The sequence below is a fragment of the Emydura macquarii genome, unplaced genomic scaffold, assembly GCF_026122565.2.
Source record: "Emydura macquarii macquarii isolate MOO-44397 ecotype Brisbane River unplaced genomic scaffold, CSIRO-AGI_Emac_v2 contig_3080, whole genome shotgun sequence".
NCBI classification, from domain to species: Eukaryota; Metazoa; Chordata; order Testudines; family Chelidae; genus Emydura; species Emydura macquarii.
The window spans coordinates 1303289-1447467 of record NW_027133217.1 but is presented as its reverse complement, the minus strand read 5'-3'; the positions used below and the strand labels follow the sequence as shown (position 1 = coordinate 1447467).

General features: G+C 42.0%; 2 protein-coding genes across 2 annotated transcripts; both read right to left on the bottom strand.

Annotated features, from left to right (window-relative positions):
- Positions 1-31228: 31228 nt before the first annotated feature.
- On the bottom strand, positions 31229-110743 carry MINDY4 (MINDY lysine 48 deubiquitinase 4). Its single transcript, XM_067530399.1, has 18 exons — positions 110666-110743; positions 103224-103343; positions 101337-101539; positions 96503-96761; positions 94874-95334; positions 75125-75183; positions 74517-74626; positions 72686-72802; positions 70929-71017; positions 63787-63888; positions 63030-63093; positions 61605-61670; positions 61277-61344; positions 54442-54505; positions 51538-51699; positions 40764-40944; positions 37562-37634; positions 31229-31571 (listed from the first exon to the last, which is right to left on the bottom strand). The coding sequence occupies exons 1-18, from the start codon at positions 110741-110743 to the stop codon at positions 31523-31525; spliced, it is 2325 nt and encodes a 774-aa protein (XP_067386500.1). The 3' UTR covers positions 31229-31522.
- A 6784-nt stretch (positions 110744-117527) lies between these two features.
- LOC137141548 (protein NYNRIN-like) lies at positions 117528-118667 on the bottom strand. The gene has a single exon (XM_067530462.1). It carries the CDS (start codon positions 118665-118667, stop codon positions 117528-117530), a length of 1140 nt encoding a protein of 379 aa, XP_067386563.1.
- Between the last annotated feature and the right edge of the window lie 25512 nt (positions 118668-144179).

Genomic DNA, 144179 nt, shown 5'->3' with positions numbered 1-144179 from the left:
AGGCGACTGTCTCCTCGTTGATCTCCCGTCCCCCTGGCTGCAGCAGGGAAACTGCATGCATCCTGTAGCCCTGTGCGCTCCGCCTGGGTCCCTAGGCAGTGGCTCCCTTCTGCAACCAGGGGAACAGGAGATCAGTGTTCGTCTCCTTCTGGTTCCAGCAGGGACCCCAGAACCTAGAGACCCAGGCAGAGCGCTTTGCCGTGCTCCCTGCTACTGCCAGGGAGAGGGGAGCACTGATCTCCCGTCCCCCTGGCTGCAGCAAGGAGTCTGCACCGGTCTTTTGGCCCTGCGGAAATGCACTCCGCCTGGGGTCCTTAGGCAGCAGCTCCCTTCTGCAGCCAGCTGGAGGGGAGCCGCGGGCCACTTTGAAAGTTCCCTTTTGGCCCCCAGGCCACAGGTAGGTAACGACTGTTCGAGCTCTTGTGTTTACAGAGCAAAAGCTTGAAAACCTAAAGGTTAAAAAAAAATGAAAGACAAATAAAAAGAAATGTAAATTTATCATTTTTAATCTAATGTTTGCAAGCCAATCTTATGGTTTTTAGGGTCCTGATTCCTGATTAATAAACACTTGGGGTTAGCACTCCGGTTTACCTCCCTGTCTTTTAGGATTTTGCATCCTGCTCATCATTGTAGTTTCTGGGCATGTACAACTGTAGCTGGGGGAAACTTACTTAAAGGTGAACAATTTTTAGCCTCTACAAATGTTCTTTGAAACTCAAAAAAGCAGAAGCATCAAAAACAGGCTTCCCTGATGAGGTAAGTGATTTTGTGTCATTTTGTTTCTTATGTCTGAGAATACAGAGAATTGTTGAACACCTGTAGTAACATTGCAAAAAGACAGCAATATATATTGCCTGTAATTTCAGAGTTTGTTTTGTGCAGACCCCTTAAAAGAAGACCCCCCTCAAAAGAAGAAATTGGCTTACTCTAAAAGCATTGTGTAGTGGCCTCAATCCATAATCCCCCTTCTTATCTATTAGATATTTGCTTTGCACAATGTGGTCCAGTAACTAAAAAGAGGTCATTGTTTTACAGTGTGAGCCGACTTTTCTAATGTGCTCACACACTTTTTGTTCTTGCCTGACTTATGCCTGCAAAATTCCCAAGGCAAGTATGTAAGATGGGAGTTGTAGTCCCAGACACAAATTCTGATGTTACAAAATTTTGAATTTTTTTTTTTCATTTAAAATATTTGGAAAAAATCGGAAAAACGTTGGGAAAAAAGTCATGGGAATTTTATCCCCATTTATTTATTTATTTGAGGCACTCTCATCCTGTCTCCTTCTGGTGACTGTGCAATCAGTGCAACCCTACAATTATTACCGGTCAAGTCTGATTTTTGGATTTGAACCACTGGAGGTCGGAGAAGCTTCAGATTGAGGCCTGCCTGACAAGAAGTTATGACATCTACTGGCTAGTGTGTATATGCTATTTCCCTCTTCCGGGTGAAATGTCAAAATGTCAGATGTGTGCGTGTGTGAGAGAGAGAGAGAGATGACATTCATTATCCTGCCTCGGTGTGGGGGGATGGACTGGATGACCTCTTGACATCCCTTCTAGTCCTGTGATTCTATCCTCTAGTGGCTGCAATAGACACACAATATAGGTCCTGTTATGTCTTCAGGTAAAGGGAATTCTCTTTTACCTTAAGTAGCAGGACTCTGCTCTTTTGGAGCAGAAGATATGAGTTCTGTTTCCATTAAGAATGGTAAAGCAATATTCCAATTGCTTTTCTGCTGCATTTCACTGCAAATTCTTTGCTCCAGCAGGCTGAGAAAGTAGCATTCTTTAAAGTATTGGCATTCCATTTGAACACTGCCATTCTATGAGGTACATACCATGCTGTGATACCGAGCTATACTGAGGCACTCAAAGTAGCTTCTCGGTGTATTCTAATAAAATAGAGCTACCACTGAGCAAAACATATGCTGGAGAGCATTTTAAAGCCAAGTTACAGCTGTCCTTTGCCAGTGGATGTTGCTAAATAGTAGCCCTGAGCAAATTTAAAAAAAAAAAATGGCTAAAGAGCCTGAATATTAAAAACAACTTTGTAGAACTTATTTTTGGCTCTGAGCCTTGGTTTGAATCCTGCCTTTGGTCAAACAATGGCACTGAGATCAGAATCGAGTGTAAGGTACTCCTTAATTCCTGCCTGGACTGACGCTTGCAGTGAATAGCTAGTTGTAGGCACAGATGGGATGGGAAACAATTTTCTCGGAAACATCCAGCATGGAGTCCCTGGTGGTGATGGCATGTTTCTTTAGAAGCTACCTATGCCATTCGCCCTCACGCAGTAGGAGAACACCCGCAAGGCGGCTCAATAAACTCAGCCCTGTGTTTACAGAAACAACCCGTTCCCCTGTGACTGTTTCATCATGTGGCGCATAACTTTCCCAAGAACACCTCAAAGGGCTAATTTTAAATAGACAAAAGCTTTAGAAAGCGCGGGTAGGGGGAATTTGTTGCAGAAGGAAAGACATGGCAGAAATAGACTCTTTCCTTTTTCCTCTCTCTTGTCTGAGATAAGAAAACATCACACACGAAAAGTAATTTAAAAACAACTTGAAAGATGGATAAATATAGTCACAAGCGTTCCACTGGGTGCGGAGTGCTGCAGCGGCACTGGGCCATAGAGCGTGAAGGCGACTGTCTGGGCATATCAACTTTTAAGAAAAGCCTCAAAGTGATCATGGTGGAAAAAGTAAAAGCCAAGGAAATCCAGTCAATAATAGGCACTTATTGTACGGGGTGTGCATAACAGACACTTATTGTATGAGTTGTGAATAATAGGCACTTATTGCATGGGTTGTGATTCTGTTTTCATCTGACTGCCAGCCCTGTAAGTGTGATGGCCACCTTCTTGGCAAACACTCTGAGGATTCAACCAGGGACCTCCTGAGCTATGAGCATGAGCTGCTACAGCTTGAGCAAAAGAAGCAAGTATCTTTAGCTGGGTCTCTAACAGACCTTCTATAGACTGGGCCCAGAGGGGGCCCTGTAACCCACACTGTCCTGTGAGTTACATAAACTCAGCCTGGACCTAGATCAGTGGTTCCCAACCTGTGGCCCGGGGGCCAAAAGTGTCCCGTGAGGTGTTTCAAAGTGGCCCGCTGCTCCCCTCCCGCTGGCTGCAGAGGGACCTGCTGCCTAATTACCCAGGTGAAATAAGTTGCCGCAGGGTTACAGGACTGCTGCAGCCAAGGGGATGGGAGATCAGTGCTTCCTTCCCCCGGCTGTACCAGGGAGCACGGCAAAGCGCTCCGCCTGGGTCCATCGGTGCTGGGGTCCCTGCTGGAGCCAGAGGGAGGGGAGCATTGATCTCCCCCTGGCTGCATAAGGGAGCCACTGCCTAGCCACCCAGGTGGAGTGCACAGGACTAAAGGATGCATACGATTTCCCTGCTGCAGCCAGGGGGGTGGGAGATCAGCAAGGAGGCAGCCTCCTCGCTGAACTCCTTCCGTCTGGCTACAGTGGGGGTGGGGGAGCAGCTGCTGGAGGAGCAGCCAGGTCCCACCATGCTTGAGGAGGGGCAGGACTCTAAAAATCAGTGCCTTCCAGTTTGCCACCCACCGTGACTTAGCTGCCAGGCCATGTGCTTCAGTGTGTAGTGACAGTCACTCATCTACACTAGTGCTTTGTCTGTGAGTGTGTGACATACTGTGAGTAAATTGTAGGTGTAAAATAGCGAATATAAAAATGAGCACAGTCGCATCAAAAAGTTTCCTTTAAATAGGTGGTGATTCATAGTCCTTAATGGTGTAGACGTCAATCCATTTTTTATGCGTTGAGAGACTGGTGGCCCCTCAAGGCTGTAAAAATGGTATTTGTGGCCCTCGAGCCAAAAAGGTTGGGAACCACTGACCTAGCTAGTCAAGTGGAGGTCTTTCCATCTTGAGCATCATCATTAATATTCTAGGCTCCACAAGCCAAGTTAGGTCATAGTTACAACAGTGCAGCACCATGGTTTTCTAGATATGTCCTCGCTACAACCCTCTAATCGTCAGTGGGTTTGGACAGAGGATGTTGAGTGCAACTTAGCAAACAGTTGCGTCGATGGTGCTCCAGAAAGAATGGAATCCAGTTCCCCGCCTCATAGCAGTTTTGGTGCGTGCAGAGCTAAGAGCAGTGAAAAGTGGCGTACACTCATTATGTCGCTAAAGTCAGTAGGTACAACTTTGAATCAACAAAAATAAGAACTCCGTTGAATAAGAAGGTCTCGTTTTTACATTTTACTTCTTTAATCCCAGAGCATCTTTGCAGATATGGGCAACAGTTTTACAGAGTTACCATTCATTCCTGTCCATGCCTTGTCCCTCCATTAAGCCCAGCTTGGTCATGTCCACACGTACAATGTCCTGCCATCTAGTCAGCAGTTGCCCTCTCCTCTTCAGGGACCATTACCTTGCTATGATGAAGGGGCTTGTGTGTTCCAATGGCCCTCAGAGCTATGTTGTCAGGATCTTCGTGCTCCTGGTAGGGTCACCCAAGGTAAACAGATCTGAGGGGAGGTCCCAGCCAAAGCACGGTCCGAACCCTTCCCACCCTCCAAGTCCTCAAAGATGAATCAAGTCGAAGAGGTGCCTCCTTGATCTCAAGAGCTGTTAAAGAGGATGAAGGCTGATGCAAGTTGGAGATCTCCAGTCAATTCGGACCTTCTCCTGCCACTGGGCTTTAGACCTCCATCTTGTCATGATTATACGTAGGTGCATCAGCTTCCCCGTGTTAACAGAAATCACGGACAGGCTTCTACCACAGGAAATAACATCCTCCAACCTTCCAACTCCTGTGGTGACAGACTAGTGGTGAGGGACAGGATTAGTGAATCTGGCAGTCCTTAGCCAGGAATCTGCACGTAGGTGGTGGTAGTTAGATGGTGCTCCGGCACCTGGTCTGGCATTATAAGTTGGAAGGGGCAAGCCACCGACCGACCTCAATGGTGCTATATCCCACATTGGGCAGAGGCCCGCTTCAAAGAGAAGCGTCTTGCCCTCAAAGCTGAAAAGAGAGAGAGAGCAGGAAGGAAAAAGAAAAAAACTTTCTACCAGCAGGCAGCTGACCTGCTAGGAAATGTCTTACCTATTGCAGGTAGATCTGTGATTCCAGGAGTGTACTCCTGAGTCATCTCAAGAACCCATGTGTAAATCCATGGTAGAGACCATCCTTTATTTTCTTTGGCATTCTATCATCCATTTGTCTTCTGCAGTATCCCCACCTCCGTAATCTCTTCAATCCCACACCTTCATCTCACATCCTGCTCTTCTTCTACCCTCTTCATTTGTCTTAAAATCATTCCACTTTGCACCTGCCATTCTTCAAAGAACTCCCAGCTCAACTGCCTCCAACCTTCTGATTAGTTTGGAAAAGAGGAGATCAAGGGGTGGGGGGACGAGACATGATAGCAATCTTCAAATAATTTAAAGGCTGCCATTAAAAAGATGGAGAAAAATTGTTCTCTCTAGCTGCAGAGGAAATGGGTTCAAACTACAGCATAGCAGGTCTAGATTATTTTTTAGGAAAAGCTTCCTAATTGTAAGAACAGGAGGGCAATGGAACAAACTGCCTAGGGAAGTCATGGAATCTCCTTCACTTTGAGGTTTTCAAGAAGAGGCTGGGTATCCATCTGTCTTGTGTGGTTTAGACACAACAAATCCTGCATCTTGGCAGGGGGTTAGGCTAGATGACCCTTGTGGCCCCTTCTAACCTTATGATTCTATGTTTGTTTTATTGAGTGCAGATGCTTCCAGACCACAGAATAGTAGGGTTAGTACATTGGTTTTACACATTTTCACTTTGATAGCAAACATAATGTTTTTACGACTCCATGATTTCAATAACTTCAGTTCAGCACCAGAGGCTAAGACATTTTGACAATCATCACTACGCAAAGTTGAACTTACAGGCCATAATTCTCACACGCGGTTAAATAAACTTTGGTATCTGTGTGTTTTGACACCTACCTACACGGCTTGATTGCCAGTGAGCAAGATGTGGGTAGCCATGCCCGATGGTTAGAGCAGGAGTGAGTCCAAGTGGTGAGAGCAAGAGTCAGGCCAAACTCCAGATCCACAGGGCAGAGGTGAAGGTCACAGACCATTGGCCTGGAGTGAGGCAGGGCAGCCATGAATGAAAGTTTTGAGCAGCTGCTGCACTGTTGCTGCTGCTGGGCTTCAGAGCCAGTCTCCCGGCTCTTACAACCAATCAGAGACCGGAGTGAATCGGGCAGCCTCCTACAGGCCAGCTATGCTCGTTCAGTTAGCTGGAGACTGGATGTGCTGTAAGACCTGCTCCCTGACATTGAGCTTCCTAGGTGCTGAGCACCTACATCTCCCACTGAGCGAACGCTTATGGGAAGGCAGAGCTCCACACCCAGAGACAAAGGACTGGCTTGAACCCCAGGCTGAAGGAAGGCTGTTCTTGGCTTTAGGCACTAGGCTCAGACTCTGGTGATCTGGGTTCAGTGCTTGGCTCTGCCCCAGACTCCCTGTGTGACCTTGGTTAATCACTCTGTAAAGTCATGTTCCCTTTCTCCTCCCTTGGGTCTATCTTTTCTGTTTAGACGTAAGCTCTTCAAGGCCGGAGCTATCTCTTGTTATGTGTTTGCACAGCACCTAGCACAATGGAGCCCTGATACCAGTTGGGGCCAGATATTACCAAAATGACAAGGTTGGGGAACTTTTCTGATGCTCTTTTTTGGCTCATGTTAGTTTGTTTTCTAGGTATGAACACTATGTTTTGTCCCGGCTGAACCATTCCAGCAGCATACATCCCATAACGGTCTGGTTAATAGCCCAGTTATTTTCCTGTAGCAGTACAGCTAGAGAAAATAAATACAGGACGTTAGTCCAATGTTTGAGAAGGGAAATGCCTTTAGTAGACATGACTCTCTTGACACAAGATTAGAAGTGAAATTTGATTGGCTTGATTTTGATTGGCTGCACTGCATTTCATGAGCCTGTGCGAAACGTACACTTGTGACAGCCGCCTCAGTCAAACTCTCCTGCCCCACAGCTTAGGGAAGGTGGTCCCGGACAGAGTAAAAACTTTTGTAATTTAATTCCTATTTCCTGATTTTTTTTAAAATGTCGCTGCTCATCACATTGAATCGTGTTTGTGTCACACACAGTCTCCAGAATAATATGTGGATAGATGGGCTGAGATGCATCTTCAAGGCTCAAGAAGGACAAACAGGTTGCAGAGGAAGATACTTTGTTTGGTAAGAGTTCACAAGGTCTTGGTACACGCTTTACTGGGAAGAACCTAAAAAAGCTGGCTCCTCGTGCCATGGAAAATCAAGGGGACTTATGTCCCCAACATAATTGGAAACAGGACACAGCTCAGAATGTATTTATTAAAATACACTTTTATTTAAAAAAGGACCATTAAAAGCACTCACATATGTAATATGGGGAGTGGAACTGGAGAAAGAGGGTCAAGGTTCAGGAGGACATAGTTGGGTATCGCACAAGGGAGCTCAGGAATACCAGCCGAGGGCAACGTGGTATTCTTCAAACTGTAGAACTCAGCATGTAACACTGACCACTAAGCATACTTAATAAAGATATCTTTCCTACAACTCTGCAAGGCTGCCTGCCGCATCAATGATTACTAATGAAACAACTTGAACCCCTTTAATTGAAGGTGCCTTTTATAGACAACCCCACTTATCTGCAAGACAAACCCAGATATCTGAGTCCCCAAATCTTGTCTGGTTTTGACTGACACCTGAGTCAGCTGGCTAAGACTCAAGCATTTGTTCATAACGATGTATTTAATGTGCATTCGCAGGAGTTAAAGCACACTTAGGGAATGTCTTCACTGACAGCAGCAAATTCGCTACCGTCAGATCGATTTTTCAGGATCAATTGAGCGGAAGTGGAGACCTGCCCAATCGATCCGGAAATCGACTTAATAAATCCAACCCCTGGAAAAAGAGTAACGCTGCGTCAATGGGAGGGCATTTCCCATCAGCACAGCGTAGTGGGGATGCCACGCTATTTAGAATTTAGGAAGTCGACGGGAGACATGCAAGTACTCTACATATCTTGCGTGTCTCATGCCAACTGCTGCTGAATTTCACGGTAAGTGTAGATCGGGCCTTAGTTATAGAACACTTGGGAAACTGTTTTGTCAAAGAAATAGTCTGTCGGAATGCTTCAATACAGGACTGTTGGCAAGAGTTCTGTTGTGTTCCATCTATATCTGTGTCTTATAAACTACCTTTTGCTTTTGCCCCCTATTTTCTCCCCTAATTTTTTACATAAAGCAGTGGCCATCATAAACTCTGACCACCTTGAACATCTCTTAATAATACATTTATACATAAACAGATTCCAGCAATTATCCGCAGATAACACCAACCCAGCCACAACATGAATATAGTGAAAACTTAATAAACCCCAAACCATCACTTGAGTCCCTCTCCAAATTGTCTAAGAGTCTATATAAGTCTGTGTCAACTGATTTCTCTCTAACAGAGGAACATAACCTGTTTTGGGAGTCTGAACATCCCTGGTGACTATTTGACTGGGACACAACATTTGCTTCTCTTTAAACCAGATTTGAAACTACAGGGAGTTTTGTATTCACAAGACATGGATTCAGATTCGGGGGGAGGGTCTATCTGACAATATAGCAAGTAGAGGTGGACAAGCTACTTTTGATAAAACGTAAACTTCACCTACAACTTTTCTGAGGGTAAGAAAAAATGGTTAACTTTTTTTAATTGTGTTCTTTTTCATATTTACTGCCTTGGCGCATCCTAGATCTAGAAGTAAATCTACCAAAATTTTGCCAAAAGTGTTTTCCTCGGGATATTTCTGATCCGGTCAGCACCATGAATTTGGCCATTTTCTTTTCTGGTTTCATATACCATGCTCATCCCTTTGGTGAGTGAGTGCCAGAAATCTCATCATAGAATTTCTTCTCATGAGGATTCCAGCCTGCTTTCTAGATGAAAGAGTTCAGATAAGTACATGGGATTTTTGGATAATTATCTGCACTGCACTTCTGAGAATGTGAAACTCACCTATCACAAATAATCAGACATTTCCTCCAGAAAAGATCAGTTTGATCCCGAGTCTCAGTTAATTTTAGTTCATGCTGCAAGACCTTCCTCTTCTATGAAAGAAAACAGGCAAATAACAACAAAAAAGCCCCTTTATTTACTGCTTTTCATCAGCAGATTTCAGAACACACTGCAGAGGAGGTCAATATCATTGTTCCAGTTTTATACAGATGGGGAAACTGAGGCACATCAAAGTGCCATGACCTGCCCAAAGTCACCCAGCAGGCCAGTAGCACAGCCAAGCATGGAACCAAGTTGCCTGAACCAACAGCAACTGGATCCTCCTTGCCACGTAAAGAATCCCCCAAGCTCAATGTCCCTATAATTACATCAGTGAGAAAGGCTAAAGCCTCCATAAATCCCACTAGAAAACTTGCTATGCCAACAAAAATAAGCTGGATAGTGCTAATATACTACGGCAGAGGGTGCTAATATAAAAATCATGGATGGATGGATGCACGTTTTCTCTATTTTCTTTTTTACTCAATTGTAAATTCGTTCAAATGATAACAACTGAAACCTAATTTAGCCCTTTGGAGAGTAAAAAATCTCTAATGCAAGATATACCTTAGTTTTGCTGATGGAAGCCTTAAAGTTCTGAACTTTAAATTTCATTGCTACAGAGATGTGCCAGGATTTCTGCATGGGAGAGAATGCAAGGTGGACCTGAGTGCTACCAGATGCGAACAAATCTAATAGGGATGAAGCGCTGCATGGAACTATATGCATCTTAGTATCTAAACCATGTTGCCATTCTCAGGCTAAGATATGACCCACTGATAAATTAATTTGGATTCGGAAAAAGGGAGAATAAAGAGAAGGAAATTATTTTTAGGCTATTCCTATAAATGCTGTTGACTCAACAGGGATAAGAATTCAAATAATTTTCATGGTTAGTTACTGACATATTGAATGTGGTGTTTTCATTTTATGCTAACTAGGCAAAAATGTTCAGGACAGAGGATGTGGGACATGGGCAGTCTGACTTGATAGTTATAGATGGAGTTGAGAAACCGGGCCAAGTCAGACACCATAAGGTCAGGGTCTGAGACAGGCCAGAGGGCAAACAGAGTGTCAGGTGTCAGACAGCGGCAGGTTACCAGGAGAACAGAGTGCACGACAGGCCAGAGGGCAAGCTGGGAGTGAGGTTACCAGGAGATCAGGAGCAGGTATTACAAGGCGGGAACTTAGTTCTATGGATAACTTCCTGTTCCTGTGCTTGGTTTAAATAAGAGTGGGGAACCAGTCAGGATTGCCGGTGTTCCACCTATGGGATCCCAGGACTTGAATCCTGTCAGAGGTCAGCTTCTATGCTGGCAGCAGGTTACTGGATCACCTGGCCTAGCTACCTACTACCTGTGGACTGTAGTTCAAGACTTGTGGTCCCTAGCAGGATTGTAGGGTGACCAGGTGTCCCAATTTTTATAGAGACAGTCCCGCTATTCAGGGCTTTTTCTTATATAGGCGCCTACTACCCCGCATCCCATCCCGATCTATCACACTTGCTATTTGGTCACCTGATAGGATGCCAGTGTATATCCCAGGTTTGCTGTTCTATAGACTCTCACAGGGTTTCCTTAGCCCTCACAACTTTACAGTTTGACTACTTTTTACAAGTAAAAATGTTCAGGAAATTTAGGCCAACATTTTCAGACGTGGGTATCTAACGTGAGGTGCCTAAATCCATATTCAGGAACCTCATTATAGACATTCCGCACCTCTAAAAATCTGGCCATCAGTGCTCTAAGCAGTGGGCTCCGGCATATTCTGCTGTGTGCCTCCCTCAATTGCTCCTATTACAGTCTTTCCACTTTAACTAAATAATTGGATAGGTAAATATCCAGGGGATAAATGGGCCAGGGGAAAAGGGAGAATGACTCTGTAGTCCAGTAGTTAGGGCACATACCTGAGGAGGTGGCAATCCCTGTTTTCCTCATCAGGTAGAGGAGGACTTGAACCTGTGATCTTCCACAGCATGGGTGAGTATCCTAACCCCTGGGGTAAAAGTTATAAAGGAGGGCGTCCTCCATCTCCATCCCCAGCTGTTTTTGTGGGGTTATTGGGCAACCTCTGAGCATGCCTACCAGACTGGATCTCACATGTGAGTGGGTGGCAGAGCGCTTGTCTTCCTTTGGTTAATGAATCACTTGGGGCTTAGGTGGGAAATAGACATCCAGACACCCAGAGTGAGGCAGCCAGGCATGTGCTCAGAGATAGAAACATAGGTACCTAGGGAAATGTTACTGAAGAAATGTAGGCACCGAGTGAATGTAGGCACCTACATGGTTAGCCAGCAGCCAAGCGGATGTGTTGTCAGTCGCAGTGGCTCCTAAAAATGGGACCTAGGTGCTACCCTAATTCCATTACTTGCAAGCAGTAGAAGGCTCTTATCCTCTATATGGCCCAGGCTAGAAAGAGAGAGAATTGACTTCACTAGTGTATTAAAAACAAGGATTTCAGACTAAATGAACATGGGCAAAGTTGATCACTGTGGGTGAATGGGTGTAACCCCTGTTGATGTCAATGGATTTGCACCCATTTTGCTAAGTGCTAAATTTTGCCCTTCATGCCTTTGCAAAAATGAATGTCACTAGTAATGAAGACAACATATACAGCGAGGGAGTTGTATCATTATGAAACCAGATCCAATATCCCTAATTACCTTGACAGCTGTAAAATGCTAAACAGCCTTCAGAGTGGTTATTAATTTTCCTGGAAAGCTGTCAGGTTCTAATGTGCTTTCTTCTGCCTTCAAAACTCTCAGGCAAAAGTGAATGTGACCAGGAATTCCTTTTGCCTGGTTTATATTCTGTGCCTCTCACAGTATTACTACAGAATAGGGAGAGAGAAGCAGGTTATTTAAATAAAGCTGATGCAAAATTGTGACTTTTCTTGTTCCTTGGCTTCAGATTGCTACTAAATTATCCAGTCCACCTAGTTTCTCTAAAAGAAAAGCAACCAGGGTAGTATATGAATTGTTCCCCTGGGAATTCTAACAGTGAGAAGCTATCTAGTAATGACTCTCTCATGTCTTCTTCCGTAGGAAAAGGTCCCACTTCTTCTGGCCTGTTACAATTTTTCAACTGCTCAGCTTTGGTAGTGGCCTATTTGTCAGTCCCCTATTTTCTTTTCAATCAATGGGTTGATTGTTTTGGTTCCAGATTCTCCATTTCTTCTATTCTTTTCACTACGATCCTTTGGTAAATAATTCTCTTGGTTTGCACTCTGTATTTAGGACACGACCAATCACTCTCACAAAAGGAACCAGACTGCTTCTTGACAATTGCTTGCATCTGCCCAGGATTGCCACCCTCTCCAATAAAAACAACAGAGACTCAATTACCAGTTTAATCACAAATCCAAAACTTTTAAAAGTTTTCAATCAAATGATCTGCAATCAATTATTCTTCAGTAAATGGGACTGATTATGGAAGACATTAACTGAACAGAATCAGTTTTCTTACATTTTGGGTAAGAACCTATCTGCTCATGGTAATATATCATACCCTGTTGTCTTAAAAATATAACTAAGTTCTAGATGTGATCATTGTGATGACAGATATCAACCCCACCCCTGTGGGTTTGATACAATAAGAATCCACTCCATAGGACTGATTGTGAGGTCAAGACCTTAGATTGTAAGCTCTATGGAGCAGAGAATATGGGATACATTTGGAGGTTGACACCGAGGATCCCCTACAGGGGATCGTCTATAGTCATATAATGGGGAAGTTTTGAAAGCAGAATTTTATCAGCGATTCTAAATATCCAACAGTAAATTCTCCGGGTGAAATTCTGGCCCTATTGAAGTCAATGATAAAACTCTCGTTTTATTGGGATTTCACTCTGTGTTCAAAGCCATATTGTTAATTGTCTTTTGAACATACTTAAAATGCTAGTTTCCTTCATTCCATATTGCAATGCAATTTCTTCTGGAAGCATACGGGATATAGCACAATAATGAACATTCATTGAAACTGAGCTAATATAAGTCTATAGTGCAAATACTGGTATTGGTTCAGATAATTTTTTACGAGGCATGTTGTTTACAGTGTATGGACACATGGAATTCAAGCATGGTGCTCTGTTCAGGTGTCATAAAAATGCATGTATTTCCCAATTTTGCAAAATCTATGCAAATTCTCAGAAGTTTGGTTTTCCTGGCTGAACTTTTTGGGGTTGTAGATTAGACAAAAAAAAAAAATCTGTATATAACTTGTTTCATTTTGATGATTCTGAGTCTTTTAAAACTATTTTATGACACAAAAGAAGAAATTAAATAACTGAATGGCGATAATGCGATTTTTGTTCACATTCTATTCTCCTTGAATTTCATTTTACTTCCCAGCTATCATTGTTGGGATTGGTCCTGCTTTGAGAAGGGGGTTGGACTAGATGACCTCCTGAGGTCCCTTCCCACCCTTATATTCTATGATTCTATGATCTGAATTGATGTCCTGATTTTTAAAATTTTCTTTTTTAGACTAAATGAATAATGAATAGATGATTTTGATTGTTTGTTTGCTTGACATTCAAATTTAAAAAGCAAACAAACTGAGTAGGATTTTCAAAAGTGCTCCATGTTATCTGCTCCCGCTGAAGTCAGTGGGAATGCTACCATTGGTTTCAGCATGAACAGAATTAGACAAGTACTGTGTGTTTGAAAATCATATCCTTTTTTCAAAATTTTGACTGCATTTGATACATTACTGTGAAATTATCTCTCTCTCTCTCTCTGTGAAATAGCACTGCAGTTGAGATCAGCACAGGCACCGAAACTAATGCCTCCTTAATAGAAATGAGTCAAAGCTGCTGAGGGACCATTCTCCGTGATGGAACTTTGGAACTTGCTACCTCCTCTGGTGCACCAGACCCCCATATTTGTTAAAATGGGAACATAGGGCATAGAACTGGAAAGGACCTCATTAGTCAGGTCCAAACCCCTGGTTGCTAATGCAGTCAATCAGAATCATAGAAACATAGAATATTAGAGTTGGAAGGGACCTCAGGAGGTCATCTAGTCCAACCCCCTACTCAAAGCAGGACCAACCTCAACCATAATATAACCCCATTCATTAATTTATTAAACTCCATCTTAAAACTAAATATCCTTCCAGGCATCTTCAATAGACTACCATTTCCTCTGGGTTTTTTGGGTGGGGCTGGGTTAAGGTTTAAAGGGCTTTATTATGTGTGTTTATTTGATTATTGTCTTTGATGGTGGGTCATTATTTATGGCATTAAAGTGGGATGTTTTAATTTCAGATTCCCGTCCATGGTTCCTTTCAAAGCGGGTTCAAGCAGCAGAACCCATTCACCGTATATCAATAATGAGTTAACAAAACATCATGATGGAATTTACCCTTTAGAGAGACACACTCCTAACACAGAGAGAGCACACACAGTGCCTACTGAATAAAGAAGCGATTTAATAATTTCAGGGGGAAGAATTTTAGGAGCATTCAAATGCCACATTCCTTGTTTACAAAGAGGGGGATGGGAACGAAGCTTGGTTTATTTATTATGGTATTAGTTCCTTGGCACATCCCAGTACTGCCATTGAAAGCAGAATAATGTCACCAGAGGCCGTTTCCTACACTCTGCACTGGAAGTGCTCAAAAATCTCAGCAGGAAGGCAACTTATTGAGGCCTGGGATCATAATGTGCTTCTCCTGCCTAATTGACACTTGTCCCGATGCTGGAACAAGCAGTTGCCAACACTTCGCGAACTCAGAACAGCAACAAGAAAAAGCCTGCAAAGCATTTTGCAGTTATTTTCCTGCATAGGTTTATTGTCTGTGCACAGGTATCACTGGCTGACCCTACATTAAAACTGCAGAGCTGTTTGTTACAGTGCCTGCGCACAGGAAAGCCGTCGAGAAGCCGTTGTGTTTCTAGCGATTCGTCCGATGGCAAGGAAAACATTAGCCAACAGCTATAGACCTCGTGATGTCTTAGTAAGAAAAGAAAACAGTCAGAACTATTCAAATGAGGAAGGGTTGGCAGGATCCGTCCTTTGGACTAGAGACACAAGAGGAAAATTTTATACAGCCAAACGGTGCCAACTTGCACTAGCTGACATTTGGGGCTTCATGGAGCCAGTCCACCCGAGTATGATCCGTGCTCACACTGCCCATTATACAGGGGCTGTGAAAGCAACGTCATACTTCAAGCGCTCCGCAGGCTGGTGTGGAGGAAAGGGTGAGGCTATGGTTTGCTCTCCTCCTTGTAATGTGTTGTGGCACTGTCCTCACCAAAGGGCCTCCCATTGTGAAGTGTCTCTCACATGATGCAGGCATAGTCAGGGTCTGCGTGCTTGGAGTCTGCGGGAGCCATGTCGGCATGCATATAATAAAGAGAACTGGGGTATATTCCTGGTCTCACTCTGGGTTCCTGAGGCTGCAGCATAGCCACAAACAAGATACTATCAGCTGCCTGACTGTGTTAGAAAGCAAGACACTCCCTGCCTGTTTAGGGCATCATGTGTCCCTCGGTACATGGAGGGAATGCGGAAAGGTCGAGACAAGGAGACCAGGGAGAGGCAGTCCAGGTGAGAGATGACCAAGGGATGGTCCAGGGATTTAGCAGTAGGAACGGACAATATGTTGTCATGTAAGTAGCTGAGCATGCCCAGCATAAGGCTTTATTCCGACAAACAATCTAAGCCAATCATCTGCATAATATTTGTGACATGCAGAACATGTCGCTTCTCCTAATTTCACGCCCCATTCATGAATTTGCCCTGAGAAGTTATCCCCATAAAGGCATGCACCTATGAAAGACGGCACAATCAGATGAAGAGTAGGTGCTGCAATAAATATAATATGCAATTACCCAAAGAGAGAGTAGCTGAAAAATATAGCGTTAGTTACTTTGTTCCTTGGACAGTATAACAGTATCTTAGATGCTGTTTACTCTGATACTTAGGATAAATGTTTCATTAGCGTAGGTTGTATCTAATGCCAGCTGAATAATGGAGACATGAGTAAATGCAATACGTATTAGTGAACACTAGACGGATAGGAAGGAAGATGTTAAGAAGAGAATTACAAGACGTTGGAGTTGTTAATTTTCCTGAGATTAGCTGAATATAGCATCCCATTGACTGCTTGATTCTTCAGTTATTGTACAATGGCAACACCACTGTCCAATTTTACATCCTCAACATATTACATACATCGACCGTGAGACTCGCTGAGACATACAAAGTGTCATGGCCAATTTACTGTGTACCAGTTTTTGAATGGAAAAACCTGCCTTACAAGAAGTGTATACATTTCCTCCGGTTGGAAGAATTCTTTTAAAAAAATTATTGTGATTTGTTTCTGCACAAATATTTCCCCCAAGACATTAGCTGCTGTCACTTTCTGTGTCATCCTGCGGTTTTTCTCATGACAAAATGGGGCTTAATTATTAGCTAAGCAAATGTATTTTATCTCAGTTTTCTAAAACAATCAGGGAGTTTCCTTTTCTTTTTGAAAGTAAATATACTGTGCATGTGTCTGTCTATGTTAGGGTTTTATTCCGCTGCCCACCACCAAAGCATATGAGTGCCTTCCACAGAAAATTGATAGCAGTCCCTAGTGGATTTGCTTATTAATGCAATTTGGGAGCCTCACCTTTCAAAACACATGCAGGGGTAAATTAAGTCCCCTGAATATCCCCAGGCCTAATTGCATGCAGGATCTAGCTCTTGACTTGTCTTTCTGCTTTATTATAGCTTTTTGCTTGCTCATTTGCACACCATAGAACCCTGAAATTACTCAGTGTTCTTCATGTTCAAAGGGTTTTACAAATATTGGCTAATTCACACTCACCATATTCTATGAATGGCTTTGTGTTAGTTACAAATGGGGAAATTAAGGCACGGAGGGATTAAGTGATTTGCTGAAGGTCACAGACTGAGTCAGTGTCAGAGCCACAATTAGCACTGGGGAGCTCCTGGTCCCTTCTCCTGTGCTCAGAGCACTAGACAATTGGGCTATGTCTACACTGCAAGCAGAGGTGTGACTGCAGCACATGTAGACATGTCCAAGTGAGCGTTAATCTCGCTAGCTCGGGTATTAATAGTAGTGAAGCTCTAACTGCACTGGCTGCCTCATAGGTTAGCTGTCCGAGTAATTACCCAGGCTCACTGGCAGGCTTGTACTCAGGTGGCTAGCCAGAGCTAGCTAAATTAAAACTAGCTGGAGTATGTCTACATGAGCTGCAATCACATCTGCTCTGAGTAATTTCTGAGAAAAGGAGGTAACAGAACATGTTCATACGTGACGGACACAAAACTAAAAGCCAGTGGTATATAATTTAGGCCATTCTGTTCCGGTTCTTACCACTGTGATGTCTGAGCACCTTCCCCATATGCAGTAACACCATGATTAGCATCAAACAATATGACCAGGAATTTCAAAATTTGGGGAATTTTAATGATTTTACACGCCTCAATGTTTGGTCAATTCGTACCTTTGAGTGCTGGGCACCCAAAATCACAGGCATTTCTTTTAAAATCTGGGCCATGACTCTATTGCTTTCTCCATCCTGGTTTTGTCTAGCCAACTATAGTCTGTGTGCAAAATGTTACATTCATCCTGTCTATAGCATTTGGTTTAAGCTCCTTCCTTGGAAATCATGTTTAGTAGCTTGCTGCTACACAATACCCTTTAATTTTAAAATCCTTAGCAACAAACTGCAAAGCACAAACCTGAGTGAGGGATAAAGGTCAGAGGCGGAGAAACAGCAGGAGGAAACATCTAAGCACAAATCATTCCCAGCCATGAAAAACACCAGACTAAAGCAGCCATGTAATTACAATAAGGCTACGTGTTTGATCACAGGACTATATTCAACCATGACATAAAATATATTGATTTCAATCATCTGTTTGGTTTCTAAGCTCTTTAGGGCAGAGACTTTTTTTTTTATTACACACGTGTAGCTTGGTAAAACCCTGATCCATACAAACACTAGATACAAAAAATACAGGCACTAGATAATAATCAGTAAGAAAGGCCTGATGTAGACCCTTTAATTTTACTTTAATTGTGGACTAGCTGTTTAAAATTAGAGATGAACAACAAAAAGCATATTAGGAAGGTGGTTCCACACCACATTTATAGAAAAATGTATTAGCAACTTAAAAGGTACATAGCAGAAAGGGCCATACTGATCCAGAGAATTTGTCTGTACAGGAAGGATGGGAAGAGACCTTTGTCCATTTTCTTTAGAAAGCAGGAATTTAAGGGGTGATCTCATGAAGGTGCTGGATACCCAATTCCAATGGGATTAGAGACTGCACATCCCCATTTGAGCTTTTGGCACAGGTCAGAATCTGTGGTCAGGGCTGAAAGATAAGAGGAATGAAATCCTGAAACCAGGAGTATTCACATGACTTCCATATAGGCCGGTGGCCTTCGACAACAGCTGTGTGTTCATAGTTCCCAAGGCCAGATGGAACCATTGTGATCATCTCATCTGACCTCCTTTATAACACAGGCCAGAGAAAGTCTCCAAAATAATTCCTATTGGACTAGAGCAGATATTTTAGAAAAAAATCCAGTCTTGATTTTGAAATTGCCAGTGTTGGAGAATCAACCCACAACCCTCGGTAAATTGTTTTCAATTGTTTCAATGGCTATTATACAATAGCCAATACAATACTCCCTGTTACACAATTTACACCTGATTTCTAGTCTAAATCTTTCTAGCTTTTACTTCCAGCCATTGCATCACGTTATACCTTTTTCCACTAGACTGAAGAGACTATCATCAAATATTTGTTCCCCGTGTACGTATTTATACATGGTGATCAAGTCACCCCTTAGCCTTCTCTTTGTTAAGCTAAATGAACTGAGCACCTCAAGTCTATCACTGTAAGGCATGTTTTCTAACCTTTTAATCATTCTCATGGCTCTTCTCTGAACCCTCTCCAGTTTTTCAACATCCTTCTTGAACTGTGGGCACCAGAACTGCACACAGTATTCCAGTAGCAGTTGCACCAGGGCCAAATACAGAGGTAAAATAAACTCTCTACTCCTACTCAAGATTCCCTTGTTTATGCATCCCAGGATTGCTTTAGCCTTGTTAGCCACAGTGTTGCACTGGGAGCTCATGTTTAGTTGACTGTCCACCATGATCCTTATGCAGGAACAAGCCCCAGCTCTAGAGATTGAGAGCACAGACCAGACTGAGCCAATAGCAGCTGTTGGGCATAGCGGCTAAAGAAGATTCTCCCCAGTATAAACCCAACTCTTCTTTTCTGTTTCAATAGTTAAAAAGTTTGTCCAAGCCCAGTTGATCTCCATCTCCTTCCATCTATCCAAAAGGCAACAACTTACATGATGCTACTCACCTGCCTGTTTGAGCACACCACTTCCACTCTGAAAATCGTTTCACTAGCTTCCCCTCACCCAATTTATATCAAGTGTAAACACCAAGGCCTGCAGATTTCTGCCTAACCTATGTGTCATAGCTAATTTCTTATGGTGTTTTCCTCCCCTTGGCCCCTTCCCTCCACTGATGAAGCCAGCTTCTCTGCCAGTTTCCTTTTCACTCACTCCTGTCTCTAAGTCATTGTGTGTGCTGCACCTATGCATGGAACACATTGCCAGTTGCAGTATGCCAGCCCTGCCCTTATTCAAATCCCTTCTAAAGACTGTCTTAGTCAGCAAGGCTCACTAGCTCCATCAATGAAATGTCTTCTCTACCCCATTGTTTGATAAGAGAAGATCAAATTGGTCCAAGACCAATGCAACTTGGTTTCCCAGTGGAAGAGAAATCAGTGATGCAGATCCTGGGTATATTCTAAGTGTAACTTGCTATAGTTACACACATACACCTGTCCTGGAACAGAAGTGTTCACAAACAGCATGCAGGGCAATCCTGTCTTTCAGGAATTTCAGATAGCACCATTGTCCAGGTCCCCAGGATCAATTCAGCCTCTCAAGAACTGACCCCATTCAGAGACTAAGGCAGAGCGCAAATTCTCCTGCAGCTTAACACAGCTCCCTCTACGCAATACCTTGATGTAGAGAATGTTAGGGTATGTGTTATATATCTATTATTTTAGGTATGTGGGAGGTGAAATATGGGGCTGGAAGTGAGATAGTGGTTTGAAACCTAAGGATTCTGTGAGGGCCCATTGGGTTTCTAGGAGCCTCCCAGAATGTCTAATTGAAAGTCATCAATGGGAGGAGAACTGTTGGAGAAGAGGGTGTAGACACTTGCTGGGTTAGAGATGGTTGGGTCCAGGCTGGCTGAAGTTGCCAAGAAAGGTCTCTCCAGACTCCAGCAACTGGTCCATCAGGGCTAATAGGGATCCAGGTTGCCGAGCAGGTGGTGGTGATACATGATGGGCCAGCATCAGACCCTATGGCCTGCGAAAAGAAAGCCTGAACTAGGTATGAAATAAGAGTTTCTGGGCTTGAAAAAGGCAGTGGTCAATTCCAGAGGGTCAGTACCAGAATTCATTCATAGGTTTTAATTGTAAATAGCAAAGTACAAAATTCATTAATTCCCTGTGGTGAACGGGGATGTCTGTGGTGGCTTTTGAAGAATGCTTACCATACCTATCAGGGACGCCCAGTGCCAGAGATGGGTTCTTCATAACATGGGAGCAGAACAACGGTGCCCTGAGAGAAGATTTCCATGTGAGAAGCTTGATGGTGATAGCCGGTAACTGAGACCAGGTCATAGGAAACCTGGGGTCGTGACAGTTCCATAATGAAGCTTAACAAAAACACAGCATGTCTTTCCAAGACTGAACATTTGCTTGCAAAATCAGACCCTAAAGAGAATGGTTTCCTGCATGTATCGTTATTTGGACTTCCGATTATAAAATAAATACATTTCCATTCCCACCAATTTCTAGGGCTCAGGGCAGTAGAGAATGATCACTTAGATAATCCGAACCCTATGGGGATTGTTAAGGATGTGTGCCATGCCTTCAGCTGGTGTAATTCAGTAAATAGAGCCACACTGATTTACACCAGCTGAGGATCTGGCCTCATGTTTTACCTTGGCCTTTCTTGCATCCTCATTTAATGCAACCCAAGGCCACAAATTAAAATAAATAATAAAAAAAGAACAATTCACGGCTGGCTACGTTCGTGCTCACAACCTACGCCTGTCCGAAAAGGAGTTAGTCAGGGCAAAGCACAATGGACTTCCTTGCCTTTATTGCTTTCATCCACTTCATGTCATGCCAAGGAAGGTTGATTTAGGAAATTCTAATAATTAACTGTTGATGTTTTTAACTGCTGTTCCCAGGAGATTTACAATAACCTGTAATGGTTGTTCTGTGGGAAGTTCTTTCTGGAACAGTTATAGATAACATATACCCTCCTCATGACTGTTTTTGGATGGACTGAACTGGATTTTATTTTTGTTTCACAACAAAAAACTGAATTTTTCCTTTAAACAACAGTCATCTGTTTCCTCCCTTCCCTTCTAAAAATGTCTTCTTGTATCAGACACATGCAGCAAATTTGCTTCTCAGAGTCTGTGTAGAAATATACTTGCTAATTCACTGTCCCCCTGCAGCTATATGCTTTGCCAAACATCATAAACCTGCAACTAAAGGGTTAAAATTAGTCTGGCCATTTAGCACACAAGCAATTTAGAACATGGTGATTTCTTGAGTTGGCACACTCTACGGTGGAAACATGGTTGCAGCTTGTGGTTGGGGGCATGTGTGTCATTCTAGCATTAAGACTGGGTTCTGCTGAGATTGGTCATGTAACAGAGAATTATGCTCGTTTCTGACCTGGTTGCTCTAGTCTCTCGTTCTTCAGAATGACTCCATGGCATTTAATTTCAAAAATCACCATTCTGTTCAGTATAATAATTGGATGCCTTGCGATTCTCCAGAATACAAGTAGTGGTCTGTGGGTAGGGCTGAGCAGAGACGCTTATCACTCTGTCTCTTCATTGTCTGGTCCCCAGTTCCAAAGGAATGACAACTCCATTGCCTTTCTCAACATGTATGGTATCAAGCCCCCAGGCATCGCTTTTCACTCTTAGATGCCTAAAGTTAGCATCTCCTGAAAAGTGGCCTGAGTTTTAGTTACTGAGGCCTACTTACTGATTTCAATGGATGTTAGGAGCCTAAAATCCTTTGTGGATCTGGCCCCAAGAGCCTACAACTCCCATTGAAGTTCTAGAGTCATAGGTTTTTAAGACCAGAAGGTACCATCACATCATCTAGTCTGACCTCCTCGATATCACAGGACATTAATCACCAGCCACCCAACCACCCCAGCATCAAGGCCAACACCAGAAGAAGCCCATATGTATTAGAGACTAAACTATTGTGTGCCACAAACAGAGAACAGGAAAGATTGAGGTGCGCCAATGCCTGAGGCCCGGGCAACAGCAGGGAATTGATGTAGTGACGTAAGTCAACAGAGTTTCTCCAAATTAATACCCATGTAAATGAGACCAGAATCTGAACTTTGTGTTTTGGTTTCCCCATTTGTAAAATGGGAATAATAATAAAAAGTAAACTACTTCCCAGGCAAAGTTACCGGTAGGGCAGTACTGAGTCAGAGGGAAGGATGTTGTTTGTAATAAAGAAGTGATGCATAGGAGTTCTACTAAGAGACTGATTTTATTTCCTGTCCCCAGTCATAGGCAGTGGGTCATTGTTACAAAACCCTGTGCCCCAGTCAGACGTCTGGCATCAAAATTTACCAGAGTTGGTAGCTATTGTCGTATCTTCCTGTTTTAATTTTATAGGTCAAATGCCCATAATATTACATTTTAAACTACAACCACAAACAAACGGAGCCAATGAGCAGAACACATGAATGGAGACATCTAGGATAAAGATGACAGAAATAGAGATAGTTTATCCTTTTATTAGCCAGGAATAACAAAATTGTGTAAGGTCTTAATCTTCTAAAACAATATATTTCCACATAATGGAAACAGGCAGGCCTCAGTGGAATTATACTGGGAATGAATTTGGATTTGGCTGTAGTAACTTCCTCATTTAATTAGTTAATAGAACAAAGAGAGAAGCAAATGTAGGTAGAAGGGCTGTTTGTCACCGATTCAAAAAAAAGAAGAGTGTTTATCATCAAGTCCGTGTTTCACAATGTGCTGCATATCTAACATGAAACAATTTGTTCTAGGTTCTCTGCCTGGTATTTAAGGTGGATTTTTTGTTTTTAACCCAGGGTTCTTAAAAATCTTTTGTCATTGCATCCTTTCGCTCCCAGCTATTGTGATGTCTTTGAATACCCTTGCCCCTGGCAAAACCCAGATGAATCATGTCAATACTACAGTTGTATCCACTGGTTCTCATTACTCCAATTTCCTCGTTTGGGTTTCCAACTTCTATTTGAAAGTATCTTTGTGAAAAAACTGGCCACTCCCAGACAGATCATGCCCCACAGATCTGCATATGTGGAGAGTTGGGACCACACGCCTCCCTAACCATAACCTAAAATGTTCCCTGTCCACTGCAGTACATATCAATGACACAGACTCCATGGTTGGAAGACCTTGGCTCTTAGCCACAACACTTACCAAACCACATACATTTCAGGGGAAAATTGGTTTGCCAAATATAACTTTTTAACCTCATATTCCTTGTGTGGCGCATACAGGAAAGACTGGAGTGGAAAATGTTCTGCTGCACATTCTTTGCTAGTATTTCATTAGCAAATAAATATTTGCTAAAATACCAAGGTGCAATGCTTGGCAGGTTTTTTCTGATGACTTGGAGTTCCGTGACAAATGGGTTGAAGATAATGATTAGGAAATAAACAGTACACACAAGTAAAAGATAACCATTATCTTTGCTATTTTAGTGGTCTTTGGGATTTTTATGCCATCTTAGAGCTGTTATACAAATAAATCTACTTGCTCTGAGTTATCTTCCCTCAGACATGCCTCAGGAGTCACTCCACAGCCCAACCTTGATGAAAACTCTAGTTTCCTGATGTGAGCTATCTCACCTCATCACCAACCCACTCCCACCACATTGGCAAGTCTCTCAGTTGTCAAAAGCCTCCTGACTTCTTTTCGTAATTCCCCTTGACTAGCTCCAGAACTGATTGGGAGGTTTCTCCGGCTCAGATATGGAAGATGAATAGGGATTCGGAAGGCAGAGGTCCGAATGGCAGAGATGCAAGGAGGATTCTCCCACCCCTATTGATTTCATCAATTATATGCAACAATCAACAATTGCATCACTCAGAGTTTCCACATGTGAGAACACAGGGACTGCAGCAGGATACCACTTGTGCAGGCTCACTGTTGCAATATATGATATCCATCGCAGATGAGATTTTCAGTAACAACTAATCAGAGAATCATAGAAGATGAGAGTTGGAAAGGACCTCAAGAGGTCATCTAGTCCAACCCGCTGCTCAAAGCAGGACTAACCTCAGCTAAATCATCCCAGCCAGGGCTTTGTCAAGCTGCAACTTAAAAACCTCTAAAAATGGAGTTTCCACCGCCTCCCTAGGTAACCCATTCCAGTGCTTCACCACCCTCCTAATGAAAAACTTTTTCCTAATATCCAACCTAGACCTCCCCCACTGCAACTTGAGATCATTGCTCCTTGTTCTGTCATCTACTACCACTGAAAACAGCCTAACTCCATCCTCCCTGGAACCCCCTTTCAGGTAGTTAAAGGCTGCTATCGAATCCCCCCTTATTCTTCTCTTCTGCAGACTAAACAAGCCTAGTTCCCTCAGCCTCTCCTCATAAGTCTTGTGCTCCAGCCCCCTAATCATTTTTGTTGCCCTCCACTGGACTCTCTCCAACTTGTCCACATCCTTTTTGTAGTGGGGGGCCCAAAACTGGACACAATACTCCAAATGCGGCCTCACCAATGCTGAATAGAGGGGAATAATCACTTCCCTCGATCTGCTGGCAATGCTCCTATTAATGCAGCCCAATTTGCCATTAGCCTTCTTGGCAACCAGGGCACCCTGCTGACTCATATGCAGCTTCTTATCCACTGTAAACCACAGGTCCTTTTCTGCAGAACTGCTGCCTAGCCCATCAGTCCCCAGGCTGTTGCTATGCAGACTGAGGTGGGTGGTCCACACTTTCTGAAACTCAGATCCCTTCAAGGTGTCTCAAGTTGGCACCCAAAAACTGAGGCATCCAAAATCATTGGTTGCTCTTGAAAATCTTGGCCTACATGTAACTCGGCTCTGCCACATAAATGATCTGCATAACGTTGTGTGTTCATTAGCCGCAATGTAATGGAACTGCAAGTAGAATGAGGTCCACTCCTGTGTAAAGAGCCATAGTACAAAACCTACGTATCGCTTAGGGCCCAGTGATGCTCTAATTTGAGAATTTAGATAGTGTAAGGACGATCTGGACGTCCTCTGCATAGTGCTGAATTCCACCTTTAACATCCAATACACTGCAAACTCTGAATACCAACTTTCATGAAGCATTATCATTAAACAAAACATATTACAGTTATAACGTAGTGTTGTAATTAAAGATAATTCTGTCAAGTAAAATGAGGCTGGTAAATGAATCATGAAATCTTGGAATGCTACTGAATAGGTATCACTAAAGCGTGACATCTCTTACAGTTCTCTTTTTAATACAGTACTTGTTTCCATGTTGATATAATTCATTTGGCAGCTTTCTGTTAATTTTGAACATCATTAAAATACATTATTTTCTACAATAGCTAAGATCCTGTCCCATGCTGGTTGAAATGACAAAAGAAAACGCCTGAAGATAAACCTTCTTTTCCCACCTCCAAGTTATAAACAAGCCTGTGAGGGAGAAAACAACTTCCTCATTTCAGAGCTCACAGTTGGGTTTAATTATCCTCCAGCCAAAGAAAACAAATAAATAAAATGTACTAATATATATAAAGTTACTTTAGTGGAAGCCTGCTGTGATTAGCTTCCATAGTTTACTCAGCAAAGTGGACCATGATATTATACAAGACAGTAGGGCTAATTATTCTCTTGCTGTGAATTAACCTCGCTAGTTCTCAGATAACCCTTACTGACCAAAGTAAAACAAAAATAATAGGCACCCGTCATAAAGGTGACTTTTTTAGGACTTCTCATAGAATCATGAGACTGGAAGAGACCTTGAGAGATCATCTAATCCAGTGCTCTACACTTATGGCAGGACCAAGCATTATTTAGACCATCTCTGACAGGAGTTTGTCTAACCTGCTCTTAAAAATCTCCAATGATGGACACTTTGATGCCTATGTCCGCTTGAAAGTTAAGTGAGAATTTAAGTTCCTTAACCGCTTAGGTATTTTTGAAAATTATACATTTTATTAGTTCAGAAATTAAAGCCAAGATTTTGAAAAGGGACTACGGATTTTGGGTGACCCAATTTTGGGGTTCCCAAAATGAGACACTTTACAGGGGAACCCTTAACTACTGTGTACCTGCCTCCTGAAAATCAGGCCTCCTTAAAGTATCTCAGTTTGGTCAATCAAAACCTGAGGCACCCAAAATCAGTAGTCACTTTTGAAAATCTTGGCCTAAGACTATGATTTTACCAAGCTTCCCACTACTTTCTACAGCAACCATCTCATGTCATCTCAATTCCATTGAGCCTATTATGTAATTTAAAAAAAAATAATCTGAATGTAATGTTCATGGAAGATGCTGGTTTGACAACAGTGGAGATGGAAGTTGCCATTTTTGCACAGGATGTGGACAGAACAGGTAGCATTAGGACACGCTTCTCCATAGTGTCCTGCCAGTGTATCTCAACATTGTCCTAAATATGCCTGTTACCTTAAGGGTGGGTCTACCCTAGAAAAAGCAATGCTCATATCACAGCAGAGAGAAATCAATGGCACAGCTGCACTTGTACAAAGCCATTAGCATAGACAGGGTTCAAGCCAGGTTTTCATGACAAAGCCCAAGTCCTATCAACACTACCATTTACATTGCTGGTACTTCTAATGCAGCAGCTGCACCATTAGTGGAAGTTGCAGTAATTTTTCAGGTGCAGAAAAGCCTGCCTAGGGGTGAGAAAACAATTTTGTTTCCATACTTATCCAGACTGAAACTGCTAATAAGTGATATCTTTTGTAGTGTGGACACCCTTCCCATGGAAAACAAGATAAAGGCCATCAAACTTATTCCACGGGGGATTCCAAAGAGCTATGAGATGAGAACGACTTTCCTGGGTCAGCTAGTCCCATGAAATGTTCATTTTCAAATCTCTCAGTTTAATTTCCACTGACAAATTCATTATTCAAAAAGGGCGAGGGATCAAAGATGCTAATGTTATTATTGGTTTGTGTGTTTTATTTAGATAGGACATTCTGTCCAAGGCAAAATTAAATATAGAGTTGAAAGGTATATTTCCCACGAAGGTGACATATTATATACAACAATTTACGCAATCTCTGATCAAACCCTTATCTGAATATACAATATGTCACTTCTGTTGTCTATTAAGAGATCCACTTTCAGAAGAGGATACATTCATGACACTTTAAATGGAATGAGGATGAAGTTAAGACACACATATACTGCAATTTAGGAATATTACAGGTTTTTAATGCAGTGTTGCAAAGAGCTGCTGGTTTGTCAGTATCAGGCAGTCACATTTGCAAGACAAAAGGGGAAACGATGAAAAGGAAAACGTAGTTCAAGAAACAGAGGCAATTTGCTGGAACAAGACGTGATTCTGCATAGAATTGTGTTTCTGTATTGCCACTGAACCCCCAGAGAAAGCAAAGACTGGAAGCCCTTTATGCTTGTCTGAGCCAAAAAAAAAGAGATCTATACCTTTGCAGTGGTTAGTATTCACCTGAATTTTAAATGAAACAGAATCACTCAAGTGGGCTGATCATCAGGACTGTGGGTGATGTGATCAGTGATAATGTTAATGCTCTGTAATATCATGCAGAAGAATTAGATCTGAGATAGTGTCCCAGTACCTTGGTCTCAGGAACAAGATAAGCCCTGATCACCTTTGAGAGAGGGACTGCCTAATATCTTTCATCAGTGATTCCTCTCACCTGTAAAGGGAAGTTACCGCAGTGCTCTGGAGATTGAATTGTCCTTTAGCCAGGATGGTGGCTGCAGTGTGAGCCCTAAGGGGGGATGGAAATATGTTAGAAATGTGCAAATCCTCAGGGCCCCAGCCAGGTCATGGAAAACTATGCAATCAGATTAAAAGTTAATAAATATAAATTTATGGTGGTTTTATGGAATTGTATTGAGCACATTTATTTCTGGCTTTCTGATATAGATGATTTGACTGTATCTTCTATTTGGATGAAATTGGACTTGGATTGTATTCAGATAAATAGATTTCAGATAAACAGGGGACTTTTCAAAGCAAATGGTATGTGTGGGTGGACGTAGTTACAGGATCAGAGGGAGCTGGATCCATAGGATTCTGCTGCGATGAAAAACATGTTTCAGTGAAAATACTTGCCAATTACAGAAGAGACTCAAAAGTCTCCACAGTCTGGTGTGGAGAAAGACTCAGAAGTTCACATGCTTACCTCAACTCCCCATTTCCTCACCTCCTCTCCTTTTACCCTCCCAGATCTAGCCAAAACATTCCCTCTTTCCCTGGTCCCATCATTCCTTTTCTTTGAGTCCCAGCTTCCTGTCTCTTCCATCCTGAAGATTCCCGGCCTAAATTTTCCTGACACTAAACAGCTCCCTAAACTCCAGCAGACCCTCTACCTTTGTTGATATTCCATTGGGAAGACGTTCTTGGGATTGGCAATCTTTCTACAAGGGTCCAGCTAGGGTGTTCTATTGAAATCTCACATGCACCTGGGTTTCTCTAGACTAGAGGGCCCACACAGATATTTTCTCCATTATATCTGACCCCAGGAATTCATCACCATCGTCCTTTGCACTTCTATAGTACCTTCCAATCAGGATTAAAAAAGCACCTTGCAAACAGTAATTGATCAAACCTCACAACATGCCTATCAGGTAGATATTATTATCCCCATTTTGTAGATGAGGAAACCGAAGCACAGAGAAGTTAAGGGACTTGGCAAAGGCCATATATCTGTAGCAGAGCCAGGAATAGAAACCAGATCTACCAGCTCTGCTGATCTTCACTTTAATGGAAGGTTTTGATCTCACAAGACAGTATCTGACCTAGCTGATCTTACCAGACCACCAGAGACCCTGACATGTGAAGATAGGCCTGTTTGGAACTGGAAGCAAGGGAGAAGGAGGATACACAGCTAAATATTTTTTAAACTAAAAATGTTTCTGTGCAGTTTGGTGTCCTGGTTCACATTCAAACAGGCTCATCAGTCTATCCGTAGTGATTATTTCCCTAGTGTGCATATGTTTCTGCATAGTTGGACGCTCTGCTATAACTGGTCTGAATACATGAAAATGTCAAATTCCGTTTTTTTCTGAAAATTCCATCTGAAAAATTCTACTGTTTATTATTGATAGAAAAATGGAAACGAAATATTTCATTTGACAAAGTGTCTAATTGAAAAATTGGATATTCCTGTGGTACCATTTTGAAGATAAAAGCCAGACATTAAAAATCTCTCATTAAAACTTATTTTATGATAGTTGCTCCCAAAGGCATGGGAATAAATTATAGATACACTGTTTCTCTGTTGCCTTTCCATTAGTAAATAATATTGTCCCTTTGTTTTTGAAGTGTTTGTTCCATTGTTCTTTGGATTGATCTGGCCCAATTTTGCACATTTCATTCACAACATAACCCTCACACAGTTCACTCATGAACCCCCAGCTCTGGATACATTTTAAGAATGTATTTTATTTAACTGTCAGGAACATTAGGTCTCATAGATATGTGCATCTTAAATGTAGAACACTATGGCTCCTCTGTTTTTTTACAACTGTGACGGGGCAAAGTATTTTATACCTTGTTTGTACACAAAAGTTGTATGGCTTTAACTATATCAGAACAGTTCAAGTGGTACAACATTCCTAGTGTGGATGCAGTTATATCAGTGTAAAAATGCTTATACTGACATGGCTTATTCCGGCTATGTCTACACTAGAACCACTTATCTGTACAGGAATGCCAGTGTACTGTACAAGCAAAGTGCTCTGAGGCCTGGTCTACATTGAAAACTTACAGTATGTCTGTCGGGGTTTAAAAAAACACACCCCTGATAGACGTAGCAATGCTGATATAATCCCCAGTGTAGATGCAGTTCCGCTGATGGAAGAGTGCTTCCACCAACAGCTAACTTTGTTCAGGGAGGTGGTGTTCCTATACAGACAGAAAATCTTGTTCTCTCAGCACAGGCTGTATCTACACTACAGCGCTATAGTAGCATAGGTATGCCAACATAGCTATACCAAGATAGTCTCTGTAGTGTAGAGATATCCCTAGTGTGGACACAGCTGTGCTAGCATAGCTGCTCTTGGTTCTGATATAGTAAAACCACCCCCATGAGTGAAACAAGCTACACCAGTAAAAGCATACTTTACTCTAGGGGCTTCTCCTGGCAAAACTATGTTGGTCAGGGATCCCATCTCTTCATACCTCAGACTGATTCAAGCCTGGTCTGTCTACACTGCCTACATTATGTAGCTTGTGTATCTCCCATCGACTTACTTACGTTGCTGTGCCATGGCGTCTCCACTGTGCTATGTTGATGGGAGATACGCTCCAGTTGATGCAGACTTACTCCTTTCGGGGACGGGGTGTGAATTAATGGCATCGACTAGAGAGCACTTCCGACATTGACTGAGCAGGTCTCCGCAGCCTGCTCAATTGATCCCGCTGCATCGATTCGTGTAGCCCCAGCAGTATAGACGTACCCATAGCTGTGGCTGCAGATGTCTGTAGTGTAGCCATAGTCTCCTGTACAGGAAGAGGAATAAGCTCTACTGGTATAAGGACCCTTATATTGGTAAAACTGTCTTCCACACTAGGGCTTGTACCAGTATAACGATATCGGTAAATATTGTATCCCTAACTGACATAGTTATACTAGTACAAAAACTGTGTGTAGACCAGGCCATACTGTACATGCCCACATTGGGAACAACCAATTCATTGGAAAGTGTGAACTACTAAAACTAGTGAAAGAGGATAACATCTTTCTCCAGCAGTGCTTCAGGTTTGTATCTTGGTTTCCTTGGTTGAGAACTGGGGAAGGAGAAAGCCAATGTCAAAGAAATCTGGGTGCAGCTTCTTTTGTCCGATCTTTGGAGCAAATTGCAAGACGCAGAATGGATCCAGCAATGGAACTCAAGTAGAAGTTGACAGCTTTACTGCTTTGTCCAAAAGCTTGTTTTGGCAGTGGACACATTGTGCATAAAAGGAAGTGACAAAGAATTTATGTAAATGCTGTTTATGCAATGGATGAAATATCTGAAGTGCAAGGTGAAATTCTTCCAGCCTGCACACCGCATGTCAGTCCGCCTCATCATAAGTTGCAGAAGCGGCCAGGAGTTTCACCCCGCTTCTCTTAATGGTGAGAATAGGTATGTGCTGTTCCAGCAGTTTCCTTTTATTTCAGTACAGTCACAAGATGGGTTCTGTGCCATTCCAGTCAATAACGGCTCCTTTCCACCTAAAGACGAAAGAGATTGTTTTATTTAAATGGGTTAATTTTCTAGTTGGAGTGGTCACCCCCAAAAAAGCAGTTTAGGGTGTGTTTAATTGGGGTAGACCCATTAATGTCAACTACTGTCTTCGTGTATTCAACAGTAATCCACTTCTCTGGAGCCATTGCTTCAACTAGAACCCATTGGCACTTTGGCTGGCACTCTTGGTACAGGGGGCCCCAAAACTGAATTGGTCTGGAGACTGAGCAGTCTCTTATTAGGTTTCTCCCCTTAGTATTCAAGGGTGAGACTTTCAAAGGCACCTGACAGAATTAGGTGCACAACTCCTCTTGAATTTCAATGGGATTAGGAGCTGTCCTCCTTACATTCCTTTTCAAATCCCAGTTTACAGCCTAAATTCCAGGCTTCCTAATTTATTTTCTGGGAATAATATTACAGATCTTATTTAAACTTTGTTAAGGCCAAGCATCAGAAGAGAAACAAAGGGGGCACACACTTGAAAACCCCTTATTTTCCCCTTCCACTCCAATCAGAGGCACACATTTAAAAATCAAATAGTTGTTCCTATTATATACTGCCTTCTGCCCTGATCTCTCTCCCACAAAAGGGTTTGACACATCATCTTGCTTGTGTCTCTTAGTGATCCCTATAAGGATTAAACCTATGCAGCTACTATTGCTCTAAACTCTCAAACTTCACTGGGCAATTTGCACATTCCTAAATAGATAGACCTCTGAATAGGTGATTTGTATTTTTGCCCCTAATCCTAGGAAAGTACATTTTGCTGCTGGTGGAGGTGCTAGTGTTTGTTTTTTTTTCTTTCAAAAGTGCAACAGATTCATGTCTACAGGAAAATTCTATATCTTCTCTTGTCTGCCCCTGCCCTGCCCTGGAAATAATGATAACATACATATTTAGAAGAACATTTTCATGTGGGCCTCTACATCTGTATATAGCTACATATTTATTCACTAATTTATATTGCAGTAGCAACCAAAATGTGCTAGGCACTTTCAAACACAGAGGAAGACACTGGCCTTGATCCAAAGCCTATTGAAGTCAATGAGAGTCTTACCAATGACCTCATTGGGTTGAAATCGGGCCCAGGGTGAGGACAATTGGGGATTTAGATGGAACATTATTTGAGCTACACACACACACACAGTCACTGGTGCATGTAGTATTTGCCTGAAAATGAGTCACCTCTAGTCTAATACATTGCAACCACCAGTTACTTTGATCTGGCTTGAAAGTCTTGTGGACCACACTGGAATTACTGGAAAAAGTTCAGACAGTGATTCACAGATTCCGGGGTCAGAAGGGACCATTGTGATCATCTAGTCTGGACTGTATCACACAGGCCATAGAACTTCCCCAAAATAAGTTCTAGAGCAGATCTTTTAGAGAAACATCCAATCTTAATTTAAAAATTGTCAGTGATGAAGAATCTACCATGACCCTTGGTAAATTGTTACATTATTAATTATCCTCACTGTTAAAAATGTATGCCTTGTTTCCAATCTGAATTGTCTAGCTTCAGGTTCCAGACATTGGATCATATTATACCTTCCTCTTGTAGATGGAAGAACCCATTATTAAATATTTGTTCCCCATGTAGATACTTCTAGAGTGTAATCAAGTAACCCTTTATCTTTCTCTTTGTTAAGCTAAGTAGACTGAATGCTATTACTATCAGGCATGTTTTCTAATTCTTTAATCATTCTTGAAGAAGAGGTCCAGAGGGGTAGCCATGTTAGTCTGTATACAGCAAAAACAATGAGAGTTCTGTGGCACTTTAAAGACTAACACATTTAATTTCAGCAGGCATAAACTGAAATTAAATTTGTTAGGCTTTAAACTGCCACAGAACTCTCGTTGTTTTTGTTTTAATCATTCTTATTGTTCTTTTCTGTATCCTCTCCAATGTATCAACATCCTTCTTAATGTGAACTGAAGAGCAATAAAATGTGGCCTAGAAATATAATCCCCACTATGCATCCTGTCCTGACCTCTTATGCAATGCTACAGAGCTCACACATGTCGCCATCCATGCATGCTATGCCCACCACATCATCACCATGAGCTGGTGGGATGCTATGATACAACTGTCTGGATTGGCAAATGCAAAACCACATGCAGCAATAAGCACTCTGGTGAATGTGTCACTGTCAGCTGAAGTATTGCGTTACAATAGTTATGGCTGACATCACTCTCCCTGGTACATGGTGATACATGTTAGTCATGGTACACTGAAGATTTTGTTTGTAATTAAGTCTTCAGAAAAAACATAAGTAGAAGATGTATTCTGTGGTAAAAGTCAGGACAACTCCCATAACAACGCTGATTTTCCTTACTGATTTACGAACCACTTCCCTTGAGCTATTTGTAGGCTGGAAAAAAAATCCCTTTTTTGTTCACTTTTGTAACTGGTGGTTGCAATGTAAAATCTTGAGTTGAAGACCCTAGGATGTCAGTATTTTTCTTTTCACGAACTCACCCGAAGTGCAGAACTGTCAGGTGCTGGACAAATTCTCTACTTATTGGCAGAAGAGGTAGGGCATGGAGAGTGGCAATTCAAGCTTTCCTACCATGCTACCCTGCTAAAATAGACCTCAACTCTAACCTAGGATTTTTGGTTCCAATTCAATTATATTTTATCAGATTAACAATAAAAAGAAAATCTAATTCATACCGTTCACTTGAGACCTCATCCAAAGCCCATTGAAGTTAATGGAAGCATTTTCTTTGACTCCAAAGGGAGCTGAATTAAGTCCTTGCAGAGCATTCAGTCTAGAATAAAGTTCATAAAGCTGTTGCTGTGTTAATTACTTGGCTGCTGCATAATATGTGAGTAACTTGAGTGAAACGTACCTGCAGTGCTGCCCTGCATATGGTACTGGGAACTTCCCTATTGTCCTAATGGAGTGTGTCACTTCAAAGGACAAAAGCTGTATTCTGCTACTGTATATCCCAGAAAGTGCAGAGGAAGATAGAGGCTAAGGGTTAATAAAATATATTGCTGAGTTTAAATGATAAAATAAGATCAAAGTTTTGTTCCCTCAGGCACCACTAACAGATGTTATTTCCACCACTGAAGACAGAAAACAACTGAGGATGGGGCCTGTGATATAAGCCTGTTCTACTGAAGCCTGCACTGCATCACCAGAACAGCCCGGAGATGCACATTCCACACATCTTTTGGTCAGAATCTAACTGCTTCCCCAGATGTGTGGAGCTGGGAGGCACAATGGAAGGGCTTGTGGTCGGGAGTCTGCAGTTGGAAGCAACACCAGGAGGCATTGTTCTGACTGGGCTACCTTTTGCTCCAAGTGCAAAGTGCTCTTCTCCGACCTTGTCTTCTCAGAGCAACATGGACGTTAAAATAAAATAAAAAACTTCCCCCTCAACACTCTCCTCAAAAGAGCAAATAAAAACCCGACACTGCACACAAAATTCTCCCCCTAGGGGGAGAATGAGAACAAATCACACGACAGATGTTAGCCACACTGCTTCATGCACTACTGGAAGGTGCTCAGTTTCTAGGGTGATGGTCATGATGGAAGAACTTGAACAGAATAGTGGGGAGGAAAGGGGAAAATTGAGTTCTTTTGAAAATTCCTATCTAGGATTGAAGTTCTCAGCAAAACTTCTTGGCTCTGAGAATCTAGAGGGTGAAACACCAAAATTCCTCCAAATCTTGCGGTTATTCTTGCCTGCATAGTGAGAGGCTGTTGATAAGTAGTCTTATGGCAATAGTAGGGATTGGGGTTGTTTTTGTTAAATACAAGTTTTTTTTAAAAGCATTTCCCCTGCCTGTACCATATAAAGTATTTTTCCTATTCTCTCTGTCTCTGCATGTATACTTCAGTGCCTGCTTTATAATAACCATTGTTTCCTAAACATACTTAGTGTGTAAATTTTCTGTTACAAATGAGAACATACAATATTTGTTTTCCATTTCTCTCTGTGCCTTTTGGTGTTTCTAAGGAACACAGTAATCAAATGTGGGTGGGGAGGGAATGTCCCATGACCATCCTCAAGACCTGCTAGTCTTTGACTGGCAGTTTGCTGACAGGCTATAGTATAAAGATTAGCAACTTATCAATAAGAGCACTAGATGAACAGACGGACAGATCAAGGAGACAACCCTTAGTCCTGAGAACAGATAGGAACAAGATATGATGATAGTGGAATTCAGTTTTAATTCTATCCTCTAAAAATGAATGTAGCAAAAAGTAAAAAAAAAAAAAAAAAAAAACTGTGTAGATTTGTGTTGCAATGTGACAATCCTAAAAAGTCAGGAAACGAAGTGATTATAACAACAATTTTTTGTCTTCACTGTCCATCCTGTGTATTCTTTGGGTACAGGTTTCACATCCTAAATTGTGCATATTTAGCCAGGACATAAGAATAGATTCATTCCATACATGCAATGTAATGTGCTAATGTCGCTGTTGTGATGTTATTTTGTGGCTTTTCTAATGTTTTGTGATGTTGACTGTAATATCAGCTTTGCCTTGAAATGATGTTTGACAGTTAATGTCCCAGTTTGTTTTTTAAAAGAAAACTGGGGGGGGAAAGATGACAATAGGAAATTAAAAAAAGTGGAGCTGTTTGGGTTGCTGATTTAACAAGTGCTACAGGCTTCGCCAATTGTGCTTGTATGCTTCTTGCTCCAGAGATATCCAGTTAATGAAGTTTCAAAGCTGTGCCAGTGGAAAGGATACATTTTTTTTCAGCTAGTTGCTCACATAATCCCCATCCATCTCCGACACCACTGGGAATCTTCCCATCAACTTCAATGTGTGAACTGGATTAAGTCATTAAATAGCTGCACAACCATGACCATCACGTTTATTTTTAAGTACCAAAATCTGTCCTCAGATATATGCATTAAATTACCATTGCAGTGAGAGTTGGGTGTATATTTGAGGGAAGAATTTGGCCTAAGAGCTTACCCAAAAACACAACCATTTCTACTGTGCATGCTCAGTCCCATTTTTTTAAACAATCAGAATATTGTTTAAAAACATGTCTTTTGCAAACGTCGGAAAGCACATATTTCTCATAGATCGCTATTTAAAAGCCAAGACCGAAGTTTCAAATAGCATGTTGCTTTTTTTGTTTTTGTTTTTATTAGTTATCACCATAAAGGAAAGGGTGATCACCATTTTTTTAAATATGGAAATATTTGAGATCTTTTTCACCATCACCCAAGATAAAAAGGATTTTACTCAAACTGTCAATATATAACTAAAAGCACCATCAGACTGACATCACACATGGAAGGAACAATTTGGTGAAAAGGGTGAATGTTTCAGTAAAAGCAGAAGATTATAATAGAAACCGTTTTGCAGCCTTACCTATACTGGATGACTACCAGAATGACTTCTATACCATCAGTTGTTTGAGTTAATACTGTTATAGCAGCAGATCCATTATTTTTATGAGTTCATACAAATACCCTATTCTGCCCCCATGCTCATGTTTTATTTAAAGCATGCATGTTTATCTTACAGTACTGTTTGCTCTGTTAAGCTCACAGCATTGTCTGCCCTGTTACTCCTTTTTTCCCGTTTATGTCTAAATCCAATTTATATTACAGTTGCCCATGCTTCCCTGTGCTCTGAATTTGGACATTTAAAAGGACAGTAGAAAGGGCTTTTCTTCTCCTTGTCACATGCATCTTGTGCCCTTGCAACAAATAGCTTTTGGGGGCCAAATTCTGGTGCTATGGAAGTCAAGAAGAATTACTGTAATACAGGCAGATCTTAGTGAGTTACTTTAAGCACTAAATTGAACATCCCAGTCCATTAATACGGTGATCATAATAACATACAAGAACATACAGCATACAGTAACATACAAGAACCAGCAACTCTGTATGACTCAGCAGAATATGTTTGTTTTATGGCAAGTCAAAACCTCATTTTAAGAAAAAATATAGAGAGCTGAAACTATCTGTGTCATACAATTTTAGATGAGTGTTACTTACTTTGTCCTAATACAATGCTCAAGTGGAGGAATAAGATCATTTTCTTTATCTTCAGTGTAAGGCTGAACTGTATCTGCAGAGACATTTCAGATATTTATCATCACCATCATCATGCCTGGGAGTCAAAATCATAGATCAGAGCCCCACTATGCTAGGCACTGTACAAGCCCAGAACAAGAAGATAGTCCCTGCCCTGAAGAGCTTACAATCTAAGTGCTAAGCCCTCTCCCCAAATCCTGCAAACATTAAGTATTCGCATGGAATGGCAGATCAAATATCATCATCATAGAGAGCAGATTCCATTCAGGATGAGTCTGGTATTGTAATATGAGCAAAGGTGTTGTTTGAAGAAAAGTATAATAGTCTGAAAACCTCGTAAGTGGTACATATATTATAAAATGGTACCCTGCCATTGAAAGAACCATTTATATTTTACCAATCATCTTTCCACAAAGCCTTGTACTGTTGGGTAGTGGCACACAAAAGATCTCGCTTCTTAAATATGGGACAAAACTCTTTTTAAAGGGAAATATTGCAATATACATGCAATACCTAATATACATGCAATACCTAATAGCATCAATCAGTTCTTTTTCAATTTAGTCAATCAAATTATCAATTTACTCAATCAAACCTATGGCAGCTGCCTTGGGTTGTGGGTGGTGAATGTGCTTCTGGAGAAAATGCCACCTTCTCATAACTCCAACTACAGTTAAATTTTCCCCAGTAATTAGTAAATGACTGTATACTCCTTAGAACTCCATTTTAAAGAGTACTGAGTTCAAAGGCTGTTTCAATGGGATAAGATGCACGGACGGTCATCATCTATAACCATTAAAAGGATCAGAGACATTTCTCAAGGAGTCCAAAAAAAAACTGTTGTTCTTTTCTGCAAGTCCTGTGTAATATATTTAATAAATATCCCTAAGCCCATGGAGATTCCCTAAATGACTGACAAAGGCACATGGGTAAAACACGAGCCATTTAAAGTTTTCATGGAGTGGATCATTTCATTCAGATAAATTGCCTATTTTCCTCCTAAATCTTAGTAGGACTTTCTGTGGAAGTGGTAAAATGGGAGAAGGCCCTTTTTGCCCTGTAGAGGCAGAGTGAAGTTCTGCTACTGTGAGTTTGCTCTATTTTGTGGAAAGAGATAACAGGTATCTTTTCAAACTTTTAGCAAATGGATCCATAAGAGTGAGCACCATAGACTAAATCTGCTTCTATCCAAAGGGCTAGCATGAGACTGTGCATCAGTTAAGTCCTGCACAGATTGTGTTCTGGTCCCCTCCATAGGGGCAAATTTCACTTTGAATGAAGATAATTCTACTCTCCACTTCTTGACTCTTTCTCTATTCTTGCATAAGGCTTTACCAGACCTTGGTCCTGCCTTCTTGCTTACAAACTACAGCCTTGGGTGAAGGGCATCATTTCAATGAACATTGCTTTTGCACATCTGGTCCAAGAAAGCAGAGCCCATAAGGACTCAGAAGACACAGTTCCACTTTTTAGGAGATGTTAAAGAACCCCAACTTTTCTCTAGACTGAACAATGAAAAATGGCTATCTCCAAAGACACACCACAAGCTCAGAGGACTCTTGGAGAGATTTTCCAGCTGGAATGGTGAAACTATTTGGAGTTAATGCAGTACTGCAAAATTCCAAAGATAAGAAAAGATTTAGTAGTACAAACCATTTGGGGTTGCGATGCCTTAAGCTTAAAACATACTTCTGAATCCAACTCTAATTCCCAAGGAGAAATAAATCGGAGTGATAAGAGTTAGTTGAATGGAAGAGAGAAACAGCACAAAAAATAATAATAAACACTTTCTTATACACAGATCTCAAAGTCCTTTACAAAAATGGGCAAGTACTATTATTCTTGCTCTACTGAGGGAGAAACTAAGGACAACAGAGGTGAAGTGACTTGCCCAAGTTGATACAGATGTTAGTGGCTGAGGTGTCAATAGAACCTAGGTCTCCTGACCTCCACTATTAAACTGCAAAAGACTTCCTTGCCACAAACTGAAACTCTCCACCTTTAGAAATAATTAATAAGTAAAGATTCTCCTTGACCATGGACAACTAACCAGACTGGCTTGAACCAAAAGCATATGTTGTCGCTCTTCAACAACACAAAAACAAGTGAAATGTTTTTGCTCAAACTTACAAAAACACTGGAAAAAATCACAGAAAAGGTCAGCCCAAGAGGCACATGTTTAAAAAAAATGTGGGCATATGAACAAATAAACGTGGTAGGTGTTTGTAAGGGTAGCAGTGGCTAATTATAATTAATGTTCTTTCCTAGTGGCCCTTTGTACGATATACGTTAGTAAGTCTTCTGACTTCTGGGAATAGACCATGCAATAAATGATTCACAATTATGCGTCCCTGGATGTTTGCTTATTTATGGAGACAATATACAACCATCATAATCATCCCAATAGGGTGGGCTCTATGTGAATTTGAGTAAGAAGATACAAACTATAGCACTGCTATAATTTCACTTACCAAAGACCAAATCTTGAAAGTACCCGCAACTCTCCATTGCAACTCTCAAGTGTTTGGCACATTAGCTCTGTTTAATGCGTGGCAAGATTGTCCATTTACTGGATAAGGGGCAATGTGTAGGGATGCTGCCTCATGAGCAGTCGAAGGAAGGAACTGGATCTTATTAGCAGCAGATTACTATATTTCCTGCATCAACTCAGCTGTCCCCAAAGGGTCATTAAGATTGGAGCTCAGGCTGGAACCATTTCCCACCCTCTCTGCCTATTTCCCACCATCCTGCATGGGGAGGGAGAAATACCAAGCCTGCAGCATCTACTTTGTCAGGCAGGCACAGGGATGTGGGGACTATCCAAACTCACGTCTGGTTTATGGCCCTATAAGTCTGGATAGACTGAATCACAATTTAGCCCTTAGAAATCAGCTTTATTTGAAGATGTAGCAAATTCTGGGAAATAGTGTGTGATCATTTTTACACCCTTTAAAGATCCTTAACTTTACCTCAAAATTATCATGAAGCGAACTACTATTTACTGTAACTAATAATGTAAACCTAGGAAATGGACACCAAACCTCTAATAGGCTGATACCATCAACAACTGGTTTGATTTGTTTTATATTGTCAGGATTCTTCTTTCTAGTGTGATGCTGTTATTGTCACTGTGGAGGAAATGCAAAGGTTCTCCTATACATACCAACTGTTAGCCGTATTTCCTCTTCCTGGTTGGCCAGGCCATCGTAGTAATAGAGATCAAATCTCCGTTCCGTTTTCCAGTCACCTAGTAAGTCCTTTCGCAAGCAAAAAAGCACACTGAAATGGCTTTCACTGCATACGACCCAAATTGGATACCTGGGGGTCTTCAAATAACAGCCAACCTTGAAGAAAAAGAGAGAGCATGAAAAACTAAACAAAACAGCTGATAGTGTACAATATTAATAATAGTTTTCACTTATGTACCACCTTCAGTAAACATTAATTAATCAAGCCTCATAATACACTACTAAAGCAGGTACAGGTTATTTCCCCTATTTTTACAATTAGGTAAACTGAGGCACAATTTGATTTAGTAACTTGCCCAAGGTTACACACAGAGTATGTTTTCACTGCAACAAAGCTGTGTTCTTAACTTAGGTTAATTAGCAGGGGTTAATTAGTGAATTAGTTCATTGCAGTGAAGACACTGTAACTTGGCTTTTAACTCAGGTTAGCAACCTGAGTTAAAGTGTATTGGGGAGCTTCAGATTAAACTCAAGCTACTAACCTAAGTTAAAAGCCAAGTTGCTGTATCTTCGCTGCTATTTTAACCCAAGTTAGTTAACCACAGTTAAAACACCCTTTTTTGCAGTGAAGACATATCCACAGAGGTTGAAATCCTGGCCTGATTGACATCAGTGGTAAAACACCCATTGGCTTCAATGGGACCAGAATTCCATCCCTGGAATTCAGAAGCAGTGAGAAGCCAGGTACCTGTAGTAGCTACTAAATCACACTGAAATGAGCAGAATAATAGGATGATTATTTTTTAGTTATTCCTGTGCAGACATATTGGAAGACAAAATTCCTTGTTCTGATGAGTTTACAATCTAATACAATCCCCTATTTAGACACATTTTTCATTGGCACCTCAAATTCAGGGTGTTGGTTTTTCTTTTCTTTTCTTTTCTTTTCTTTTCTTTTCAATGAGTGAAATAAAAATCTTTTTACTTTGAACCTTTTTTGTTATTATTAAAACTGGCAGATTCTCAGAATCTCAGATGGAGTAAAATCAGTGCATTATTATTGACTGCCTCTCATAAACCTCAGTCTTCTTCTTTTTTAATCTTCAATTGTAAGGGCCTTATCATTTTCTCAGGTCACATTTGCAATTCTCGCTGACCTCATCTGGAAGTTCCACCCACAGACTAAAGGCACAATATAGCGTTAAGTGTTCTTCATGCAAAAATATATAAAGTGCAGCTGTCACTGTGCTTTCAGACCCATCATTTATTTGAACTGCCATTATTATTAAATCTCCCAACCATTTGAAATATAAGTAAATATAACATTGATGGGTTTTGAATAATCATCTATCTATCTATCTATCTATATATCTATCATGAAGTTTTATTCTGCTGCCCATCACTGTAGATTCTGAGCAATTTCCACATAAAATTGATAGCAATAGCAAAGGCCCTACCGGACTTCTTTCTCTTTGGGGTAAAAACTCTTCTTGGGGTGCATATGTACACACACACACACACAGAGGTTGCTGGTGTTTACAACATACTGATATGTAAATTATTTATGCCATGCTCCTACATCCACTGAAACCAATAAAAGATTTATTGTAGATTTTATTTTCCTGCCTTAATTTGTTCCATGATGAACACCATCCCCTTCCTCCTACAAGTCCTGTGTTGCCCCTTTACGATGACATCCCACTGAAATCAATGCGATGTCCAGAGATATTGGTTCACAATGAGCAACAGATGTGTTCACCAACCCCTCTAATAATATGTATATGGGTAAATATAGTAGCTGGATTGTTTAATGCATCAGGGACACCTTTCTTTTTTTTCCTGTTGGGATTTTAGTGTTCAGCTATAAAAGGTATATTCCTGTAATTGAAATATGGCATCTGAACACAAAGCAGTTTTGTTTTCCCTATGGAACTGCTGACTGTTTTTTCTTCCAGAAATTGTTTATGGAAACTAAAGACTAAAATATAACTCTTTTTTAAACAGAATGGATTTTATTATGATTATCATTATTTCTATTGTGGGGGTGCTAGAGACCCCAGACCTATTGTGCTGGGTACTATACAAATGTTAGCCTTAGCATTGGAATGGTATTTCTGATTTTCATAGATCCACTATTCTTTCCTTCATATTATTTTTTTCCTTTTTTAATACTGTAAATTTTATCTTGGTGACTGCTGCACCGATAACCACAGATATGGAAGTCTTCCATTTATCCACACTTTTTATGCCACCTATAGTCTCTGCAAAACTACTGTATCCAGATGTTCAGTCATTGGTAGAAGGTATGGGACCATGACTCTACAAAGAGATGTAAGATTAATTTTCATCCCTGTAACACAGAACTACTTGTTATGAGGGTCAGTCCCTTTCAAAATAAGTTCACACATTTATATGGATAATGAGAATGTCCACAGTTACATTAGGCTGAATAAAAATATAAAAAGTCTCTAAATCCTCATCCATTAATTAAAAAGAAATCTTCCCTTTGGGCTGGTTATTCCATAATAATTGTCCATTATGAAGCTTCTTGCAACTTTCTCTAAAGTTTCTGGTATTGGCCACTGTCAGAGGTAGGATTTTGGACTAGGTGGACTGCTGGGTCTGGATCTGATCTGATAATTCCTTTATTCCTATGTTCCTGGGACTGAATAAGGATGTCAGGAGAGGGTTCTAGCGGGTACATTTGCTACTGTGGATATTATTGTATATATTGCATATAATACTAGTTCCAATTCTCAGGCACATTGCCTATAGATACCAAGCTGAGTTAATCAGCAGATAAAAGATATTATATGCTGTATAGCCCATTGTATTATAAAAATCTAAACAACATTTTCAGCATTGTGAGTTATGCACTTTGTTAATAAGATACATAGTTCATATCTGAAATGTTATATAAATACAAAACTAAGCATCCTCCTGAAGCAGAGTTCCCTGTGATGTTAGGTAACAATTATCTAGCTCATTAAGTAACTGTTCCCTGACTCATTATTTTGTTAATGTCTATATAACACATCCTTTTATTCAATAGTTTAAAGGAGGAGGGGTTGTAAATTCTTGGCTCAAAAGTACAGAAGACATTTTGCAAAGTTAAAAGCTAAAAAAATACGACATCATAAAAGGAGTAACAATAAGAGAAGTACAAAAATCCAACAAAAGATTGCAAATCAGAGGGAAATTGATGGAAAGATTTCACTTTACAAAGGCGCTTATTTTAGTATTCATGTAAATCAAAGAAAAATGTCAGCAGTCAGTCACTTCCTTGTAACAATGTTGTCTTCCCGTAAATGTCTGCTAAAATAATGGCCAGGCTTCAAACAATTTGTGCCAATGTGAGAGTAAGGAAATATAAAAAGGTTTTCCAAACAAGGTTCCACTCCAGTTCTTACTCACTCGAGCAGTCCCATTGAAGTCAATAGGGCTGCTCATGTGAGTAAGGCCTGCAGGACTGGGCCTCAGATATATGTATTGCACAAAGAACTAAAAGCACGTACTGCAGTAACATAAATAAGGATTCCACTAGATTTTAAACACTACATACCAAATCCTTAGCTACTGTAAACAATGAATCTATATCATAAAATATTGTTATAAATCGGACTGATAATCAAAGGCTTTAATGAAACAAATATCAACAACTCTCCCCAAGATTTGAGACCAGAGACCAATAACACAGTGAGAAGGATAATACTCTGCACCAATGGTAGAATTTTCACAAGTGCCTAACTTGCTTTCATTGAAGTCAATAATCAAACTTCAACTTTGGCCAATATTGAGGATTTTTGAAAATCCTAACTTGGTACTATTACTGATATCTGATGTAGTCACTTTGAACAAGATTATGGCAGTCAGATACTCCATGATGACTGCTCTCCTCATGCCTCTTGATGGGCAAAGGAGCCAGATGTTTGCCTCAGCCTCACCCACTAGAAAGAAGAGCTTGCATGTTTTCCTAATGCCTCACGCTCAGGAGAGTCATTCATCTTCGTCTGCTGAAATCACACTGATGCGCATGAAGAATTCAGTGTGTGTAAATAAAACCCCAAAGATTCCATTCTCTCCACCTGGACTTCTGAGAACCCGTCGGCAAGGCCTGTATACTCAGAGTTTCCACAGAGATCTGGCACTTGGCCCTATTATTATTTAACATTTTTTTTTTGTTATGGGCCAACAATGTGGTTTGTTTTTTACAGGAGACACTAAAAGAGTCCCCTCTTAAGGAGCTTATACTCATATCACAAATTAATTTAAGACTATAATGAATAAGTTTTAAAATATTTAATCACTTTTGACAAATGCTTATTAGTCTATTGCAGGCAAAAAGGTGGGTGGGGCGAGGGGAATATAGGGAATTAAGTATCATCTTACGCTGCATGTTTACAATCCTGCAGAGACTTCCCTACCTCTTTGCCTTTCCCTTACAAATCCCTTAAGAACTCTCATAAATTTCATTGAGGCAATTTTCATCTTTGGAAAATGTCAACCTTTCAAAAGGGAGCACCTGCAAAGAAAGACTCATTTCCAACTCTATGGGTGGTCTTTCAACAGATCTGACTTAATTTCAGACTCGCACAATGGCAAATTAACTCTCTTACCGAACATTTACCATGGCAGAATCATTTCCAATGTATCTGCAAGGGTGAAAGCTCCTGAATCTGCACATATTTCACCATTCATATTTTATCTTCTTATTGGACATGACAACTGCATTCTTGCTAAGTTTTCTTCAAAAGCAATAAGTATGAAGCAGAACTTTTTTTCTCTGTTCTTGGTGCTTTAGAAAGTCACACAGCTTGAACAGAAGCAAATTAATTTTCTCATCATTCCTTGCAATGTTTATGATTCAGATGGGATGAAGATGCAACATCAGAAAAAACAAGGGAACTGAATGGTCCTAGCTGCTGTACTTGTTTTTTTAAGTTCCACCTCCTTTAGCCCAGTTTTTAATTTTTCTGCTTGTTGTATTTTACATTTTTTAAATTTACATTTTATTTATTTATAATATCTACTGTGTCACTCCCTGCCTGATTTTGGTTTGCGTGGGTATAACTGTATGCATGCAAGCTTCCCTCCTGCAAAGTCACATCCTGCAAAATTGAATAGAGCTGGGCAAAAAAAAACAAACCCCCAAAAAACCCTCAGTTCACTGGCAATTCTGAAAAATAAAGAAAAAATAGTTTAGTTTTGGGCAAACCAAAACCATTTTTTTTTCAAAATTTCCAGTGAATCGAAAAGTCAAAAAAACTCTGGGTAGGAAAAAAAGTTTTATTTTGACATTTCTGAAATATTTTAATGTTTCAGTTCAGAATAAACTATTCCATGAACTCAACGTGAATTTGCAAATAGTTTTGGATCAACCAAAACTGCATTTTTCAGCAAATATATTATTGAAATTTCACACAGCTGTACTGTTAAAGTCAATAGGATTCTATGTGGGTGCAAAGGCCTGGCCACACAGATCAATGTCTGGGATCAGGGGAATAGTTTGCTAACTCAGTAATGCCCCTTTAAAAAATTCCCCAATCCTACTGAACTCAATGTGACTGATTTCCATAGAATCATAGACATGTATGGCTGGAAAGAACATCAAAAGGTCATCAAGTCCAGTCCCCTGTGCTGAGGCAGGACCAAGAAAATCTAGACAATCCTTGACAGGTGTTTGTCCAACCTATTCTTAAAAACCTCCAGTGACGGGTAGTCTACAATCTTCCTTGGAAGTCTATTGTAGACTTTAGCTGCCCTTATAGTTAGAAAGTTTTCTTCCTAATATCCACCTAAATCTCTCTTGCTGCAGATTAAGCCATTACTTCTTGTCCTACCTGGACAAAATGGATGTAATGGTGTGAAGGGGTTTAACCTCCATCACCTGCAGGGTAAGGGAAAGAATTCCAATTAGTCATGCTCTACTCATTGGGGTGATTGATTAATTGTCTCCTGGCCACAGGAGGAAGAGCTAAGCCTTATAAGTAGACTGAGGGAGATCAGGTGGGGACAGACTGCAGAGGAGACAGGTCTCTGGCAAACAGAAGTCCTCGGATAGGGTTTAATAAACAGGAAACAATGGAGGAAGAACACTACAGGAGCAGGTCAGGCTGCTACAGGGGAAGCCCTGAGGCAGAACCAACAAGGAAACTACCATGAAACCTGAGAGGGGCAGAAGGGCTATTAGTTTAAGATTTGATTGGACTTTTATGTGGACTTGTTTGTGCTATCCTGGAAGGAATTTAGACTTTTATGTGACTTGCTAGGAGGGCCGAGCCACAGAACACCGAATGGGGAGACAGGAGAAGAGGCAGGCTGAGAAAGGCCATTGTCGGTGCAAGGAAGAGCCCAATAGGAAGGCACCAGAGACAGAGATCCCATGCAATGCTGCCACTAGAGACAAGGGGGCACCCATGAGGTGCAGATGCACTAGAACAAATGGATAAAATTACTCAGTGCTTAATTGTTTACAGGACACTGCACATTGTCTGTTCTATCACCGGGTTTTTTGATTATAATGACATTTGTTGGCAGGAATTAATATTAAACAATGTTCCAACAACGTAAGTCTAAGGAGTCAATACTATAAAGGAGATACCCTTTTTACATTTCTGGTGACATCTAGAATGTCACAGCCACAGCACACCTGTTCCACCTGCAATAAAACATTAGTTCACTCTCCTGGGTAATACACTATTCAGTATTCTTGGAATTATATTTTTTCCAATTAAGGGATGCTATAGGGAGCATAGGAGTTGTTGCCATTAAAATGTAGCAGATTTCAAGCAGATTAAAGGAAACAAAATTCAGTTCCCAATGTTTATATTTATAAATAGAACAATATGCCAGCCCAGCCAGAAGCAAAAAAGTTATAAACAGAGATTTTTGAGTAAAAATAGAAATAGATAGTTGTGAGTATAATAGAAGCAGTATGTAATTTATTCATATTATTTGTATTGCGGTAGTATCTAAGAACCCTAGTCATGGACCAAGAGCCCACTGTGCTAAGAACTGTGCAAACACAGAACAATACAATGTTGAAAAGTTTTGATATGGAAGAACTGTCTCACATGATGAAATAGGAAACAGATGAAAATGAAAGAATTAATGGAGAGGAATGAAAACAAATATGGGTCCAATCCAAACCTCATTGAAATAACTCACAAGACTCCCATTGACTGCACTGGGCTTTGAATAAATTATTCTATTAGAAGATGGTTATATCAGTGGTGCCTTACACAGGTCAGATTAAAGAGATCTATAGCTAATGTTGACATGGCTGTGGGGCATGAGCCATGTGTGTTACTTATTCTTTAAAAGGCATGCAGACATCATAGTATTGAGTTGTGATGTCATCCAAGACAGACAATCATAATGAATTTCCACACCAATTGCAGGCTTCACCAATCGTAATTTGAAAATAGGTAATTTGCAGTAGGTCCAAAGGGTGGTCATAGTAAGTTCTTTGGTTCTTTTTATTATATGGAAGCCCAGTGTCTAATTCAGTGGGCCCCCACACTGATTGGGGCCGTTAGGTGCTACTGTAATATAAATAATACATGTAAAAATAACAGTGGTGGCTTTGAGAACAGGGGTTGGTAGAGCATTCCATGTGCAGAAGTTTAAAATTTCATTTTCAAGAAGTCAAGATTTACTTGCAATGGTATCAGAGAGAGTCCAATGCTCAGAAATTTGGGCTATATTTGACCAATCTCTTTCTGTTATATATGCTTGCAAAATCTGTGAAACTCTTTAAAATCTAGGGTTTATTTAAAGAAATGCTGCAATCTTGTTGTTTTTTCTTTTCTTAAACAAGTTGGAAATAGATCAGCACCAACATCCCAGCAACAATGACCAACCCTATGAAAACAAATTCTTGGATGAGATGGAAGACAAGAAGTTTTCTGTAAGGAAGCACATTTCAGTTCCAAGCTGAAAAGGGACTTGTATAGACAAAGAGTCAAGAACAGATTTTTGAAAATGATGGATACTTTAAGATATCTGAGTGGAACACACATTTTTCCCCATAATGGATCTCACTAGTATTTTATAGAGCTATTACAGTGTCTTTGCAGAATGCATACATGAAGCACAGTCTCTACTCATTACCAAACAATAAAAAGCCAAACTGATGGATAATAAAGCTTGTTGCCCACCAGTTCCCATTTTGCATGTACATGTTTTCATCACTAGTTTCTTAGCTAAAATGGCTAGATATCTTTTTTCTCCTGGATTAGTTGCTTCTAATCCAATAGATCTAAGTGCGAGAGGCACCTGTGAAGTAGACAAATTTTCGAGCTGCAAAAGATAATGGGAAGAGTGTTGCACAGAACAGACAAACAGGTGAAGTTCCAGAACACAAAGAAGGTGCAGTGAATTTGAGAGTTGATGTAAAGCAGATCTTGTTAGTGCACAGAGTGCACTGTTTGCATCAAAGGGGTTGCAGCTAATATTTCCCATCACTGTAACTTTAATGAATAAGTTGTGTTAACAGAAAACTGTCATTGTCCCAGTTTTCTAAATCAAGAAATGGAGGTAGAAAAGTTCAGTAACATGCCCATTTCCACCACAGTGGGAGCCATTGGCAGAGCGAAGATTAGTTCTTGACTTCCAGGCCTTCACTCAGATCACATGAAACTGCTTTCTCGTAAACTCATTAGGAAAAAGTGGGAAAATGAGGAGCTGAGATGATCAAGTAGTTATAGGCAAAGACAGTAAAGATTAAAGATAGTGTCTGGATCACTGCAGAGAAGATAATGTTGAGTTTTTAATCGTGTGCACTGTATTCAACTATAGTCTATGATTTTATGATTCATTATAAATCACATACATGAGCCTCTAACACTTGAAAAAAATTACTGTTCTTTTCCATTTCTGGTTCCAGTTACCATCCTCATAGCCACATACTGTAATTTGATGCAGAACCTATTTACTGAAGTGCTGAGAAGAAGAAAATAGTCAATTCTAAAGACCTAGAGACAAATTCTGCTATCAGTTACACCGAAGTAAATACAGTGTAACCTCACTGACTTTCCTGGAGCTACTCTAGATTCACATTGGTGTAACTGAGAGTAGAATTTGGCCTTTAATTCTGAAACCATGGCAATGAGTTCCAGGCTCTGAGACATAAGTCCACTGGAATCCGATTTTTGTTACATTCCCTCTGGCATGTACTATGCTGTGCTCTAAGAACTAAAATGTACAGCAGTGACAGATGTTCTGAATAAAATGTAAGAAAGTTTGCATCAGATGCTTGAACTAGTGTAGACAAGAAAAAAGAAACTATGTTTATTGGGGTTTTTGCAACTAAGAGTCATTGACTCGGAAAATATGTCGCTGATCGTGATTCCACTTCCCAAGCAACTGCGTATTAATGGAAGGTGTCAAGTCCCTTAACTGTAGTATCTGCAGAAAATGTTGAAGGGGTTTGGTCTTCCAGATGTTTTGAGATTTGGTAATACAGAATTTTAGGAGGGTAAGGGGAGAGGCTAGAGGAGTAGGTGAGTTATGATCTCTACTAACCTCATTTAACATTGTGCTACATAGAACACATCTTCCAGTCTCGCGCTTGGAAAACATCTGTAAAAGGTGCTAAGCTTTTTGAGGTTCAAGCCAACAAAGTGATACATTCCTTATAATGATGCTAAGGAAGGACAAAAGCATGAAGCAGATCCAGCAAATGTTTTCCTTGTTTTTCCATTAAAATATGAAAGACCAGAATTTATAAGTGTTAAGAAAATCCCACTAACTTCAGACATATGGGAAACATTTAAAGTTGGGATTTGTTTTCAGATACATTTATTTGTATTAGAGCCGTAAAAACAAATTATTAGCTAATTATTTGATGGGAGTCTTTTCATAGATTCATAAATTGAAAAGACCAGAGGGGATCAGTATGATCATCTAGTGTGATCTCCTCTATAACACAGGCCAGAGAATTTCCAACACTATTCCAATGTCAAGACCTATAACTTCTGGTTGTAATAGAACGTATCTTATAAAAAGACACACAATCATGATTTAATGACTTCAACTGATGGATAATCCACTACAGCCCAATGGTTAATTACTCTGTTTTTTGAAATTTCAGTCTAACTTTGTATTTTCATTCTAAATATAACCAAAATATTAAATTCAAAACCAAATGTTGAAAAGAAACATTTCCCTTTATGTTGCCTGGTATTATCATTGTCTTTTATTAGTCTAGCAAAACAAAGACTAAGAAGAGAATTGGATTCCTCTCAATAAACACATGAGGGAGGTAAACATCAGGGAAGGAAAGAGCTCTCTAAGATAAACAACAAAGTTGGCACAAGAACAAATGAGCATGGATCAATCATGATTATATTTAGGCTGAAGATTAGAAGATGGTTTCTTACCATTAGAACCTAACCAAATGGTTTTAGAAAAGCCGCCCAATAGGATAGTGGGGACAAACAACGTACGTTTAAAACGGAGCTCTGCAAGTTAATATATATATGATTATATGATGAGGTTGCTTGCAAAAGCAGGGAACTGGACTCAGTGATCCAGGAAGTCTCTTTCAGTCTTATGTTCCTGTTATTACTAGTGGAAGTAGCAGAATTATATGGTGACATCACCCAGAGGATTCTCCCAAGCTGGCTCCCATTGTGCAATCAGACAGTAAATGAAATATAATTTCTTACAGCAAGTGTTTAGTCCACGCCAGGTTTCAGATTCGTAAATTGCTTCATTTAACTAAACCCAAAAGCAGATGGCACATACCTGGCAAACATCATAGTGCTCAAAGAGAGACAGCAAGCCAATATCACTGCGGCTGGTGATACCTTTCAAAACTGTGATGTTTCCATTTCCAGAGTCCAGTTCTATTACATCATTGAAAACATTGGAAACAGCTTTGCCAGTCAGCAGCAGGTTCACAAGTTCCTGTTTACAATATAGAAAAAAAAAGGCATCAACTATACATCTTGCCAGCTCACTGAGAATCAGTGCAATAATTTATGGTGGATCAGCATAGTTAAGGCTGACCAAGAGCTTTTATTTAAGTGAGGTGTGAACCTTTTCTGGAATAAAGGGGTCAGCTAAGCAGTGTATTTTTCAAAGAATGTGCTTCCTACCCCAAAGTGCAATGAAACAACATCAACTGGATTTCAGAAGGTCAGCCAGATTAGGACAAGGAAGTCAGTTTACATCCAATACAACCTCATATCCAATGCTACTTTAGGTTGGCACCCCCTAATACCAAGTCAATCATTTTCACTCCCCCCTGACATTTACTATAAAACTAAGAGTAAAAAAATGTATCAATGATAAGGCTAAGCCTATGTAATCGATCTGTGCGTGTGTTTTGACATGTTGACAGAGAATACTTGAACTTGAAGGGTGAGGGTGTGCAGGAAGTGGGGGAGCGGGATTTTTTTTGCTTTAGATAGCCACATTTTTCTTTTTCTTTTCTTTTTTTTTTTTTTTTTTTTTGATTTCTTTCTTTCTTTCTTTCTTTGCTTTACATAGCCACATTTTTCAGTGGCTTGTGACCTCCCTGATTGCCTTTCATTACCCATCACTTCCGCCCCTGAGGGGCTGCAACCCACTGGTTGAGAAACACTGCAACATCAGAAGACGTTATAAAAATATGGTTAACTAGGTAGTATGGTTAACTCTAGTATTTTCCTGATATTTCAGCATGTGTGTGTGCAGATTTTTTGTATCAGATCAGGTTTGCCAAAAGGTTTACTAAAGTTTGTGAACCTGGACTCACAAAGAGATGGATTCACCTTCATGGGTTCAGGGGGATGCAGTATTTATCTATATGGTCCATATCATTGCTGGCTTTTGGAGCCAATCAGAACTCCAGGCCTCTCACTGCAGAGGATTTATAATTGAAGATCACACTGCAAGGAGATGGCTCTACCATGGAAAGACAGCTTTAAAATACAATAAGGGCCCCAGAAAATTGTGACTGTGGCAGGGACTTGAGCCATCAGGGGTTTGACCTGAGCTGTGCTTTGATGGTTTGGGCTTCCTGGAACCTGAACCACCTGGGCAAATCTCAAAGTGTGAAATGCCATGTGTATATAAACTAAAGAAAATGTTCCTCCCTTGCCCTCTGAATTGAAATAGCCAAAATTTGTAAAGCCACTAGTTGTCTATCCATGGAGAGAATTTCATCCAATCACATTGAAATTCAAATTAATTCAGGATAGATTCCTACCATTTTTCCATAAAGAAAGGCCAAGAAATGAGTGTTAGGTGGATGTGCTCATTTTCGAAGGAAAGACATGAGAATAAATCTTGCCTGTACAAAAATCCTTCCATGTTTTAACACTGTATTAAATTCATCCAGTACAACTCAGAAACCCCCTCATCTGCCACTTACAATAAGCAGCGGTGGGCTTAATCGGATGCCACCTGTGCCACCCATTACGGCATACACACTGCATCTGACAGACTCTGCTGATTCTGTCCCCTCTAATATTACTGTTGGCCAGTTCATGGAGTCAGAGTGGCGTGTGTGTATAAAGCCTATGGAATTGAATGGGACACCACACACATCTCTCTTTGCAAAAGGCCTCCACAAAACACGCTGACGCTAATGGCACATGGCAATGTACAGAGGCAGATTATGCCACCAAAAGGAATTGGCTTAGCACTGATGTACAACAAACACGAGGGTCCATACAGAAACACAAGATATGAAGATAATTTTGAGGAAAAAGGATTTAAGTTGCCATAGCTCGAAGGCAGAAAGAATTAAGACATTGCCAGTTTGATTTACGAGAGCAATAATACATTTTCATATTTATAGCCAGCTTTTATCCCAAAGGAGCTCAGGAGCTTTACAGACTTGCTCTAATGTACAAATTACATAAAAGGAGCTCTTAATCCACCAGGGAAGTGCAGCCCCCCTCTTAGGAGAAGCACTGAAGATGTTTAACGGCACACAGCAACACTGCAAAACAGGGCTGGGAAAGGAAGTGAAGAATGCCTTTTTCCTGCAGGAAGAATTTAAATACTGTAGGCAAAATGTCTTGAATTTAAGTTTGGTCATGGCAATAAGGGTACAACTACTTCTTTTATGAGGACTGCCATGGGATATTTAATGATTACAAGTTTTCAGGACCTCGGTTGTATGTCTCATTGGAAGTCAGGAACCCCACCAGCCTTGCGGCATTAGTTCAATACTAACTAGGAAGGAACAACTCTGACTTCCTGCAGCATTGATGCTTCCATGGCAACACAGTGTATTACTTAGGTTTTTTTTCCCTCATGAACCCAGCAATTGGGCAGTCAGTTTGTTAAGTGGGGGTGGGAGAAAGATGAACCAGAAACCCAACTCGGGTATCGATCAAAAGCTTCAGCGGACTTTGGATTAGGTCAAAACTGATCTTGTAAAAATAAAGAATTAGAAAAACAAAGCAAGATTAGAAATGTAGCAAATAATAAAACGTTGTTTCAGGCAGAGAAGGAGAAGATTCAGAAAGCGAGAGACTCTCAGAACAAAGAAGAGAAAACAAAAGTATTATAAAAGAAAAAAGGAGGAAGACACTTGACAAAGGCCAAAAAACATGAGGCATTTGAAGCCATGTTGTTTCTTCATTGAGTATAGTTCATATCATGGCTGCTTTTTGCACGTGCTGTCTCTAACACTCACCCACTTCCCATACTTACTTGTGTACAGTAGCCATGGGTGCCAATCAATCGGTTTGTGAGCACATCAAAATCATTGCGCACACTGAAAAAGATTTGGGAAGGTTTAATCATAATTTCACAGGATTTAACATTCCTAAGGCTTGGAAAGTTGCAAACAGGGCTTGGATTTGTTTAGGGTACATTTCTCCAAGATATAAGTTGTTTTTACAAGAAATTAGTAATTAAGTGGTAAACTATAGCAATAAAAAGAAAGGGAGCTGCTGTCAACAACAGTTAAAGTTACAACTCACCACTACTAGAGTATTTTGCTTAAATGAATATTGAGAAAATAAATGTCATAGGAGAAGATGTGCAAGATTTCTTCAAATATATTCATAACTTTAAAGGATGACTGTTTTAGGAACATACTTGATTTTGTATTTTATGTATCATGCCAGATATGAAATATAGCTATTATTAACAAAGATCCATCTTTGATGTCTAAGGGAATTCTTATTCCTAGCAATGGGACGTGCCCATTAAGTGCAGATAATTCTGTTTATGCACTGTACATACCAGTATCCACCGAACACAAAATGGAAGAACAACGTACACAAATTAAAAACCCTGTTCTGAGGTTCTTTATTCGGTCTTAGAAACATCAGAATCACCATAGTGCTTCATGCCACTGCTCCAGCTACTCTGATATCCTGTCTCAGATAACGGTCACTATCAGATGATTCAGAAGAACATTCAAGAAACATCCTAGCAGACAATTATGGAATACCCTCCCCAAACAGGAAGTTTTTTTCCCTAAATCCCATTAGTTTAGTGGTTGGTTTATGACCTGACACATGAGGGTTTATATCCCTTATAATTTTTATACTATCTAACATAATTGTGGATATTCTTATTATATATATGAATGTCTGATCTTTTTTGAACCCAATCAATCAACCGGATCCTATGACAATTTTATGGCAATAAATCCCACTCTTTAATTCTGTGTTGCCTTAAAAAGTATTTCGTGCTTCAGTTTTAAATTTGTTGCTTTCAATTTAATGGGATCTCCCCTTATTCTTGTATTACTAAAATGGTAAAGGGATTTCCTGACTGTCTTTCTCCATATATTTCATTACTTTTTAATATACCTCTTGCATATTCCCTCTTATTTGTTCTCCTCTTTAAATTTGAACAATCCTAATCTTTTCACTCTCTCCTGATACGTAAGTCTTTTTGTGCATCAAACAATTTTTGTTACCTGCCTTTGAGCCCCTTCAACTTCAGCTTTTAAAAAAAAACATAGTGATATAATATGTCTGTGAGAATAGAATAGGTATTATGGATGACTTGGCGTGGCTAAAATAGGATTTAACTTGACATTTCATCCAAAACTCAAATTTAACACACATTTTTATTTAAAAAATTGGGTTCCAAGAATACAAAAGTTGGGGCATCTCTGCATTTCCTGGGTATTTCACAAATACTGCAGAGATATGTTCCTTGTGGTATTTTTTGTAGAACCAAAAGCAGGATGTATTGCACACCTTCTAAGATGTCTAGCCTGCTTTCAGGACTGAAGAGGTTCTTAGAATCATCCATATCTGAACTGAACATGTTGAGGTTCACCCTGCACTACTTCATCTGTATAAGTGAGAAGTGCAATCCAAGAGCTAGTTTCAAGTGATGGCTAAGTGCCATACTAACTAATATTACCAGTGTTGACTCAAAAGGACTAAGAAGAATCCATGAACATTGTGTATATGGTCACAACCTTACAAACCCTGGATGGAACGATAATAATCTTTGGACTGTGTCCACTTATTAGTTTTAGAAACAGTTGCATCTTGAAAATGCCACAGCCTTGTTCGAAATGAGCAGACTATACAATATGCGTCAGTTAGGGGCGATGGGACATACAAGCAGGACAATGAAAGGAAGTTCTAATTGCTTCTTTAAGTGCAAACAATATGGGGCTTTAGAGGTGTATCTCAGATTTTCAAGAAGAAACACATCTGCATTTCAAATCATTTCTGCTAGCGAGGAAACAACCATCAGACATATAGCTACAAGATTTACAACTATTATAAATCATAATGTCAACTAGGATTCCCCTTTCTCAAGGAGTTAGCATGCAAGCTGGAGCATTTATTTGTCGTATAATAAAAAGTGTAGTATTTGATGGGCACTTGAGGCACTGTATAGACAGCAAATAAATACAGGTAATAACATTGCACTGAATATTTTTGTCAGATCGCAATGCAGTACACTGATGATATGCAGACTGTGAAAATGTCATTCATTTTGATGATCTGATAATAAATTGTCAAAAGAGCCTTAATAAATAAATTATTATTATTAATAATACCACTTCAATAGCATTTTCCACCTGTAAATCTTAAAATACGCTACAGTGGTATCATTATCCTTAAATTACAGATGGGGAATCCAAGGGATTAAGGATTTTGTCCAGTGTTACACACTGAGTCAGTGGCTCAGTAGGGTATAAAGTCTCCTGGCTCTATTCCCTGGGACAAGAGGGATTCAAGTCAATGAAAAGATGCTGCTCAAGTGTAAGTTTATTAAAAAAAGGGGGGACCGCCTCCTTTCATTACCCTATGTAGCTCTTGTGCATCTTCATGGTGTGATTTTATCAGTATCTTCCTCTGTTACAATAGTGTGTAATTGTTACTGTAGAATGGGAGAAAATATTTTGGTTGGAGACCAAAAATAGAAGATCAAGTTAGATACGGGTTTTGGATCATAAGACATTTTTGCAATGGCCTGTAAAGGAAATGGTCCAGTTAGACACCAAGGTTCCAATTCAGGAAAGCGCTGAATGTGCTTAAAGTTAAAGTCATTCTTAGGTGCTGCCCTTAAGTGCATTCTTAAGTGGATACCTAACTGCATAAAATCCTAGTGATAGCTTTGGATTTCCAGATTGTTCTCGAAGGTCTTATAGGAGAACTATCATTACTAGCTGTATTTTCTATTTTCATCTTGTACTGTATTTAAGGAAACACATTTCCTCCATTTGGAATCTAAATGTTGATATTATAACTCCACTCCATATGCCCCATTATTTGTAGCCATCTCTGTCATCTCATGTTATTCTTCTTAAAAAAATGTTTTTGCTAGGTTAAATTCCAAATGTAATTCTTTTCCTTTGTATCAGTTAGAGAAATCCCTCAGTGACAAAAATAACACAGAGGAGCAGAGCCCAAGCATAATTTTTTCGGGCCCAGTACAAACTTTTAACATGGGCCCCCTCCCATAATGGAGGTAATGGGGGTTGAAGCTTGGGCCGGGCCCTCCAGGGCCTCCAGGCTCCAGTAAAGTGTACCCTTCCCCCTCACCCCATGTCGGGGTCCTGCAGATAAGCCCTTCTACAGTTATATAAAAAATCCAGTGGCTTTATGTACTTCTTTGATACTTCCCAACACTGGCTGTTGTTAGAGTCAGGACTGGTTAAAATACACATTACAGAATGATATCATTACATATAATTAATCTAATGTTGCCTATGCTCAGCTGTGTTATTATGTATTAACCTTGAATCCTGTTGGAATTGTAAGCACTACATTGCAAGAAAATGATATAATGCACTTTGTCAGTTAGTTGCCATTAATCTCAAAGAACTATACAAACTCTATGGGTAAGAGCCTCAGCTGATATAAATTCTCATCGCTCCATTGACATAGCTTCCTTGAAATCAATGGAGCTATGACAATCTGCATCAGCTTACTATCTGCTCTAAAAACTTTCTATCTATCCATCCATTCCTATCCAGCCCTCCTATTAAACACACCAGTACATTGCAGCCACTCCTGGATATAGAAAATACAAACAGATCACACAAGAGTTTAGGAAAAGTAAAGAAAAATAGTGAGTTGTACAGGTTCTATCCAATTTTTAAGAATACACACATACAATTGCAAAAAATGTAAAGAAAAAAAAAACACTTGAGTACTAGATATGACTTTTGAAATACTTAATCAGACAGATGTCTTTTAGTAAAAAACATCAAATGAGTGACACGCATGTTAAAAACAATGCTCCATAATGGTTTATGTTCTCAGTCTGTTGAGTGTAAAAACCTGCAAGGTCAAAGGCAGAAAAATCTATGCCATGTCTGTTAATAGAAAATGGTTGAGCACTGCACGTTAAATCCAAAAACCAGGCATACATTTAATACTGGGGAAACTGCTGATATAGCAAAACAAGCATAAAAGCAGTAACTGTTCATTATTTATCTTAGATTTTCCTTCTCTTTGCGAGCTATAAAAAAAAAAAAACTTGTGTTTTTAAAGTAAGTGCTGGTGTCTTAATCCTGTGGTGAAACTGTAATAGTAAATTGGTGACATCACACACATTTTCATGGCAACAGACTGTTACATTAACAAACACACAATTATGAGTCCACTACAGACATAGAATTTGGGTTAGGAAGGAGAAAAACTCCTCTTCAAATATAAAGATCTTAAATAATTATAAAGGGGATATGAGGAATGACAGGATGGGTGAATGGCTTTTTGTATAAGGGTTCTATTTTTTTCATATTTGCAGAGTATGAAAATACTTTTACAAAAGTAACAGATGTTCTAAAAAGGGCAGAAAAAAACCCTATGTTTCAAAACTGTTAAGGTTGTGATGCAAATCAATAAAAGCAAGGATGTGGTGTTGTTCTTAACTCACTGTTTTTTCTACTTAGGTCCCACTTCAGCAAATACGTATTTAACTTTAAGCATGTGAGTAGTTCCACTAACATGACTGGATCTGGGTTTTAATGTATTCTGGTTAAATACAGCTATACTCTAAGTAGCTACTGATTCAAATCCAGGCAGGTTCAACTCAGACCTTCATTTTTCCAAAGTAGGTTGATTGTTTTCTGTATTTACCATGTCAAGCTCTTCTGTATCAAAGTCTGACAGGAAAGTAACTTCCCTAAAAGGGAAGTTACGAAGTCAATGGGAGTTATGCAAGCTACTCTGCGTAGGTTGTGTAACTCCTGTTGACTGACACCAAATTTTGCCAGCAATGGAGACCAGGCCACAGTTAACAAAGATACTGAACCAAGACCTACCTATTTGGTCACATTGATGGTGATACTTAAGTTTAGCAAACAGAACTGGTCAAATCTTGAGGGGGAGGGAAAATCAGCTTAAACTTCTGTAAATTTGAGAGTATTTTCCACTCTGTTCTGTTTCATAAAAGCCCAAAGTTTCTTTTCCACATTTTCTGAGTTAGTTGTTGTTTCTGTGTTCTTTTTTTTTTTTTTTTTTTAATGGAACTTTTTGCTTTTGAAACTGAAAAAAATTGGGTTTGAATTTTTCTGATTTTACTGGTGTGGGGAGAATTCCACTTACTCTTAAAGGAGAGCAGTAACTAGAATTCTAAAGGGGTGGCCACATTTCAGTGAGGCTATGCATATGGATTTTGTGAACAGTTTCAAGATCCTGAGGGATAAAGGTGCCATAGAAATACAAAGCATCTGTTTTCCCAAGCCAAACAGAAACTGATCTGAGACTATTATCTAGACACAACAGTTAAAGGCGGTGTCAGCACTTGATTTTAAATTGTGTTTGCTATACATTTTCTCCTAACCTTAGCAGAACTAGAGCAGCTGGTGTATTAGCACAGCAAAAATATAAAAACTAACTCTTTACAGTACTTTTTAAAGGAGAAAAATTCTTCATAGAAGCAAATGAAAGATGACCCCCCTAGAACAATGTGTCATTTGAAACTGATTTATGCTACATAAATACGTATTTTAGACAATCAAATCCATCTATCTCAGATGCCCATCAGTGTTCACAGACGTTAGTCCAGGTTCAGACTACCATGATGGACATGGAGACAAAGCAGCATTGTGGGGTACGGGTGGGAATATGCTCTACCTGCACCAGAGCATGGGCAGCAAAAATTTTCTTTAATGGAATATCATGAATGTTTTTCTAGTTGCTACTTCAGACATGATTTTTACTCCAACCACTCAAGCTAAATTCTAGTCTAAACTTTTACTAATGTCTATTAAGTCACAAGTCTATATGACACCTCATCCAATCTCATGTTTCTCCATGATGTAAAACCACAAAATAGGGCTTAGACTGTGGAACGTGGGCATTTCAAGTAGGCCCAACTTGCTTATTTGTGCACTGGAGGCAAATGACAGCTATTTCTGTTATTTTTGTAGTATTTGTTATGTGGTAGAGAAATACTAGAGTAGGGGTTCTCAAACTGGGGGTTGTGAGATTATTGTGGGGGGGAGTCATGAGCTGTCAGTCCCCGCAAATGTTGGTAAGGGTGGCATGGGATGGGGATGGGAGTCATCACTTTTGGAGGTCATCACAGCCTGAAATATTTTCAAAGGAGGTCCCAGCAAAAAACATTCGAGAACCCCTGTTCTAGAGTAGACTAAACCAATTAGCACAGTATGCTTCATCTGCTGGCTGGATTTATTGTGTGGACATTCTGTACCTCACTGCAGATGTCACACAAACCAGGCTCCATGTGGTCCAAAGGACTGGGCTCAGCATCTTTCTACTAGAACTCTTTCCACAGTGGACACCATTAAAAACGTGTCAGTTATACACTAGGAGACTGATCCAAAGCTAACAGAAAGCCTCTGATTGGTTTATTGAGCTTTTGATATGGCCAGACATAGGACTCAGTTAATAATGACATTATTTCCTATATTTGTAAGAGAAAACACTTAGAATGCTGTAAATGCTGAGCTAATAGTATTTCGTGGTGTAAGGCACTGTCTATGGAAACTAGAAAGTTTTGAAGGGTGACCACTCCATGACTGTGTTACAACTTTCACATGACTTAGGCAATTCTGAAGTTTATGAAACAGGAATATAAAAATACTCACAGATCGATAGATCTCGTAAAGATAACCGACAGGGTAAGAAGAATGCATCCAAATGGACCAGTTTCAAACTGGGGGGAAAAAGAAAATTCCACTGTATTTACATTTGTTTGTTTATTGAATACATTTTTTACCACGAGCATAAGGAGATGCACCTCCAAATGAAGTCATTAAGGCTCACTCCCATTTAAGTTACAGTCTGAATTTGGTCTTTCCTCTTTTTCAAACATTGGGCACATCAGTCTCATACCCAAAATGCTGTTTCTGCAGTTTTCTACCAACATGTTAAATATTGCAAAAGAATCAGCTGAACAATGACAATGCACAATACCTGATGAATATTCTGCTGAAGAAAAATGGTCAGATCTTCATATTTTGTGACATTATGTAGTATTAGCTGAAACAAAATGTAAAATAATGCAATTAAAAGAGATAACAATAAGCTGGTATAAATCAAGTCTGAATTAAAGCAACCAAAATCTGTATATCTGGCCAGATCCTCAGCTCAGATCCAGTGAAGCTCATGATGTCCACAACTCTCATTTTTTTAGCGATGGTACTAAAATGAGAGAGACCACGTAGGTATCTGATGAGATATTATTTTACCTACCTTGCTTCACTCATATCATGGGACCAACACAGCCACAACACCATTTACTAAAATAATGCATTTTAAACCCTATTTTAGCTATAAAATTCATATGTTCTGAGAGTTCTTTTAAAGTGTTAGTTCCTGATATGTGTAATTTCTGGCATGGAAGTGCGTTATTAATTTAAGAATGGTCTGTGGGAAGAAGGACAATTCCTGTAGCCATGTTAGGAATACACATTTTGGGAGCGGAAAAGGACCAGGTAGTTCAGCTCCTATAGGTCTGTGCCATTCAGGGTAGTTGTTTTTAGAAGCTACCATATGTGAAGTAGTACCTAAGAACCTGATCCTACAAACACTTACCACTATGTGTAATGCTTACAACTGTGAGTTACCCTATTTAAGTTAAATGTTAGTGAGAGTTCACAGAACTGGGCCTATATTTCAAAAGTGTCTGATTCTTCTTTATCACTAGTTTACACTCCTTGGTTTTAAGGGGAGTAATGTTCTTGGGGCCAAAGCTTGGGACTCAGCGGCAGGAGAGCTGGGTTATATTTCTAGTTTTGCCATGGGCTTCCTGTGTGATTGTGGGAAGGCCTCTTCTCCCCACTCTGTCTCAGTTTCTGGGCATAAAAATATTTTCCTAATTCAAAGAGGTATTATTTGTAAGGCTTAATTCATTATTGTTTGCAAAGCAATTTGCGACCTTCAGATGGAAAGAAATATATAAGTGAAAAGTACTCAGTTTACAATTAATTAATATTATGTATTAATCAGAAAAAACAAAGGACAAGGAATATTATAGGAGGGACAAGAAGGGAAAATCAAGGTTACTTTCTCTGATGCTCGTAGTGTTGCGAGCTATGGAAGGACCCATGGGAAAGCTGCTATTACCTGGGGTCTTGGAGGAGAGAGGGAATGAAAGGAAAGGAAAAGGGGGATGTCAGAGAGCTCAATTCCCATTAGAGGCTGTGGCAGTTTGAGAGCCAATTATGTCATTTCCTCTTTGAGTCTCCTCTCACACTGGAGTAAATTAGAGTAATTACAGTGGCAACAATAGACCTAAGCCTTCATGAGACAGGGGACAATCAGGCACATTGCACGTATAAAAGTGAAGTTACAAAATGTATATAAGATGTTACAGTAAGACTACATATAAAACCTTACTGTTTCAAAGATTCCATCTGCTTTGTATTTTCCTGCTGGGGTGAACTGCTGCCTTCCTGAAGGCCTAAAGAAGAGAATTAAATGAAATAGCACTTCACTTTAGAAGAACCACCAATACAACAAAGTGAAATCCATGGACTGTAATGAATTGGAAGACTAAATACAAAAAAGTGAGATTAAAAAAAAAAAAGATCTTTCACATGGAAAGTTCATGTTGCAGGCAAAATAAGCTTTTAACATTACTTTATCTGTGCTTTAATAGTCTTTACATTTGCTTACACTTAACCAGTTCATATTTCTTTATCTAGAAAGAAGAAAGGTATAGATTTCAGAACTTACTGACATTTTTCCTTACAACAGAATATAAGAACAATAATATTATAACAAAAGTAGAGCTGACATTCAAAGTCTCCTCTGTGAGACCCATCACAGTGAGAAATAATTTAAAAATATGATTACAAGACACAGTGAGCTGCTTTGGCAAAGTACCACTTCCAGATTAATATGGAGAAACTTTCATCAAAGACTATCCCATGGAATTCAATGGGGCCAGGATGTCACCCTGAGAGTTCACTGACTATTAGGACAGGTAACTGCAGCAAGCATGTGCCCATTAGCAATAAAAACCTTTTGGACTATACAGATACATACTGACCTTCATAAATCCTGATAGGTACTTAGGTGTATAAACAGAAACTATCATTTTATATGCACATGGGAATTTCACATGATAATCAAAAATGCTCCTCGAACTTACAGTGCAACCACAGCTTTTTCCTTGCCCCCTGCACGCCATAAAATATCTGCAATAGCAATGGTGAGGCATTTGGTCCTATGAGCATCTGAGGGCTGCAGGCACCTGATGTTTCTGGATATATGAGAAACAAAAATTGACACTATTAGTGAGCAAGCCCTGAAAAGGTGAACAGCTCCTGTTTCAGTGTGCACAAATGCACACAGAAGGTATGGTATGTACAAAGACCCAGATCCTCAAATGTATTTAGGCATCTAAATCCCACTGAAATCAATGGGAGTTATGCACTTAAATACCTTTGAGAATCTGAGACAAGATGTCTAAAATCAATCAGTAGAGTTGCCTCATGTAGGACAGTCTCTTTGCATTGTTGGTAGAACATGCCTAGGACACTATACATGATACACACTCCCATCTTTAATTCTGGCTTTAAAGGTTGGTCTCTGTTTTTTCATGATTCACTTACAAGGAAAGATTCACATAAATTAACATGTGGAGCCTGGCAAAGCAATGACTGAGTGGGGGTATCATGATAAAAGTCCACAAATATCTGAAGGGTGTCAAGCAATGAGGCGGAGAATTATTTAGCACAATATAAAAAGTTATAATAGGATCAATGTGTTGAAATCAAGAAAGAGCCAATTTAGGCTGGATAAGGGAAAATACTTTTAAGGAGTGAGATCTACAGGTATAGACTATGAATTAATCTTCATGGGGAAACAGTACAAACTCCATCAATAGGCATATTTAAAAGTAGATTTGTCAAAATACAAGTAAATATCCCTTGGGAACAATTTTGCACTAGCAGGAAGTCTGACAAGATGACCCAATATACCTTTTCCATCTACATTCTATTATATGATTGTTTTATATGTTGAATATGCTTTATAAGTCAAAAAGGCTTTCAAATTTCATTTCAGTCCTAATTCTGAATGGTTTCGCTTTTGTTGGCTTCAGCCCAAGCCTTAAAATCCTTATCTACTAAATTACTTTATCTACAATGTCAGGTGCTGTAAATACAATAAACTGCACTTGTGTAGCACTTTTCACCAAAGGATATCTAAGCTCTTTACAAAAATGACTTTAAGTCTCCCAATACCCCATGAGAGAGGTGAGTAATATTATTCCAGTTTTACAGATGAATTAAACCGAGGCACAGAGAGGTGAGTGATTATAGGACCAAAAGTTGTACAGTGAGAAACTGGCAGACCTGCGAACAGAACCCAATGGTCCTGATTCCTAGCCCCTTGCTCGAATCACTAGATCATACACTTTTCAGTTTGGAATCTTTCTCCACTAGTTTTAAGGGTGCCCTCTTTGAGCTTTAGACAATATCAGTCTCAGAGCACTGCCAGCCTGAGAGATAAGGTCAAAAAACATTTGCAGCACTTGAATTAAAAAATCTAATAATTCAAAACACTAAAAATCAACAAACAAAAATTAAATAACAGATTGTTAAGCTCTGTGTCTGCCTGGAATACAATCTTTAGTGAGAAAACTCTTCCCTCCCTGAATGATGTAGTGCACCTAAACTAATAGATGAGAGAACTCAGGTTAAAAAAATGTGCCCATAGCCTTTTCACATCTGTTCTTGTATTCTAGTTGAGATATTTGGGTATTTGTGGGCAGTGCCAAAATTAAATTATGTGGATGGGGGAGGTAAAGGAGCAATAAGAAAATCCATTATTTTCTTCATGTACCTTGAAGAAATCTGAAGCCTAATTCTTAATGTGAAGCAATCAATAACTTGAAAATGCACGTATTTGAAAATGCACGTATGGTAGAGAAAGATGCAAATGTACACAGTTGAACCATGGAGACACCTGTCCTTTTCTGATCAAGAATCAGCTTCCACCCTAGGTAGACACATCTTAAGAAAAATATGCCTCTCTCATGAATAAAACAACCCATCTCGCTATTCAAGTTTTAGATGCCTGAAGGCCTTTACTCTTTCTGCCCATAAAGATAAAGAGTTTGCCTGTTAACCTGAATTCCTTTGGGAATTTCTGCATACTTCAGCAGCCCTTCTCATACACAAATATGTAAAAATAAAATCCTTTTGAATTATGAGGATGAGGAAAAAGAGGAGAGGAGAACAATTTCCCGATAAGCCGTGCTAGGAGAAGCCACTTTAAAGCAAAAAATCTATCTATCTTGGGCACTTATATGGCCGCCATCACCATAATATCTAAGCCCCTGACAGTCATTAATGTATTTATCCTCACAACCACCCTGTAAATTAGAGAAGTGCTCTTATCCCTATTTTACAAATGGAAAATTGCAAGACAGTGAAATGAAGGGCCAGATATTAAAAGATCTGGAGGTGCCTAAAGATGCAGGTAGATCCTAGTAGGTTTTCTAAAGTGACTAAGCTGGTGAGGCACCTAACTCCTATTGATGTCATTGATAGAACTTAAGACACCTAACCTGCTCAGGCACTTTTGAAAAACCCAGTAGGCACCTAAAAGCCTGGCTGTGACTTGCCTAAGGAGCTGGAAGTTGAACCCTGGTCTCCTAAGAACAAGGATAGCACCCTAACCACTGGGCCTTTCTTGCTTGCCTCTTTGTAAACCACCAAATACTGGACTCTATTTTTCCCTTAAACATGGGAGTTCAAGCCTCTGAAATGGTCGAGGCCACATTTAGCCCTGGAAAAAGGAGGAAGATTTCCCATTGACCTCTGGGCTGAAATTAGGTTCTTGGTCCTCACAATCAGAAAATGCTCCTCCAGTGGAGATTCCAAAGCAGGAAATTCTAAAAGTGAATTTAAGCCTCATGCTGGTGTCAAGCATCTGTGATACGGACAAAGGTTAGCAACTAATATACCATCATTGGATCTGGCAGAGAATATACTGTTACATATTTCTTACTGCTCCTTTAACCAATGTCTGAGCCACCCCATGAGTTGATTTCTTAGTTGATTTATATATCAATTGAAATCGATTTGCGATGTTTTAATAGTTTTCCCCTACATTGTAGCTAATTTATCTTCTCACTGCATTGAGAGAGAAATGATTTCCATCGTATTTCCCTCATATTCTGTAATATAGGGAACCAGTGACAGTCCCTTCTAAAATACAGTAAATTTCCTATGTTCCCTTCTCCAAGCTGAAGATTAACTTTGACGCACGGCATCACAATTAAAACACTGTAGAGCACTGTTTGTGTACTTAAAAAAAAAGGTCTGTTCTGAATGGGAGGCTAGTTGGTGGAGCTACGGACAGAATTGTTAAAAGAAGAAGATAAAATTGGAAGAATTGATAACAAATAAAGAAACAAAGCAACACAAATTGTGGAACTAACATGATGTTATACCCTGTTGGCTTGGAATCTTCTCTCCCAGAAGTGGTCTGTCAGAGTCATTCACTGGCTGCCACATTCCCTTCAAGAGGCTCATCCTTGAGGGATTTTGGGCCCCTCCCCTGTTCTCTTGGTTTCTGCATCTTATGCCAGTTCATCCCTATTCTTTCTCTGAATGAGGAATCAGTTCTTTTCACCTGGTCAGGTGGCTGCCTCTGATTATGCGGTTGATTCTTGTGCCAGGGATCCCTCACTCTAAAAGCCGGGATCCTTTAATTTGGGTCGTTCGGGAGAGGTGGTTTTTCATTTGATTTTAATGTTTGACATCAGTTTTTTCTAGGACACCCAGGGTACATCTAACTGCAATTGGGAGTGTGAGTGCAGCTCATGCAGGTGTGCCCACACTTACTTTCATCTAGGTTGCATGGCTAAAAAGATCAATGAAGATGCAGTGACACGTAGTTCAGCACAGGCTGACCTGGAACCCTAGGTACTTGTGTGCCTAGCCTGCACTGGGATCCATGCTGCCTCATCATCACTGCTATGTTTAGCTGCACAATCATAGGTGCTGGAATTAAGAGTGCGGGGGCATCCTTGAAGCGGTTTCCATTCTAAGCAGGGTTTACAGTTTGGTTCAATGGTTCTCAGCACCCCCACAATAACAATTGTTCCAGCGCCCCGGCGCTAGTTACATCAAACTGAGGTTAGGTATGGCTAGATGTGCTATTAATCGGTGCCTTATGAATATTAGATGCAAGTGCCACCTTTCTGACCATATAGGTATGCACACATGAATTTGCTACCCAGCTATAGCTGTCTCTGCCTTATCATCTCTAATGAGAATTCACTTTTTCCCTAGTGAAAGCTGATTCTGTCTACCAAGTAGCCTAGTTTGAAATCCTCATTTGCATGGTGCACTCTCCATTATGAAATCATTTAATGAAGGGATGAACCAAGGAAACTACCCAAGAGCTTGACAATATCCCTCAAGAAAATGAGGCTTAAACTTCAAAATCGGCTCAACAGAGTGTAAAATAGGCTACAGTGTATACTCTGTGTGTGTTTGTGTGTGTGTGTATACAGTAGGACTTCAGAGTTACAAACACCTTTGGAATGGAGGTTGTTCATAACTCTGAAACGTTTGTAACGCTGAACAAAATGTTATGGTTGCTCTTTCAGAAGTTTACAACTAAACCTTGACATAATACAGCTTTGAAACGTTACTATGCAGAAGAAAACTGCTGCTTTTAGCCATCTTAATTTGAATGAAACAAGTAGTTTACATTTAAAACAGTACTGTACTGTACTGTATTTGGGGTATTTTGTCTCTGCTGCTGCCTGATTGCGTAATTCCAGTTCCAAATGAGGTGTGCAATTGACCAGTTAGTTCATAACTCTGAGGTTATACTGCATATACACAATATATATGTTTATCTAAGTATCCTAGATTACTGGTTTGAGATGGCTGTCAGATAGTGAAATTGTTTGTATCAGAAAAAGGCAAATTGAAACCCTTATATTCAGACAGAATATCCAGACCTTTATCTAAAGACAAATCAGAATAACAATCTCCAATGAGGTGTAATATTTTTAAATTAGAGAACAATGTAAATGCCTTAACTTAGGGTTAGTCAATAGGCATATCACAGGTCAAATTCGGACCACCAGATGCTTTTGAACGGACCCCGATCTTTTTTTATTTACTTATTATCTTTTTTTTTAAATTATTTTCTCTGGAGTCTGGATCTTGATGGTTCCTTAACCAAGAAATTTGGACCTTGACAAAAAATAATCGACTACCCCTGCCTTAATTGATATTATATAATAAAAGCACTGACTTAGCAGTAGTGTCACAAAAAGATCACTGAGAAAAGTGATGTTAAACCAAGAAAGATTCTGGTTAGAAAAGAATGTTTTGAAAGGTCAGCACCAGATCCATGTTCGGTTCTTCCCCCTGCTGGACATTTCTTTCAAGCCCCCCACCAGTTTTTGGTGCCTAAATATTATAATGCCAGGCAAAGTGCAAATGTCTACAATAGATAGACTAGCAGGTGTGGGTCTCCTCAGGTTGACAACGTTCTAAAGGTGATTACTGCTCAAGTTCCAGATATTACTGTTATGTTACTGGTAGCAGAGATGTGCCAGCCCTATCTACTCAAGGATTATTGATTTGAACAATTTTATCTGCTAAGTATTGATTCCTGTGGAGCTCTTTTTGAGCTGGGACCATGAAGATGAGTACAGTATAAGAATCTAAATAGAACAGGACAGGGATCACAAACGGTATTTGACATTTGGGGATGTACCAATGTAATTTTTGCATGTGCAAATGTTTTGGTTTACTTAAGAAAGAGAGAGAATGTGAGTATCATCCAACATGTAAGGTTCAGCCTGTTTTCAAAAGGGTACATAATACAATGGGTTACCTTCCAAACCTCAACTCTTCTTTTTTTTCTTCTTCACAACTGTGGGAGTGGAGGAATTAATAATTGATTTGCAGATTTACACCAAAGTGGCAGAGGGCATAATTTGGCCCATGGCATTTTCATTTTGGGCCTTTGTTAGGCATAGTTGGCCAGCGGTGCTAATTTATACCAATCTGTGCACTAATGGTGTCATTAGGACAGATGAGGAATAAAATGAGATCCAGAAATAGATTTTCAATTGTAGACTAACATATAATTTGATCCCAGGTTTCCAGCAATTAGAGGCATGTGCAATCACTGTTTCACTTTGAGGACATACCCCTTGAGATTTGGAAGTGGAGATCCAAAAATATCTTCATAGAACAATTCAACTGTCAATTCTTTCCATTTTATGTCAAATCATAATTTTTGCCCTTTGAAAACTCAAAGTTGTATATTACATCTCAATTACTGCAGAAAACCTTAACATGTAATTTCCATAAGTAGCACTCAGCAGCAATATGGACCTGGTGTGGATTCTCCTTCTCATGTTAATGATCCTTAGTTCCTTTACACTATTCTGGCAGGGAAAAGGAATCTTAAAGTGGAAGTAAATTACATTTACGCTCACTTTAAAACCCATTTACACTGCCAGAGCCAAGTCCTAGACCTAATGAAGTCAAAGAGGCCAGGATTTCACTCCGTGAGAAGAGAAAGAGCCTTAGGGCCAGATTTTAAAGGTGTTTAGGCACCTAAACATACACATAGGCACTAAAGCTTTTTAAAAAATGTCTAGGTGCCAAAGTCCCCTTAGGATAAAATCCCACCGTGAATAAGATTTGTCTGTTTAGCACAGACACAAATGCCGTGCACATTGAGTTTATTAGAACACAGCTGCCCTAAGTAATTTTCCCTTGATGCTATCAATATCCTGTAATTTTAGTGTAAAGTAATTAAAAGACATATACAATTTTAAAATCCTATTAGGGACTTTAACTGTGTAAAATTAGCTGCACCAACAAGGAAAAGAACGGGTATAACTAACTTTTCACAAGCTCACTGGGGTTTTCTCTTGCCATGAAGGACCCCTGCATAGCATGGTCTTACAATCCTTGATTGCTTTCTCTTTCAAATCACTGCTTCACCATGGGACTCTGCAGGTTCAGTAACTGACGTTAGCCATAATTCAGGGTTTCTTTTTTTAAATGGTTCTTGGTTGATCACAAGAAACGTCTATGTTAACAAAAAGCTAGCCTTCAAAACCCACTGTTAAAAGGCAACTTCTGTTAGTCTCCAGGAGCACAAGTAAATCAGTTGACACTTTCTTCTGGATATAAAATGCAATGGCAACAGAGTCAAGGCTTCTTTCTGGCCACACTAAGACACAGTTTTAGTTCTATTTAGAATGGAAAATATTTCTGGCGTCAGCTGTTGACTTACCGCACATCGCTATTCTGGTTACTGTCTTCAAAGATAAGTTGTTGCAGGACGCAGGCTTGAACCGCAGCCAATACTCCACATGGGCCTCCCTAAAGTGAATAATACACTGGATGAACAAAACAACTAGCCCTGTTTGATGCTGGTGAGAACTTTTTACAACCAATGTGTTTTCGTCCAAATTTAAGCCATCCTTTGATCTCTCTGCTTTGGTTACTGAATTTGCAGCATTGTGCTGCTTTTTCAAGCAACTGAAAAGTCAGCATTACTAATTAGGGTTTTGTTTCCTCTGTGTTCTCTCTGAAAGTGCCTAGAACATACTGTACAAACATCTATGATGTCAAGGACAAGAGTTTTATCTCCTCCACCATCAAGCAAAAAGACTCCTCCTAATGTCCCTTGAACAAGCACCTAGCCTGAAGATGAAAAAAAATGAAGGTCTGCTGGGTGAAATCAACCCCTATGCAGAGCTTCCCGCTCCCTTCTGCACAGCCTATCCATGAATTAAATCCCATTTAAACTCTCAAAATAGGGTGTCAGTGGTGCAAATGTCTTGTGTGGGCTCTCTACATAGGGAATATACAGAGAATAACAGGGAGAGAAGGAAGCTGTGCACTAATTGGACTTCATTCAGACACTGTCACGGGAAGATGAAAAGCCTCTCTGTGCAAACATTACTGTTTTCAGGCTCAGGTTCATTCTTAAATATATGAGCTAGCCCCTTATATACTCAAGCATTAAAGTGAGCTGCCATTATCAAAAACAGGTCAACCACAACAGTGCTTAAAGTATATAAGGGGCTTTAATCCACTATTTTGTCAAAGTCCAAGAGAGTCATGACCCATCACAAGCTCACATTTTAAACTGCATCCAGTTATGCAATTTCTATCTAGTTAGTAACTTCATTTTGTTGCTTGTTATAGGTATGTACAGCACCTAGCACAATGGGGTGCCAACCCCTGAATGGGGACTCTAGCGGCTATCACAATGTAAATAATAGATAAAACATGCATTTCATCCAGAACAAATATTTAGCACAGAAACGTTTTCCCCCCTTCACTCTCAATAAATCATTTACATAACTAATAAGTGGATCTTTGGAAAACTGACCTCAGGAAAACAGCAGGGTTTCTTTCAGCCTGTCAGGGGAAGCTCCCAATATTAAAAGTGTACATGAAACACAGCAACTGTTTAATATCACTGAGACCCACTAAGGTTTAATAACTGGAGTGAAACACAGAAACTAACACTGTAAAGCATGACTACACAACCAGTTAACTGAAGTGAAGTTAGGAAGTGAAGAGAAAAATACAGTATTCATTTGAAATTTACAAATGTAACCAGAATCCTGGAGTTTACACCCCTTCTCTTGATCTCCATAGGAATTTTAATGACCAAAGATGTTCTAGACCTCATCTGGATGATGGCACCTCTAGTAGCAGAGTGTTTCCTAAAGCATTGCTGGAGCATTGGTTCAGCATTGACTTAAAGGAATAGGTATCACCCACTGATTCCCTAATACTTCCTGGAACACCCTGAGTTTTCCTTTGAAGTTTTCCTTCTAGCCCAACTCTCCTTACAAGATTTAGTTATGTTGCAGCTTTCTGTAGTAAAGTTCCATTCACCAACCAGTAACATTAAAGAAAAAAGAGTATCTTTTTAAAAAGGTTGGTTTCTTTTCTTAATGTAACATACAACTTCTGAAAACTTTAGGTTAAAGGCTAAGATCATTAGGCTTGTAAGGAAGTCATTTACTGTACCTTTTTTTGCACAATGCCGTATTTTAGCTGTGGTATACAATTAAATGTAAAGTTCTGTATTTTCCATTCTTCACTGAAGCAACAAAGGCTTGAGCCAAACAAAAGATTTTTTATTTCCTAAAAAAAAAAGGAAAAAAGCTCTCATTTTAAAAACAAATCCAAAACATAGGTATTTTTTCTTTCCATAATTTATAATAAGAAAGGAGACGTGTGCCAGGATGACTAACTCTATACAACCACCCTTTTAATTTCTGTTATATAAATACTGTAAATAGCAGGGCAATTCCACTGAAAAGGGGTCATTTTTTCCTTTTCCTGCAATGTTCCTTCAGTACATATTGTTATGTGTTGCTCTGCATTATGAGCTTTTTTCCGTAGTTCATTGGATAAATGGTGCTTCTTGAAAAGTTCACAGAAGTCAGCCTCAGATTTAATTACAAGAGGAATAATATGTTTTACTGTTTTTGAAAAAAAGATTACTGCTATGGACTGACAGGACTTTTCTTGAAGAGTTTTCAGTTTCCTACACCCCAATAAAAGATATTATCCAATGGGATAACATCTAAGCTGTGAGAGAAGGACCTTAGCTGGCATACTATGCAGAATAGACAGTCTGTTTCACCTACCAAAGGTGGTGGTATAAGACAGATGTTATTCAAAATTTCGAATAACACTTGTCTTGGGGCATGCAGCAATCTATCAAATTCAGCTATTAGCTCCAACCAAATTTGGACTGTTGACTCCAATCGTGAGCAGTTTCATGAAGTCAATAGAGTTTTGTTAGTGTAAATGGATGTAAATAAGAATCAGATTCCTTCAGTGTTTGGCTACTTATTCAGACTCCTTTGGTCTAGAAACCAGGTTGGCATTCATTCTCATGAGATCTGTGGTGCATTTAGTTCTGGCTGAGTGGGAAGTACTATGAGAACGGCCCTTCACATGGTATGTAGATACTTCTGCTTCCACCCAAAATATGAGAGATAAAAATGAATGAGAAAATGGAGGGAGCAACAAATTAATTAAATTACAGTAAGCCTCATGAAAGATTTAATTTGGAGGATAGGTAAACATGTAAATTTGTTTCAGTTAGAGAGAGAGATGAAGGTACAGAATAACTCTTATTTTATCCAAACCAGTTTGTCCACAACTAGTGATAACCCAGGTGTGCTAATGAACAAGTCCACATCTTCCCACTCAAAAACATAAATTACCAATACACCAAGGGCATGATTCATCATGAACTGAAGTCAGTCAATTAGGAGTGTTTCCACTGACTTCAATGACATTGGATTATTAGGCCTTGAGTGAAAATAAATTATTTGTTTGTGAGGTTTCTCTGACCTAAACATATTTTATGAAATAATAACAATCCACTGTACCTGTATAGTGAATTTCATCCAAGGATCTTGAAACACTCTACAAAAAATAACTGAGGAACAAAGCCTTATAATATAACTGTGAGGAAGGTAAATCCAATTATTCCCATTTCCCAAATGCATAAAATGAAGAATGGAAAAATGTGAGCTGTCCAAGGTCACATGGAAGTCAATGGAATATCAATAAGAGACCCCAATAGTCCTCCTTCCTCATTCTAACCCCCAGAAAAACGGCTTTTGAAATAACTGCTTAAATACCAGAACAAGTCAAAGATGCGCAATTGACTGGAACCATTAACAAAGAAATGTAAATATGCAACTTTTATGATTATTGGGACTTAATGGATTATGAATCTCACATTCACTAAATGTAAAAAACAAAACCTATTGTAGCTTTGGCTTACTCACTAGAAAAAACATATTTTAATGAGTTTATCATCATAAATGTTTCTTACTTTTGCTAGGGCAATATCAATTGCCTTTGATACTACTTCAAGCGTATACAGTGTTGAAAGCTCTGGGATCCTATTAACTTCCCCAACTGTTGCTTCATCATCGACATCAACTGAAAGAGAAGAAACCTTGTAATATGCAGGTTGTTGTCTGGTGAACCAAATTCTTCCCTCCAAATACCCCCATGCAACCCACTATTAGTGGTTTATCATAATGACCAATGGACTTTAATACCCCTGATCTTTAACACGCTACGAGTATGGTTCTGCTTTGAAAAGTGATGATACAAATTAGATCAGGAGAGCCACTGTTTATTAAGTCCCACCGATTTTGTTTTAAATTTGTTCAAGGGACAATTAAAAGAAAGCTGATTATTTGCTTGTTTAAATGTCCTAACTGCCAGTTGTATTTTTGTGGTCTGGGATCTAAAAGTTAAACTGGGATTGGGACAAGTGCACAATCTTATCTACAAAATTAAAACACAACTATGTGTTCCCTGAATCAACTAAGATTTGATCAAAAACAGACCATTATATGCACATTTTTGTTACATTTTATTTGCTGTGAAAAATCTGAGCGATAGACCAAAGCGAAGTACGACATGACATACCTAGTTCTAGGACATCTTTCAACTGATTGCTTTTATCGGAAATGGATGATGGAGTCTTTCTAAATTAAAATGAATTAAAGAACAAATTACCAAAGGTTCACATTTAATGAAACAGCAATACAGAAGATCAGGTTAAACAATATATAAACAATTGAACCTTATTAGGGCAAAATCAATTTTTTCAAAGATAGAAAAAATGATAGATGATCACTAAAGCCGGAATAGCAGTCTGCGCATTGCGACACAATGCGATCTATTTGTGTCACTTTAAGTAACTCCACTATGGCTCAGATGCTGCAAACTCATATGCATAGGCAGAACTCCACACCCTCATGGAGACTTAACTAACATCTGTGTTGAGTAGCATGTTTGGGTGCCCACAACTGAGCGTGCAGGATTGGGACCCAGGGACGAAATTCACTCCTATGCAGGGGGCCAGTTTGAGGCATGAGGCACCCCTTAAATCCAACTTAAATCCTTAAAATAAAATGTAAGTAGGATGTAAGTTGTGCAGGCTCACATACTGACCTTATTTATAAATTGTGTCATCAGCAAATTAAACTTTCATAGAAATAAGTCCATGGTAACAAAGGCTAGTTTTTTCAAACTTGGCTGTGAAGTTAGGCACCTAAATATATAGTCAGTTTTTCCAAGAGAGCACAGGCTTGTTATTCACATTAAATTCACATCAAAGTGAATAAAGTCCAAGGAAAAGTTTCATACAGTCACTGTTAAAGATGATTTTTTTTTCAAAATAATAATACTGAATCATTTTTCATCTATCTTTTGTTTGGAAAAATGTGTTGCAAATGACAGTCCTTTCAAAAACTGTGTGGAATAATTTCTTCAGAAACACTCTTTATACGCACGTTATTATTATAGCGACAGTTGCTGCCATATCACATACTTTCCATTAACTTAATTTCCTCTTTTCACTGCACGAAGGAAGATGAATGAAAGCAGAACACACATACACACCATACTCAAGACTTTTCCAGTCTGAAAACTTTTTGGCATCTTTTTTCCTTACAAGCCTTTATCGAACATAAAAGCATGAACTACCATGCTGTTTTTCTCCATACAAGCATTAAGGGCTTGATTCAACTGAATCTGGCTGCATGCACAGAGTCACAACAAATAGGCACTCTAGAGTGGGAAATGAATCACTCATATTACTAGTACGTCAAGATAAAAGAAATATGCTTGAATTAATATTCACGAGATCAGTCCTGAGATCTTGGTAAGTGCGTTGATATATATGCACAGCAACATAATAAAAGGTTCTGAGTTATAGTGGAATATAGCAATACCTTTTATTACAGTACATTTTAAAATACAGTTAGTAGTAGTAGTATTTATTATGCATCCTATTGTAGCATTTAGGAGTGATAGTCTTGGACAAGAACTCCACTGTGCTAGGTGCTCTATAGAAACAGAACAAAAACACAGACTCTGAGCAAAAGAGCTTATAATTGAAGGATAAAACAAGAGATCTCAGATGGACACAGAAGGATAGGGGAATACAAGCACACCAGCAGACTAACCATTGTCAAGCAAATTACAGTACATCCTAAAAGAGTGTACTAGTATTGTGTTTCATCTTTCCTTTCAGTCCAATGTTTTTTTCCTTGTTACTTGCAATATTTTCATACTTACTGGTCAGGTGGAGGGTCCCAATAAAATTAATGTTTGCACATAAAAAGTGTTTCCACTACACTTAGAGCAATAAGAGACATTTTTGTTTATTTCTGAAATTGCAAACTATTGCACCTGGCTTCCTAGAGTAAGAATGTTTTTCCTTCTAAGGTCAACTCCTTTGGGACCAGTTTTATACATACAGTAACTCTGAAAGCTGAGATTGCAATACACATAAGGTTTGGATATAAAGGAAAATGACAAAAGGTGTCATTTATTATACTTTTTGGTGAGCAAGTAATTGCAAACATCTACATTAGCAACGTTTACACTTAAAAGAGTGTGTGAGTCAGCAAAAAAGCCATTCATCCCATTTACCCTTACATTGCACTCCGCCATGTCCCAGGTCCAAGATATGATAATGAACTGAGCCACAAAGGTAGCTGGATGTATCATAGAGATTACAGACTAGGACTATTGGAGAAGAGGACTGACAAATGCTGCCTATGGCAGTCTGGACTGGAAGGATAAGGTATACTGGTCATGTTCTTTCCATCTTGAGAAGGAGCCTATCATGCATTTTTTCATCAGCATTTATATCTCTGTCTCTCGCTATATTTAATTTTTATGGGCCACCACCATAGTATCTGCGCACCCCACAAACATTAATGAATTTATCCTCTTTAAAGTACTCTTAAGGGAGGGAAGTATTACTATCCCTGTTTTTATAGATGGGAAACTAAGGCACAGAAAAGTTAAGTGACTTGCCCAAGGTCACGAAGGAAGTGTGTGGAAGAACTAGAAACTGAACCCACATCTCCACCCATGGTCTTAACTACAAGACCATCCTTCCATCTAGGCTTTTATAACATGCCTTAGTTAGTATTAAGTCACCTTAGTATCTGACTGCCTTTTGAAATAGAAAGGATTGGAAACAGGTTAATATTCTGACTCTTTCCTCTCCAAAACTCCCCTTATCCCCAAAACTCCTCATCTTGAAAGCAATTACAAATGAAAAAAAAAAAACCACACATTCTCTTAGTACAGTGCCTATTACAGCTTTTTACAAAACCCAGGGGACCCAGCTTCTACACCCACCTCTGAAAGAACCAAGTCTGAACGGATGATCACAGAGAACTTCCAAGGCATAAAAGCACTAAAAGCAGAGATCCACACAAAATGTTTTCCTGTACAGAAGGGTATTTTTGAAGGTGGAGATTATTTGTGAGCTCCCTTCTTAAGTTACTTGAAACATCGTCAGAACTTTTACTGGTATTTCCACTTCAGCAGATGGCTACCATTCCAGGAACATTTACTGTGCATGTAAAAGCATACAATTAAAGCACTTTGCAAAGAGGAAGTCATCTGTCATGTCAGAAAAATGGGGCAGGAAGAAAATATGTTTTATTATAAATATACCATACTATACTTTCTCCAAATATTTGAACATTCCTATCTCATCTCCATGTATAGAAAATGTTGTTTACATAGGATAACCGAACTCAGAGAAAGTTTTTCCCTCTGCACAATAATGTGTGCCCTTTACGGTTTCCTATTTATACTAACCTACACTGGAGGTCAAACAAACAAATGTGCTTATAAAATAAGCAATACTTCCAGAGTAACTGTGTTGGCGAACCATGGCTTCCTTGCCAGTTCAATGCGTTCTGCAGCACTTGCATGGTACTTACATCTTGCCTCTGAAATAATTTAGAGATTCAGAAGAATTCCTACAAGTTCTGAAACAATCCTAGGGTGTGTACTGTTCTGTTGCTGCCCACACAGTAGAATACAGCCATTCTTGTGATACTGGAGACATTCCAGGAGACTGGGAAAAAACTAATGTTTTGTGCTGATATTTAAAGAAGGTAAATGGGATGACCTATATATATATACACACACATATGTATATACACATAGGCTGATTAGCATGATATTGATTCTGGGCAAAATAATAGAAAGACTGATACAAGATGCAATCAGTAAAGAGTTAAAGGATGGCAGCATAATTAATGTCAGTCAATATGGTTTTATGGAAAACAGGTCTGGTCAGATAAATTCGATAGAGGTTTTTTATGAAATTACAAGATGTGTTGGCAACAGTAATTCTGTTAACATAATATACATCGGCAAGTCATCTGACTGAGTATAGCACAGAATTCTGACTAAAAATTAGCACTACCCAAAATCAATATAGTGTCCATTAAATTGATTAAAACTGGCTAACTGATAGATATGCAAAAGTAATTGTAAATGGGGAATCATCATCCAATGGGGCATTTCTAGTGTGAACCCATAGGGATCTGTTCTTGCTCCAGTGTAACTCAATATCTTTATCAATTATCTAGAAGAAAACTAAATTACTGTTGGCAAAGTTTGCAGATGACACAAAAATTGGAGCAGTGGTAAATAATGACGACAGGTCAGTTCTATAGAGCAATATGGATTGCACGGTATGCTGGGCTCACTTGAATAACATGTATTTTAATGCAGATAAGGAATTTATAATTATCACTGTATATGAGCCAGAGGCTAATACGATGAAGGCACAGTTCAGTTACACATTCTACTTTTAATGAAGAATTCCAAATTAAAACTCCCACACTGGAACTCCCTAGCATCCCAACACCACATATAGTAGGTATGGCTGTATGAGATTAATGGTATGTCTACACTGCCGCCAACAGAGAGCTTTCCAGCCCAGGGAGCCTTCCAACCCAGACAGAGACTTGTGCTAGTGGGGACTGAGCTAGTGCACTAAAAGTAGCAGTGTGGATGTTGTGGCCCAGGCTCTGAATCCTAGGGAGTCAGATATGCTTGAGAGCCCAAGCTGTAACGTGCACTATGCTACTTTTAGCACACTGACTTGAGCCTGGCTAGCACAAGTCTGTCTACCTGGGCTGGGATGCTTGCTCCCAGCTGCAGTGCAGACATACCCTAAGACACTCAAACACGATGGTGTTAGCCTCCTATACAAGAGCTATGGTAGGTAGGTAGATTTACAGTAAACAAAGGGATGTTCAAGACATTGCCCATTGTGCTTGTGGCAATGACAACCCTAAATAATGCAAGACTAACATAAAAATTGAGTTCCCAACATTTATCAGTCACACGGGTTCCCTCAATGAAGGTGGTTAAGAGCTCTCTCTTCTGCTTGTCTAATAGAAAGTAGCCACTCCTTCAGTCTTTGACCTTCAGCTTTTGGGAAATGTATTTATTTTTAAGGATGTGGAAAGTGTCTGGCCTGACATTTCCTGTGAGGAACCTCAGGACTTTCAACAGTCCCAAACAATCTAACCTAGCAGTTTCTAGCCAAATGAATTGTCTTCCTGAAAAGTAATGTCAAATCTGAAATGGGAACAAGAAGAGAGCTCCCACAGAACACTGGAGAAGCTCTCTTATCTCCGTTTGGTATGATAAAAACCAAAGAAAGATGATAGTCGATTGGTGAGGACAGGTACTGTAGAGACAGCTTTTACCTCCTGCTCAAGTAATCTGAAGCAAAGTAAAGCTTTTGGGAGAACACACTCCTTAAGCTACCGCCGTACTACCAATTGTTGTTGTGGGACAGTGATTTCTTGTGCTAATCCTGCTTCCTATTGTGCTACACTGGATGTTCGCATGCAGACATACTGAAAAAGAAACGTGTAAAGCGCTAACGATATCACTTAATGTGTACCGCATTCCTGCTTTACATACAGTATGCTCTAGAGACACTGCATGTATCCAGTGCTCTAGTGAAGAAAGTTGTCTTGCTGACTAATTGCATTTGAGGCCATGGGGCTTTCCCCTTCCAGTATGATGCACTTTTTCAGTATTCCAGTAATTGCACACTACCTCTTCCTATGAAGATTTGGGAAAATATTGAAAGGGCAGATGGCAACATGCACGGATGTTGTGTCGACATATCTGTTGCTATGAATCCTCTGGCACAAAGCAAAAGAAGACAATAGATTACTAATCTTTCTTTTAGGTTCTCTTACAAGTCCAGACTTTATGTTATGAAAGGTTTTATGCAACTTGAAATATCTAAAGGTTTTTCTCTCTCATTTATTTACCATTTTTATATGGGCTATTTAAATCCATAACTCTTAAAGTGACCTGATCTTGTTTTACGGCAGTTCACTTCGTTGCCAATTAAAAGAGTCTAGTGGAGACTTATTCCCAGGCTCAAGGCTGAGTGTACTATAGAGGTGATGTGTTTAGTCTCTGAGGGGAGGTGATGACTACTCTATTCTTACAGTGCTTCCTGCCTGTAGAGTCGCATAGCAGCATTGACGTCAGCTGTGGATCAAACCACATGCCTTCTCGCATGGCTAAGGGTACAGCATGGGGCCATGCAAATAATCTGGGTTGGGAATTCAGAGAGGATGGAAAGGAAGCACGTGCAGGTAATTACGTTCATTGCAATGCTTTAATGTGACACGCCGAACCCAGACTAAACTGATCGTTTCTATAAATGCTATCTTTGCATAGCTCATCCTCGCCTGCCTGTGATGGGAACAATTAAACATATTTTTGAAACATGAAATAAACCTACCAGGTGGTGCTGGTGTGATCCTAAGGCCTGATTCAACACTCAGAGAAGCCAACTGGACTTCATGGGATCTGGACTTCATGGGCTCTGTGGATGTGGGGAAGGCGGTGGATGTGATATACCTTGACTTTAGCAAAGCTTTTGATACGGTTTCTCACAGTATTCTTATCAGCAAGTTAAAGAAGTATGGGTTGGATGAATGGACTATAAAATGGATAGTGAACTGGCTAGAGCATAGGGCTCAACGAGTAGTGATCAATGGCTCCATGTCTAGCTGGCAACCGGTCACAAGCGGAGTTCCCCAGGGGTTGGTCCTGGGGCCGGTTTTGTTCAACATCTTTATTAATGATCTGGAGGATGGGGTAGATTGCACCCTCAGCAAGTTTGCGGACGACACTAAGCTGGGGGGAGTGGTAGATACCCTGCAAGGTAGGGATAGGATACAGAGTGACCTAAACAAACTGGAGGATTGGGCCAAAAGAAATCTAATGAGGTTCAACAAAGAAAAGTGCAGAGTCCTCCACTTAGGAAGAAAGAATCCCATGCACAGCTATAGACTGGGGACCGACGAGCTGGGCAGCAGCTCTGCAGAAAAGGACCTGGGGGTAACAGTGGATAAAAAGCTGGATATGAGTCAGCAGTGTGCCCTGGTTGTCAAGAAGGCCAATGGCATATTGGGCTGCATTAGGAGGGGCATTGCTAGCAGGTCACGGGAAGTGATTATTCCCCTCTATTCGGCATTGGTGAGGCCGCATTTAGAATATTGTGTCCAGTTTTGGGCCCCCCAATACAAAAAGGATGTGGACAAGTTGGAGAGAGTCCAGCGGAGGGCAACAAAAATGATTAGGGGGCTGGAGCACAGGACTTATGAGGAGAGGCTGAGGGAACTGGGCTTGTTTAGTCTGCAAAAGAGAAGAGTGAGGGGGGATTTGATAGCGGCCTTTAACTACCTGAAAGGGGGTTCTAGGGAGGATGGGGCTAGGCTGTTCTCGGTGGTGGCAGATGACAGAACAAGGAGCAACGGTCTCAAGTTGCAGGGAGGGAGGTCTAGGTTGGACATTAGGAAAAAGTTTTTTACTAGGAGGGTGGTGAAGCACTGGAATGGGTTACCTAGGGAGGTGGTGGAATCTCCATCCTTAGAGGTTTTTAAGCTGCGGCTTGACAAAGCCCTGGTTGGGATGATATAGCAGAGGTTAGTCCTGCTTTGAGCAGGGGGTTGGACTAGATGACCTCCTGAGGTCCCTTCCAACTCTAATATTCTATGATTCTATGATTCTATGACTAGATGCCTACTACACAGTCATCCAAATCAGGCCACACCCTCTTAGTGCATAGTTTGAGTCCCACCAGTAATTGCACAGCACCTTGCAGGATCACGGCATTAGTGCTTCCTAATTAACAGATTTGGTTATTTTAGATAAAATAGTCCGAGCCGATAAATTAAGTAACATATTTAACAAGAGAGCATTACAGCCCAGTGGGTAAACAGCACATTTAAATATATTTATTATATTTAGAAAAACTGCTTATCCACAAGGTTGCCTGACAGAAAGGATTGGAGCCATTCATAACTCTTGGGCAAACGATATTCATTATATAACCTTCCTGGAAAGATTTTTATTGTTTTTAACAAGGAAACTAAATTAATTTTTAAAAATGCACCATTAAGCCTGGAACACTGATCAATGAAAACAAGGAAATCAAAAGCTAAAGATGCAACCTTATCCTTTACTGAAGTCACTATGATTTTCCCCCTCTTGTATGACAGCATATGTTAAAGAAAGGGTACCCATTTTAACTCTCAGGACCCAATTCACCTGCTTTCATACCAGTTGCTCTGTTGCATCTCTGCTTATTTCCATGGAGCTGCCAGGATTAAATGGGTGAACAGAGTGATGAATCAAGCTCTGAATCTACTGGGATTTGTCAATATCACAAATCTTCATAAAATCATGACTTTCTCCATCCCAGAATATTTTTTGTCTCTTCCTTGCTGTACTAATTATATGTAATTTTAAGAAACACGCTCATGCGGCAACCCAAGTTCTAATGCCCCCCTTCACAAAAGTCTTGTCCTCAGGCACAAATTGGAAAACATCTGGGCACAAAAGTTGGGTGGAAAAGTTATTTTAAATGGATAATAAACAGCTGAATCCAGCTGCTGGTCTTTGTGTAACACTGAACTTGTTTTATAAGTATGGCTATTAGAGGTCAATATAACGATAACGTCATGGGTGCAAAACTAAAACGGGAAAGCACTACAAGAGTTCAGTGATGTTAGGAATGAAGCAGACTCCAACACCTTCTTCTTTGCCCTGTTCACCTTTACTCTGCCCCAAAACAACATGGAAAAAAAGTAGTTATGTCTTAATAAAACATACCAGCTTTGATTTTTACATACTATGGACCAAATCTTGTACTCCACCACCAGACAAAATTCTCATGGGATTCAATGGGAGTTTTGCCTGGTGAAGAACTACAGCAGGGCTTGGCTCTGTGCTGGAAGTGGATGTCCACAGATGTTTATTTTATGCTATCTGGAGGAACTTCGTTGGTTCAGATGCTGCACTTCACTATTCTGATAAAAGTTTATGAAGACTAAAAACCAAGCTGCAATCCTGATAAGCACTTTTCCTTTGAAGTCAGCTATTACATTTTCTCAGGCTCATGAAAAATCATTTCAGTGTGATATGTCAAATATTGTCTTAAAGCCACCCACATCTGTTACTGCAAGTGGAATTGCTTTGTTCTGGGTTTTATAATTCTCTCCCCCACAGTCAGTACTTAACAAAAATGAGCTGTGAACAATAAAAAGACACAACTGAAAAAAACAAGAAAGATTTTCTTTTTGATACTACTGTCACTAAGATCTAGGGAGAGTATTAGGAAGGCTTTAGATAAAGTGCTTGATTCTGATTTCACCTAAATCAGTGTAAATTAGGAGTAACTTTCTTGAAGATAATGGAGTTACACTATTGTAAACATGGGATAAGAAAAAATCAGGCCCAGAGTATCCTATATGATCACATTTTAGAATGTTTCATTGTAGTTCTGAAGCAAAGTGCTTTGTGTATCAGCTTTTATTTTCCTTTTAGACAAGGAGAGAATGTAGTTAAAATTCAAGTGCAATATTGACTGTATCAAGATGTACACTTCCAGAGAAACCAATATTTATGGTATTATATCAGCACAATTATTTAGACACCAGTTTTAAACTGGTTGGAATCCCCAGATATGGGAGGATTTCTCCTTTCCCCAACAACATAAAGGTTTGGCCATTTCCAGCGAAGGTTAAAATAAATGGAAGGAAGGTATCAACCTCAAGATTCATAATGAGTTAGTCTAGAAGAATGTACAGTATACCTTCACTGGGCATTCTCTCCACAGGAGTCCAACTCTTAATGTCCACTCAACCCAAGGATACAACTTTTCCAGCTCCAGCATAGAAGACTTCCTCCAGATTCATTTCTCACACAGAGCAAGGGACAAACTGTGTGTGTGTGAGCGGGGAGGAGGGTTAAATGGGGGGGGGGGGGGGCGCATGCTCAGGGATAGCATTGTGAGCAGAATCTTCCCATCCAGCCCCCACCCCTTTCCTCCTCTCATGACCTGAAGAACAGAATATTAATCCTACTTTGGGGTCTGTCCTTCAGAAATGCATATCCATCTTCTGTGCTTATATTTTAATACATGCCAGCACAGATGGCTTGTGGGTGGGAAAGATGCAACAGTTTACCAAGGGAAAAAAACATCCTGAGAGATCTAAGGCATTTCTAAAACTAATTAAGCATAGAGAACTGACAAGCGTAGGCTTGAGTCCTCCTATAGGCAACTAAGCTTTTTTACACCAATTTAAAAACTCAGTCATTTAAAGCAAGAATACTGATCATTTAAAGGGCCACGTCACTTTTTTTGTTGATATTTTTTTTTGCTGGTTTCAGATAGCTGAAAAAATACTTAGAAATATCATTTGTATTTTAAAATTGGTCATCTTGATTTTTCTACTGGTTTTCTTCAGGCGCAAGAGACATATTTATTTAGTTCTAAAGGTCTATCAAGAGGTGGTTAGCAATTTTTGGACAATATTTTTAAAAACTGATTTGTTGATACTGAAATTGCTAGCAAAAAAGGGGCAGATTCAACAAATCTCCTGACTCAAAAAAAGTTGAAAAAAAAATTCAAATTTGTAAAAAATTTAATTGCAATATTTTCAAAATGAGAAAATCCAGTTTTCTGATTCAGTTTCAAAATGTAAGCTAATTCGATTAAAAAAAGGTTAAAAAAAAATCAAAATTGAAACAAAACAAAATTTCAAAATTATAGAAATGAAATGTTTTAACTGATGTGAAATGAAAAAACAAAATAGTTATTCCGGTTTCTGAATAGATTTGAGATTTTGTCTTGATTCAAGGCGGGAAAATATTTCAAATTCTTGAAAATATTTGTGGGACAGGAATGCTATTTCCTACCCAGCTCTATTCCTATTCCAAAAAAGTGTCTTCATGTCATTTGGTCTTTTTCTATCCTTTTTACTGAAATCTGTAAGTAGGGAAAATCTTCTTTGAGCCAAGAATTTTTTATCATCTCTAAGAAAGAGCTGTCAGCAGCAAAATATAAACATCCACTTGCATTAATCTCAAGTTAAGGGCGCAGAAAGTGAGTGATAACTCAGAAGGCAAAGTAAAGTCATTCAGACTCAGTCACGCTGAGAGTCAAACATAGAAATGCAGCATTGCAAAGCATACAGGAAGGGTCTGTACTCACCAAAGCATAGGGATGCAGAACTACTGTACCAAAACAGGTTCATCTAGCCTAGTATCCTCTATCTCATAGTTTCTCAACCTGTGGTACACGTACCCCTGGGGGTACGCGAGACATAGGCAGGGGGTAGGTGGCGAAAAACCCAGTGAAGGGAGGTGAGCGGCAGCCACCGACTTCTGGGGAAGCCAGGTGGCAGCCGACTGCTTCCCGCCCAGCCCCAGCTCTCAGCAGGAGGCAGGCAACCCACACAGTGTGATTTGCCCCAGGCCCGCACCCCCCTAGGGACGGCCATGGGGAGCACTGCTATCCACTCTGGTGGGCTGCTTGTGCCTGCTCATACTTCACAAGTTCCCACCTGTGTGAGGAGAACACCACGTGACCCTGCCATCAGGACATAGTGATTGGCTGGCATTAACCTTTGCTCCTATATGGAGAAAGGGGAGGAGAAAGGAGAGGAGAAACAGCAGGAGGTTTTGTGATCTGTGACAGCCACACAGCACTGCAGAACTCAGAACTCTCCTGCTTTACGAGAAATACAGTCGTCCAGCAGTAAAGATTGTATTTCTTAGAGTGGAAAATTGAGTGTTAGGGTACTTATTAAAATTTTCAGAAGTTAGGGGGTACCTGCTACTTAAAAGGTTGAGAAACACTGGTCTATCTAGCACTGGCTCATAAAGAGTGGTTCAGAGGAAGACACTGAGGAAAGATGATGTTTGCATCACCTTCCAAAACTAAATCTAAAAAGACTTGAGCTTGCAATCCAATGTAGTGGCAAAACACGCCAATGTGATTTTTCACTGCATACTAAGAAGCACAACATCAACAGAAGGATTTTAGTCTCTGTGTGACATTGGTGAGACATGCCTAGAATACTGTACTGTTATGGGAGCCCTGAGTAAAAAAGAAGAAATAGGAAGGAAATCAAAGAAGAGCAGCAAAAAACAAAAATTCCGGAGTTGGAGGGATAGAATTATGAGCAAATATTAAAATCATTATATATAAACTTTAGTCAAATGATGACTAATGGAATAGGATAACTGTTTACAATTACTTGAAAGGTGGAAACACAAGGCAGGAATAGGAATGACCAGGATGGGATAAGCAGCTACAAATACAACTAATGGGATGGAATTCAGCAAAAGAAAATTTAAACTGAATATAAAGGGGAAAATACTAAGACTAAGATCTATTAGACTTTGGAATAGATTCCCAAGGGAAGTGGTGGGAGTTCTGTCACTTGTGTCATTTAAGACTGGACTGGACAAAGCCCTGGAAAATGTGCTGTAGCAAATATATATATAGTACTGAATAATATACTGTAGAACATAGTGACCTAAAAAGGTCTTTTCCATCTCTAATTTTGATGATTCTATGAAATATGACTAATGTTCCAATAAAAGCTTTGGTATCTATGGCAATTAATTTGCCTTGCCCTGTTTGTATATGGGTGCATAGCACAGCTTGGAAAGAATTCCTGACCAAATAATGAGTCTTTGCTGTGATATTTTTGGAACAATTAAAAAGTTCTCATCTGGGGAATTTTGGTTGAAAGGCTATGCATTGCCATATAGGAAAATAAATTCTGGCAGTGGACTCATTTGGCATTTACTTCCCAGCTAGTGGAGATGGAGCCATCACAGACATGTTAAGGTTTTGGTTGGAAGGAGATGTCTGAAGCCAAGCCATACGCTCATAAAACAGTCCCGCCTGTTCAAATTACCCGGCTACATTGGCAGTCTTGAAAGGAAATCACTAGCTCACATTCCATTTCTAGTCAAGACTGAAGGCAGTAAAAAAGACAGTATAGAAGGAGTAACTAGAGGAACAGGAGGAGTAGGGATGACTGTTCAAACTGAAGGAAGGAGTAAAAAAAAAATCAGTTAAGTGCCTTATTCTTGATCCTGTATTATAAATGCCTTCCTTTGGACAATGGGATCTTCTGAGATACCATAGGAACACAGGACTAGAAGGGACCTACTGAGTCACCTCTTTTAGTACAGGCAACCTTTTGTTTCGTTACGGAAGAAGGAAACTATTCCAGTGTAAAACAGTTCCGTCTATTGTGGTGCCGTCTGCCCTTTCCTTTTTAGCTTCTACAGCAGTAATAGGCAACTTAGGCTAGTGAGTGGGCCTCAAGATTGAAATCGGGCATGTGCACGAACCATGACCCCATGAATAAGTTTAAATAAATTTAATACAGACTGAATATTTCATAATGAGTTATAGAAAATTACTTAATATTACAATAATATAACATAAAAATTACAAAAATACTTAATAATTGCCAAAAAACTAACAAATTGTCAAATCAGTTCACTTCTTGTATGATTCTTTCATGCGTGTGGGCAACTTTTAACAAAATGTCTCATGGGCCACAGTCAGAAGCCTGATGGGCCGTATGCAGCCCTTGGGCCGCCGGCCGCAGGCCCACCACTATTGTACAGTATGGGCAAGATATTCTTGAACTAAGCCTAACCTCTTTGATTGGTCTCCTGATTCTCCATGTGATTCCTTTCATAGGTTTTGTCATACTTTCTTCACTGTTGAGTTTTTAGCCTTTACTCTGTTTTCCTGGGAACTTAATTTTCTTTTTAGCTCCATATCTCATGGCTGGCAGAACACAGGTGTCAAAATCCCAGAAATTAGATAGCTGGATGAGAAGATCTGACCCGTCAAAAGCTATCAGTAGATAGACAGAGATCCTGAAAATATCAGAACTCTTGCAGTTACACAGAGGGTCTGTCCAGGTCAGATATGCCATCAAGTTGCATGGACTCACAGTGTAAAAGAGTATATACTGTGTATGACTATATATATTGTGAAGTGTTTTTCCATCTGCATTAATATAGAAAGAAATTTAGGGGTGGGGCAAGACTGTTGGATCAAAGAATCCACCTGCCAACTCACATCCCTCACCCTTGCAATGAGGAGATTGGGGGCACATCAGCCTAGAAGGCTACTACCATCCTTACATTTCATTAGCCGCTGTAGGATGGCTCTATATGTGGGCAAAAGGTGCCATGGAATGCCCTCCATTCTACATGAGATATAGACAAGCATTAGAATTAATTTGATCCAGGTTAGACATTCATCTTAACAACTATTTATTTTTTCCCATCCACAGTGATCATGTTTTCTGTTCCATTCCTTATTCTGCATGCTCAGTTCACTGATAATAGCATTCCAACCCTAAGGGGTTTCAGCATCAATGATAATACACCAGAGGCGCAAGAAAACGTTTGTTATCTTTTTGCACTGTATTGCCATACAAGACTCTGCTGTGGTAGGCTTGGTGAGGTCTTCGATAGCTTATATCCTCATATTTGAATATGCTTTTTTCAACATCGTCTCTTCAGACTTTTTGTTGAATTTATAGCATGGTTATAGTCAGAAAAGTCACTGTCACACTTAACATATTTAATCCTTAAGCATCTCTTTTGTGCTATATGCTTTTTTTTTTTTTAAATATTTTTATTCCTTTTAGAGACCAAAATAGCTACAGAAACTGAGCTGCACTGCACATCACTAACATTATTGTCAAGTAGCATAAATTCAAAGGAAAGTATAATCATATAGAAAAGGATAGATGAAGAATGATGAGCATTCCTAATGATGAACATTGAAAGGGTCAGAAAAAAATACCTTAATTCTGAGATTTTACATTGACTTTGCGGTGTTGGCAATTTGAAAAATCACATTTTGGCTTGTTACATTGAGCAAGGTTGATATGAAGTCATGTCCAGGAGTCATATTTACATTTTTTTCCACAGTGTAAAGGAGTATATACTGCGTGTATCTATGTGTGTGAATATATATATATACATTGTGAAGTGTTTTTCATTTTTTCAGAATGCAAGTGTCTGTATCAAAGTAATATGTATATGTTATATTCCTTATGATATAGATGATGATGTGATGTGAATTGATGAAAAAAGGTCAAGAATATTGAGAATTCCATATTTTTCAAGGAGCATACTTCTTAAATGATCAAGTCCTATGTGATAAAATAAAACTCCAAGAATAAGTCCTACAAATTGACACATTGTTAATTGTGGTTTAGCTGAATGATCCCAGAAAAGTAAACCTGCTGTACATGATTATTTTTCCCATTATTATATATACAGTTTTTTGGGGGGAAAGAAGCATACACTGTGCAACTGGCTCTAAGAGGCTGAAAATTATCTTTGTCTAATATTACAAGTATGACCTACAACTACTCAAGAAAATAAATTTAAAGTTCTTGTTGAAACTCTATCCTTATGGCAACTTATTGTGTCTAGGCCTTACAGGAACCAAAACAGTGATTATCATAAATGTATTCTATATGGTATAATACATAGTTAGATGAGGATGAGTTAAGGAATTAGCTTTGCTGTCGATCCTTTATAACTCAGGATTCATGCAGATTTGCTGCCACCTACCTATAATTTCTCCTCTTTTGTAGAATTACATTAAAAAGTGAGGGCAGAATTTCAAAGTTAAGGCATTTACTTTGTGCATGAAATTACCACAAGTGCATGCACAAATTGTATAAAGCACTAGAAAGCATGTAACACTATTTTTGGAACAAATTTACACTGGCATGGAATAGACCAGAAGACCCTGAGATGATCAATAGATGAACTAATAGAATACAAATTCTTGCTCCTCTGACTATTGAGGAACAGAGAGAGAAAATAACACCTTTGCTCTTCTCATTTCTACTTCTTAAATTTGTGTAGAGGCACTTAGACACCACTGTGATAGGTACCATGTAAGATAGACAGATATTTTTTTCCATCTCTAACTTCTGTGACTAAAGGGATGCTGTCAAAGTTACTATATGGCAGTAGATACAGTATATTTACAGCATGGTCAGTCAGGAGTATATTAAAAAACAGAGAGTGGTCTCCATTAAGAAATCAACATTTCATCACAATTACCAGGAGTAGTGTAGCAAAGTATAGTTAAATGTTGACTTTTTAATGGTGTGTGTTTGGAATCCTTGCAAGACCTAGAAAATGGAGAGTATCTGGTAAGGTAAATAAATCAGATCTTAATTCAGAGATCTTTAATGGTGTCCTTTAAATAAACTGGTGACACAAGCAACATCCATATTCTTTGTTTCTAATTGTTTTTCCTAAATCCAATCAGCTATTTTGTGAAAAATTACTTTATAAGCAATAATAGCAACTAAATTTGCCTTTTTATGTATATTTGAAGAATATTTTTTAATTATACAGCTGATCATTTCTGGAAGGATTCCATTCCAGTCAGTTCATCATTTCTCTTATATGTAAATCCTAAATGGCTCAGCATTTAATTTTGGTTGTAAGAAAAATCCAAATGTGTTTTCAGTTTGTCTATCTGGCTAAAATGTGCCTATAAAAAATAAGATTCTGATCCTGCAATTCTTATTCAGGACAAATTCCCAATAAAGCTAATGCAATTTTGGCCTCAGTACAGACTGTATAGAGGTCTAATTTTGCACATATATTTTTAGTACTGTACAAAAATTAATATATAAAACTAGTCGATAGAGCACTAGACTGGGACTTAGGGGATGTGGGCTCTATTCCTGACTCTGCCATGGGCCTACTGGGTGACCTTGGGCAAGTCACATCACCCATCTGTGCCTCAGTTTCTCCATCTGTGAAGGGAAAATGCTATTGACCTCCCTTGTAAATTGCTTTGAGATCTCCTGATGAAAAGCATAAGAGATCATTATTATCATTATTAAACTGAAGTTAGTTAACTGATAGCCTCCTGTGCCCCCCAGTTCATGCCTTGTCTAAGACTAACTAATGATATAATGGCTTACAAAATAGTGAACACAGCACTGTGTTCATCTTTCCCTTTTACTCAAATGGGGGACCCCAAATATTGCAGAATCCGTATTTCTCCAGTAAGTTTTTATAAACAGATATTTTTGTCTGTTCGTCAGTAGCCGTTATTCATTGATATTCAGATAGTCCTTTGATGCAGCGCTGGGGTTTTGCCTTATTTTTTTGCCAACTGCATATACAGATAAAAGGTGCCTGGGGTGATGAATAACAATAGGAACCTTTGGAAGTGGCAAACCAGAATAAAAAAGGAAAAGAAAATAGGAATGAAAAATAAGACTGGAATGTCTTTACTTTGCTAAGGGACAAAAGAGAAAGGTTACAAAACCCTGCAGGTGAACCAGCTGCGGTCAGTCCTAAACTAAATTTCAGTTATTAATCGAGAAGAGTCAAATTCCGTCATTATTAAGAGTGAAGTTAATGGAACTGCATGGGAGTTACGGAGAGCGGAATTTGGCCCCAAATAAATAGTGACTGTTATTCTTTCTGCCATAGAGTTTATAATTGAAGTGCCCAAATCCGCAAAGAACTTTAGCATATGCTTAACTTTAAGCACATGAGCCGTCCTCCTGACATCGAAGAGAATACTCGTGCTCAAAGTTCAGCATGTACGTAAGCACTTTGCCGGATTTGGCCAGAGTTCTCAGCACTTTACAGGAGCAAGTCCTACATCAGCAAAGTCTTTCAGTACTGATACCAATGCAATGATCAGACTGTTTATGAAACAGCTCCCTCTACTGTTCTCTCTGAAACCTGCTTGTTCTATTGGAGGAATCAAAGTTCTACTAGCTCGCAGTGACATACATACAGAGTGCAGGATTGTGCATAGGATGCCAGCTCCTTTCAGCACAGCGACTGCTTTTCACCTCTGTCCCACAGGTACTGATTTGTCATGGTAAGTGCCAGGAGGCCCAGCAGTAACTGCATGGAGGTATTACAATTGATTGGTTGTTTGAACAAAACCTCCAGATGGGCATTAGCCAGCCCTTTGCTACAGTACAAAGCAGTGACAAATAATCTGCTATACTCCTATTATTTCATGAATACTGGGAACATACTTTTCTTAGCCTCACTGGGGAACCCATATGACACATTTAAATTGTATTCCCTAAAGCAAATCCTTCTTCTAGTGTAGAACACTAATTTTGTCTTACTCATTGTGACATACTGTTTGTCACTGAGCATATACTTAAGATCTTTTGGGATGCTGGGACTTTGAAGACAGCATTCTTACTGGTTGTTCAGCAATCCGTATCACACAGATAAAGTCTGCTAACATGAACAAATAACTATGTAAGGCAAGTGAAAGAAGAGGAAAGGGGAGGAAAGTCTGCAGTGTTTGCAAATGTGTTTTCGGCTCCCCGGAAGAGGAAAATGCCACACTGTCCTGCTTGCAGCTCCAATGAGTCCCTTGCTCACCGCTTTCTCCAGTTCATTGAAAAGGAAGGTGAAGGGACCTAACATACTACCACAGATGTCAACAATGTCCCATACTCTGTAGATTCCAGAATTTAAACACAAAAACCCAATAAACCAAAAGAAATAATTTTAAGTTTGCAGTTAAGAATAGTAACGAAGTCATCCTCAGTGTTTTCTTTTGTTTCTAAATCAGTTCACCAGTAATGACCAGTATTACATTCAGTCTAGGATTTTCAAACCCAGGAGCCTAATGCTACTCTTCTATATGCACAATAAGGCACCTTCCCAAGTCTCCTAGTTTAAGAGCTATTGACCACCCTCAATTTCTATTGACCGAGGTACCTCTGCAACTCAGGCCATTTATTTATGCACCTAATTATAGACTGCTATAGGCAATGGCCCAATGAAAATGGAGACAAAAATTAGAAACTTTTAGCCACGTAGTGACAACTTCATTCTAACTTCAGGCAAGATAACTCGTAAAGAGAACCTGTCTTGGCATTACTGATAGGGAAGAAAGCAACACTGTCTCCAGCCTTTGACTCTTCTGATACTCAGACATAAAGAATCCTAACATGTACAGAAATAATCCTGCTTAAACCTGATGCACTGCTACCCCAGCATTATTTCAAGGCCTAATCAAGATCACAGCCCCATTCAGACAAAGTGCTGATCAGCATCAGGGCCCCAATGTGCTAGGAGCTAAACAAAGAAATATCTCAGATCCTGCTTTGAAGAGTTTATAATCCATGTGAAGATAATGACATATGAAGGTGGAACAAGAGGGAAAGCCATCAATATGATTTTGGGCTCATGGGGTTAAAGAAGATCTCTTTCCCTTTTAAAAACTTGAGGATCACCCTCTATATACCCTCAATTTACATGAGCACCCTGAGTCCACATTCTCATCCTTCTTGGATGTGACAGGAATCAGTTCATAAGAACATAAAAATGGCCATACCAATGGTCCATCTAGCCCAGTATCTAGCCCAGTATCTTCTGACGGTGGCCAATGCCAGATGCTTCAAAGGGAATTAACAGAACAGGGCGATTATCAAGTGATCCATCCCCTCTCATCCAGTCCCAGCATCTAACTATCACAGGCTTTGGGATACCCGGAACATGGGTCTAAATCCTTGATCACCTTGGCTAATAGCGATTGACAGGCCTATCCTCCTTGAACTTCTCTCATTCTCTTTTAAACCCAGTTATACTTTTGGCCTTCACAGCATCCCATGGCAACAAATTCCAAAGGTTGACTAGGTGTTGTGTGAAGAAGTACTTCCTTTTCTTTGTTTTAAAACTGCTGCCAAGGTGAGCCCCGGTTCTTGTGTTATGTGAAGAGGTAAATAACACTTTCTTACTCACTTTCTCCACACCATTCAAAGCTCATTAGTGCTAGATCTTAATGTGTAAGAGGTGTCTTTGTTGAGCACCTCCTTTTGTGCCTCTGAGCTGAAGGGAAATCATATCTAGGTTTCCTGCAAAGATCAATATTAGTTAACTACAAGTCGTCCTTAACTTTTCAATGCAGTAGTCTTACAGATATTCTTCACAGATACCCAACAGTCTTACCTGTGGCCTGATAACCGACTCTCATTGTTTTTGGAAGATCTTTCACTCTTCTCCCTTCCAGTTCCTGAATGTCTGTGAAGAACATTTAATTTGAGGGTTTTTTCATTGGTCTCCGTATCAAAGCTTGCCATTGATTTCCTTTCTTCAACCTTGCTTCTTTCTCTTTCTGACAGCAGTTTGGCAAGCGGGTCAGATGCGTATTTGGGTATATGTCTTGGCTTCTCACTGACTGAACACGTGTATGAGTTTGATGAAATCTTTGATGAAAATTCCATATCTACTTTCAGAGCATTGTCATTAAGTGATGAGAGGTAACTCATGAATGGTGTGGAAGTTCCTTTAATCTCTTGAAAATCACTAGTTGGCACACCTGAAGAATTTTTCTGATGATCCTCCTCTTTTAATTGTATTTTGCTATTTATGCCAGAGGATCGTTTCAGAAGTCTCCTTTTCGCTGAATCCTAAAATAAGTTGTCAATAAAGAACATAACAGATTATATTTTCAGCCTTTTTAAACAGACACACGAAAAAGCAGAAAGCCCTATTAGTCTAACTACTAGACTATGAAATTTATATTATTATTAGGGATGGGGGAGGATCTGTTTGGATAATAATAAGAACTGACTTGCATCTTGACCCAAAATGTGGATGGTATCAGGCCAGAACTTTACAGTAAGGCACCTGGGGCAGGGACCACCTGGCCAATGACTAGAGCTTCTGGGTGCTACAATATACTATTATACTAATATAATATTATATACAAATATATTATTATTAACAATAATACTAATGATCAATATTTTTGCTTTCTCTGAAATATGCATTTTCATGTACTCCTCTTTTCATCTAGAATCAGAAATGAAATAGCTCATGAAAGCTTGTTCTTGAAGTTTTACCCAGCTCAGATGAAACCAGGAAGTACAGAAAAGTATCGATCCTATTTGCAGATAAAGGAAGTTTAGACAAGTTCAGATACACATGCAAACTTTTATGTGCATTTTAGAAATTATTCAAACTCTTCATTTGAGATTTCTCTATTGCTAATGAAAACGGGCCTGACTTTGCACTCTTCACTCAGGCAAAACTCCCATTAGCATTAAAAAAAAGAATAGGAATAAAATAAAAAACATGAATCTTGATGTTGGTTTTCAAGACTATTCACTGAAAGAGTGCAGTACAAAACACAGGGGAATGTTAGTTTAAGTTTAATTCCTTGAACCCAGAACTGTTGTTGACTTAGGCTGGGGTTTTCAAAAAAATTCATGGGATTTGGGTGCCTAACTCCCTTTGGTATCTTTAAAAATTCCAGTCTTAAAGATATAAATGGTAATGAAAATGGAAAACAAACAATAACTATACATAGTATAATCAAGGATCACAGAGTTGCATGAGTTAGTTATTACACAACTTGATGATTGCTGATGGTTCTAAATCATGTAAAAGACTTTTTAAAATTACTAACTACAATTGCTTCCCTTAATTACTGCAGTACTACAAACTCAAAATACAATCATTTGATATACAAAAACAATCTGCACGTTATATTCAAATGTCTTTACTAGCAAAGATGATGTAGAAATCTCTAACTCTAGCCCCCTATTCAATCTCTTTAGAAGTACAGGAAAGCACCTCTTGTGAACTTGCAGTGGGTCCAGCCATCATTCCTCTGACAATGAGACCAGACCTGGACCTTTGCTTCTCTTTCATTGTGGTCTTCATCTCCTCAGAAGTTTCTATTATTTTCAGATAATCTCTGTTATTTTTTAACTGTTTATCTCCTTCAGAGGATGAGCTGCTACTGGGTACTACCACAGTCTTGGATTTCTCACTTTTATGTTGATGTCTCCTCGATGGAATGACTTTATCTAGTGGAGCATCAATGTCATAGCTATAAGGCAAGAAACATGTATTTAAAAATCAAATTATTCACAAATACTATTAATAACAAATTACAATAATAATGTGGTTTGATTACTTCTGAATTATCTACCAATTATATATTAATATGATAGCTCATCACTTAAAATGTCTATATCAGTTCAGTTTTTAACTGTGCACTTTTTCTGGAATGAATTTTAAATTAAATAGATCATTATTTTAATCTTACGATTGCTTAATGTGCTATATACCATAACCTAATGGAGAAAGTATGTTTAAAATCCTAAATAGCTTTTAAACCATTAGCTGTCATCTATGAGAATTAATTTCTTATTTGTATTATCCTCGCGTCTAGCAGTCCCTAGTCATGGATCTAGACTCCATTGTGCTACGTGCTGTATAAATACAGAAGAAAAAGACAGTCCCTGACCCAAAGAGCTGATAATGTAAGTATAGAACAAGATAGATACAGCTATGCAGGGAATGTCAGAAAACACTGAGGCAAAACTGGTCAGCATGATAGTCAGGGGTCTCAGGACACCAGCAGCCTAGCCACTGCCATTCCTTCACAGCTTGCCAAGAGTCTTTCATTTGGAATGAGACTCACTGATTTTGGATTAAAGTTAAGGATGTTTTTAAAGTGTTTCATTCTTATGATTTAACATTTTGTAATGTGTTTCTGTGAGGCTTAGATTGTTGTCTTGCCAATGTTACATTGTCAAAAGTTCTCTGACTCCTTATTTAAACATAGAATACTACTTGGTGATTGCTGATGGCTTATGCAGATGCTTATCTTTACATTTGAGTAGCCACATTGAAGTCAATGGAGTCTGCACTCAAGTTGTAAAGTCAAGCATTTACATAAGTATTTGCAGGATTAGGGCCCTAGTCTAGTATCTGGTTGATGGGTGAAATTCTGGCAAAAGTTCCACTGACTTCAGAGGGGCCAGGATTTCACCCTCTGACATTAGCCAGTGCCAGATGATTCTCAGGGAAGGTAAAAAACAAACAAACATAAAGCATCTATAGTATTGTGCCACCCAACTGGTATATCATCGGGGATTGTATTTCCTGACTATAGGTGGTGAGTAATTAATGCCCTGGTGTATGAGTATTAGTACCAACATAATTTGTATCCCAGCTAACGCAACTGCAGAGACTAAAATATTAAATGATAAACATGTTCATATAAATATCTAACTTTTTTCCAAATTAATTATTTTCTTCATTAGAATCCTTCGGCAGCAAGCTAAAATACTTTGTGTTATAAAATATTCCTTTTAATTAACTAGTTAAACAATTGTTTTTAAAAGAAACCAAAGTATTGTACTGTAGGGAAAGACACAGTATACAGAAAGGATACATGGAAGTTCTAGAGTACCAGAGGACCATGACTTGTGAATCAGGGCCATGCAACTCTTGGTTGGCAAAAGGCACAGTGGGCCAAATGTTAAAGGTATTTAGACACCTAATAATGCAGATAGGTGCCTGGTGGGATTTTCAAAAGTGCCGAGGCACCTAAGTCCAACAGGTGCCTAAGTGCTTTTGAAAATTCCATTAGGCATCCATCTGCAACTTTAGGTGCCTAAATACCTCTAAAAACCAGGCCCAGTGTTTAAATGCTGGGGCCATTTTTAGAGTCTGTCAAAGTCTCTCTAAACGCAGTGAAGAGGTCAGCTTATCTGTAACACATTGTTATTAGATCATTGTTCAAGAAAACAGCTCTCAGCACAGAAAAGTCTAATGATCACCCTGTGCTGTCTCACTTAAAAAAAAATTATCAGGAAGGCTGAAATGAGGACTCATCTCAAGCACTGGCACACTGTAATTACCCCATTTCTCTTCCAGCCTCCTGGGGGCTGACTTGGTTACAGGGAGGTAGCAGGAGGGTAGCATACTCCAGCTACACCCCTTCCCTCCGTGACATTCTGTGGGGAGTGGAGAGACTTAGCATAGCCAAGTGGGGCGTTTCCGATGTCATTCCTTATTACAGCAGCTTTGCAGCCCCTTTGTGTTGCCTGAGCCTGGGCCAAAATGTGTCCCACTGTTCCTGTTGACAGAGAGGTTTGCAGCCCATGTGGTATGAAAGATGGGAAGGAGAAATCCCCTGCCTTTCCTCACACTCTTTGCAAGACCATTCTAAGGTAGAAATGAGATCAACACACAAAAGGGCAGAATCTCAGTTGGCGTAAATCAGCACAGCTCCATCGCAGTCAATAGAACGACACTGATTTATGCCAGCTGTGAATTTGCGCCCCAGAATTCAAAAACCCAGGTCTGCCTCCATTGCACATCCACCCAATTAACTTTCCTCCCCCTCACCCGCTTCCATGCTCAGCATTGCCACCCCGAGTGGGCACAAATTGTGAGTCAGGCGACCCAAAAAAAATCACAAGCCAGGCAGAAAAAAAAAAACCCCACTCCTATTATTTTTAAGGGAACGCATTTTGTGTTATCTTTGCCTCCTGGTTTCTGAGCCTTCAGGGTGCACCGGGGTCACGCCCTCGAGCTTTCCTCCACACCCCGGGTGGTTAGGAATGTGCGCGTTCTTTAAAGCAAGCCGAGCGTGTCAGGTCAATCACGGGACTCCTGCAGCTGGGGCTTTAAGAACAGCCCCGGTTACAGTGCGAGCTGGCAACACCCTGAGCCAGGCGCCGCTTGCACACCCCCATTGTCAGTCCTTTCTCAAGCTGCCACGCTTGGCAGTAACAGAGGAGGGGGGGGAGAGAACAGGCATGTCCATGGGATTTAAGGGGCACCGCCCCCCTGGCTGTCGTTTGAGACCCCACCCTATTCCAAGGGGGGGAGGGGAGATGAAATGTGTCTGTCTCTTTAAGAACAGCAGGGCACGCCTTTCGCCCCTCCCCCTCCGCCGCCAGGGAAACAAACACCGCTCGCGTCTAGCGGTCCTGTGGTGGAGGATGAAGAGATCATAGAGTCTCCCCCCCCCCGAGGCGCGGAAAGAGAGTAAACCTCCGCGATCCACTTCCGGCCGCTCTGGGCCGCCCTGAGTGGGAGCGGAGAGAGCTCAATCGTTCCCTCCTGCGCGCGCGGACGGGAGGGAAACGGGAGGGGGAAAAAAAATGCTCGAGCGCGTCGCTGCGAGTGCGCATGCGCAACGGAAGCGTATAAATAACGCATTCTCGGCCCTGCTCGCCATTTTGACGCAGTGCAGGCAAGGGTTGGGAGGGGACGGGCATGCTTCGCTCCGGCCTGGGTGGTGTGACTGTGCTGCTGAGTGACTCTCGTAGGGCCAGATGCTAGAGCCGGGGGGCTGCGTGGGCAGCCCCAAGTTGGAAGGGACTATTTGCGAAGGCAAAAAGCGCCCCCAGCGAGCCCTCAGGGCTCGGAGTCCCCTCGTGCCCTCCCCCTCCAACGGGGCAGCTCCTGGAGGGCCGAAAGGGGGGTTAGAAATGGCTGCGCAGTCTCAAGTGAGGGAGCTACTGAAACACTTGGGTGGGGGAGGTTGGTGGAAGCCTATGCAAATGTATAGGTTTAAAAATACCTATTGTACCCACGGCTGCAAGGCTGTCCTGTCTCTCGGGCTCTCCCCTAACTTGGGGGGGTGAAGCTTTGTCCCTGAACTTTCTGGGCTGGGAGGAAAGAGGGGCTGGTTTGTTTCAAAAATCCAGTTTGTTCTAACTGCGTGGCCTGTTTGCTTATTGACCCCCTGCCAAAGGAACAAAGATTCAAGTACTGACAGCTGTAGATTACTTGAAAGGCTCTGTAGGGAGGTGTCAGGCATGTTTTCAATTGCCAGCAGCTCTGGGACTTCAGTTGGTTTAGCCAATAGAAGATTCTGCTTCTAAATGTATTGAAGCACAGTATCCAGTATAAACTAAACATGTCTTAACAACAAAGGGATATTGGGACACAAAAACAAGTCATACACAAAAACAACTCATAGGATCTATATAGAAACTCCACATTCTAGGCTATACAGCAGACTAGAAAGGGGTTCAAAATACTCAAGTTAGAAGGGATTAAATACCTTGTCTTTTTTATGGTTTTGATCCTATGTTCTATATTTCTAATTACATATGTATAAGAGAATTTGTTGCTTAGATACTTATGGCCACTTAAAGCAGTGATTCTCAACCTATTTACTCTTGCGTGCTGCGTGTGCTTCTCTGTGTTATGTGGGCTGCATCCACACAAAATAGATCTATGCTATCTGTATGGCCCTGAGGATGATGAATAGGCTGCAGCGGTGTACTGATTGGGCTGCAGGTGGGTAGAGAACCACTGACTTTGAGACATGCATTCATATCTGAACTTTCTCCAACACTGGGTCTAATAGCCCCTTGTACAGCAGAATGAAGATGTAGCTAGAGATGAGACTGTCAAACTCCCAAGTACGATAGTAGAGAGCACCCTAAGATAATTCTCTAGCAGCACATAATTAAAAGGATGGTCTCAATTTAGAATAGATTTACCTACATTGACCCTTTTAATAGTGTGGGAAGCTAAAGGCAACTATGAAAAGGTGACAAAACGGAATATAAAAAATTAAACCTTTTCATACATGTAATTCTGAATGCAGGCATTAGACTGCACATATAGGTGAAGTGAAATGGGACTATACCTGTAGGCCTCAGTTTTACTGGCATCGAACATGGTGGTTCTGCCATGCATGTCTTCATCTGAGTAGTCATTAACTAGTGAGCTTTCTATACACCTAGGCTGGGAGCTCTTAACTTGTGGGACTGAAGCAGCAGGACTTGTGGAATGTTCAAGAAAATAGTTGGTGATAACTTCAAGAATTGTTTTCAGTGGATTCTCCTTTGCCTGGGGGGATAAGAAGAGAAATATGTTGCTTTACAACTATTGGAAGTCTCCAGTTAAATTATAGTTAAAACAGAAGAATGAGAAACATTTTAACTTCACTGTGCAGTAGCTTAACCTGGCTCATGGTCTTTTAGGATGCAGTGAGGGTTTTTGCAAGTATAAAGTCATTTTAGTCCATATGTGGTATAATTCTGGAAAATACTAAGGAATGTTGAGTAGTCACAAATCCAGTTAATTTTACACCTTAAAGATTGTTAAGGAGTCAGAAGCTTAAAACAGAATAGGTAGACGATACAAAACACTCTTTACCTAGTCCTTTTTTCTTGGCCTCCTATTTAAAAATATTTCTTAATCCTGTCCAAAGAAATGAGTGAAGTGATATGTTTATTCCAGTAATAGACTACGTCTTGAGAAACTGTCCATAGTGGATTTAAATACCTTGAATATTATACATGCCGTAATAACACAAACTTTTTATTTCTGTTCTGTTTTCTTGCAAAAATCTAAGTTCTGTAGCTATCCAGTTAGATATAAGTAAATACAATCATACACATTGAGCTGCATGTTTCATATCTTGGTAAAAAAGGGGGGGGGGGGGGGCAGAAATATTGGGTGTCAACCACTTCTCTGTAAATGTAGCAAGAAAAGGGTACTGAAAAACATATGTCCTTTGAAACCAGGAAAAAAAAAAAAAAAAAGCTCCACACAATATGTGACCGTACAAAAATGAGCATTAAAAGCAAAAACAAGCCTAAAGTAACTATGGTTATACCAGGGTAATTGCTCCTCATTTTACATAGTATATATTATTCCAAAGGATCCTAGACCAATTTACATGTGTGCCATTTACTGTTTTCAGCAACACCTGTAGTTGAATAAGGCTACCACATTCAGAAGTACAACACTATGGGACAAGTGAAGTAGCTGAACATGATATACTCCTAAAAATGTAGGAGAAACTTGGGAAGGTAAAATTACTTGAACTGAAATGTAGTTATGGCAGCAGCGTTAACACAACCTATTCTTACAAAAAATGTGGGGTCTGCAATGCCCACAAGTGGTAAAGACTTAGTTTTACAGAATGCTTTGAAAGTACAATCAGGTAACAGTGCCTGTAAGACCATGCAATGTGGCATTCTTCAGTTCTGACTCAGGATTATGTTTACTGGCTATTTATTCTATCTGTGGGTTAGATTCTGGTGTACAAAGAACTTTTTTTGGAAAATGGATATGCTGAATGATGAGTTACACTGAAATCTGGTGATTAATTTTCAGATATATGTGACTTAACAATGCAGAAAGTGCAAAAGTGAATAAGCGCTGATAAAAATTAACTGCTCTTCACTCTTCAAATGTTTATGTAGACTGAAGTTGTAATAAGATTTAGTGTTCCAACCGGCCATTGACCTTGTGCTATTCAACTTGCACAGCCCCTTCTTACCTCAGCGTCACCAACCTCCCTTTAAAGTCACAATGTAGATCAGGTTTGTTCCTTACAACAGTAATGAAAAATGACACGTAGTAAGTTCAGCTAACAGCTCCTTGCAGTTCAAAATAACCCCACAATGATGATTCTTGTCTGACCTGTTTTTTTTTTTGAATTGCTTTTAATATGTAATAGCATGCACCAAAAGTTCTATGCTTACTTCTGCTTACTTAAATTCAAAAGTGAAAATTCCCTTACCTTGTTTTGTTTGTACAAAGATTGTAGATGCAGAACATTTCGCAGTTCATTTCTGTTGTTGATGCTAAGTGCAGAACGTGGAAATTCTCTGTCCATAATGGCACTTGTCTTTTTTAAACCCTCAAGGGAAGAAATGTCAATTTTAGACATAACGCAGAAAGCAACTTCAAAGTTTACATATTTATTCAGTTGGTCATACCTAATTTGAAGCTTGCTATATCTTGCTACAGCACATGTAGCAGTAGTGCTTAAACTTCCTATTATTGCCTTAGGTAATTTAACTATTGCTATATTATCTAAACTTTTTCTATAGTTAGTGAAGGAAAGCTTGCAAACAATGATTACATTATCCAAGGTAAAGCTTAAAGCATGGCTACAGTACGACTGTTAATTTTACCTCAGGAATGATATCCACATGCTCACCATATATAAAAAAAATCAATATGTACGCCAGTGGCTTGACTTTTGTAGGTGCTGAATTTCAGAATCTCATTGATATCTGAAGGGGTTGCAGATAGCACCACTGAAAACTGGGCATCTTGTGTATACAAATTCCCAGAATAATTAGTTAGCAGTTGAAAATCTTTGAGGATGCTATGAGTTCATAAAATGAATCTGAAAATAGTAGCTGATGTTTTTACATCCACTGATCAGGTCTCACTGTATGTGTAGAAAATTATCTGTATTGTGTGTTCAAAGGTCAGTCAGGCATGCATGACATCTAATAATAGTTGTCAGGAACTCATCTTATTCCTCCTGTGTTGCACAAGCTGTTGTGTATTTTCAGAAAATATTGGACTATTAGTAAATCATGTTAACTTGAACCTACTTTGTAATGTATTATTCCTTGTCAAACATAAAATATTGGGCTAGATCTGAAGAGACCTTAACAGTGTATTTTAAAACACAGGGTTACTACTTTAAAGCAGGCTAAAAACAATCCAAAACTTCAAAATGTATGCTTCTACAGTACTCTTGCGGTTTTCTCCAATTAAGAGAATCAAAGCACCACCTTAGTTATATGAAGTCTTTTTCTAAACTACTGGGTGAACTTATGAATCAGGTTGAGTTGAAAGGTTACCCAAAAATGATTAACAGCAGTCCCAAGACAAGACTGAAATATTAGATCTACACCTGGGTATCTTATAAAACCTCTACTTAAGAAAGACTCCATACAAAGTCCCACTGAAATTCTAGATTTGGAGAAAAATACCAGTTTAAGTGTAAACAATGTGAAGGTTGAAACTAAAATCCAGCAACCCAAATTATTTTGCTTTCATGAGACTCCTATTTGATAGTTATGTTGAGAGACTGCCAGGCTTCAGTCACAAAGATGCATGGTGAAACTGCTAAGTGAATATAGTCATATAGCAAAGTCATATAGCTATAGCTGAACTTTGTGGCTTTGTCCTGACCCACAACTACTTCAGATTTGGAGCCAATCTATACCTTCAAGTCAGTGGCAAAGCTATGGGCACCCACATGGCCCCACAGTACGCCAAAATTTTTATGACTGACCTAGAACAATGCTTCCTCAAAACTCGTCCCCAAGCACCTCTCCTTTACCTACGCTACATTGATACTTTCATCATCTGGATGCACAGGAAAGAGTCTCTCAAAGAATTCCACCGGGATTTCAATAATTTCCACCCATAGGTGTGCACAGCACATTTCATCAGGGTGTGCACCCAGGGAATTTTATTTTTTTTAAAGGAAAACGTTTATTGAATACTCAATCATAAAGGACATTATTTTTATTCATCAAACAAACTAAAGAAACTAAAACTTAACTAAACTTAATTATTTTTAAATTAACTAAACTTTACTTAAAAATACAAACTTAAAAAATGACACAAAATACCAAATTTTTGCTGTAGTGATAACCAGGCGTATACAAAGATTCAGTCAATTTTCACGATCTTTATCTTTAACCAGATAATGAGCTAACCCAAATTGACCAAAACAGACTAAGGTTTCTTCATCTTCCTGTCCTAGAGAATGAGACATCGCTCACCAGGTGTTATGGACTTAAATTCCTCAATCACATCATTTTATTAACTGACAAAGCCAATTCTTGTTCAGTGTACAAAATCATGAGTGAGTCAAGGCACTGTTGGGACATTGTGCTTCTTAGTTTGTTTTTTACATGGCTAGTTTCGAAAAGGCTCTTCCCCATGAACAGCTTGTAACAGTTAAGACTGCAAAGCATTAGATAGATTTGTAAAAGGCCTGGAACATGGAAGAGCGATCCGATTCCTTTAGCCAATCAAACCACTCTCTGGTGGTGTTCGTAGTGCTACCGTTAGGACCAGATCCGTCATAACTCCGAAGCAATCCGACTTCAGCTTCCAACTCATCCAAGGACACTTTAAATTTGTTGGCAATGATTCTCATATCATCCCTGCCAGTGTTTAAGCTCAGCAGTTTTCCCATTGCATTCACAATTTTACAAGTCTGTTCAAATCGCTGGTCTATGCTGGTAATCATTGAGTCTAGGGGTGGGTAAAATGAAGTTATTCTCTCCTGCTCCTCTTTTGTATCAAAGTGATGCTGAGACTCAAACACGTCATCAATACGAGTGGACGTTTTTGTCTTCTTAACTGGGGGAATCGATATATCATTCTCTACACACATTTTCACACTGTCATTGAAAATTGAAAGTATTCTGGGCCACTTTTCATCGCAGCCAAAGAGTTACACAAGCTTTTCATCCCTGTCATTGCAGTAAGTTAGTTGAGATCTGGAGCTTGAAGAGCCTTACTCACTTTTACCACCATCTGGAAAATAGGGTACATCATGTGAAGGGCAAAGATGGACTTGAATTAATTTAGTTCATGGATAAGGCCCCTGGCTTTTATTTTAGCATCAGCAAGGCGAGTTGTTTCGATGATCTCTTGTAAAATGGAGTAGTTTTGTTTTACAGCAGCCACTGCTACTGTTCTGCATGCCCATCTTGTGTTTGACAGTGACTTCAAAGTCTTCAACTGGGATCCTACTTCTTGTGAAATCTCCATTACTGCATGTCACACAGGACTCCCCTCCATGAAGGCATAAAGAGTCTGAATAACACCAAAAAAATCAGACAGTTCTGTTTTGTTTACTTGAAGTGCATGCATCTACTAGGATTAGGTACAAACAATGTGCATAGCAGTGTACATAGAGGATTTCACTGTCTCTTTCTTTACATTTCATTTGAACTCCCGCGGTACATCCAGACACAGTAGATGCACCATTAAAACAGACAGAGATCACTGATGATCAGTCAATTTTAAGAATTCCAAGGATGTCATTCAACTGGTCAAAAATAGACTGAGCATCAACTGTTAATAGTCTCTGAACAGACACAGAATGTTCAACTGGACTATGTTTTTCACTGTCAAAATACTGCACCACAATGGACATCTGTTCTCAGTGTCCACAGTCAGTAGTGTCGTCTGCAATTATTGAGACCATTTTTCCATTTAGTGAAGACACAATATTTCGTTGCACAACGTTGTGCAAGGTCACAATTAAATCATTTTGGGTGTGATTATTCAGATAGGTAGCGTTTCAAGGAGATTGTTGCACATGCTTTGAAATTACGGGATCATATTTTTGGAGCATATTGACAAGATTTAGAAATAAACCTTTCTCAAAACTCAGCTTTTTCATTGTGACCCCTGAATGGTCTCCCACCTTTCGCCAAACACAGAACAATGTCAATCAGTCACTCCATTACACTTCGGTTATGGCACCGTTCTCCTTCATGTTTAGACAGATAAGCCTGCTTCCCCTCATCCAACAATACATCAATAGGTTTCCCTTCATTAAAACTTGATCATGAAGAACAGCTCAACACATGAGATTTTGACAGTTGGTGGTTTTTAAAACATTTGTTAGGCCTATGCCAGTTTCTGAATCCCTTATCAATAAATGCTGGATCAGTGTGACCTTTGTTTGCTGCATCATTAGAGGAGAAGAAACGGCAGTAAAAGCAAAATGCTGCATCCTTTGATGCACTATATTCTAACCACCTATACTTTTCATACTAATCGGACTGAAAACTTCTTTGTTTATTCCCTATTTTACTTCTAGGAAACATGCTCAAGCTAGGCTGATAAGGACCTCTAGATAATCGAGACTGGCATTCTAATCTATATTTTGGACTATCACAGACCGGGTCATCAGATGGAATGTTTGATGGCTTTGAATAGGAACTACACTGACATGAACTAAGAGACAAAGTCTGTTTCTGTTGGTCATTACTCAGTTTAGTGCACGCACTGGAACTGGTGGCGTCATTATTTTCATGTAAGTTCTTAACCGAGGAGTGCGAGGTATTTGCACTACTATCAGCAGATTCATTATAATTCAGTTTGTCTGCTCCTTTTCTTACCTTAGTAACGAACCGATCCATATTTTAAAATTAAAAGGGGGTATCATATGGTTGAATTAAAACGTAAAGACACGGGCTTGTTATGCTATTTCAGTAGAGTACAGGCGACAAAGGTTACAAACACTGTAGACACTGTGGTTGGCACACCTGACATGGCCGCTTATATAGGTCAAAGAATTTTCTAGAATAGTAGTCGGAGGGGGAGGGGAGGACCAATGACAATGCGACGCCACAGTAGTGGGGACGCATGCTGCGAGTGAACGCGGGCTTTCTGTACATTTCTACAACATCTGTATTATGCAATTCGGCGCTTGCTTGTTGCATAATGCAACAATCCATAGTTTAAAACTAAAAGAACGTATCACGTGATTAAATTACGCATGCCTATGTTTCCACCCCACTATCAACCTCAGCCTGGACCAGTCCACACATGAAATCCACTTCCTGGACACTACAATACAAATAAAGGATGGTCACATTAATACCACCCTATACCGAAAACCAGCTGACTGCAATACATATCTTCATGCTTCCAGCTTCCACCCTGGGCACATTACACGATCCATTGTCTACAGCCAAGCCTTAATATACAACCGGATTTGCTCTGATCCCTCAGACAGAGACAAACACCTACAGGATCTCCATAAAACATTCTTAAAACTACAATACCCACCTGGAGAGGTGAAGAAACAAATTGACAGAGCCAGACGGCTACCCAGAAGTCACCTACTACAGGACAGACCCAACAAAGAAAACAACCGAACACCTACAGTCCCTAGTTAAAATCTTTCCAACACATCATTAAGGATCTACAACCTATCCTAGCAGATGATCCCTCACTCGCTCAAGCTGTGGGAGGCAGACCTATCCTTGCTAACAGACAGCCCTCCAACCTGAAGCAAATACTCACCAGCTACTGTACACCATACAAGAAGAAAACTAACCCAGGAACCTACCCCTGCAACAAACCCCGTTGCCAGCTCTGCCCACACATGGACTCTAGTGACAGCATCACTGGTCCTAACCACATCAGCCCCACCATAAGGGGCTCATTCACCTGCACATCTACTAATGTAATATATGCCATCATGTGCCAGCAATGCCCCTCTGCCATGTACATTGACCAAACCGGACTGTCACTACGCAAAAGAATAAATGGACACAACTCAGACATAAAAAATAACAACATCCATAAACCAGATGGAGAACACTTCAATCTCCCAGGACACTCTGTAAGTGACTTGAAAGTTGCCATACTTAAAAAAACTTCAAAAACAGACTTCAAAGAGAAACTGCAGAGCTAGAAATCATCTGCAAACTTGACACAATCAAACTGGGTCTAAATAGGGACTTGGAATGGTTATCTCATTACAAGAAGTAAGTGTCACTGTTCACACATTCTCACCTCCTAAATCAATGATTGTGAATAGGCCTCAACTACTCTAACTGAATGGACTTTGCTCATATCTACCTTCCCCATTGTTGTTCCTTACCCTTGGATATGTATATATATATACCTCCTTTGTGATTTCTGTTCCTTACATCTGACAAAGTGGGTTACAGCCCACAAAAGCTTATGTCTGCAGAAATTAAATTTGTTAGTCTTTAAAGTGCTACAGGACTCTTGTTTTTGCTGTATACAGACTAACATGGCTACCCCTCTGGAATGCTAAGTGAATGATTCTCTGTTTCAGGCATCATGCTTCTGAGCTGTGAAGTAGCTTCACAGAAAGTCACATGAACATGCAAAAAGTACTATGGCAAAAATGAAGTACAGGTAAAAGCAGTCCCATTCAATTGTAATGTGTCCCTTGCTTAATGGCAGAATGAATTCTGGGAGATGAATTTGGCACAGGTGCTGGGTTTTGGATGTGGAGGACCTTGAAGCAAATCTTGTGTTTGCCCATTCTGCCACCCCCCCCGCTTAGTTTAAACTGATCATTTTAATAGTGGCTCGCTAACAGTTCAATGTATATTTCTTATCTAAAAAGCAGTGCAATGTTTTTGTCTGACGATCTTGGTAAAATATCCTGGCAGATAACTTCTGTTGTACTTGGAAACAGACGGTAGTATCATAAGTCAAACAGAGAATTACAATTTGTTTTAAATTAATTTCCCTGGATGGGAGCAGCATCTGACTCCTGGAATCCTAACTATCTCAATCCTATACACTAGAACTATATGTAGTTCTAATAGGCATAGGTGCTCACGGAGAAGGGAATATTATGAGGTGAAGAGTCGATAATGTAGAGATGTATGAAGGTTGGACTTTCTATAATCCCTAGTAACTAGGGCCTTAACTCTGATTCTGAAAATGGGCTTTTTTTAAATTTCTGGTTCTAAGTATGGTCTGAGCACCAAGAACATAGAGTGAAGCATAACACCTTACACGGAGTAGCTTTTAAAAATGTGGCTTTCAGGAAAAACCTAGTTTTTCAATAAGGCCTTGTCAGAACTTCAGTTTTCTCTTTAATCTCTGAAACTTTCCAGAGGTAGATGAAAATTAAATTCATTTAGAATGGGTTTTTTTACATCCACGAAATCACTCACCTATGCAGTCATAATTCCTGATTGTTCTGTTTCTCTGTATTCCCCTGCTTCCCACATACATGCTTATCATTTGATCTCTGTTAGGTTTGGAAAGTGTACATTGTATACCTAATATTTGGACAGTATTAGAATGGACACTTGCCAGTAACCCCCAGAAATATTCTATAAACTTTTTAAAGTGTTGAGAGGGGCATTTCAAAAGATTTTTATATGCAAAGTAATGTTTCTTAAACTAAATAAAAAAGCCAACTTCCGTATTCGGAAGTGTTTCTGTTAAAGAAATGCCTTATGGGAAATGTAGTCTATTTTTTTTTATTGTAATAGCTTGTTAGTTTAGATCTAACTGCCAGGAAACTGGAAAAAGACTCTCCTCTCCCCTACCCCCTCCAACCTCCCCCCCCCCCCCTGCTTCCCAAGCATCCCATAATCTTTCAGATGGCTGAGAGGGGGAGGTGTTCATGTGTTGTTTGCTAGGGTCTCTCACATGCACTAACTGGAGCAAAATGAGACAAATTACCTTTCTGTTGAGAAATTCTCTAACCAAAGATGCAGCCACCTCTTCCACAAAAGAGTTATCCATTTTATTCCAAAACATACAGCGATGTTCTTTATTTGATCGACATTAGTCATTAAAATCTGCTGACTTCCTAGCTCTTCCGTACAGCCATTAACCACTGCATTCCTGAAGCAGACAGCTCAAATTGCAGCCAGACTGCAGTACCCTGTGTGTTGCGTTGTTATGGATGGGTTGCCGTGGAGACTGTGTCATCAGAGGTGGGGAGAGAACTCCTCCCCTCTGTGGGATTAGATCTTTATTGCAGCTGAAAAGAGCTTCTGTATTAACACTCGTACAACCAGTGTGCATAATATTTCTATTAAAGTTAAATATATTGTAAACATCAGATTCCAAGTAAACCATTCTCAACTTTGGATCATAATACTCAAATCTCAGTTTATCCAAGATTTTCTAAATTATTTACTGAAGTATTTAAAATTTGCCTGCTCATTTTAGTGAGCATTTAACTGTTTTCTAGGTCCATGTTTAAAAGTCAACATTGGCATTAGAGTATACAGGTAAACTTATTACATATGATTACATGAAGCTGTTAATGTTCTTGGAAGCATCCTAAAGGAACAATTTTCATAATTTATCAATACCCAGGCCAGAAGGGACCATTATGATCATTTAGTCTGACCTTTTGTATAACAGGCCATAAGACTTCCCAAAAAATTCTTAGAGAACAGGGTTACTTACCAGTAACTGTTGTTCTTCGAGATGTGTTGCTCATATCCATTCCCATATAGGTGTGGGTGCGCTCCGTGCACAGTTTCCCGGAACTTTTTTGCCCTTAGCAGTCCTGGTAAGGTCGGCTCAGGTGCCCCCTGGAGTCCCGCGCCCATGTCGCGGTACATAGGGCACTGCCGACCCCACCGGCCCGCAGTCCCTTCTTTCTGCCGACTCCGACAGTGGGGACGGAGGATGGGTGCAGAATGGATATGAGCAACACATCTCGAAAAACAACAGTTACTAGTAAGTAACCCTGTTTTCTATCTTCGAGTGATTGCTCATATCCATTCCCATTTAGGTGACTAGATAGCCATACCTGGAGGTGGGTAGGAGTTAGCGTTCTGCTGCCCTCGCCAGGACGGTTCTGCCAAACCCCGCGTCCTCTCTCGCCTGTTGCACGATGGTGTAGTGGGACGTAAAGGTGTGAACCGACGACCAGGTCGCTGCTCTGCAGATGTCCTGCAGAGGCACTCCTCCCAGGAAGGCCGCGGATGAGGCCTGGGTCCTGGTCGAGTGTGCTGTTACAGCCCCTGGAAGAGCGGTACCTTAGCCTGCTCGTAACAGGTTTTGATGCAGGCAGTGATCCAGGTGGAGATGCACTGAGTGGAGACAGGTGAGCCTTTCATCCGGTCCGCCACTGCTACGAACAGCTGCGTTGACTTCCGGAAGGGCTTGGTGCTCTCGAGGTAGAAGGCCAAGGCTCGTCTGATATCCAGGGAGTGCCATCTCCGCTCCTCCTCCGAACCGTGTGGTTTGGGAAAAAACACAGGGAGGAAGATATCCTGGTAATAATGGAACCGAGACACCACCTTTGGTAGGAAGGCCGGGTGGGGTCTCAGTCGGACCTTATCTTTGTAAAAGACTGTGTAGGGGGGTTCTGAGATCAAGGCCTTTATCTCAGAAACCCTTCTGGCCGATGTGATGGCCACTAGGAAGGATACCTTCCAGAAGAGTATGAGCAATGGGCATGTTGCCAAGGGCTCGAAGGGGGGTCCTGTCAACATGGCGAGGACCAAGTCCAACTGTGTGGAAGGTTTTCTGCTGCTAAGCAGGACTTGCTGCACCTGAATGGAGCAGGTTCTCCCCCCCTCCGTTAACCACAGAGTCTCCACGCTGTCAGGTGGAGGGAGTCCAGGTCCGGGTGGAGCAGGCGACCCTGGTCCTGGGAGAGCAGGTCGTCACGCTTCGGAAGCGGCAGGGGCGTGGCTATGGACAGGTCCAGCAATATGCTGAACCAGTGCTGTCTCAGCCAAGCTGGGGCGATCAGTATGATGTCTGCCTTGTCTCTCTCAATTTTCAAGAGGACTCTGGATAGCAAGGGGACGGGGGGAAATGCATACATGAGGGCCCCCGTCCATTCTATCAGGAACGCATCGGAAATGGAGCCTGGTTCGCGCCCTCGGAGTGAGCAGAACCTTGGGCATTTCCTGTTCCAGGCTGATGCGATGACCAATCGTGTCTGGGGAGGAACGACCTGCTGAGGCGGTCTGCCTCGTCGTTCCTGACCCCCGGGAGGTGAGAGGCAGCTATGTGGAAGTTGTGCCTCACCGCCAGGTCCCAGAGTAATGTGGCCTCCTGGCACAGGGCCGAGGAGTGTGCTCCCCCCTGCCTGTTCATATAGAACATGGCTGCTGTATTGTCCGTTAGGACCTGTACCACTCTGCCCCGGAGGAACCGGAGGAAGACCTTGCAAGCAAGGCGGACTGCCCTGTGTTCCCTGACGTTGATGTGCAGGGAGATCTCGCTTGGTGACCAGCGCCCTTGGGTACTGAGATTGCCAGTGATGTGCGCTCCCCACCCCACGTTGGAGGCGTTGGTTATCAAGGTTACTGACGGAACCATCTCCCTGAAGGGAAAACACCTCCCTCGGGTCCTTCCACCAAAGTAGGGAAGTCACTACTGGGGTGGGTAAAGTGACTATCCTGTTGAGAGGATGTCTGATTGGGGCATACACAGAGGCTAGCCACATCTGAAGAGGCCTGAGTCTGAGGCGAGCTAACCGCACCACATACATGCAGGCTGCCATGTGTCCCAACAGCTGCAGGCATCGCCTGGCTGACGTCGTGGGGGACCTGTGAAGATCGTCTATCAAGGCAGCCATCACCTCGAAGCGGGGCCTCGGGAGAAAGGCTCTGGCCTGGGTGGCATCTAGTGTGGCCCCAATGAACTCTATGCGCTGCACTGGGGTGAGGATGGATTTTTGCTTGTTGATGAGCAGACAGACCCAGGTCGGTGCACGCTGCGCACGTGAGTTCCAGGCTGTTCCTGACATGGGCCCTGGATTTGCCCCGGATCAGCCAGTCGTCCAGGTAGGGGAATATCTGGACCCCTCTGCGGCGCAGGTGCGCTGCCACCACTGCCATACTCTTCGTAAAAACCCTGGGGGCAGACGAAAGGCCAAATGGTAGGGCTGTAAAATGGTAGTGGGCACTAGCTACCATAAATCTTAGGAATCTTCTGTGACCCGGGAGGATAGAAATGTGAAAATATGCGTCCTTGAGATCGAGGGCCGCATACCAGTCCCCTGGGTCTAGTGTTGGAATAATCGAGGCCAGAGAGACCATCCGGAATTTTAGGCGTCTGATAAACTTGTTCAGACGGCGGAGGTCCAGAATAGGCCTCAGGCCCCCTTTTTGCCTTGGGGATCAAGAAGTGTCGGGAGTAAAACCCTTGTCCCCTTTCCCTTGGTGGGACCTCCTCCACCGCCCCCAGCTGAAGGAGAGAGCAGACTTCCTGAATGAGGAGTTGCCCGTGCAGTGGGTCCCTGAGGGAAGATTGGACCGGAGGGGAGTCCGGGGGGAAGGCCGTGAGCTGCAATGCGTAGCCCTTGCGGACTATACCAAGGACCCATTGGTCCGACTGTTAGGACCAGACTCAGTGAGCCGCCTAAGCCCAAGTCTAAGATTACAGGCTCTCTTACCCCAGTGGTAGGGACCCGAAGGACCAGAAGAATATACCAGTCAGGGTTCAGATTCTTCGAAAACAAAAGGGTTTATTAACATAAAACAAAGGAAACAGGGTCACAACATAAGTCAGGGATCCAATGGAAATGGTGTTAACTAAGGTAAGTGTCTCTGGTGGTGTTAGACCAATCTCACGTTTGTTCTTCTCCTGGGTGGTGATGTCTTCTACCCGTCAGATCGTCTGCTTCTCTTCCTAGATCGTCTGCTTCTCTTCCTCGTCCGATGTTTTCCTACCCTTCTCTACAACCAGGACTACCTCCCTCCGTCCAACCGAGCAGAGCCAACAACAACAACCAACCGTTGGTCCCGTGCCTATATAGCTCCACAGAATCCTCTGAGGACCAATAGGCTTACTGGGTTTTCCCGCCTTTCCGTGGGCTTTGCACACGGCACATAGCTTTTGCGCACGGCCCTCCAATGTCTACGGCCCTCCTGATTGGTCCCTGCTATATACATATTCAAACTCAACTGTTAACTGCAAGGAACTTTTGACCTCAACTCAGTGGATTCTCCCCTGGCTAATACGTAAAAGGTCACGGGGATATTTACAGGGGAGAGGGGCTGTATAGGGTCTATGACCCACAGCTTACATATTCCCCTCCTTGATGGGGTCATTCACTGAAGAACAGGGAAGGATCCCCATCATCATTTTTGAATTTAACGAAGGTGGGTCTAGACCCAGCTAGAAGTCTAAGACTTCGCATTGTCATATAAATGTGGAAGATGAACAAAAATACAATCAATTGAACAATGCATAACAAAACTACAGGAGTGAACATAATCTTCCAACTATTATATTGATCACTACTAGGGTGCAAAAACCTAAACCACCAACTGTTCTGACTCGCCTTTTTAACACGGTCGAGAACATTTTCTATCTGGTTGGCGGAATGGTGAACTGCCAGATCTATTTCTTGTCCCTGGTCTCTTAATAATTGTATTTGTCTTAGTAGTTCAGGGTGGTTAATTAGTTGACGTAGTAAAGAGATGCTAGTTCCCAGTTGCACTGGTTCTATTCCCTTATATAGACAGTAGAGTTCCTATATATCTACAAGGGAAATTCGATTCTGTACAAACTTTAAATCACAACCGTGCACACTGTACACATTGCATATACATATGTTTTCTTGGTTATTTACAGAAATATTGAATTTGATATTTACAACTAATTGAGGACAAGTTGTTCGAATACACACACATGACGTATTTACAGAGACAATCATTGACTTGTTTGGTGGCTTTACCAATTTATAGTGGCATTTTCCAGTTTCTTGGAAACACAGCTCATCGGGGTTCAAATACTCTTGTTCACACGAGTACCCCAAACCTTTTTCCCCGGTACATGCTTGCATGTTTGTGGCGTGCCATTTGTTGTCTTCATTTACTACCCATTTTGGGAGGTCCTCAGGCCATAGCATAGAGTCATTTATTAATATTCCCATAGGAATTACAGGGTATATCCATGATTCTTCTGCTTCCTTGATTGTTAAAATATGGGCTTTAATCTGCTCTGGGTGGAGGGAAAAGTGTACTAATTTCCACCATTAAGTATGTTCTAACTCGAAGTCCCCTAATCCATGCTGAGTAACAATTTTTCTCATTTCGGGGGAAATGATTCCCTCTAGCCCATCTCGGATAATGCTTTGGGCTAATGTTTGGGCCCAGATTTGTGCCTGAGAGCACGCTAGGGCTAAAGATATATTGCCCTGCATAGTACCGATGGCTTTAATCAAGGCATTAAGATCTTGTTGCCTTGTTTTAAACCACGCTGGTAATAAGTCAGTGACCTTATGCTGTATACTTGATAGGTCTGTAAGGGATGTCCCCAATGGATGGTCTAAGGACTGTAGCTCAGTCCCTATTTTTCCTATTTTAGAAGCTAGTACTTCCAGATCAGTGGTATTTACTGCTCCTAACCCCGTACCTATACCGCCTAAGAGGGTTCCGATGATGTCTCTTTTCCCTCTCCTTAAGGTCACATCAATATTTCGAATCCAATTAACCCAACCTTGTCTAATGGTCTTAGTGTACGAGTTGCATATGGGCATTTCGGTGTCCACTCTCACGTCTAAGTCTATGTCTAAGTGGACAAGGGCGTACTTAGGTTGTATTAACAGCTTTCTTCTCAATTGTCTCCCCACTACTACTGGTCCGCCTTTAAAAATAATAGGCTCGCCCACTATTATATGATCCTGGAACCAATGTGATTTAAATGGTCCAAAGACTGCCCATTCTCCTGAATCAGATGGTGTTACCGTTATAGTTATGCTGGCACTACACGCCCACTTAGGTGTTTCCCTGTTGTTTTCACAGAATGGATTTTGCATCCCAAATCCTTTCTTTGATTGTAACATCCTTCTACATGGGACTTTAAGTTCTTCTACTTGTGTGCCAAAGTACGTTATAATATCCATAGCTCCCTTTGCTTCTATCATGGTTGCCTCAATAGGGAACGTATGTGAGCCCTCTTTCATAATTCTTGGAGTAAACCATCGCATCTCTATACACCATGTTGGATTCATTTGTACAACCTCACATTTGATTGATCTGTTAAAGATCATTTCGTATGGGGTATGCCAAACACATTTGTTTGTGATCTTTTTGTCTTTGAACAATTGCCCCATAATAATAGCAGTTTTTACTTCCTTATGCAATGAGGTGTGATTCCTGGTGGTAACATTTATATTAGGAACCTCTGATAGTTTCTGATTCCAATAAATGTTACATGATTTGTCTTCTATACCGGTAAATATGTCCACAATCCTTTCTGCAGAGGGAAATGGTTTTTCTCCTCTGACAGAGAGATTTCGCTCTCTATTGGAAGGGTTTATCTCTTGGCATCTAAACACCTGGCCCGATGGTATAACGATACCTGTAGCTCTTTCATGGTACCATAAAATCCATATCACTATAATCGTGGTTTCCAGCAAATTACTAACAACAAAATTAGGCATACCGCGATTGCAAAGCATAGTTGACCCTGAACCTTGTCAATGTTATAATAGTTATTGGGATCACTCCACCCTGGATATTTTGACTCGGTGACCACAGAATGGTTAGAGATCATGTCACGATTAATTCCCCTCCTAGAATAGTAAGGAAAGAACATGGTGAGTTAATTACTATTCTTACGGATTAGGTAAAGGGGGTGTTTCCTGATTACCTTTCCAAGGTTTTAGCTGGGTGGAATGGAACCACTTGAGCCATGTGTGGCCTTCATGGTCCTTAATTGCAAGTTGATATACGGTAGGACCTGCTTTGTTCGTTATTGGAAATGGTCCCACCCATTTAGGACTAAGAACGTGTCCTGTTTCACTAAACCATTTATACAGTACTTTCTGACCAATTTCCCATTCTATACATTTAAATTTGGCGTTCAGCTTATTGTTCATTGTTTGCATATTAGCACCCAGTTGATGTGCTACTTTGATTTGAACCTGTGCAATATGTTCTAATAATTGTGAGACCCATTTCGATATTTTGACATTGTTTTGGAATTCGTCCGGGGGCACCCCTCCTTGTACCCACCAGACTTCTGGAGTTCTCATTTTTCTCCCTGTGACTATTTCATGTGGTGTAAAACCGTGTGACCCGATAGTTGACCTGATAGCCATTAGTATTATTGGGAGTTGTTGGTCCCAATTTTTCCCCGAGCTATTAACCATTTTCCTCATCGCAGCCTTGAGCGTACGATTTGTTCTTTCAACCAGCCCCGATGATTGGGGATGGCCTGCAATATGCAGTTTCCAATTGATCCCGAGAGCTATACTCAGATGTTTAATGACCTCTCCAATGAAGTGGGGGCCTTGATCAGAGTCAATGGTGTGAGGAATGCCAAATCTGGCTATGGTTTCGTTTACTAATTTCTTTGCTGTTGTCAACGCTGTGTTATTACGGGTTGGGTAGGCTTCCACCCATTTGGAAAAGCTATCAATAATCACAAGTACATACTTGAAGCCTCTCGCTGTTGTGGGTAAAGGTCCGATATAGTCTAGTTGGAGCCTTTCCCAGGGTCCTACAATTTGTTGGTGATGATGAGGTCCTTTGATAATTTTTGTGTCCGCATTATTTGCGGCACATTGTAAACAATTGTTGATAACTTGTGCAACATCGTCTTTGATCGTTGGCCACCAAGCCACATTTAAGAGTCTTTCAACAACTTTTTGTATCCCAAAATGGCCTTGACTATGAGCTATGACTATTAGTTCTCTTCTTAAAAGCGTGGGCATCACTATTACAGGGAGATCATATTCCTTGTGGCGTGCCATGATTATGGGGGAAGGCCGTGAGCTGCAATGCGTAGCCCCTGCGGACTATACCAAGGACCCATTGGTCCGACGTGACACTTTGCCAGTGGGTGTAGTACGGCCGTAATCTGTGGGCAAAGGGTCGGTCGAGAGGCAGGGGGTAAGTAAGAGTACCACCCCCTTGCGCACCGTCAAAAAAACTTTTTATTATTCTGGCCCTTATTCGAGCCACGGGTCCCCGCCGAAGACCCCGAACGATTATGGCGGTTAGGGCCTCTAAACCTCTCCCGACCCCTTCTGGGTTGGGCGGGTCTAGGGGGGTGCCTCGGTGGTAGTTGAGGCTGCCACTGGCCCTGAGGGCGATTTTGATGCCTTGCAGCCTGAGGGGTGTAAATCCCCAGGGAGCGTAGCGTGGCCCTTGAGTCTTTCAGGGCGTGTAACTTGTCATCAGTGCTGTCGGAAAAAAGTCTAGCACCATTCAAGGGGAGATCCTGGATGGTGCGCTGGGCTTCCTGGGACAGACCCGACGACTGGAGCCACGAGGCCCTCCTCATGGCGATGGCCGATGCTATGGCCCGACTAGCGGCGTCCGCCGTGTCGCTGGAGGAGTTCAGGGCTGCTCCTGCCACTGCAGCCCTTTTCTCTATTACTGCAATGAAGTCCGCAGTCTTGTCCTGGGGCAGGACCTGTGGAAGGACCTCGGCGAGCCTCTGCATCGAGGACCATAGGTTGAGGTTGTACCCTCCCTAGGAGCGCCTGATGGTTGGCGATCCTCAGCTGCAGAGACGCGGTTGTATAGGCCTTACGGCCAAAGAGGTCCAGCTTCTTAGCATCCTTATTTTTTGGGGTGTTGGCTTGATCCCCTTGTCTCTCTCTCTGGTTGACTGCATCAACAACCAGAGAGCACGGTGCCGGATGGGTGTATAAGTACTCCACCCCCTCCACAGGGACGGAGTACTTCTCGGCTCCCTTGGCAGTGGGAGGAACCGAGGCTGGAGTCTGCCAGAGGGACTTGGCCACCTTGAGCACCCTCTCGTGGATCGGGAGGGCTACCCTAGATGGACCTACCATCCCCGAGGCTCCAAATACGGGGTCCTCCTCCTTAGAGAGCTCTTTTAGATCTAATCCCAGGTTGCTAGCGACTCTTTTTAGCATGTCCTGGTGAGCTCGAAAGTCCGGCCATGGACCTTTGCGACTCCGGGAGGTGACGTCATCGGTGCTGTGCCACAGACGGCAATGACGGGGTCTGCAGCGGCAGCGCCGATGACTCTGGCTGTGCCGTCGTGGAAGGCACCGGGATCTGCACTGGACTGGGTGCCGGGGATCTGGACAGGTGCCGGGCGCTGCGGTGCCGAGCCGGGCTGTCAAGGGACGATGGTGTCGTCGTCCCTCGAGAGCTCCTCGATCGTCCACGGTCCCGTGGAGTCGAGGAGCTGGACTCGGTGCCGGAGCTGGGAGGGGAGCCCGCACTCTCAACCCTCCTCGACCGTCTGGGGGGAGACTTCGACTCCTGTCTCCTCCACCCACCGGGTCCACCCATTGTGGGCTTACCCCGAGACGCAGGTCGCATCCTCGGCCGAGGGTGGGACGGAGGCGTGGGCAAGCCCATGAGGGCGCGTGCCGCGGCGAACGCCTCCGGCGTCGACGGTCCCTGCAAGGGCTCTGGCCCCACTCCGGGGAGTTGGGGAGGGCTCCTTGCGTGGAGATGCCGGTGCCGGAGTATTCTCGACGGCACGTGGCTGGGGCATCTCCGGCCTCCCCCGGTGCCGGGTCGGCAGTGCGGAGGAGTCCCGGTGCGCAGTCCCCTTGCGGCGCTTCGGTGCCGGCCCCTTGGATGATGATGTCGGTGCCGGCGGGGCGCTCCGCACCGAGGAGAGGCTCGGTGCCACAGAGGACCGCGCTGGCTCGGGGTCCCGACGAAGAGCGGACTCCATCAATATTGCCTTCAGCCGCGCCTCTCTCTCCTTCTCTATCTGCGGCTTGAGTGGCCTGCAGATTTTACATCTGTCCCTGCGGTGCTGCTCCCCGAGGCATCGGAGGCAGCATGAGTGAGGGTCACTCACAGGGACCGGCTTAGCACACTCGGTGCACGGCTTGAAACCCGTTGAGCCAGGCATGGCCCAACGCAGAGAAAAACCCCTGAGGGTTTTCCAAACTATCTAACTTTAACTAGAACGATTTGTAGATGAAGAGCTAAGGGTTTGCGACTTGCAAGCAAGAGGCAAAGTTCCAACAACCGTCAACGGGCGGAAAGAAGGAACTGGGGGCCGGTGGGGTCGGCAGTGCCCTATGTAGCGCGACATGGGCGCGGGACTCCAGGGGGCGCCTAAGCCGACCCTACCGGGACTGCTAAGGGCAAAAAAGTTCCGGGAAACTGTGCCCGGAGCGCACACACACCTAAATGGGAATGGATATGAGCAATCACTCGAAGATAGAACAGAATGTGCCTCCGCTTCTGATATCCTTTTAAAATTTTTCCTTTCTTCTCTTTTTACTGGACCTATTATTCAGATTCCTCTCTCTCCTTCCCAATTGTATTTGTACAAGTCACTTGCCCCCATGTAAGCTCCTTTCCATTTTCCTCAATAGGATTTCAGTTTTCTCTTTTCTTTGTTTGTATTTGCATTTGTGGTATGTATTTACCTTGATCCTCTATTACTGTGTCTTTAATTCCCACAGGGGTGTTTCATGTTATGATGCTCCGGCCCCTATTTCCAAGCAGTTCATCTATATTAACTTCTTGTTCCACATCAGTGCTCCACTTACTATTAGAGCAAATATTTCGCCGCCTCTACTGTGTTTCATGACTACTTGCCACAAGAAGCTTACATGTAAGGTTTATGGAAATCTTATCTATGTATCCCATAGAAACTCAACATGTGGGTGCTTGTAATCCAAAAGTTTGATTACGTTCTTTACTTTTATAGTGTCTGGTGGGTGGGAGTATATTCCTATCGCTATATTGCCATTAATGAAACGTGGAGTTGCTATCCAGAGACATTCTATGGTATATTTTGTTAATTGTACAGTTTTCCTTGATTGTATTCTATGCTTTCTTTCCAGTAGAGCCCCCCACTCTCCCGGCCGACCTTTTGTCTTATTACAATTCTTTTATTCCCTGTTATTTCTTTATCCCATGTCGAAGTTTCAGTTTCCCCTATAGTAGCAAGACATTATTTTTTTAAAACTTTATTATTGTACACAACTGTATAGAATCAAGAACAATGAGTTCTTAAAAAAGTATTCAAAAACAGGTACGTAAACATATGAATCAGAGTTATGAACATCTTCTTTCCTCTACTGGATTGTTCGCAAGGGATGGCTATGCGTTACAGATAGAGGGGTCTTGACCCTACCGCATCTATCAACGGAACGCCACGACAAACAAACAAATGGTCTTTTTCCAAAACAGGGACAATTTATTGAGGTGACAAAAGATACATAAACACGTTGGTCAGGTAACAAATGGGGTTGAACCCTTGGGACCCGATACCTCAAAAACACAAACCCTGGTAAAACCCCCCTGAGTCTTGCACTTGCTCACAATTGGTCTTCACCTCCTGGTGCTGTTATTACGACTTGATGTTAGGCCGTCTACTTCTCTTCCTCGTCCGACGCCGTCTGCTTCTCTTCCTGGTCTTGATGAAGCCTTACCCAAACCGACCCCGCAGCAAACCGCCCGTCACACTGTCACCAAGATGGACAGCCCTTGCTGTTGGGCGTGGTGGTGTTAAATAGCCTGGGGCCGGGTTCTGAGACCCAATCAGAGGACTGGGTTTTCCCGCTTCTGAGGGGCGGTGCACATGGCACCTAAGCTTTTGCACACAGCACTTAGGCCTGTGCACACGGCCCTCTAACTGACCGTGTTGGGATCTGATTGGTCCAGCTGGTGTTACTGGGCAGATCTGACCTCGACGTGGTAACTAACTACACTCTGCTCAGACTAACCTTTTGAACCCTGCCACTGACAGTGACCGCTGTATGGGGACAGGCTCCATTAAAACAATATGGAGTCTGGGCCATCTGACCATAACTATATACAAAACAGGGGTCGAGCCGCAGGCTTATAGGCTTGGACAGTAATATCAAACTTTCCTATTCTCCATTGATATGCCAGATATGGCACTCCTACAGAACTCAAAAATGTATTTTAAAACAACAGTTATACAATGTAATATTCTTTTAAACATCTGAACTATGCACACTTTTTGCACTTGTACTCCTTGTGCTCATCATGTAGGATTTCTTCATTTATTCCTCCAGGAATGCATGGAATATGTGCCCACCGCTTACAGGAGTCACACTGGACCTGTGATAAGTAATGATGAGAATATGAATGAAATCACTGATCAGATAATGAGAAATGTAATTTCTCTTGACTGGTGTTACTCCATAAATAATTTTTATTATACGTATAGTCATTACTGAGGAGATTGCTCTCATCGTTGGTGACAGAGTACTGTACTCGAATTAATACAAGAATACTGAGCCTTGGGTGGGGTGTATGTGCAAGTCTTGTGATATTGCTCCACCATCTTTGTTCCTGTTTTCAAAAAAAACTGACGTAACTTACATATTTGCTTCAACATGGGGGGGGGGGGGTGTGCGTGTGTTCCTGAGGCGTCAGTAATATTTAGGTCATTTAGACATTGAGCTGTGCCACAGTCAAAGTGGAAGGGAACCCCCCCATGAAATCCACAACGGCCACAGCTCAGAAGCCACCCTGAACTCCGCTCCGTGCACCACCTGCCACACAGTGGATGGGCACCTGGCCTGAGATAAGCATCTCTGCGCTGCTCAAGGCCTGCCCCATCCCCAGCCAACCCGCCTCCATTACCCTCAGTTCATGAGGTAGGGTGGCTTGAGGTGGCGCCTGTGTCAGAGTAGCTGTAGATTCTTAATCAGCTATGAGTACATTTGTATTATTAATGTTATGTCATGTACTGTTCTTACTGTTATCGTGATATGTTCTTATCGGGGTTCTTATTGTTTATCGCTGCTAGTGGTGCACTTGTTTTACCTACTGTTACTGTGTGGCTTGCAGTCGAAAAGGGTAGCAAGCAGATACATTATTTTTTGTTTCTTACCATCATGCAATCTTTCTTTTGTGTGCAAGTGATGAAGTTGCGGTACATGCAGTAGTCCTCCACGCTGTCTGAAAAATCAATGCACGTTTTTGTAAGGATGCTTACGTTGTGACCTAGATGCTACATATACACGTCTTGTCACTTAAGCAACAGGTTCTAAAACACATTTGTTGGTACTGTATAGGAATATTTTTACTTTGCAGCTCAGAATACTTTTCTCGAACTCTCACTATACTTACTGCTGGTGGCTCTAACAATCAAAGTACAGATTCGTGGTCTGTCAGGAGGAACAATTCACCGCATCCACATTGTACAGTCCTTCTACACATTATTCAGACACTGTCACCATGACAGGAGCAAACCTGAGAGATACCCCACTGAACTATTCACATAATAACCACTTACATTCCCGTTGTCTTACCATATCTTGTGGCCTCAGTCGGTATACGTAACACAGTTATTACCTGACTCCTGCAGTAAACGAATTGCTATTTTTCTTCGAAAGGTTATTCATGGCCTCTTCCGTGGTTTCCACGGTACTGATGTCTTCTTCCGCTAAATAAGTTTCTGCAAACTATGATAATTTGTATTTAGAAAATACATCATTATAACACAGCGATACAAGTTATTATTAAAACTTTGTCTTCAATACCCTTAGGATGAGTGGTCCACAGTTGTGCCCGTCACTTTGTGCCTTGTGTTCCAGGACCTTTGTTTTCCAGCCTGTGGTAACTGTACTTGTGTTTTTGAAGACGAAGGCTCTGAATTGGTGGAGAGAACAGTAGCATGAAGTATCACTGTATCCTGCTTTTTCTCACACTACATATGTAGGACTTCTTTCCTTCTTGCTTTAGTTAATGCTTTCAACAGGTTAATACTCACATAGATAACATTCCTTTCTGCGTGATCATGTCAGTTTTACTACACCTACCACTTTTTCCCCTGTCCGCTATGTGGCAAACAAAACCTTATGTATCATACTACATACCCACCCCTCTTTAAGGAAGCTACCATGACAGTATTACCCAGGTAGTTACTGTTCTGCAAAATATTGTCACACGTATAGACACTGTGACCTCTGTACAGAATTCTGTTATAATCGCCTCCAATTCTTCAGTGATTCTTCAACATATGTCCTGTCCTTACATAAGGGGTCAATTATCAACAACTCTGTTTTGGCCATCAATGCTATCTGACAGTGTAAAGACAGAGATGTTAACAATTATTGCCAAGATCATTTTTTCAAACACTCCATAATGCCTTCTCATAAAAGTAATTAATGATTTCCTCACTGGCAGCGTATCACTATAACTTATCTGTACATCATGTTTTGCACTCACTCCTGTACACCGGGATAGACCACAGTTGTAACATTTACATGCAGAGCATCGTAACCCTCTCTGCACAATAACCATGTTTTTTATATCAATCCTCTGCATTTCACAACCTACAGAGAAGTTTTGGTTTGCTACATTGCAATGGGACTTTGTGAAGTAATGAATTTCAACATCGTACCTCACTGCGACAAAGCAGTATGTTTAAGTTTTCATGCTGCACTTAATGTTCTGCATATTATCCCCAAAATCTTACCCCAATCACCCAATGGTCTGATGAGTTGAAAGGAAGCAGCACTATATCCTCCTTTATCATTTCGGTCTGTGTTCAGTGCAAAAAATAGAAGAGAAATGGCAATGACCCAAATGAGGCAATGTGGATTACACTACCACTTCAAATGTCCTTAGTGGCCTACTATTACTCAATCTTCCACATAACCTTACATTTCACGGTTTGTCGCACGGGTCTTAACTGACTGTCACTAACTTTTCTTTCCCCATAGCGGTCAACAGACACAGTTCATTCTTACCTTCCTGAAACATCCTGATCTTGCAGTGCCATCGAGAATGGTAGTTGAAATGACTGATGACATGGCTTGTACCTGCTGACACTCAAGAAGATTTAGGTGATGCATTGCTCATTGTAGCACACAAACAGCATTCGTAACTCCATTCATTCCTAAACACATACATACATACATACACGCAAGCAATCATCACTGTTAGAAATACTTTATATACAACAGTAGATAACACTTCTTTGAACTGTGGGACTTATAGCCAGAGTGCATGTCAAACATACGGCACCACTCATTCAGTCAAGTAGTGACAGTGCGGCATACAACTCAAGGAACTTCCTAGTACATTTCATAGTAGCAAGAATATTGAAAGCGTGAGACTACATTTTCAGAGTTACACTTTGAGGAAACTTGCACTTCAATTTCCCCGTTCCCCATGCTCTTAACATAGTTGTATGATCCATTTCTATGCGCTGTCTATGTACACCATCCTACCCTTTGACTTGCTTGCTTCACCACACAAAACAAATAGGCATCAATAACCTACAAAATACGAACAACAGAAATGGTTCTTACACAATTTATTCTTCTGCATTCAGGTATCAGACCTTTTTTTCTGTTGTTGCCAATTAGCTCATCGGTCAGCCATTGTCCTGGTTTCAGGCCATGAAATGAACTGCCATAAAGGCTGATATTTCCAACTCTGGCCTCCAATCGGCTTCCGTCACGGTCAGTCTGCAGTAATCGTACTATAACAAGACGGTTAGAAACACATCAGGCATGTTCATTGCTCATTTTCTCTCCATCCCACAATAGTGAGTGCGTCTATTCTTTAAGGAAACATTTACTTTGGGTCCAAATCAAGCTTACTTTAAAATACTTTACAACTATTGGTCTGGGTTCTTACCTTTCTGAAACCATTATCTGTCTTTCACAACCTGTTGTGGATAAATAACTTTCTGATATAAAAGACCATGGTTACCTCCCAGGAACTGAATGTCTTCGAGATGTGTTTCAGATATGGAGTCCAATGCTGATGACTGTGGCAATGGAGACCTTACTTACCCTCAGGCACTTCTTGAGCCAACACCGACTGCGGGGACATTGGGTGCGTATGGAACCCTTCTTCTGGGACGAAAGATTTATTTTCTGCTCCCCAGGAACTCTGTGCGACTGAGGCCGGTGGTTCCCACATGGCATTCGCCAGCTTAGGGACACTGTCATGCACGGCGCAAGGATTAAAGGCAGAGAAACCTTGCATGGCAAGGAAAGTAAAACCGAAATATACATAATATTACAGTGTGAAATATTGCACTTCAGTATTCAACAGTGCACAGTACAGGACAAGTAAATAAGTACACACAAATAATCACAGCTAAGATGTAAAAATTGAAAGTTCTTTCCAGAGTATGTGGTCTGATACATAGAGAAAAGTTCAAGTACTTTGCGATGGATAGCGCTGAACATTGAACGCACAGGGAATGTCTTTACCCAGTGCCCAAGAAAAGGTGGCTGGTTACGCAACCTTTCAATGATCAATTCACATTCCATAAACATTATCAGGGAAACAAAACTATTCTTCATCATCAAGCATCAGAGACATGGGAGACTGTTTTAATACACAATAAGAAGAGCTCCTGAAAGATATCTGTACCGTATTCTTAAACTCTGATCCGCAATCTGTCAGAATCTGACGAGGACATCCATATTTAAGGAACAATTTCCATATCTTCCTTGCCACCACAGAAGAAGACTTATTGCGAAGTGGAAATGCTTCCACCTATTTTGAGAAATAATCTACCACTGTCAGAATATACTTGTATCCTCTCTTTGTTTCAGGCATTGGCCCTATTAAATCCATTCCAAGCATTTCCCACTGATGAGTAACCTATGTGCAAAGGAACAGGCGTGAGTCACAGTTTTTAATGTATGGTACAGACCATTTTTCAGAAGCCCATTTTCAATATGCTCCTTGAACACAGTTATGTGGTTCAAAGAGTCACTCAAGCGTAATGTTCTGTACCACTGTGACAACATAAAGAGAAAGCAGGAAGGACAGATATGAGGTGTGGGAAAACGGAAACGAAGGCATGATTGGGAGAAGAAGAAAGATAATAAAACCCAGTGTAACGGGGATCCCATGACAGGTTATAAAAAAAAAAAATATTTATCTCCGCTATCCATATTCATAGCACACGTTGCATAATAAACAAGGTGTTTTCGGATACAAATGTGGAACAGGACTCATGATACCGAGTACTGTTAGACACTGTTCTGAAAGGATGTGAGAATGATTATTAAGGGACATGGACAAACAGGGTTAGTTACCAGTAACTGTTGTTCTTCGAGATGTGTTGCTCATATCCATTCCAGTATAGGTGTGTGCACGCCCCGTGCACAGATCCCCGGAACTTTTTTCCCTTAGCTAGCCCCGTAGGGTCAGCTCCGGGGCCCCCTGGAGTACCGCGCTTATACTGTGGTACATAGGGCACTGCTGACCCTGCAGCCCCTCAGTCCCTTCTTTCTGCCGACTCCGACAGTGGGGACGGAGGGTGGGTTTGGAATGGATATGAGCAACACATCTCGAAGAACAACAGTTACTGGTAAGTAACCCTGTTTTCTATCTTCGAGTGATTGCTCATATCCATTCCAGTATAGGTGATTAAATAGCCATACCTTGGAGGTGGGTAGGAGTCAGCGTTGAGCTACTCTCGCCAGTACTGCTCTGCTGAATCCTGCGTCCTCTCTCGCCTGCTGCACGATGGCGTAGTGGGACGTGAAGGTGTGGACCGACGACCAGGTCACTGCTCTGGAGATGTCCTGCAGGGGCACTCCTCCCAGGAAGGCCGCTGATGAGGCCTGGGCTCTGGTTGAGTGCGCTGTTACAGCTCCTGGAAGTGGCACCTTCGCCCGCTCGTAGCAGGTCTTGATGCAGGCGGTGATCCAGGTGGAGATGCGCTGGGTGGAGACAGGTGAACCCTTCATCCGGTCTGCTACCGCCACGAATAGTTGCGTCGACTTCCGGAATGGCCTGGTCCGCTCAATGTAGAAGGCCAGGGCTCGTCTGACATCCAGCAGGTGCCATCTCCTCTCCTCCTCTGAACCGTGTGGTTTTGGAAAAAACACGGGGAGGAAGATACTCTGGTTATAGTGGAACTGAGACACCACCTTAGGTAACAAGGCTGGGTGGGGCCTCAGCTGGACTTTATCTTTATAGAAGACGGTGTAGGGGGGCTCTGATGTTAAAGCTCTAAGCTCAGAGACCCTCCTAGCCGATGTAATGGCCACCAGGAAGGCTACCTTCCAAGACAGGAGGAGCAGCGGGCATGTAGCCATAGGCTCGAAGGGGGGTCCTGTTAACATGGTGAGGACCAAGTTTAAATCCCAGGGAGGCACCGGGTCACGGACCTGGGGATACAGCCTCTCCACCCCTTTGAGGAACCTAACTGACATGGGGTCGGAGAATAGTGAACGCCCCTCCATCGGTCTGTGGAAGGCCGAGATAGCTGCCAGGTGCACTTTCAGGGATGCCAGTGCCAGGCCCTGGAGCTTTAGGTGGAGTATATACTCCAGTATCGCCTGTATGGGCGAGGTGGACGGTGGGACATCCCGGGATTCCGCCCAACAAGTGAAACGCTTCCACTTGGCCCGGTACACGACCTGGGTGGAAGGTTTCCTGCTGCCCAGGAGGATATGTTGGACCTGCGCCGAGCAGGCTCTCTCTCCCTCCGTCAGCCACAGAGTCTCCATGCCATCAGGTGGAGGGAGTCCAAGTCCGGGTGCAGCAGGCCACCCTGGTCTTGTGAGAGCAGGTCGAAGCGCCTTGGAAGTGGGAGCGGCGTGTCGATAGACAGGTCGAGCAGCATACTGTACCAATGCTGTCGTGGCCACGCTGGCGCAATCAGTATATCCGCTTTGTCCCTCTTGATTTTCAAGAGGACCTTGGGCAGGAGCGGGATAGGGGGAAACGCATACAGGAGGGGCCCCATCCAGTCTAGAAGGAACGCGTCGGAAAGGGAGCCCGGCTCGCGACCTTGGAGCAAGCAGAACCTCGGGCACTTCCTGTTCCAGGACGACGCGAACAAGTCCAGTTGGGGAACCCCCCATTTCTGGAAGATGAAAGTCACCACCTCCGGGTGCAGTGACCAGTCGTGTCGGGGTAAGAACGACCTGCTGAGGCGATCTGCCTCGTCGTTCCTGACCCCCGGGAGGTGAGAGGCAGAAATGTGAAAACCGTGCCTCACGGCAAAATCCCAAAGGCGAATGGCTTCTTGGCAAAGGGCCGATGAGCGTGCTCCTCCTTGTCTGTTGATATAAAACATGGCCGCCATGTTGTCTCTGAGGACTTGAATTGTCCTGCCTCTCAGGAAGTTGATGAACACCTTGCAGGCCAAGCGGACCGCTCTGAGCTCCCTGACGTTTATGTGGAGGGCTTTCTCGTGTATTGACCATAGCCCTTGGGTGCTCAGGTCTCTGCTGATGTGGGCTCCCCACCCGTTGTCCGAAGCGTCCGTTATTAACGTCACTGAGGGAGCCAGGTCCCTGAATGGAACACCTCTCAGCACCTCCCCTGGGTCCTTCCACAAATCTAGGGAGGACAATACCTGGGCGGGAACCGTTACTACTTTGTTTAGTCTGTGTCTGGCCGGTACATACACTGAGGCCAGCCGCCCCTGGAGAGGCCTGAGCTTGAGGCGAGCCAGCCTCACCACATAAGTACATGCCGCCATGTGTCCCAACAGCTGAAGGCAGTGCCTGGCTGTCGTCGTGGGGGACCTGTGGAGATCATTGATTATGGCGGTCATAGTCTCGAACCGAGTCTGAGGAAGGAAGGCTCTGGCCTCTCGTGCATCTAATATGGCCCCTATAAACTCTATGCGCTGCACCAGGGTGAGAATAGACTTCTGCTCGTTGATGAGTAACCCCAGTCTGGTGCATGTGGCGCAGGTAAGGGCTAGGCTGTCCTTGACATGGGCCCTGGACTTGCCCCGGATCAGCCAATCGTCCAGGTAGGGGAAGATCTGGACCCCTTTGCGGCTCAGGTGGGCCGCTACCACCGCCATGCATTTCGTGAACACTCTCGGTGCGGATGAGAGGCCAAATGGCAGGGCAGAAAACTGGTAGTGGAATCCAGCTACCATAAACCTTAAAAACTTTCTGTGGTCTTGAAGGATGGTTATGTGAAAGTACGCATCCTTCAAGTCGAGGGCGGCATACCAGTCCCCTGGATATAGAGCGGGAATGATGGAAGCTAGGGAAACCATATGGAACCTGTTTCACCTGATAAATTTGTTTAGGCGACGTAGGTCCAGGATAGGTCTCAGGCCTCCCTTGGCCTTGGGGATTAGAAAATACCGAGAATAGAATCCCCTTCCCTGTTCCTGTGTAGGGACCTCCTCTATTGCACCCAGCATGAGGAGGGAATTGACCTCTTGTATGAGGAGTTGCTCGTGAGATGGGTCCCTGAAGAGGGACTGGGGTGGGGGAAAATGTGGGGGGGAAGCCGTAAGCTGTAGTGCATAGCCCCTGCGAACTATGCCGAGGACCCATTGGTCAGTGGTAATAGCTTCCCACTCAGCTATGTATGGCCGGAGTCTGTATAGAAAGGGTTTGGGCTGATCCGCGGGGGGGGAATAAGTGCTGCCCTCGTGCACCCCGTCAAAACTACTTATGGGGTACACCGCCCTTGTTAGGGCCTTGTTGTGACCCCTGATGGGGTCCCTGTCTGTTGCGGCGGTTAGGCGCCCGGTACCTCTCCCTACCCCTCCTGGGCTGAGTAGGTCTAGGGGGCAGCCTCAGCGGAGGTTGCTGCTGCCTCTGTGCCTGGGGCCGGTTCTGGCGCCTCAAGGCCTGAGGTGTGTAAAGACCAAGAGATCTCAGGGTGGCCCGTGAGTCTTTCAAAGCGTGTAGCTTTTCATCGGTCCTCTCGGAAAAGAGGTCGGAATAGTCAAAAGGAAGGTCCTGAATGGATTGTTGGACCTCCTGGGACAACCCTGAGGCTTGGAGCCAGGAGCAGCGGCGCATGGCGATGGCCAAAGCGATCGCCCTGCTGGCTGTATCCGCTGCATTGTTGGCGGACTGCAGAGCCACCCTAGCCACCGCCACTCCCTCCTGTACCACCGTGGCGAAGTCTGTGGCCTGGTTGGGGGGCAGCCCCGAAGACAACCCCTGTAACGAGGACCAGAGGTTTAAATTGTATTTTCCCATGAGGGCCTGGTGATTGGCTACCCTCAGTTGTAGAGCTGCAGTGGAATACATCTTGCGCCCAAAAAGGTCCAGCTTTTTGCTGTCCTTGTCTTTAGGGGTGTTACCCTGACCACCCTGACGGTCCCGCTGGTTCACTGCATCCACTATAAGTGAACCTGGAGTGGGATGAGTATATAAGAATTCAAACCCCTCCTTTGGAACATAGTACTTCCTTTCAGCCCCTTTCGAGGTGGGAGCTACTGAGGAAGGAGTTTGCCAGAGGGTCTTTGCAATTTTCATTACCCTCTCATGGACAGGCAGTGCCAAATGTGATGGGCCTGCTGTGTCTGAGACACCAAATAGGGGATCCTCCTCCTCTGACATCTCCTTAATCTCCAGACCAAGATTATCCGCCACCCTCCTCAGAAGGTCCTGGTGGCCTTTAAAATCAAAGAGGGGGGCTCTAGTGTCTCTGGCCGCCACCTCGCCTGGAGAAGAGGAGGAGGATTGTGGAATGGGTCCTGTGGAAGGCCCTTCCTCTGGGTCAGACCCCTCCTGTGGGTCTGTTGTGGGGGCCATTGGTGGGGCCACCGAGGTATGCACAGAGGTGGTCCCTGACCCCATCTGGGTACCCCACGGCCCCCAATATGGCCATTGCCAGGGGCCCTGGGGCCATGGAGGTGCTGGTGCAGGAGCCTGCTGGCTTAGTTCCATCCTTCCCCTTTTTGAGCCCGAGCCACTCCGCCTATGCTTATGAGCTCTGGAAGGGGAGCGGCTCCTAGATGAGGAGGATCTTCGGTGCCGGCATCTGCGGTGCCTGTGAGGGGAGGGGCTGCTGGAAGAGCTGTAGCTGTCACTGCCCCTCCCCCTAGACGACTTGCGTAGATACTTCCCAGATCTCGATTGGGAACGGTGCCGACGGCGACGTCGCGACGTGGATTTGGAACGCGATGTCGGTGCCGTGGCGCTCGGTGCCGAGACTGTCGGTGCCATAACAGGCAGTGTCGACGGCGGCGGTGCGAGCGGTGCTGGCGGGGGCCGATGGTGCCGAGGCTCTCGGTGCCGCCATGGGTCTCGGTGCCGTGGAAGGCAGACTGGTCTGTGTCGGGGCAGACGGTGCAGGGGAACGATGAGTGGCCGGGCTCTGCACCAGAGTGCCAAAGCCCATACGCAGGTCCCCACTCGAGGCGGAACTGTATCTCCTTCGCCTCGAGCGTTTTTCCCTGGACCGCCCTCGGTGCCGCGGTGCAGGGGAGCTCGACGACTGTGAGTCGGAGCTGGGAGGGGAGCCCGCGCTCTCGACCCTCCCTGGCCATTTGGGGGGAGACCTCGACTCCTGTCTCCTCCACCCACCAGGGTAACGCAACGTGGGTTTACCCCGAGACACCGGTCCCGGAACCCTCGGCCGGGGGAGGGAACGGAGGCGTAGTCAGACCCATAAGGGCGCGAGCCGCAGCGAAAGCCTCCGGTGTCGACGGCCCCTGCAGAGGCGCTCCCCCACTCCCAGGAGTTGGGGGAGGCTCTCTGCGAGGAGATGCCGGTGCCGGAGTCCTCTCCACAGCACGTGGCTGGGGCATCTCCTTTCGGGCCCCCTGCTTTCCCGGTAGCAGGGGGGAGTCCATGTGAGCGGCCTCACGCCGCTTCTCCTTTGACGGTGCCGGCAGAGCGCTCCGCACCGAGGAAACACTTGGTGCCGCCGGGGAGCGCGACGGTTCAGAGTCTGGCCGAAGCACGGACTCCATGAGGATCGCCTTTAAGCGGGCGTCCCTCTCCTTCTGGGTCCTTGGTTTAAAGGATCTACAGATTTTACATTTTTCCTTCCTGTGTTGCTCCCCGAGGCATCGGAGGCAACGATCATGGGGGTCGCTAACAGGGAAGGCTTTTGGATATTGAGTGCAGGCTTTAAAGCCTGTGGAGCCGGGCATGGCTCCGCTCTGGCCCCTAAGGGCACTAACTACTCTCTACTAACTGCTAACTATTCTATTCAAAACAAAAAACTCTAACAACAAGGGCTAACTGTAAGGGAGGCTACTTGCGTTTGAATGCAAGAGGCAGACGTTCCGTGTGACCATCACTGGCAGAAAGAAGGAATAAGGGGCTGCAGGGTCAGCAGCGCCCTATGTACCGCGGCATGAGCGCGGTACTCCAGGGGGCACCGGAGCTGACCCTATGGGGCTAGCTAAGGGAAAAAAGTTCCGGGGATCTGTGCACGGGGCCCGCACACACCTATACTGGAATGGATATGAGCAATCACTCGAAGATAGAAGGAATGTATCTCCCAGAGGGCCTGTTGTCATAAACAATCTTAGTTCCAGAATGACAATGAAAGGCCGTATAACAATTGTTATGCACAGAATGAGCACTCTTAAAGATTCACCTTAATGTTTTTCAGGGTGGTATCAGCAGTCAGAACCTTTCCCAGTCTCTGGCAATCCGGACACTGTGCAACCTACATTAGATCGAATAGTATGATGACAGTAACCTCATTTCCCATGTACAGAAACAGTTTACATTTTTCGCTCTAATTACATAAATCATATTTCTGTGATATTATAGAACATACCCATTCTACTATGTCATTGGGCATCCCTGGCCAATAGTATCTGGAGCCCATAGCAAGTCTAGTTTTGTGAATTCCTTGATGTCCACTTTGTGGACTGGCATGATACTGGGTAAAAAGATCAAACGCTTCCTTCCTGGTGCGGACAACAACTACCTTTCTTCCTTTTAAGGAATGAAAAAGGGTTCCTCCTGTTAATCAAAAAACATAGACCTGTTAGTGCTGCAGTGAATGTGGCATCGTGACAGCGAACGTTTTCTCTAAACAGAAGAAGATAAGATTGGGCTAAATAATGGTAACTGGGACAGTGCATCAAGAGGGTGGATGCAGCTCAGCTCCCACAGAACAGGGCGCCTACCACCCACATCACAGCTGGGAGAAGAAACAGTGCGTGAAATGGTGGCGCACGCCTTCCACAGAATTTGGCTGCTGACACACGTCACAAAGCTGTGAGCTGGGCACGGCTGGGCAGTGGGCTGCTGCCACAATGCTTTCCAAGAAGTTGATATCCACCACCCGCATCCCCCTGAAGTCTCGTTTGCAGCGGATGACCCCTGAGTGTTTCATGTGGGTACGCGTAGCAGTGATGGAGAATAGATGATGCAGCTAACACATTTATTTCCATCCCCTACGTAGGTACTCAGGTACATGTACCTGAAATGTATGTTGAACATTGATTGGACTGTCAGAGGTATGTGTAGTACACATGAGAACTTATTACTTGCCTTCCAAGGAGAACTTTGCAGCAAGTCTATACAGACAAAACCGTTGTCCTTTACTCATCCCTTCTGGGTATTTCTTAGTGGTCTTATATGCAAAAACCTTCACAATTTTTTCCTCAAAGGATGTTCCTGAGTGTTCATTGAAATAAAGGATTAAATTGTGAACAGGTGCATATTGTATTAAATCTATGATCTATCCATCTCATCAGCAGACTTGTGCTATTATGAATGACATGTACAGTACTAACATATAAGCAAGGGAAGGCACATTGTACAATGCTTGGACAATGATAACAGATACAGAAGGAACAACGAGAGTTCTGTGGCACTTCAAAGAGTAAGTAATTCAATAATAACAGACATAAGGTTACACAGAGTAGGTAACAGAGGCATCTTATAGAAATCCAAGCACATTGAGAACAGTGGTGGAGAGGTGAGGGGGAAAGGCAGGGGGAGTCTGGCACTTGAGGCCTGATGACGATATGGTATGGATTGATATGATGTCCATTTCTTTGCACTTGGATAGGAAGAGGATGTCTGTCTGTATTTGTGCAAGTTTTCCCATGGAGTTTGTGGATTTACATTTCAAATGGCTCGACAAGCTACACCACTTCTCCCATCACCTCTGTCTTGCTGAACGCAAAGACACCCACTGCCGAAAAGAAAATTCTGACATTAAAATCAAAGAGGCCGACAAAGGATGCACCGTTGTCACCATGAATAGATTTGATTATGAATAGGAGGCTGCCAAACAACTTTCAAACACCATTATCTACAAGCCACTACTGTCCGATGCCACTGAAGAATACCAACATAAACTAAAACATCTACTTCATAAACGTATTAAAAAAAGAAGGGATAAAATCTACAATGACACACCCGCTGAGCCCAGACCAGGGTAATTCTATCTGCCACCCAAGATCCAGAAACCTGGGAATCCTAGACGCCCTATCCTCTCAGGCATTGGCACTGTCAATGCAGGTCTATCAGGCTATATTGACTCTCTCCACAGGCCCTATGCCACCAGCACTCCTAGCTATCTTCCTTATACCACTGAGGTCCTGAGGAAACTACAATCCACCACTGATCTCCCATAAAATACCATACTAGCCACTATGGATGTGGAAGCTCTCTACAGTAAGATTCCACATGAAGATGGACTTCAAGCCAACCCAAACAGTGTCCCATATTATATTTGACACCTGACAGCTAAACCTAGAGACTTTGTCCTGAGCCACAATGACTTCAAATTTGGAACCTATCTATACCTCCAAGTCAGTGGCACAGCTACGGGCACCCGCATAGCCCTGCACGATGCCACCATTTGTATGGCTGACCTTGAACAACGCATTCTCAAAACTCGTCCCCTAACACCTCTTCTTTATCTACAATACATTGATGACGTTTTACTCATCAGAACACACGGGAAAGAGTCACTTGAAGATTTTCATGGGGATTTTAGTGATTTCCATCACACTATCAACCTCAGCGTGGACCAGTCCAGTGGAAAGCCACTTCATGGAGACAAAAAAAAAAAGAAATGGATGTGTACATTAATACCACCCTATACGGAAACCCAGATGACCGCAATACATATCTTCATACCTCCGGTTTTCAACCAAAACACAGAACACGATACATTGTGTAGAGCCAAGCCTTAAGATAGAACTGGATTTGGTCTGAACAGACACAAACACATACAGGATCTGTATGAAACATTAGTAAAACTACAATACCCACGTGGAGAAATCAAGAAAATCTTGACAGAGCCAGACAGGTACCCAGAAGTCAGCTACTACAGAACAGACCCAACAAAGAAAAGAACAGAACACCACTGGCATTCACCTACAGTCCCCACGTAAAATCTCTCAAACACATCATGAAAGATCTGCAACCTATCCGAGCAGATGATCCGTCTCTCCCCTGGGCAGTGGGCGGAAGACCCATCCTGGCTTACAGACATCCACACAACCTGAAGCAATTAATCAGCAGCAACCATACAGCCTACCTAAAATCTTTCCGAGGAACCTACCCCTGCAACAAACCCCGGTGCCAGCTCTGCCCACATATCATCTTTAATGACATCATCAGTGGTCCTAACCACCTCAACCACACCCTAAGGGGCTCATTCACCTTCACAACCACTAATGTAATATATGCCATCATGTGCCAGCAATGTCCCTCTGCCATGTACATTGGCCAAACTGGACTGTCACTACACAGAAGGATAAATGGACACAAATCATACATGAGAAATGAAAACAACCATAAACCAGTGGGAGACCATTTCAATTCCCAAGGGCATTCTGTGTCTGACCTGAAAGTGGCTGTACTTCCAAAAAACTATAAAAGCAGAATTCCAAGAGAAACTGCTGAGTTAGAAATGATCTGCTAAGTTGACCCATTCAAACTGTGTTTAAACAGAGCCCTTGAGTGGCTGTCTCAATATCGGAGGAAATTCCTTTTCTCACCTATTCTTACTCCTACTCAATAGTCGTCCTTAGTCCTCAAGTACCACCTCCTCCTTCCCCCCTTCTCTCTCCCCCCTTCTTCTCACTGTGCTTTGATTACTATATGATGCATCTCTGTTACCTATTTGGTATATTACTGCAGCTGAGAAAGAGAGCTGAAGTCTCTAGGTGCTCAGGGATTTGGCTGATGTGAAGGTTGATTTTAGTACCTGAAAGGGGGTCCCGGGGAGGATGGAGCTATGCTGTTCTCACTGGTGGCAGATGACAGAACAAGGAGCAACGGTCTCAAGTTGCAATGGGGGAGATCTAGATTGGACATTAGGTAAAAGTTTCTCAATAGGAGTGTGGTGGAGCACTGCAATGGGTTACCTAGGGAGGTGGTAGAATCTCCATCTCTACATGTTTTTAACCTTCAGCTTGACAAAACCCTCGTTTTGATTATTTATCTGAGGTCAGTCCTGCTTTGATCTGTGGGATGGAGTAACTGAACTCGTCCGGTCCCTTCCAACTGTATGATTCTATGAGCATGTAGTACACCACCCCTCATTTCAACCTTACGTTAGTTAGTAAAATGTGGAGATTGCAGGTCACCACCTCAACATTTATCCTGTCACATCTGTACAGTAAACCCTCTTCTTACCTGCATATTGATGCTGAGCAGAGTACTTTGTTATGCCTTGGACAACTGGTTTGAAGATAACAATTGCCGTCAATGGTACAGACTGTGAAAAGGAAACCCAGTGTTACATACAAAGGTCAGCATACAAATGAACAGAGGCCTGGGAGCGTTTTGAAAGCATAAAGGAACCACTAAGTTTCTGTGAAGGTCCAGGAATGGAGGGGGCACAGTGCTGATGAGAACTAGGCATGCCAGGATACTTATTTAAGTGGAGAATGCTAAGTCCATGTACAGAAAGCCTATGAGAAAACTGTGCAGCTGAAAGCTTATACAGTTTCTCTAGTATACATGCATTACCTGATCCCAAGGGAGGTGTGTGCCTGCAGATGGACAAGAAGAAAGAGGAAATGGTCGCTGTTCATTGGGCTTATATGCCCTCTGTCCTCCCTCAGGCTGTCTTGTTCAATGGTACAAGAACTGCAATTGAGTGCAGAGTCACATGGGCCAATCCTGGTCAGTCTTCAGGTATGGCTTTCCTTTCTTCCTGGGCCTTTGCTTCTGCAAAGGTTTTGATGGGCCATGAGGTGGGGTATTGTCTGCTGCGTCTCCGTCTGGGGTGTGTCTTAGACAGCATAGTAAGAACCACAGGTACATAAAATATGTACATAACTTGCATGACAGATCTAACACATGAACAAAAGCATTACCATCATTATCAGCGCAGTACATGCTTTCTAATAGTACCTGACATGGCATATCCGAGATGCATTAATATGATTTTTAAATATTTTGGTCAATTCTTCTAACATTCTCCTCCCCCCCTTCGACACAGTGCAGATGGAGAAGAAAACAGGAGGGGAAACAGTGATTTTGCTAGTATGGTCACCTTCCATGCTTCTTTTTCTCAATCTTGCATAAATCAGTGGAGAGTCACTACAGTATAACAGTGCTCTCTACAAGGAGGGACAAATCTGCCATTCACTGGGAATAGTAGTGAGCATGAAGTTGATGAGCAGCCCCAGGTCGGTGCACGCTGCGCACGTGAGTTCCAGGCTGTTCCTGACATGGGCCCTGGACCTGCCCCGGATCAGCCAATCGGCCAGGTATGGGAATATCTGGACTCCCTTGTGGCGGCGATGCGCTGCCACTACCGCCATACATTTCGTAAAAACTCTGGGGGCAGACGAAAGGCCAAATGGCAGGGCTGTAAATTGGAAGTGGGCACCAGCTACCATGAACCTTAGGAACCTTCTGTGTCCTGGGAGGATAGAAATATGAAAATATGCGTCCTTGAGATCGAGGGCCGCATACCAATCCCCTGGGTCTAGGGTAGGAATGATAGAGGCTAGGGAGACCATCCGAAACTTTAGGCGTCTGATAAATTTATTCAGACGACGGAGATCTAGAATGGGTCTGAGGCCCCCCTTGGCCTTGGGGATTAAGAAATACCGGGAGTAAAACCCTTGTGCCCTTTCCCCTGGGGGCACTTCCTCCACCGCTCCCAGCTGGAGGAGGGAGCACACTTCCTGAATGAGGACGTGCTCGTGCGATGGGTCCCTGGAAAGGGACTGGACAAGAGGGGAGTCCGGGGGGAAGGCCGTGAGCTGTAGGACATAGCCCCTGCAGACTATACCAAGGACCCCTTGGTCTGAAGTGACACTTTGCCAGTGGGCGTAATACTGCCGCAATCTGTGGGCAAAGGGTCGGTTGAGAAGCAGGGGGCAAGTAAGAGTACCACCCCCTTGCACACCGTCAAAAAGACTTTTTATTATTTTGGCCCTTATTCGAGCCTTGGGTCCCCGCCGAAGACCCCGAGCGGTTGCGGCGGTTAGGGCCTCGGAACCTCTCCTGACCCCTCCTGGGTTGAGCAGGTCTAGGGGGCTGCCTTGGAGGTGGTTGAGGCTGTCACTGGGCCTGAGGCCGAGACTGGCGCCTCGAGGCCTGAGGGGTGTAAATCCCCAGGGAGCGCAGCGTGGCCCTCGAGTCTTTAAGGGCATGCAGCTTGTCGTCAGTTCTGTCTGAAAAGAGTCTAGCTCCATCGAAGGGAAGATCCTGGATGGTGCGCTGGGCCTTCTGAGACAGACCCGAAGACTGGAGCCACGAGGCCCTCCTCATGGTGATGGCCGATGCAGTGGCCCGACTAGCAGCATCTGCCGCGTCGCTGGAGGAGTTCAGGGCTGCTCCTGCCACTGCAGCCCCCTCCTCAATCGCCGTCTTGTCCTGAGGCAGGACTTGCGGAAGGATATCGGCAAGCCTCTGCAGCGAGGACCACAGGTTGAAGTTGTACCTCCCTAGGAGCGCCTGATGATTGACGATCCTCAGCTGCAGAGACGCCGTTGTATAGACCTTTCGGCTGAAGAGGTCTAGTTTCTTGGCCTCCTTATTTTTAGGGGTGTTGGCCTGACCCCCTTGTCTGTCTCTCTGGTTGACTGCATGCACGACCAGAGAGCACGGTGCAGGGTGATTGTATAAGTACTCCACCCCCTCCACCAGGACGGAATATTTCTTCTTGGCTCCCTTAGCAGTGGGAGGAACCGAGGCCGGAGTCTGCCAAAGGGACTTGGCTTCCTTGAGCATCCTCTCGTGGATCGGGAGGGCTACTGTAGATGGGCCTACCATCCCCGAGGCTCTGAATAGGGGATCTTCCTCCTCGGAGAGCTCCTTCAAATCTAACCCCAGGTTGCCTGCAACTCTCTTTAGCATGTCCTGGTGAGCTCTGAAATCCGGCCATGGACCCTTGCGACCCCGGGAGGTGACATCGTCCGGGGATGAGGAGGAGGACTGAGGAAGGGGCCCTGTGGAGGAGCCTTCCTCCGGATCAGATCCCTCATCCGAGGGCTGATCCTTCCCCAGGTGGGACACCGGAGGAGGTGGCGGTGGCACCACAGATGACTGAAGCGAAGCCGTTGCCTGTCCCACCTGTGTACCCCAGGGGCCCCAATAAGGCCACTGCCAAGGTCCCTGGGGCCACGCTGGAGCTGGCATTGGTGCCGAGCGGGCCACCCGGTGCCGTGATCTGGAGCCGGATCCGCTGGAGCGACACTTGCTCCTGGGGTCTTGGGGGAGAGGCTCCTAGAAGCTGATGACGACGATGAGTGTCGGTGTCGTCGGGAGTGATGCCGGCGCAGAGAGGAGCTGCTCGAGCCTGAGCGTCTCCTCCCTCGGGATGATTTCCGACAGCGTTTTCCCCCCGGAGATCAGGAGCGGTGCTGTTGGTGCCAGCGAGAGGATTGGGACCGAGATCGGTGCCGACCTGAGGAACGGGACTGACCGCAGGATGGACTTGCGCGTCGGGGCCCGGGGTGTCAGTGCCGAGGATGCCGGTGCCAAAAGCGGCGGTGTTGGAAGCAGCGGTGCCGTGGTTGGCGATGGTGCAGCCAGGTGTGCCGTGGATGGCGGTGGCAAAGCCGGCGATGGCGGTGCTGAGCCGGATGGCGGGGTCCGCGCCGGACTGGGTGCCGGGGATCGAGACCGGTGCTGAGGGCTGCGGTGCCGAGCCGGGCTGTCGACAGAGGACGGAGTCGTCGTCCCCTGTGAGCTCCTCGATCTCCCATGGTGCCGCGGTGTCGAGGAGCTGGACTCTGTGCCGGAGCTGGGAGGGGAGCCCGCACTCTCCACCCTCCTTGACCGTTTGGGGGGAGACTTCGACTCCTGTCTCGTCCACCCATTGCGGGCTTACCCCGAGACGCGAGTCCTATCCTCAGCTGAGGGTGGGACGAAGGCGTGGGCAGGCCCATGAGGGCGTGTGCCGCAGCGAACACCTCCGGCGTCGACAGTCCCTGCAAGGGCTCTGCCCCACTCCGGGGAGTCGGGGAGCACTCCTTGCACAGAGATGCCGGTGCCGGAGTACTCTTGACAGCACGTGTCTGGGGCATCTCCGGACTCCCCTGGTGCCAGGTCGGCAGTGCGGAGGAGTCCCGATGCGCTGTCTCCTTGCGGCATTTCGGTGCCGGCCCCTTGGTGGATGATGTCGGGGCCGGTGGAGCGCTCCGCACCGAGGAGACGCTTGGTGCCGCAGATGACCTCGATGGTTTGGAGTCCGGACGGAGAGAGGACTCCATCAAGATAGCCTTCAGCCGCGCCTCTCTCTCCTTCTGGGTCCGCGGCTTGAAGGCTCTGCAGATTTTGCACATGTCCCTGCGGTGCTGCTCCCCAAGGCATCGGAGGCAGCGTGAGTGAGGGTCACTCACAGGGACCGGCTTAGCGCACTCGGTGCAGGGCTTGAAACCAGTTGAGCCAGGCATGGCCCAATGCGGAGAAAAAACCCCTGAGGGTTTCTAATACTATCTGCTAACTGAACTAATCTGTAAGACAAAAGCTACTAAGGGTCTGTGACTTGCAAAGCAAGAGGCAATGTTCCAGCAACCGTCAACGGGCGGAAAGAAGGAACTGAGGGGCCGGTGGGGTCGGCAGTGCCCTATGTACCGCAACATGGGCGCGGTACTCCAGGGGGCGCCTGAGCCGACCCTACCGGGACTGCTAAGGGCAAAAAAGGTTCCAGGAAACTGTGCACGGAGCGCGCACTCACCTATATTGGAATGGATATGAGCAATCACTCGAAGATAGAACCCAGTGTTACATACAAAGGTCAGCATACTAATGAACAGAGGCCTGGGAGCTGTTTTGAAAGCATAAAGGAACCACTAAGTTTCTGTGAAGGTCCAGGAATGGAGGGGGCACAGTGCTGATGAGAACTAGGCATGCCAGGATACTTATTTAAGTTGAGAATGCTAAGTCCATGTACAGAAAGCCTATGGGAGAATTGTGCAGCTGAAAGCTTATACAGTTTCTCTAGTATACATGCATTACCTGGAGATGTGTGCCTGCAGATGGACATGAAGAAAGAGGAAATGGTCGCTGTTCATTGGGCTTATATGCCCTCTGTCCTCCCTCAGGCTGTCTTGTTCAATGGTACAAGAACTGCAATTGAGTGCAGAGTCACATGGGCCAATCCTGGTCAGTCTTCAGGTATGGCTTTCCTTTCTTCCTGGGCCTTTGCTTCTGCAAAGGTTTTGATGGGCCATGAGGTGGGGTATTGTCCTGCTGCGTCTCTGTCTTGGGTGTGTCTTAGACAGCATAGTAAGAACCACAGGTACATAAAATATGTACATAACTTGCATGACAGATCTAACACATGAACAAAAGTATTACCATCATTATCAGCACAGTACATGCTTTCTAATAGTACCTGACATGGCATATCCGAGATGCATTAATATGATTTTTAAATATTTTGGTCAATTCTTATAACATTCTCCTCCCCCCCTTCGACACAGTGCAGATGGAGAAGAAAACAGGAAGGGAAACAGTGATTTTGCTAGTATGGTCACCTTCCATGCTTCTTTTTCCTAATCTTGCCTAAATCAGTGGAGAGTCACTACAGTATAACAGTGCTTTCTACAAGGAGGGACAAATCTGCCATTCACTGGGAATAATAGTGAGCATGAAGTGTCATTCAGGGGCGGCTCCCTGCAGCTCACACCAAGTTAGAAATAAGCATGGATTAGGGTTAGGACCACAGGAATGTAAGTAATGTCCTTGGGGGTTACTCATACATATTTATAACGCATCATAGAAAGCTGACACAGACACATAAACATTATTATCTATCGTAGGAAACCATGACTGTACAAGAGAGACTTTGCATGTCATATGATATTTATTGTAAGTCAAGAATATGGGTTCAGTAAGATTACATATGGTCATTGATAGTCCACAGGCTATCACAATACTATACGTCTGGAATATTTGATAATTAAGTTCGTCTCACAGTCCAAATTAGGCGAAAAAGCAACACAGTCTGACTCCGAGCAAGGGCAGGGTGAGGGCAGCGGCTTCAGAAAATGTTACTGAGCATGCTCAGTTTCTGTGCGCATGCTCAGTACAGCCCGAGTCACCAAATCTGTCGGGCCACAGTTTGTGGCACAACACCAGCAGAGCCTCATACTGCGGCATGCGTGCGGGACTCCAGGGGGCAACAGAGCCGGCCCTGCGGGATCTGCTAAGGGGAAAAAGGTTCCAGGGACCGTGCACGGT

Coding starts and splice junctions, on each gene's coding strand:
- MINDY4 (XM_067530399.1), bottom strand. CDS start 110,743: ATGTTTTGGAATAAAATGGATAACTCTTTTGTGGAAGAGGTGGCTGCA. Junction 63,889..70,928: donor AACCAGAATAGCGATGTGCG/GTAAGTCAACAG, acceptor CAGAAACATCAG/GTGCCTGCAGCCCTCAGATG. Junction 31,572..37,561: donor GAGCATTGTATTAGGACAAA/GTAAGTAACACT, acceptor TTTCGTCTTTAG/GTGGAAAGGAGCCGTTATTG.
- LOC137141548 (XM_067530462.1), bottom strand. CDS start 118,667: ATGGCACGCCACAAGGAATATGATCTCCCTGTAATAGTGATGCCCACG.